The sequence below is a fragment of the Lagenorhynchus albirostris genome, chromosome 10, assembly GCF_949774975.1.
Source record: "Lagenorhynchus albirostris chromosome 10, mLagAlb1.1, whole genome shotgun sequence".
Taxonomy (NCBI): Eukaryota; Metazoa; Chordata; class Mammalia; order Artiodactyla; family Delphinidae; genus Lagenorhynchus; species Lagenorhynchus albirostris.
The window spans coordinates 51,829,361-51,954,653 of NC_083104.1; the positions used below are offsets into that span (position 1 = coordinate 51,829,361).

The 125,293-nt window shown below is 41.9% G+C and overlaps 2 protein-coding genes and 1 pseudogene across 5 annotated transcripts; 1 reads left to right on the forward strand and 2 right to left on the reverse strand.

Moving 5' to 3' along the window:
- Positions 1-19,154: 19,154 nt before the first annotated feature.
- On the reverse strand, positions 19,155-82,558 carry CNOT10 (CCR4-NOT transcription complex subunit 10). Of its 4 annotated transcripts, none has more exons than XM_060162457.1 (19): positions 82,368-82,558; positions 71,144-71,238; positions 69,857-70,018; positions 64,849-64,999; positions 62,246-62,388; positions 59,296-59,382; positions 58,657-58,740; positions 57,086-57,203; positions 53,783-53,932; positions 51,819-52,021; positions 46,946-47,067; positions 45,011-45,187; positions 43,751-43,828; positions 29,456-29,569; positions 25,858-25,988; positions 25,257-25,292; positions 24,933-25,060; positions 20,562-20,637; positions 19,155-19,595 (listed from the first exon to the last, which is right to left on the reverse strand). In XM_060162457.1, the coding sequence occupies exons 1-19, from the start codon at positions 82,537-82,539 to the stop codon at positions 19,444-19,446; spliced, it is 2,379 nt and encodes a 792-aa protein (XP_060018440.1). In that variant the 5' UTR covers positions 82,540-82,558; the 3' UTR covers positions 19,155-19,443. The 4 variants fall into 4 exon arrangements, with proteins under 4 accessions (XP_060018440.1, XP_060018439.1, XP_060018441.1 ...); XM_060162456.1 differs by having other exon boundaries at positions 43,751-43,831; XM_060162458.1 differs by having other exon boundaries at positions 43,751-43,831; positions 82,283-82,511.
- Positions 82,559-107,484: 24,926 nt separating this feature from the next.
- LOC132528072 (small ribosomal subunit protein eS10-like) lies at positions 107,485-107,979 on the reverse strand (annotated as a pseudogene).
- A 4,947-nt stretch (positions 107,980-112,926) lies between these two features.
- LOC132527876 (small ribosomal subunit protein eS27-like) lies at positions 112,927-113,216 on the forward strand (the record flags this gene model as incomplete). The annotated part of the gene is made up of 1 exon (XM_060163910.1): positions 112,927-113,216. A coding segment is annotated over one exon (261 nt), but the record flags the coding sequence as incomplete, so codon positions are not given.
- Between the last annotated feature and the right edge of the window lie 12,077 nt (positions 113,217-125,293).

Sequence of the window (125,293 nt, forward strand, 5' to 3'; positions counted from 1 at the left end):
CATATAATACGTATTCTTTTGTACAATATGTACTTTTTTTCGAGTGGTGGGGCTCTGGCTTCTTTCACTCAGCATAATTACTTTGTGATTAATCCATGGTGTTGCGTAGAGCAGTAATTCCTTTCTTCATATTGCTGAGTAGTATTCCATGGTATGGATATATGCAATTTGCTGATTTACCTGTTTGAGGGATCATTTGGGTTGATGGGTCATTTGGGTTTGTTTTCAAGTTTTGGCTATTACAAATAAGGTTGCTCTGGAACTTCCCTGGCGGTCTAGTGGTTAAGACTTTGCCTTCCAATGCAGCGGGTACAGGTTTGATCCCTGGTCGGGGAGCTAAGATTCCACATGCCTTGCAGCCGACAAACCAAAACATAAAACAGAAGCAATATTGTAACAAATCCAATAAAGATTTTAAAAAAGAAAAATAAGGTTGCTCTGACCATTCATGTACAAATCTTTCCTTGGACACGTATACCTTTTCTCTTGGAAAAATACCTATTCATGAAATGGCTGGATCACATGGCAGGTGTGGTTTTATATAGTGGTTGTACCATTTTACATTCCTACTAGCAGCGTATGAGAGTTCAGTTTTGTCTACATCCTCACCAAACTTTGTATAGTCAGTTATTTTTTTTAATTTAATTTTAGCCATTCTTATAGGTGCATGGTGGTATCTCATTGTGTTTTGTTTGTTTGTTTGTTTGTTTTGCGGTACGCGGGCCTCTCACTGTTGTGGCCTCTCCCGCCATGGAGCACAGGCTCCGGACGCACAGGCTCAGCGGCCATGGCTCATGGGCCTAGCCGCTCCGCGGCATGTGGGATCTTCCCGGACCGGGGCACGAACCCGTGTCCCCTGCATCGGCAGGCGGACTCTCAACCACTGCGCCACCAGGGAAGCCCTCTCATCGTGGTTTTAATTTTCATTTCTCTGATGTCTAACCTTCTTTTCACATGTTTATTTACAAATCATAGATCTTCTTTGATGTAGTGTCTTTTTAAAAAATATTTATTTATTTGGCTGCATCGGGTCTTAGTTGCAGCAGGCGGGGTCTTTCTTGCAGCGCACGGGCTTCTCTCTAGTTGTGAACGTGGGCTCCAGAGTGCCTGGGCTTAGTTACCCTGCGGCATGTGGGATCTTAGTTCCCTGACCAGGGATCGAACTTGTATCCCTTGCATTGGAAGGAGGATTCTTAACCACTGGACCACCAGGGAAGTCCCTGGTGCAGGTCTGTTCATAGATTTTGCCTTTTTTAAATTGGGTTGTTTGCTGTCTTACTATTTGAGAGTTCTTTATATATTTTGGGTATGAGTCCTTTTTCAGATACATGCTTTGCAAAGATTTTTCTCTCAGTCTGTAGCCTGTGTTTTCATTTCCTTTTGAATGAATTTTATATTTTGATGAAGTTCAGTTTATCAATTTATTGTTTTTTTAACAGTTTTCACAGCAAAATTTATTAAAAGAAGAGTGGTTCTGAAAAGTCTAGCATCCGGTGAGAACTACCATCCACAACATTACAGCTGGGAATTTTTCTCCAAAATGTCACGGTCAAGTAACACAATGGAACCATTAAATCTTACACATGCACCAAAGAACTAGCATGTTTGACATACAGAGCAAAAAATGGGACCTCATGGATTAAAGTTTCATGTGTTCATCACATACATTAAGACACAGCTTATTTTATTTATTTATTTTTTAAAAAATAAATTTATTTATTTTTGGCTGTGTTGCGTCTTCGTTGCTGTGCACGGGCTTTCTTTTAGTTGCGGTGTGTGGGGGCTACTCTTCGTTGTGGTGCGCGGGCTTCTCATTGTCATGGCTTCTCTTGTTGCAGAGCATGGGCTCTAGGTGCGCAGGCTTCAGTAGCTGTGGCTTGTGGGTTCAGTAGTTGTGGCTCACGGGCTCTAGAGCGCAGGCTCAGTAGTTGTGGCGCACGGGCTTAGTTGCTCCACAGCATGTGCGATCTTCCCGGACCAGGGCTTGAACCCATGTCCCCTGCATTGGCAGGCGGATTCTCAACCACTGCACCACCAGGGAAGCTCACTCGATGCCAGCTCCTGTATGCCAGCTGTTGTACTGTACTACTGTACTTTTCAAGGTACTGTACTGTAAGATTAAAAATGTTTTCATTATTTCTTGTGTTTTTTTTTGCGGTACGCGGGCCTCTCACTGTTGTGGCCTCTCCCATTGCGGAGCACAGGCTCCTTATGCGCAGGCTCTGCGGTCATGGTTCACGGGCCCAGCCGCTCCGCGGCATGTGGGATCTTCCCGGACCGGGGCACAAACCCGCGTCCCCTGCATCGGCAGGTGGACTCTCAACCACTGTGCCACCAGGGAAGCCTGAAAATTCCCTTTAGATGTAAGCTATCAAATATTAAAGCGGAAGAAGTATCTGTTTTGTAAACCACAGATAGTTCTGCAGAAAACAAAAGGAGTTTTAAAGAATAAAGCCCTCTAGCAGACAAGTCTTAACATTAAAGATGCAAAGGGTTAAAACACTGGAATTAGAACACATCAGAAGAAACTTGCCACTGAGGACTTCAAGGCTAAAAATATGCTGACAAAACTGTCTCCGATATGTAGACTAAGACTTTTGCTAATTTTCTGACATTTACATTCTCATGTTACAGCATCAACTTTGTCAGAATCACTACTAATAAACTGAGAGCATTCCTGGCCCAATGGTTGCATCACAGTGGCCAGCGCACAGAATTCTCTAAAGACACTGTGTAAACTAGAACGTCGAGGTCAGACACCCAAGGACCAGTGCTTGAATTTAGTAGTAGAATGCTGAAGAAGCTATAGCCATGTCAGTTTATTCTTCTAGGGATCGTGCTTTTGTTATTGTATCTAAAAAGTCTTTCTCTAGGCCTTGTTTTCCTTTTCTATAAAATTGGGATAAAAATAGATGCTAGTAAATTTATATTCAATATCTTGTAATAACCTATAATGGAAATGAATCTGAAAAAGAATATACATAAAGAATATGTGTGTGTGTGTGTGTGTGTGTATATATATATATATATATATATATATGACTGAATTACTTTGCTGTACACCTGAAACTAACACAACATTGTGACAAGACCTTGCTCAGTGGGACACTCACCCCGGAAACCCTGAGCTGCTGTAATAGAGGCGCCATGTGGAGAGGTCCTGAACATTTATAATGATGGATGGAGAGACAGATAGGTAGACAGATGGTAGATGATAGATAGATGGATGGATAGATAGACAGACAGATAGATGGTAGATGATGAATGATAGATAGCTGGATGGATGGATAGATAGATAGAAATCCAGAGAGCTCCAACTATTCACATCATCCCAGCCAAGGAACCAGACACGTGTGTGAAGTCATCTCTAGATGATTCTACCCTCACACCCTTAGAGTCACCCCAGCCATTCAGGTCTTCCCAGCTGAGATTTCAGACATCGTGAAGCTGACACAAACAACCTCTGCTGTACCTTGTCTGAATTCCAGACCTATGTAATCTGTGAGCATAGTAAAATGGTCGTTGTTTACACAACTACATTTTGGAATCATTTGTAAAGCAGCAGTGGATAACTGGAGCATATACCATTATTACCATATGAAAAAATGTGCCTATTCAAATTAATGAAATACACTGTATTTTGAAAGTAGAGCCAGTAAGATGTGCTGATGGCTTGGATGAGAGAATGATAAAAATCAAGAGGTGGGATTGGGGATGATTCCAAAATTTTTGGCCTGGGCAGTTGGATACATGGTGAAACCATTTCTTGAGCTACAGAATGCTGGGGGATTGAATGAGTTTAAGCTGATCATGGCACTAAAAATGTGCAACTTACGTGTAGGACAGAAAACAATTCCTGGAGAAGTCCTGACCGGGCTGCTTTGGGACCTGTGTGCCCTCAGATCTGTTCCCTGCCCTTCCCAACTCCGTTCTGAGTCTCAGAGGGCCTGATCCTCGCAGCCCTACTCCCCAGGTTCCTGAGTCAGCTGGCTTCTGGCTGGGTTTGGCCAATAGGAGGCTGGCAGCTGATTAGAGAACTGGAAGAAGGGAAAGGCCAGGGGTTTCTCCCCATCATGCTCTCCGCCTTGGGTGGCAACTCCAGTCTCCAGCCATGATTGCATCTCTTCCTCGCTCCATCTCCAGGCCTGCTGTGATTTCAGCTTCCAGCAGGGGACTCCTGGGTTCTGATAACTCCATCCCCTCCTTTGATCCTCCACCCAGCCGAGGTGTGGTAGCAGCTTCCTGCTCTAGCTGACCTCTGGGTTCTATCACCTGTCCAATCAAAACTCTCCATTCAATTCCCTCTGTTATAAATAGGTAAAGTCATTTCTGTTTTGCTGGGTTGCCCCTGACCGTGACACTCTAGGCTGAGGACTCAAGTGCAAGTGTGCAGGCTCCAATGAGCGGCAAACACCTTGCCCAGCCCCACCTGGGGCAGACTCCCAGGCTCCAAGGTGTTTACCAGACCTTCACCTTGGGATTTGCTCATTCCTGACCTCTGCACTTTTGTACCAGACATTCCCTCCATCTGTGTGCAAAATGCGGTTTCTGCATATCCGAGGCAATCCCTGCTCCAACCCCAGCTCAGAACCCGTGGCCTCCTCTAAGCCTGTCACCAATGACTCACCTGTCCAGCCTCCAGCCTGTGGCCTTGGCTCAATAAAAAATCACTTGCTGACAAATCGCTCAGTATTGCATCCTTTCTCCCACCTCTGTGCTCAGCAGAATGGCCCCTCTACCATTGCTCACAATTTCCCTTTACTGAAAAATTCTTACTCAGTCTTCAAAACCTACTTCAAGTGTCCCACCTGGGGAGTAAGTAATTTCTGGCTGGTTTCCTCCCCAGACCGAGAAGAGAAGCAAACTCCCACATTCCTGCTGCTGTCCCGGTTCCTGGCAAACCACACTGCAGTCATTTTACATGTCTGTCTCCCATATACAACTGCTAGCTCCTTGGAGGCGAGGCTAAGTCATCAGCTCTGGTCTGGGCACCGGTGGCCCTCAGGGACTCTTGGTTAAATGCTGGCTCTGGATGCATGGATGACCATGGATTTTCAGTGATTGTAGGCAAATGCCTTCAGTCTTCCCAGTCTAGTTACAAGCCTCTCTTAGGAGGTTCCTATTTCTTGTGCAGCCTGTTGGTACCTATTTTAGGGCTTTTTTCAGGCAGGAGGAAACCAATAAATGTTGCCATCAGACATGAACATTTTGTCTATTTCCTTTAGTACCACACCTTTTCTTCTTTCCTTCCTTCTTTTCCTCTCTCCCTTCCTTTTTCCTTCCTTCCTTTCTTTCTTAGCTTTTTTTTTTTTTTTTTTTTTTTTTCCGGTACACGGGCCTCTCACTACTGTGGCCTCTCCCGCCGCGGAGCACAGGCTCCGGACGCACAGGCTCAGCGGCCATGGCTCACGGGCCCAGCCGCTCCACGGCATGTGGGAATCTTCCCGGACCGGGGCATGAACCCGTGTCCCCTGCATCGGCAGGCGGACTCTCAACCGCTGTGCCATCAGGGAAGCCCCAGATATCTATTAAATAAAATACGTATATAGATTAAAAATTGTTTTTCTGAACCATTTGGGAGGGGGTACAATGCCCTTCTCTATTCCTAATCACTTCCTGTGCCTTTCCTAAGAATACAAACATTATCTTATGTAACCAAAGTACAGTATCTAAATCAGGAAGTTTAGCATTGCTACAAGACTACTATCTAATCCACAGACTGTATTCACATTTCACCAGTTGTCTCAATTATGTCCTTTGCAGGCACATTTGTTTTTCCCTTCCCAGGACCCAGTCTGGGATCACAGGCCGCCGTCCATGGTCCTGTCTCTCCAATCCTCTTTAATCAGGGCAGACCCCTAGCCCTCCTTTGTTTTTCGGGACCTGACTTTTTTTCTTTTTCTTTTTTTTGGCCACGCCGTGCAGCATGGGGGATCTTAGTTCCCAGACCAGGGATCGAACCCATACCCCCTGCAATGGAAACCTGGAGTCCTAACCAATGGACTGCCAGGTATTCCTAGGACCTGACATTTTTGAAGCATTCAGGCCAGTTGTTTGGTTTCCTCACAGGTTTCAAAATGCCCCCTAAGTTTCACCTCTCACCACATTGTTACCAAATCCTCTTCTTGTCCAGACTCAGGGGAGGACTCTTTGCAGGGCCTTGTAAAACCTTAAATAAACGACACGAACAAATTCCACTTTGACCGCTATCTTGTTAAAATTCCTCCAAAAAGTTAACTCATTGGCCCCAAAGTATCTTAACAAAAGCCAGGCTGTACTTGTATTTCCCCTTCCTCAAAAGGTTTTATGTGCTGTTTAATGATTTTTCACAAATCGTCCTTCTTGCCCTTAAAGTTGGATTAATTGAATTTTAATTCAGTAGGATCACCCTCTAAAAAGGGCGACACTGGCTCTGCAGGTCAAGTTAGGGCCGCTCGACCTAATTAAGACCTTTCTTGAGCGGAGTGGGATTCTGAAGGTTAGAAAGTCCAGCCATGCAGCACCCTAAACTCATCTTTATTTTGGATCATAATGAAGAAATCCCTTAAGAATTCCCGGGCAGTCCAGTGGTTAGGACTCCGTGCTTCCACAGCTGGGGGGGCATGGATTGGATCCCTGGTTGGGGAAACAAGATCCTGTATGCTGTGCAGTGCGGCCAAGAAAAAAAAAAAGGAAAGACAAAGAAAATGAAATTCCCTTTTCCTTCTCAGCTAAGGAAAACCTGGATGGCCTACGAAGGGAAGCCAACCACCAGGGCTTTCTGGGCTCCATCTGGTTGCCTCTCATATTTAAGGCTCCCGCCTTCAATGGGCGGGGGGGGGGGGGCTCCTCTTTTTTTTTTTTTTTTTGGTACGCAGGCCTCTCACTGTTGCAGCCTCTCCCATTGCGGAGCACAGGCTCTGGACGCACAGGCTCAGTGGCCATGGCTCACGGGCCCAGCCGCTCCGCGGTATGTGGGATCCTCCCAGACCGGGGCACGAACCCGTGTCCCCTGCATCAGCAGGCGGACTCCCAACCACTGCGCCACCAGGGAAGCCCCGGGGCTCCTCTTATTAGTCCCCTTGTTTCCTTTAAAATTTTTTTTGAACAACTAAACATAGTTGAAATTCCCAAAATACAAAAGACCATAACAAGAAAAGTCTAGACTTTCTCTCCCGAATTCTGGCTTCAATCCCAACCGTCCATAGCTGTTTCTGGCTTAAGCCAGTTTCCAGAGGACTTGAACCCGTTTGCTGTATGAATTTTACTGCATGAATCCATGGATGAGGGACCAAAGCTTGTTATTTCCTCCCAGAAGAATCCTGCCTATTATTTTCCTCATCAGCCTGGTCTGGACTTGAGTTAAAGATAGATAGATACATAGATAGATGAATAGACAGAGAGACAGATGGGTAAGACAACCCATACTCAGAGTTCTGTAAAACATTGTGACATCAAGTGGAGAGGACAATTATCACAGAAGTACCAGGCTAGCCAACAGCCACTCTGCTTCTATGGTCTCTGAGGGGCTGACTGAGGCCAAATGAGGGGCTGCTAGTGACCTCAGATTCCTGATCCACAAAGCCACTCTATTCTTTTTGTATTTGTTTTATCTTTTTTTTTTTTTTTTTTGGTACGCGGGCCTCTCACTGTTGTGATTTCTCCCGTTGCGGAGCACAGGCTCTGGACACACAGGCTCAGCGGCCATGGCTCACGGGCCCAGTCGCTACGCGGCATGTGGGATCTTCCCGCATCGGGACACGAACCTGTGTCCCCTGCATCGGCAGGTGGACTCTCAACCACTGCGCCACCAGGGAAGCCCTGTTTTTGTTTTTTGCCATGCCATGCAGCTTGTGGGATCTTAGGTCCCTGACCAGGGATCCAACCCAGGAAACAGCTGTGAAAGCACTGAGTCCTAACCACTGGACCACCAGGGAATTCCTAGCCACTGTTGGGTTTTTCAGGGGTTTTCACACTGTTCTTGGGAAAGGCCAGAAAGGAAGAAAACACCTATTTCCTTCTCTGAGAGAGAAGGCCTGGAAAAGTCAGAGGCTCCAAGCAAGGGGCAGCCAGGTGAGGTCCTTTCCCCGAAAGGACGGTCCTAAACCAGAGCAGGACCCTATGATCCTTGCCCCCCATGTCCTCAGGCTGCCTTTTTTTTTTTTGGCTGCACTGCACAGCGTGTGGGATCTTAGTTCCCCGACCAGTGACTGAAACTGCGCCCCCTGCATTGGAAGCATGGAGGCCTTACCACTGGACTGCCAGGGAATTCCCCCGCCTGCCTTTTGTCTATGGAAAAACTTTAGCCAAAGAATAAGTTTAATCTGAGAAGTGAGAAAATGCAGAAACAAAGGAAAACAGTCCAGCAAGTCTAAATAATAAGATTAGTCATTAAGCAGAGTCAAGGACCTTTAGTTCCTTCTCAAGGAGCTATAGATAATATGCTGAGCCATATCTATAAGATATGGCTCAAAATATTATCTATAGCTGCCTTATAGATACTGAAACCCCCACCAGGTGGAAGAAGCTAACTACATGATGACCAGACTGTAGCCATGACATAAGCTGCCACAATTCCAAGAATTGGCCTCAAGGAAATGGCAACAAACAGACCCAGGAGCTGAAAATTAACTGTACTTAAAACAATCAAGATGATGGTGGTCAACGCACCTATGGTCAACTAATCTATGACAAAGGAGGCAAGGATATACAATGGAGAAAAGACAGTCTCTTTAATAAGTGGTGCTGGGAGAACTGGACAGCTACATGTAAAAGAACGAAATTAGAACACTCCCTAACACCATACACAAAAATAAACTCAAAATGGATTAACGACCTAAATATAAGACCAGATACTATAAAACTCTTAGAGGAAAACATAGAACACTCTTTGACATAAATCACAGCAAGATCTTTTTTGACCCACCTCCTAGAATAATGAAAATAAAAACAAAAATAAACAAATGGGACCTAATTAAACTTAAAAGCTTCTGCACAGCAAAGGAAACCATAAACAAGATGAAAAGACAACCCTCAGAATGGGAGAAAATATTTGCAAACGAATCAACAGACAAAGGATTAATCTCCAAAATATGTAAACAGCTCATGCAGCTCAATATTAAAAAAACAAACAACCCAATCCAAAAATGGGCAGAAGACTTAAATAGACATTTCTCCAAAGAAGATATATAGATGGCCAAGAAGCACATGAAAAGCTGCTCAACATCACTAATTATTAGAGAAATGCAAATCAAAACTGCCATGAGGTATCACCTCACACCCATCAGAGTGGCCATCATCAGAAAATCTACAAACAATAAATGCTGGAGAGGGTGTGGAGAAAAGGGAACCCTCTTGCACTGTTGGTGGGAATGTAAATTGATACAGCCACTATGGAGAACAGTATGGAGGTTCCTTAAAAAACTAAAAATAGAATTACCATATGACCCAGCAATCCCACTACTGGGCATATACCCTGAGAAAACCATAATTCAAAGACACATGCACCCCAATGTTCATTGCAGCACTATTTACAATAGCCAGGTCGTGGAAGCAACCTAAATGCCCATCAGCAGGTGAATGGATAAAGAAGATGTGGTACATATATACAGTGGAATATTACTCAGTCATAAAAAGGAACGAAACTGGGTCATTTGTAGAGACATGGATGGATCTAGAGACTGTCACACAGAGTGAAGTAAGTCAGAAAGAGAAAAACAAATATCGTATATTAACGCATATATGTGGAACCTAGAAAAATGGTACAGATGAACCGGTTTGCAGGGCAGAAATAGAGACACAGGTGTAGAGAACAAATGTATGGATACCAAGGGGGGAGAGTGGTGGTGGTGGGGTGGTGGTGGTTGTGGTGGGATGAATTGGGAGATTGGGATTGACATATATACACTAATATATATAAAACAGATAACTAATAAGAACCTGCTGTATTAAAAATAAATAAAATTCAAAAAAAAAAAAGATGATGGTGTTCAGACCACCGATGACCAATTTCAAGATGATGGTCAGAGCTGGCTGTGCTGTTTCTGCATGTAGCCCCCTCCCTCACTCTATAAAAGCTCTTGCCCACTGATTGTCAGTGGGGGGAGTGGCCTTTGGACAGGAGTCCGCCTATCCCCCTAGGTTTCCGGCCTCCAAAATAAAGCAAGCTTTCCTTTCCACCAGCCTTGTCTATTTGCTTTTGAGCAGCGGGCAGCTGGACCTACTTTTGCTAACAGATTTTGGTTCCCAGCGTGAGGCTGGGCTCTCGCGATATCTGGCTCCCGCGTTTTCCTGAGCAGGGCGGCCGCCATGAAGACGCGTTGGGATGGCTGAGAGGAGACTCCTGGTCGTGGCTCCCTGGCCCTGCCCTGAAAGGGGTTTGGCGGGGACATCCCTAGCGGCTGCCCAAACCATTTGTTTTGGGGCTCCTCCCTGTTTCTCCCCTGCTTGGCACTGGCTGCCAATGTACGCTTTTCCTTGGTGAAACGGAAAGATGCCTCCGAACGAGCTGACGAGCTCCAAGACCAAGTAAGTCCAGTGGTGCGCACCCGGCAAACTTCTCTTTTGAGCACGAAGTGCTATTTGGGCATTTTGCCAGTTGGTTCTGATGTGTGTCTGACGTTGAGGACCGTTTGTGTTGGGAAGTACACTTAGAGAAAGCTAGTTTGATAAAATACTGTTTTCAGAATTCTGACCCTGAGAGAACAAAAATATGCCTAGGAGAAAGCTTGAAGTTAACTCTCATCATGTCCTTAAAATATTAACAAAGCCCACTTTGACTGATACTTCAGCCTTGGGTTAATTAGTAGAATTTCAAAAGATGTTTGGGTTTATTAAATATGTATCTTGTACCACATTAAAGAGAAATTATGATACGAGAAAAATGTGAGTTTTTAGAGGTTATAGAATATATTCATAAGTTTGCCAGTCAGTAAATGCTGGTATAATACTTCAATTACTTGTTTCTTGGTTTTGTTAAGGCTTTTAAGGGTTAAAAATTGTAATATGTAATTAAAGCTACTAAAAATGATAAGGGAAGCATTTCAGTGTGTAAAGCAAGTAGGATATATGTCTTCGGCGAGGGAAGGTATAAAGAAAGGAGATACTTTTGTTGAGGAAAAATGATGATAATAATTTTGTCCTAGAGCTGTTTGTTTCTGGATGGGGGGAAAATAAGGGATAAATCATACGGACACAAAAAGTGATAAAACGTTTGTGAAAAAAGGGAACTTTGAGAAAAGAATTTTGTAAGTTGTCAGGAGCGATTAAGATTAGATTGGATTTAATTAGGTAAATAAACTTTGTTACTAATAGTAAGCTGGTACAAGACTGGAATTTGTGTTTGTTTGTTTGTTTTTTCTTGTCCACGCAGGCCCCTTGGCCCTACTACTGACTGTGGCAACGGGAGCCACGAGGTCCAAGGGCTGAAAGGAGGCTTCTTTCTTTCTGCCCCTCCCACCCATGCCAGTTCTAAAAGCCGTATGTGAGTGGAGGTCCCCAAAGACCTGTTCCCACCTGCAGATGGATTAACCCCCAACTCAGGACTGCTGTCCACCCTGTGTTTCACCATATGCGGGTCAGGCATGAATAGCCATGGCCAACCCCTTCTTTTTTTTTCTCTTTTCAACTTATTTATTTGTTTATTATTTTTGGCCGCGTTGGGTCTTTGTTGCTGCATGCGGGCTTTCTCTAGTTGCGGCGAGCAGGGGCTACCCTTCGTCGTGGTGTGCGGGCTTCTCATTGCAGTGGCTTCTTGTTGCAGAGCACGGGCTCTAGAGCACAGGCTCAGTAGCTGTGGCTCACGGGCTTAGTTGCTCTGTGGCATGTGGGATCTTCCCGGACCAGGGCTCGAACCTGTGTCCCCTGCACTGGCAGGCGGATTCTTAACCATTGTGGGAAGCCGGGCCAACCCCTTCTTACCACCGTGGTACTTCTTCTGATTCCAGTAGGTTTCCTCCAACCAGCGTCTTGGCCACGGCTCTGGGTCTGCAACCACTTCCCATACCTCCCAGATCCTTCCCTTTCCAGTGCTCAGTGCTAATGAAAGCCACAATCATTAAACAGCAATACAAAGTTGAGTTTCTCAATCCAGGAAGAGTGCCATTTTTAGAAAGGGAAACTTGGATGTCTTGGTGCTTTCCTTTTTGGGTTGTTTTGGGCGTGGTGTAAGAATAGGGGTATTGGAATCTCAACAGACAGGGTAGCAAGAGCAGAACATTAAGAAACCAGGGTCTAGGCTTCTGAGGAGACGTCCTTCAGCTGGGGGGAGGAGGTGTCAGGAACGGAAGCAATGGGCCCCCTGCTCATAAAGATGCATGTAGTCATCAACAAATAATCAGATAAATCCAGATGGAGGAATCTTCTCCAAGACCGTGCATGGCCTGGAACCCTCAAAGCCTTCAATGTCATGAGTGACCATAAAGGTTGGGGGAATGTTCTGAATTAAAGAGGACTTAGGACAACCAAATGAAATGCAGGATCCTGACGTGGAAAAACAGCAACAAAGGGCATTTTGAGGACAACTGAGAAAATTGAAATATGTACTGTGTCTTATTAAAGACAATTATTATAATAAAATTATTATGGTTTTGCAGAGAATGGCCCTCTTCTTAGAGATACAGGCTTAAGTATTCAGTAGTGAAGTATCATCATGTCTGCAGTTTACTCTCAAAAGTTCATTTGAAAAATAGAGAGGGAGACAGAGAGAGAGAGAGAGGGGAGAGGTGTATGTGTGTGTAGTGTGTGTAGGGGAGAGAGAGTAAGAGAGGAAGAAAGGTAAAGCAAATGTTAGCAAAGTGCTAACTGGTGGATCTAGGGTATAAAGGTGTTCACAGAACCACTTTTTCATCTTTTCCATAAATTTAATCTTTTTCAGAATAAAAGGTTGAGGGATGATAAGGTGAAAATTCAGAAATGCAATTCGTAGTGCTTTCCAGACAATTAATAGCAAATAAATAGTGACTCATTCTCCCCTTCTCTGAAATTACATACACCATATGCACAGGGTCTTTGGGGGTGGGTGGGTCACAAGCGCTATGGCCTCCATGGAACCCAAAGAACCATAGCGTCTGAGAGCTGAGACTTCCCTGACAAATGACCCCTTGCCTACCTCAAATTACAGACCACTCTCCCTCTAGCAGCTGAGACCCACCGCAGTGTGACAGGAAAAAAAAAAAAAAAACACCACAGGAACTTCTTTCCTAGTTTTATCTGTAACATGCCCCCTATGGTCCAGTCACCTGTAGTTGTCTCCTGCCCCCTCTACCTGCCCACCTGAAGTGACACTTCCTCCATGAAGTTTGTTCGAATTCTTGGGTCCTTGTCTCCCATCCTCATGTTGGCTTGGAGCTCTAGAGGCAGCTATCCAGAGAAGGTACCTTGATGCAGTTTAAATACCTGATTGACTGGACATGCAACGAGCGTTTCACATTGTGTCAACTGGAGAAATATTTATTAATGGCTTTTGGTGAACACATTTCCCTGGTCCAATTATGACATCAAACCTTGCCCCTGACTTTCAGGTGCTTCCAATTTAGTTGTGGAGATTAGGCAAACACCCTGAATAATTAGCTGAGATTGTATTCATTTTCACTATTTCTCAAAACTCAGAGGCAGGAAAATACATAAACCTTCGAATAGGATGAAAAAGGTATCCATCTTTCCCTTCAACCACAAATAAGTAAAATAAGAGAAAATAAAAACAAATGAAATGAATCAATGAGATAAAATGAATAAAATAATACAGAATATAAAAACAAAGCAAAATAAACGAAATTAAGTAATGAAATAAAAGTAGTAAAACAAAATGAATATGAAATGAAATAATCAAGTAAAATAACGAAGTGGAATAAGCGAAATAAGAACGAAATAAAAGGAAATAACTAAAATAAAAATAAAGCTAATACAATAAATATAAGAAAATTAGTAAAATGAAAAGGAATGTAATTAAAGAAACACCGTAGGATCGGAGGAAACAGTATGTTGAGCCAGATCTCGTTTTTCTGCCTGCATCTCTGGGGCCCTGGGTGTCAGCCAGAGCTAACGCGCGGCGCCCTCGGGTGGGGTGGCTTTACGAGGTGGTAAACGTGGAGTCTCGCCGGGGACGAGGGGTCCCCCGGGTTGGCACTGTCTCAGCTCCTCGGGGGCTGGTTCACTGCGCCGACACTTCTACCGGCAGGTGGCGCTCCGGGGCCCGAGGCCCGTCCGCGGGACCACCGGCCCTGCTTAACCCTTTGGACTCTTCCCTCCCCCAGCCACCTGAGGGCTCTCGGCTGCTCCCTCGGAGGATGAGCCGCACAGTGGTTACTTTGGAGCCCATGCAGTGTCACATCAAACGCAGGGTTCTTGCCACAAGAACATTAGTGTGAAACGGGACTGCAGGATGGTTCATGCAACCCCTTGATCTTCCTCGATGGAATAAATTGTGTTACATAACTTAAAATGTAAAATAACATCTTGAAATTGGAGTCAAAAAATTCACCTGCCTGGTGCCTCAGGGGAAAGGATATTCATTCAGAGAATTCCAGAATAGCTACCTGTGGCTTTAGCGGGGACTCAGTGATGGCAGAGGACATTTGCAGGCGGCCTTCCCTCACTCTCAGTCTCAGAAGCCCCCAGGAAAGCCGTGCTGGGGGGAGGGGAGGGGAGCGTTGGGGGTGGGGACTGGACCGGGGCGCCCACATGCAAATGCAGCAGTGACAATCCGGTCGGGCGCCTCGGTACCTCCGGGAGGCCGAGGCTGGAACAAAGCGTTAGCATTTTCTACATGTGAAAAGCCCGCATTCCTGGGCGGGGAGGCCGCGAGGGCGCCGCCCCCCTCTCCCCATTCACCCTCCGGACCACACAGAGCGGCTCTCGCGCCAATTGCTCGAAGGTTCGCTCCAGCTTTTCTTTTGACTAGGGCGATGCATACGAAATGTAGATATTTCCCTAAACGCTGGCTTTGACATTTAATGCGATCCTAAGTAGCCAGAAATGTGGACGGGATTAGGATGAGGCTTGGGGCCCACAGGGACACTTGGCCAAATCCGCCTAAATCCTCCAGGACGATTGTTTGTCACCACACGGATCCCCTTTGCCCCAAATGAGGGGACTAATGAACTTCGCTGCCTCCCCACCCCGGGGCACTCCCACTCCCACCCCAGGGCCTGCATTTCGGCCCGGTTCTTCCCAGGGAGGAAGGGAAGCCGAGTGTGTAAACTGCTTGTTGTGTGTAGGTATAGGTTTGGTTACTTTAGGCTGGGCCAGCTGAGTTTCACCAGTAACCCACCCATCCTGGGTCAGTATTTAACTCACTTGATGAGGCTCAGAGGGTCAAGGATGCTGAGGCCCCGTGAACCCTGGGATTATGTTAATAAGCCATCCCACCTTGAAAGAAGTAGTTCCTGTGACACTGCCAGACCTAGAAAGCAAGCACCCAAAGTTCTGTTCTGCAGACTTTATTGTTTATCTAGAACAATCCACACACTGTATAATGCACAGCCCTGTCTTCAAAGTACTCACAGTCCAGGAAGGGGAAGGAAACAGATGACAAAGAACAGAACATAGACTGAGCCTGAAGACCACAGGGCTCTGTGAAAAGCTCACCAACCCGGAACACGCCTCCAGTAAGCACATGTGGAATGAATGAAGACTTGGTTTGTAACAGGTATCTCCTTGGGAGTTAGTGTGAGACAGCCAGGATGTGTACACACTGAAACTGGAACGAAGTTCTAGGGAGTGGAGGAGACTGAAGCAAAGTCCTAGGGATGGGAAATGGTGACCACTTTTGGGAGACAGCAGATTCCAGTTTGGATAACACATGGAGTGTAAGGGAGGGATCAACAGAAGCTCAGTAGGAAAAGGGGAGCAGTTACCATGAAGAGGCCCCCAGCGGGAGTCAGGGCTGTGCTGCAGGCAGTCACAGGCCACAGGCCGAGGTGAGAAGGAAAGGGTGGGGAAGAGACCTCTTGTCATCCAAGGATGAGGGCCTGGGTGAGGCAGGTAAGAATGGGATGAGAACACAGGATGCCAGTATCTACTGAACAACAACTACAGCCCAGACACTGGATGTATCCAGAGTGAAGGAGACAGCCATTTACCTGGAGGAGTCCCCCTGCTCTCTACCACCCAACTCCACAGTGTCAGTGGCTCAGAAAACAGTTTCTGCTTTGGTTATCCCTTATATTATACAGTAAAAAATTATAGAGTTCCCCTTTGTACATTTGGAGTTTATATCCAGCAACAATGTCCAGGACCTTAAACCTCACTCCAAGCCTGTGAGGTAGGTACTGTCAGTGTCCTCCTTTTACAGATGAAGAAACTGAGGCACAAAGAAGCAAAATAACTTGTTCCAGATCAAGCTTGTCCCAGTGAGAGAGCTGAGATTTGAAGCCAGTCCAAGAACCTGGCTCCAGGGTCCACAATGTCGTCGGTCACCTTTCTCCAGGTGGCTTCCAAGTAGGGGGCTGGATGGGAGCCTGAGAGAGGCAAGGCTGAAAGGAAGGCAGTGTCGAGGGTGACTGGGCTGAGCAGATCCTCTGGGCAACAGGAGGGTAAGTGAACTCACCTGTAGTGACTGCCCACCCAGTGCCCTTTGCATTCATCATCTCATCTTAATCTTCACACGAGGCCCTGAGGAAAGTTAGCCTCATTGTGCAAACCCATCAAAAGCCTCGAGAGTAATCAAGTCATTTGGGTTGGGTGAGGGGCAGAGCTCCCAGCTTTAGTCGATAAGGGGTTCTGCGTGGTGAGAACAGCAGTTGTGTTGTTCTGAGAGTGGGGTTGGGGTGCAGGCGGGGCAGGAGAGGCCCCTGAAGGCGCTGGCTCCGCAGGGGTGTTGTCTTGTGGAGTAAGGGCCTGGGCAAAATGAAAGACTACTCCAGCTCTTCTGAGAGTTCATGGCTTGCAGTTCTGGGGACACTCACAATCACGTTCTCTCTGGGTCTGTGAAGGGACCCATGCAGTGAATTTTGCCCCATTTTGCTGGTGATCGAGCCTGAACAGAAGCTAACGAGGCTCGTCTCAGAATTCACAACCCCATCAGATATGACACCACCCTTTGAGCACCTGCACCTGTTAAGCTACAGAATACCCTATACCATAGAAGAAAAGGTATGATCAAGGGACACAAAGGCGGGGGAGAAACTGGGACAGCTAGGAAAAACTTCAGGGACGTGGAACCTAAACCTTCTCAGCACAGTTAGGATTATCTCTGTTAGCAGACGTGGTGCTAAAGGATTGGGGCAGGAAAAACAGGTGGGAGAAGCCAGCTGGCTGATGGACTCCATATGACAAGTCACAGAGGTGAAGAGCTTACATGTACTGTGTTCAGATCTGCCAAGGGCCACAGTGGAAGGCAAAGCTGGGCTGCTGGGATCATAATTTGACAACACATCATATATAGAGTTCTCCAGTTGGGAAAACACTTCACTGGCTTCCCCGTAAGATGTGCAGGGCTGTCCCAGCAGCGGCAGCTAAGGATAGCTACATGACTTGCCCTACAAAGGAGAGGGAAGCCGAGGTCTGCTGGGGGTTTCTGGGAAAACTTTGTTCCTGATGGTCTCCTGTCACGATAGGCTGCCTTTGCCCTCTTCTTCTTGCCCTCAGTGCAGATGTAATGCTGGAACATCCTGTGACCACGGGGACAAAAGCCCAAATGCTAAAGACAGTGGTGTGAGAAAAACAGGGCTGAGTCCCTGATGGCATCACTGAGCACTAGAGCAAAGGCCACCAGCTGCCTACGTACCACCTTCTCAACTGAGAGAAAAACTACCTTTGTTTAAATCATGGATCCATTTTGTGCTACTTGCAGCCAAGAGTATTATTTAACACAGCAACGTGGGGCCTAATCTGCCTCATAGCTATTACTGCTTTCCCCCCAAAACCAACCTGCAAGCACGGAAAGTTCTAATTTTTTTGAGATTTCTCCAAAGATGTACTGCCCTCGAGTACAATTACAGTACAATTCTACCACCATACACTACCCAAGACCCTGTGGGTTCCCAGCAGTTTATGAAGCATGTGGACTCTGTCCAGGAAATGCCCTGGCTAAGCAACGCTACCACCCTGCAGCACACAAGGGGGTCCCACGGTGCTGCTGCTTGTCTGGGGCTTGGGAAAGCAGCACCTGCAGACTTGGACCAGCACCAGTGCAGCTTACGGGTCCTACTCCCATCCCATTTGGAAAAGCCTTCGAGAGGCCCAAGGGAGCTAGGCCACCTCTGTTTCCTGCATCCTCCTGGAAAGAATCTGCTCTGTATATAAACAACTGCAACGTGGCAAAAGAGCAGTCGAGCCCTTGTGCACATCCATCCCGTGTTCAAGTGAAAGAAGAATTGCTCCCTTTCTCTGAGTCATCTGTGGGCAATGTCTAGTCACATCACAAATACTCAGTTCTTGTGTAGATCCCTAACTAAACTGATATCAGCAACAGAATAATTCAGATAAAGTTTCAGATAAATTCATGTGCTTATCCAAACACTCCCCTCTCCAGTTGTGAAACCGAGTAACCATGTAGATTCAGCTAGTATGTTTCCCTATCTGAACTTGTTCTCCAAAGTTGGGAACTGAAGAGATGTTGACAGCAAGGGATGATCCTAAACGGCAAGCTCTGATGAATCTACCAAATGTGCTCTTGACTAGGGGTCACCCAGTTTTTCTAAAGCAAGCCTGTATGTAGTGTGTTTTGTTTTTCCTACTTACAGTTAGTGTATCGACCCTATGGACAAATTTTGGCCATGTCAATCCTGCAACACATACCTGTCTTGGAAAGAAGCTTTTAAGTTCCTGTTTGCATTTCCAAAGGGGTTAGCAATGAACCTTGAACTCCCTGCTAACAGGGTCCAGAACCGGTGCTTCTGCCTATGGGTACAGGAGGGTGAACGAGACCAGTGCCCTCAACTCTGTTTGTCTTCATCTGTAGTTTTTAAGCAAATGATTGATTCCTATCAGATCAGTCATCTCTTCTTAACCCAATTTGACTAGCCCATGAGTTTTATTATGCATTTTCTGGCCCTTTTAGTCCTAACTAGGTGTACAACACACCAACCTCCCCTCCCCTCCCCTCTGATTGGCTTCTGGACTGGCTACTCATCTGCTCATACCGTTCTCTCCATTTTTAAAACTTTAACACTAAATCTCAGATGCCAAAATACTCTAACCGTTGCAAGAAAGACAAAATGTATTATACGAGACTGTTCTGGTAAGACTGTGTTTTAATTGCCTATGACACATATATATCACATAATGGCTCAAAAATAGTAGTCTAGCAAAGATTAAAGGAAAACCGATGAAAATGAGCTGTGAATCCTTAATTTGATGTAAGCTTCCGGCAAAAAAATTCAGGGATTAGAATCATTTCAAAATTGTGTCTTCAAAACTAGTATCCTTTACCATCTGTCTTTTATTCATTTTGCTGTGATACAACTAAAAAGGCCTGCAAATACTCCCCTGGGTCTCAGGTAACAGTTTTCCAAGCGCAAAATATCACTTTCTCTGTACAGTGAACGCCGGCATTTGGATGGGCTGGATCGGGTGGACAGGCTGGAACACTGGCTTCTTTCTCATTTCAGAGAGTGTTTTCACTGCAGGGAGCAGCTGATTCCTTTTGATGATCTGTAAGGCCAGCTGGGTATTACCTATAAAAACACTTCCCATCACAAAAAAAGCATATAACAATACCACCACATACAAAGCAAGCCGTCAGAATCCCGCAAGGGGGTAAAAGGTGATGGAGAAGAGCAGTGGTCTGCAACCTTTGCTGTACACTGGAATCATGTAATGCCCGCTGCACCATTCCCAGAAATTCTGATTTAAGAAATTTCGTGTGTGACCTGGGTGATGGGATTTTTAAAAGCTTTGCACTGATTCTAAGGTGGAGCCCAGTTTGATAACTTGTCTACAGGTGGACTGCGCAAAAGAAGGGCTCTAAGACCATGCACTAACCCTACTACAGCTTTTAGGAGGACAAGGCCTGCTGGGTGCCAGGCACTTAATGCTCCTTCTTCAGCTATAAAAAGAGGGGAGCCTTGGAAGGATTTCAGCAAGGGGATATGACTAAGAACTCTTAAAACTTTGGTCCCCTCTCATTTCCCCCATTCAGCTCTCCTTTTCTACTTCACGCCTTCTCTTATGTAGGGCCCACAGCCTTTCTTCCAGTAAGCTACATCCTGGAGGTTGTATATGCCCCAAAGGCATGACCTGGATTTAGGTCTGAATAAAAAATTCTCAGCAGGAACTGGCTTACTGTAAAACTCATTAACGACACCTATGTTTAAAACACCAAGGTATACAACTCAAACCCACTGCATTCTGACTCAGGTTCTCAATTAGAGTCATTTGGATGCCTAAGAGAAAGGTTAATTAGTAGAGATTAATTATAATTGTCAGAAGTTATGCTATTCTCCATTTTCACAGATAAAAGGAAATATGCTTAACCTGCAAGAAGTAGGAATTTGCAAGATACCAAAAACTCCCTCGCTATATTTTTGTCTAGAAGAACTTGATGGGTAATACCCCTTAAATTTCAAAGAGAAAAAGCAGACACCAAAAATCTCGGGCTCTTTGCAGGGCTCCAGTCCTAACTCAAGAGAAGAATCACTCACCATTCTGCAGCTCAAGGTAGACAGCCAGCAGGATGGCTTCAGGGGGCACCTCTTTAGGATGGATCATTGAGGCCGCCTTTGCTCAAAACAAAAAAGAGACCCATGAGAAACTGACAGCGTAAGATAACTCCAAGTAGTGTCAAAAAAAAAAAAAAAAAAGGAATGTCAACCTACCAATGACAAATTAGCAAACTTACTCAACCTCACTGGGACACTACAGTTCTGCTTGGATGGTCCTCAGCTGTCTTTGTCTTTTTTTTTTTAAAGCTACTTCATTATAACTCTTATTTTTTATGTAATCTAATTTAAATATTTATGTTTTCGGCTGCGCTGGGTCTTCATTGCTGCAAGCGGTCTTTCTCTGGTTGTGGCGAGTGGGGGCTACTCTTCGTTGCCGTGCATGGGCTTCTTATTGCAGTGGCTTCTCTTGTGGCAGAGCATGGGCTGTAGGCGCACAGGCTTCAGTAGTTGCGGAACGCGGGCCTTAGAGCACAGGCTCAGTAGTTGTGGCGCAGGCTCAGTAGTTGCCCTGCGGCATGTGGGATCTTCCCAGACCAGGGATCGAACCCGTATCCCCTGCACTGGCAGGTGGATTCTTAACCACTAGACCACCAGGGAAGTCCAGCTGTCTTTGTCTTGATCCCTCCCCATTAAACTAGACATGTTATTTTTAGTTAAATATTTATCTTCCCTTGCCTAATCCATAATGAGTTCTTAATAGGAGAAAGCTCTCCTTCCCTCTTGGTTTTCTTCTATCTCTTGGCTGTATTTGGTTTTGAGATGGGTGATCAGACACTCCTGACTCTACACTCCAGTCACCCATCCAGGTCTGCTGGTAGTTCTTCACCAGACACACACAGTTGCACCTCTATCCAAATCTGCATGTCTATTTTTTTCCCCTAAGTAACAGCTTAGTATTGTAAGCTGCAAACTCCCAATGTCAGGAATAAGAATTCAAACTTAAAAGGCTGGAAATATAAAAAAAATATACCACTAAGCATGTTCAGGACATCCCTGGTGGCGCAGTGGTTAAGAATCCGCCTGCCAATGCAGGGAATGCGGGTTCGATCCCTGGTCCGGAAAGATCCCACATGCCGCAGAGCAGCCCACGCACCACAACAAAGAACAGCCCCCGCTCTCCACAACTAGAGAAAGCCCGCGTGCAGCAACGAAGACCCATCGCAGCCAAAAAAAAGCATGTTCAATGTCTCCATTCTTAAGGACTGAAATAGTACAATTTAGTCAAATAAAATTATTTGTTTAGGCAACATGCTGTCCTTTCCTGGATCTGAGAGCCATAACACCAGCCTGCAGTTTTCTGATTTAGTCCTGTTCTGGTTGAAGGTGCTGAGATTGTAGGTTTATTCCCTCATTCTGGGCCCCTCTGGGCCGCAGCCTCTTCCTCGTCTTACCATCAACTGGTATTCCCTCATCCAGGTTCAGGTGCTCATGCTTCCAGACCGCTTTGCGTCTTCCCTTAATCTAATCAGAAAGTGTCCTTTACAAATATTTATTGACCAGAGGTGGGTGTAAGACAGGGATTTACCCTGATAATAAACAGCATGCAAATAACTAACAGTAATCCAAACAAATTTACTGTTAGGGAGAGGAAAGTGAACGTAGTATGAATACGAAGAGAGAAGAGTTTCTTCGAGTGCAGAGCTTTTGGGCAAGGGAAGCCTATCTCTGTCCTCCAAGGGTGGATACCTGAGAGGCAGAAAGCGGGGAGGCACGGCAGTGCAGGCCACGGGGTGAGTGTGGGAGACATCTGGGGGACCAGAAACGGGCACAAGGTCGGGTCCGGGCAGCATTAGAAGAAATCTCAGACTAGTGGGGGTTCTCATCCAGAGCACATGCTCCCAGGTTCCTCGTGAATGAAGCAAGGAGGCTTTTCATTCCTCCTACCACATCACTGATGTACCACAGCTCAGTTCAGAAAATGAGATTTTATACTTTTGGCCTAGCTTTAAATAGGCAAGACCACCTTTACATCATTTTGTGGATATTAAAATCTCCATTTTCCTTCCAACTGGCTAGTTAACACAGGTCATCTATTGTCCTTTGCACTGACTGCAGCCTTTTCTAAAATACAAGAACTCATGGCAACAACTTTATGAGAGAATGGTATTTTGCTTACTGGCTGTTCATAATAGTTAGTGGTGGGCAGGCAACCTCGGAAACCTCTACTTGAGCCCTATCCAACTCTTCACACATCATTGTTCTCCCTCCCAGGCACGGTGGGCCTCCCCATTAACAAGGTCCAGCCACTGGATTAACCTAAAAACCAAGGGACCAAAACAAAACCCCCTTCAGACCCCAAACCAGGCCTGACACCATCTGTCTCTCCCAGCGTGGCTGCCGCCATGGCCACCTGCTGCACAAGAACCTGAGCTAGAGTGTACACACTGCAACTTCACATCCAAAGCCTGTGTGCTGCAGGCCTTGAGGTCCACGGGCACTTTCCAAAGGGCTGTTCAATAGCCCAGCCTTGCCACGGAGAACAGCACAACGTTTTAACTCTTCCCGTTTAACTCCTGCACTCAACTCCTAGATAAGATCAAACGTGTTCCCTGGACAGTCCATCACTTCACTTTACTGATTTTGGATCAGAAATGCTGACCAGATGCCACTAAGTCGACTAAATATCACTCATGGTTATTTTCCACATGGTAAATCTTCACTTCTAGACACAACAAGGTCACCTTCATAGGAAGCTGCCTTACCTTCTGAGAACAGGTTTAATTTCAGTTTCAGTTACTCTGGCAAACATATGGGGATGTGGGTTCTCTTATGTGCTGCTGGTGAATACACCATCTGGCACAAACTTTCTTTTTTTTTCCTTCATTTTTAATAAATTTATTTATTTATTTATTTATGGCTGCGTTGGGTCTTCATTGCTGCATGCAGGCTTTCTCTAGTTATGGCGAGTGGGGGCTACTCTTCGTTGCGGTGTGCAGGCTTCTCACTGCCGTGGCTTCTCTTGTGGCGGAGCACAGGCTCTAGGCACACGGGCTTCAGTAGTTGTGGCTCATGGGCTCTAGAGTGCAGGCTCAGCAGTTGTGGCATATGAACTTAGTTGCTCCGCGGCATGTGGGATCTTCCCAGACCAGGGCTCGAACCTGTGTCCCTGCATTGGCAGGTGGATTCTTAACCACTGTGCCACCAGGGAAGTCCCTGGCACAAACTTTCTATATTAGAAGTCTGAAAATTCTGCATAACCCCTGATCTTGTAATTCCCTTTTTAGGAAGACATCTCCTAACTGTAAGGTCCATGGGGGCAAGGTTGTATCATGTCCACTTATTTACTACTGTCTTATTCCCTTGGCTTAGCCCAGAAGCACATGTGCTGAATTAATACCCTTTTCTTCCCCCTAATTTTTTTTTTTTTTTAACTCTTTTGGCTGTGCTGCACAGCATGTGGGATCTTAGCTCCCCTACCAGGGATCGAGCCCACGCCCCTTGCATTGGAAGCATGGAGTCTTAACCACTGGACTGCCAGGGAGGTCCTGAATTAATATTCTTCTGAGGAATTATCCCTTTCCAATTCTGGGAAACTCCTCTGGGGCTGCCAATGGCAGTACCTGTTCTCCTACTACAGGTATGGGTCCCTGCCCATGATCAGCCAAGGGATGGGCAGGTGACCTAAAGAGGCCCAATCAGAACCTTCCTTGAGACCTGCTGATGAGGCCCCTCTCAGTGGTAGAAGTCAGGGGTCTGTTTTAGTTACACATTGCCAGGAGCTTTCTTTATTGTATATAGAGTTTCTTTGGTACTGACTTTGTGAACCCTTCTTCTTAAAAGACGTATTTGTAATTTAACTTTTTGAGTGGACAGAGATTTATACAATTCAAAGCTAAAAAGCCTATGAGTATCCAGTGAAAAGTCTCCCAGTTCAGTGCTCCATCTACACAGTACTTATCTTGCCAGCCCTGCAGCCAGTGTTAACAGTTTGTGGCGTGTTCATTTGGAGATCTTTTCTGCATATACAGGATTATATAAAAACTGTTTTGCATCTTGTTCTTTTCACTTAATATGTCTTGGATATGTTACCATTTTAGTATATAGGGTTTACAGCTGCATTGTGTTCAACTATATGGACACACCATTATTGATTTTTGTGAGCCCTTATTTAGATGGTTTCCAATCTTTTGAAATTTCAATGATTAAAATCTTCAGGAAAACTCTCCATTAGGTGCCTAGGTTCATTTGCAACAACAATCAGTTGTGTACCTTCCAAGAATATGTCTGGAGGAGTAATATTCCAGTGTTTAACAAACTGATCAGAAGCCTCAAACAAAATAACAGAGCCTAGAAACTCCAAACCCTCTGCTGGCTGCCTCACAAGATGGTCTGGCACTGGCCCAGCCTCACCTGGTGGAGACACTTCCGTGCTTTGTCATACTCGCTCCTCAGGCAGTAGGCGCTGCCCAGGTTGAACAGCATCACGGTCCGGGCTGAGTTGACGGAACTGGGGTAGCATTGAGGTGCCCGCTTCCCAGCTGGGGAGAAGACCAGACACATGTGAAGAGGCCAGGCCAAGGGCCAGGGAGCAACCCCCTGTACTGCCTGAAGAGCTGCTCAGAATAAAGCCTAGCTCTACTCCTCAGGCGGACAAAGGAAGGACACAGAGGCTCGAGGGTGAGTCTTTGGGAAGCAGGCCAGGCTACTTAAGTCTTTACAAAACGTCTTACTTACAGGATTCCATTGCTTCATTTTCACCTTTGTCTGATCCTACAAAGACATGAAAGTAAATCTGAGGGGGTCGGACAACAGAGTATATTTTCTAAAAACCTAATTTTCTTTATGAAATGGAAATCTAATATTAAAGCAATCTACAACAGTATTTCCTTTTCATGTAGTAGAGGTCCTAATAAAAGATATGAGAATGCTACCTACCACCACCACCACCATGGCCTGAAAAATAACCCTGAATAAAGTGAAAACTAGTCTCACTCCCTCAAAAACTTAGCCATGATTTAAAACTGACTTTTGAATGCGATACTTTTACTCTCCCCTGGATTGTGGAATCCCTCCGAAGAGAAAAATATAAGAATCAAAACAAACTGTTCTAACACTATCAGCCTTTCAAAAGTTAGAATTTAGACCATGTGATAATCAACTCCTAGGTCTCCTCAGCAAACAATCAGCATAAAGTAAGTACAGCCAAAACCGTACAGTGCCGACCTAAAACTCCCTTCCCTTTACAACTGTGCCGTTAAATTTCCACACATCCTGAGTTACAACGGAAAGGCAGTGGAAATGGTGAAGAGTTCTGATCAAATGTGTCCTCATTAACCTTGGTCCTGCTCATTTGAAGAGATCCCTAAGGAGACATCAGTGACATTCTCCGGGTTCAAATGAGTAATAGCATCAGAGATTCTGTCCAGAGAGATGAGGGCTTCTGCAGCATATAAATGGCCCAGAAACCTAAAATGAAAAAAAAAAAAACCAACCAGATTCCAAACTGAAAAGTAGGTCATCACAAAAATACTCAAGTATAATAGAATTTGGTGTATGTGTGTTTCACATATTTCAAGTCTTTGAATTGAAATCTAAGTTTATAAATGGGTTGATTAAGAGTCATTTAAATTTTATCTCTTTAAAAATATCTTAAATATACAATAATTTTTATGTTCGCTAAGTAGGAACAAATGACATATCAATTAAGAGAGCAGTTTAGGGGCTTCCCTAGTGGCACAGCAGTTAAGAATCTGCCTGCCAATGCAAGGGACACAGGTTTGAGCCCTGGCCTGGGAAGATCCCACATGCTGTGGAGCAACTAAGCCTGTGCGCCACAACTACTGAGCCTGAGCTCTAGAGCCCACAAGCCACAACTACTGAGCCCACGTGCCACAACTACTGAAGCCTGCGTGCCTAGAGCCTGTGCTCCGCAACAAGAGAAGCCACGACAATAAGAAGCCCGCGCACCAGAACGAAGAGTAGCCCCCGCTCACTGCAACTAGAGAAAGCCCGCACACAGCAACAAAGACCGAACACAGCCAAAATAAATTAATTAAAAAAAAAAAGAGAGAGCAGTTTAAAGTTGGCAGTAAATCAACTATATTTCAATAAAAATTTAAAATAAAATAAAGTTGGCAAATTTACGCTGTTCTGTTTATACAGAAAATAACATAAGAAGGTAATGAAGTTCTAAAATAAGAGGCAGATCCGAGGATGGATTCCCCGGGAGCGGAGGATCAGAATTAGGGTCCTCCAGGGAGTTCCCTGGTGGCCTAGTGGTTAGGATTCTGGGCTTTCACTGCTATACCAGGGTTCAATCCCTGGTCGGTGAACTGAGATCCCGAAAGCTGTGCAGCACAGCAAAAGAAAAGAAAGAGGGAAAGAAAAAAAAAAGAATTAGGGTCCTCCAGCCTCTGCTGCTGGAACAGTCAAAAGGCACCAGGACGCCAGACCAGATCTGGGTTGGATCAGCTTTACTTCTATTCCAAAGGTGTCCTCCTTTTCACATCATCTATTTTTTGTCCACTGATGTTGGGCAGATGTGCTTTCCCCAGGTTTACAACAGCCTGCTTCTTCCAGTCTTACTTTGAGCCATTTTCCCCATGATCATCTGATTGATTTTTCAAAATTAAAACAGCCTCAGCCATATTACACCTTGCTCAAAATCTTAATGACTTTTTCTACTTGAGAACAAAATAAGACAAACAAAGCTAAACTTATAGATTTAAAGCTCTCCACAATTTGGTCCCAGTTTCCTGTATTCAGTCAACATTCTCACTCCCCCAAAGATTCTTCTGTTCCCACCAGACACAGCGTCCTGGGCGGGACACCCCACTGTGCTCCCTGTGGCCTTGCCTCCTGGGGTGCAAAGCCAGGCCAAAATCCAACTCCTTTTAAAGGCCAGCTCAGTTCTCACCTCCTTTAGTTGGCCTGTCCCAACTGAATCTGTCCACATGGATCTTGGGTCCTCAAATCTTAGGCTCTTTTCAGTTTGACCATTTTCTGGGATTTATGCACATTAATCACTCAAGAGCTATTTCTTTATTAAGCAATTTCTTTCTTCTAACTAGCAGGAGCTGTAATGCCCTTCTATTTTGGTTCCCCACCAAATACCCTAAAAGAAATGACAGCTTTTAAAAAAATCAGTAACCTCAAATGTATTTTGAAATAAGATATTTTAAAAAACGTGATTAAAGCAGTATCTATAAGCCAATAATCATTATAAAACACAAACACACAAATTCAAAGAACGACTTCAAATTGTTTTCTGTGAATTTACTTAAAATTTTTTTTAAATCAAATTAAATGCCTTCATGACACTCAGAGCCCAGAACTCCAGATGAGGTGTACGGAAGGCAACAAGCAGCTGGGTAAAGCTGCTGTGGTATCTGGGCTGCCACCGGCAGAAAATGCTCATCCTCACTGGAAAGATAGTGGTCTGGCCAGTAATTAGAAACCAATGCTTAGGATAGAATAGTTAAGAGAATTAAAGATGAAGTTATCAGACATGGCTTGGCCAACCCCTCAGGGTTGGCTAAGAAATCATAAAATCTAAGAATTTTATTGTTTTGACGTTCAGAGGGAAGAAGTTGATAAATGAGGTTAAAAACCTTCCAGTAAATGCCAAGTAAAGAATCTAATTGGGATTGTTTTAGAATAGTGATCACAATGTCAGCCAGAGAATTAAAAAAAGCAGACAGGATTCGTGTTTCATTTTTGTTAAAAAGAAAAAAAACACACACAACTCTGCTCTACTGACGACCACACACACCACATCTGAGCAGCGCATGTCCAGTGGGGCGGTGCAGGCCGACGTTCCTGATTGGTATTTCACGGGGCTGGGCCACGGGAAGGAGGGAAGGCGCCTTAGAGGTAACGCGACCGACCGCCCTGACCTCGAGCTCAGGACCCTCCAGGCCTGGATATTAGATAAGGTTTTCTCACAGGCAAGCAGGAACGCTCACACTTGAATTGTGACAAATTCTCCTATGTTCCTGGATGCTCTTTTAATTTTGTTGTTTTTTTTTTAACACAAAGCATGAAAAACAACAAAAAATAATAAAACACAAGGCATGTTTGGGGAACACTGACCTGAAACAACCTTAATCAATGTAAATTTTAGATGATTATATAAAGTAATACTTTTTTAAAAGACAAAAATAATTAAACATTTATAGAATTGTTCCTCAGAGTACGATCTCACAGTTCTAAATGTTGCATGTTACACACAAAGGGCGCTGAAAGGCAAAAGAACATATTTTGGAAATTATAACTATATACCCACAGGATGAATGAAAAAACAACTGTCCTAATGCTATGCAGAGTACTTGTGGTCTTGGGTAAAATTTCTAGCATCAGCATCATACAAAGATTCAAAGAATGCTGCATCTTCCTCAATTTCCATAAAAGAAAAGATGATGTGCTTTAGAAAAATTTTAGCATGACAATGACACTAATATTGAAGAGGCATCTGAAGAGTTTAAATAAAACTCATGTACTCAGGAAATGGTACAGTAGTCTGGAAAAATATTTTAAAATTCTTATTTGTCTACTTTAATTTAATTCTTCAAAGCAGATTTATCCTGTTGACCAAACTCCTTTTTGTGTGGGTCTTCTGCTTGAGGACTAAGCTTGTTTGGGAGCTAATATATGATAACATGCTCCAGTCAGACCCAGCAGTGGAAACTACAGAGCCCAAAGATTCTGCTTCCTAATGCTCAGAACGGCAAATGCCATTTCCAATAACCCTTGAGGTGCAACAAGTGAAAAAAATTTCACTACCAAACACACAATTACCAAATTAAGAAAGAAACTTTTTGCTTTCCCTAAGATAATTTTCCACTGGGGGAGTAAAAGAAGCAATATGCACCACAAACTAACTGAAACCCTCCAAAGAAAACAAACCAGGGACACACAGGGCAAGTCACACTTACTTCAGGGATCCTGACAGCTTGGGCTGCTGAAGAAGTTTATCTGCATGATTCAAAGCCATAAGGTTATCACCCAAAGCCAGAGCCACGTAAGCACTACAGGCGAGTATGGAGCACCTGGAACACAAAAGGCAAGGGCTGAAGACCTGAGTTACAAAGTGACAATGGTGATATTTGTTAAACAGGAAAGAGCTCCCTAATTATAGCTGTGGCAATCTGGACACCAGGAAAGGAGAGAGGAAGCCACGGTACTAATGGTAAGAATTAGAATGATGTGTAAACTACCGTCTGAGGTTCAGTTTAGCTATTTACCTAGATCATCTTTAGCTTCCATCCCATCTCCAACAAAATAACCAAATGGAGTTACAATATATATTTAGCCTGTAAAAAAATAATACAGTTAATGGCCTAGTGAGAACTTACTTCCATAGAACATTTCTTTTAATATCCTAGAAACGCTATGGAAGCACATTTGCGACTCTGCTAAGAAACACAATTAACTTACTAAAAAATCCATTTAGCTCAGCTTACTGTAAAGTGTTCTCCTCTGAAACTATTAAGAAGTCTATAGGTCTTGCTAAGCAACAGTATCAAGAGTAACTAAAAGAATTTCATTCACATAGGTACTATTATCCTAAATGAATATTCAAGAAAAAACAGGCTGAATAAATACATGTGAAGGTAAAAAATTTAAGTTACACCGATTTTGCTAGGTTGGGTTGGAAACCTAAATTTCCGTTTTGTTTTCTACTTAAGGGGCAGCTCATTTAAAACAAGTCTAGCCAAAGACTTGACACTAATAGATCATTTGAATGTTAAACAACCGCTCCACAAAGCAATCTTAAAATAAACCCTTGTCAAATAGAAATGAGGTCTGAATGGCCGACCACAAATGACCTGACTTAGATACAGGGTTTTGAGTTATGTTTACAAATTACAATACATACGTATATCATGAAGTGCACTTGGGTTGTAATTTTAGTCTGAGGAAGAATGTAACCATCCTGGCAACACAGAGTTTTCTAACACTCTGAAATCCTCTGACCAGAAATGCCCCTCTGGTAAAAGCACAGCCAGGCAAATTCAGAAGCAGCCTGCCGTTTCCTCCTTACTGGCTCACTCCTGGTTGCTGGAACCTTATAAAATTATCTACTAAACGAAAAGCAGCCCCTCAACTCCTAACAACACAGAAAAGTAGACTGGCACGAGGAAATTGGTATTTATGGCCTTAGGTTATGATGATAAGGGCTAGAAGATTGCCCACTGTGGGTCCTTGTTTTATATCAGTGTAGAAACTGAGATCCAAAGTGATTAAATATATTCACTAGCTTAGAGTATGTGATTAAAGTCTGGACTAACTAACGGGCAACACTGTGGACTCTCAATTCACAGTTCTTCCCATCCTATCACACTGCTTCTCTGTCAATTCATAAGATTGCCCTAAAAATAAAGCAGAAAGAAAAGATTACATTATGATTTTCCTAATGCATACATAACTATGCACACATATGTAATCTGTCTTTTTAAAAAGGAAGAAAACAGAATTTAATTGAAACATTACAAGTTTAAATTTTGTTACTGAGCACCTAATGTAAAATCTGAACCCTGTTCATAGAAGAGAGTAATTTAAGAGCAGGCAAGTAGTGTTATTTCCAAAGGGATTTTCCTAACAAGCCGACTGTCATCCTTGTGTCTCCAAGAGCTGTCTTCACTACCCTGTAGCCACGGCCCCTGGGGGAAGTCCTCTCCCTGATGGAAGACTCCAGGGCCCACAGGACGGAGGCACTGGCTAATTATCTCCCATTTTCAGGAGCACTTCAGTGGTTAAGCTCTGTGTGGTAAGATTAGGTGACTTAATTTCCTCTTTTGGTTTATTTGTAGTTTTATTTTTAAATGGCAATAAACATTCATTCATCAGCCAGATATGCATTATGAAGACAAAGAATGACGTTTAAAGGCCTAAGTCTCCAGAGGCCCAAGACCACCATCAGCTCATGGCAGTCATACAATTTAATATCCGTTTTCATCTGTGACTTTGCCAAAGGCCAGGGTAAAACACAGCTCCTTAAAAGCAGAAGCCTGCATCTTTTGTTTCCTACACAAAGACGAGAGCAATTTCTCACCATCTGCAGTAGGTGTTTAATAGGTAATCACTGAAGACCACAGCTTTCAACATTTTAGATTTACTTCTCCAGGCACCCAGACCCCCACCTGTCCTGCTGGCAGGCCACCTTGCTGACCAGGCCAGCTCCTTCCCGGCTCCCAAACACAGGGGAGTCACCCTGCACGCTCTAGGTCCTAGAGTCTAGGACAGGCCTCACCTCAGGCAGGCTTGCTGGGAAAAGCCTGCCCTGGCCTCTCCTGACAGTAGGGGGGCTATTACTGCTCCAGCCCACTGTCAAGCCCACTTTGGGTCCAGAAATCAGTCATGTAAGATTTGCAGCAGGATTCTGTTTCCCAAACTATAATTATGTATAAGGTAAAAATCTTGTTTTCCTTAGCTTTTACCTCTTTCCCCATAAGATACCATATCAAATTAGAACAGGGTGAAAGATTTATACTAATAATACAAGCCTCCTATTAAAAAATACTTGAATATGTGAATGCAAAACTTTGGGGCATTTATGCTCCTCTTGTCAGAGTGCCTTCCAACCCACCCTAACTCATCTCTCACCACCCTCTCACTCATCCTCCTTTTCCTCTTAGAAAACAACACTCAACTCTACATAATTCCTGCAGACCAGTCACACTAGAAACACGCACAGCTCTCTCTACTGAGCCTCTGGAGAAATCACTTTACTTCTGATAGCTGCTACTTAAAATATTGACCCCCACCCACCAGCCTGCCCCACTACTTTCTTACTTCCTTGAGTCACTGTCCAATCTGCTTTACCAGCCACTCAGTGGATCTGACAGTTCATTAGACTGGAAGAACTATACCTCAAGGGAAAGGACACGCTAGCCTCTCCCCCCCACTGTGGCGGATCTGACACAGCCCCACCCTCTCCTCCACATGCTGGAGGAGCTGGCTTTAGGTCTACAGAATGCCAACCCTTGGAAAAGAAAGGAACAAAAGGATGAAGAAGAAGAAAGAGAAATGGGGAAATAATTTTCCTTAAAGGACCAAACTACAGCAACAAGCTATGTTAAGACTGGGCATTAAAATTTGTCAAGCCATATATTCTGTGAGTAAAATGAACCAAGTGTCTGAAATAGCTCAACCCATATCAAAAGAGGCTAAAATGGGGGTAAATCCAGTCAGTCACCATCGGTCAAAGGAAAATAAATTCACAAAGTAACTTCATGGCAAATGTTATTTGAAAAACTGGCTTAAAAAATTCTATAAAGAATTTCTTCCAATAAACTGAACATGGTACTGGATTTTAAAATTTAAAAAAATATACAAGCTGTTCCCATTTAGCTACAAAAATCTAGAAAATGTTAAACCTGTCAACTTCCCATTCAAGAAAATTAAAAAGTTAAATTAGATAAGTTTTTCACTTCATGTCTTCTGTAAACACTTTGCTTTCTTTTTTTTTTTTTTAACATTTTGCTTTCTAATAACAGTTCTGTGCAAAAAGAATCTTACTGACAAACACACTCCAAATCCAACACTAATATAAGCCCAGCTCAAAGAAGCTGAAGAAGTTTTCCTCCTCAACCAAATCTAGCATCTCAAGGAACCCAGTCTTACCCCTGGTGGCAAATAAAATGCAACAGTCACAGACATTGCATTTTATACATGGACAAGACCTTAAGACAATGCAATCCAATTTGACAGAAGAGGAATGAAAGGCCCAAAGGGGTTAAATGATTTGTTCAATGTCAGCAGGAGCCCTGTGGGGTTTCTCCAGAGTGGGAGACCACTGAAGAATTATTCTAACCCCCGCTTGTGATCAATGTGATCATCAGTTCAGCTGAATGGGGTCCTGGGACTCAGGTGTGAATCATGCTGATGTGAACACAAACTGCTGATAAGGTGAAGGATATGTCACACAGGCAGGTTCCCACTTTGGCAGAGTTTATTAGATAAAAAAGTTTCAGTAGGACCAGACCCAGCTGTAAGACTGACATGGGGTCAAGTCTCTAGCAAGAGCAATATGAGATTCAAAAGATTATTAGCTATAAACCTGTTTTAGGAATGTCTCATGAGCTATAACAGAACCACTTGTGTAAGACCAAAAGAAATATGATTCCTTAAGTACACTAAAACTGCCTGTAATATTAATGTTATCAACCATTTGTTTGACTCATCTTCTTTTATAAACACTGGCCCAAGGGAGGTCCCTTTTAACTGAATGGGAAATAATTCACTGAGTGTCACATCAGAGTCTAAAAGAACTAATTAAGGTTCCATAATTTATACCTGTGGAATAACTGGGCCTAATTAAATTTGGTCTGAACATTTCCTTTTATCCATTTTGAGCCTCTTATTAAAAAAAAAGACAAATTGAAATTTCATTTTTATCTTGTATGCTTTAAGTCTGGCCTCAGTGTTATTTGCTACCCTTTTCTAGTTGTTATACTCTTTTCCAGGTTCTAGAGAAGCCTCCGATTTAGTTTTAGAAACTAAAAGTTCGCTAATATCACAATCTCAGAATGAATAACAAAGATGTCCTATTATTATGCAACATATAAGACTTCGTACATATCCATGACAGTTATTAAAACACTATGCGACAATGAAATTTTTTTTTTTTTGGTTGCGCCACTTGGCTTGCAGGGTCATAGTTCCCCAACTGGGGATTGAACCCGGGCCACGCAGTGAAAGCACCGAGTCCTAAGCACTGGACCACCAGGGAATTCCCTAAAATGTTAATATGTGACTAATCCTATGAACTTTTTTCTTTATCATAAGATACCACTAGTATGCAAAAGAATTAATAAGTTGAACTCTTACCTCATACTGTATACAAAAATTAACTCAAAATGAATCAAAGACCTCAACTTAAGTGCCAAAATTATAAAACTCTTAGATGAAAATATAGGGGTAAACCTCATGACCTTGAATTTGGCAGAGGATTCTCAGATATGACACAAAAAGCACGACCAATAAAAGAATAAAACATAAACTGAACTTCATCAAAATGAAAAATATTTGTGATTCAAGGACACCTCCAAAAAAGTGAAAAGACAACCGACAGAATGGGAGAAAATATTTGCAAGTCATATATCTGATAAGGGTCTTGGATCTCAATACACATTTCTCTAAAGGAAGAGATACAAATGTCCAATAAGCACAGGAAAAGATGCTTGACATCATTAGTCTTCAGGGAAATGCAAATCAAAGCCACAGTGAGATACCACTTCATATCCACTACAATGTATATTCAAAAAGATGAATAACAAGTGTTGGTGAGGATGTGAAGAAACTGCAACCCTCCTACACTGCTGGTGGGACTGTAAAATGGTGCAGCCACTTTACAAAACAGCCTGGTAATTCCTCAAATGATTAAACAGTTACCATAGGACCCAGCAATTCTACTTCTAGGTATACACCCAAGAAAAAGAAAAACATATGTCTACACAAAAACTTGTACATGAATGTTTATAGCAGCATTATTCTTAATAGCCTAAGGATGGAAACAATCCAGATGTCTATCAATGAATGGATAGACAAAATGTAGTATATACATACAATGGAATATTATTCAGCAATAAAAAGGAACGAAGTACTGATACAGACTACAACTTGGGTAAATCTTGAAAACACTATCCTAAGTGGAAGAGGTCAGTCATAAAAGCCCATGTATTGTATGATCCCATTCATAGGAAAGTCCCAAACAGTGAAATCTATAGAGAAAGAAAGTAGATTAAGGCTGGCGAGTAGATTGGGGATAAAGGGGTCACAGCTAAAGGGTGCAGGGTTTCATTTTGAGGTGATGAAAATGTTCTAAAATTGACTGTGCTGATGACTGCACAATCCTGTGAATATACTAAAAAACACTGGATGGTACACTTTAAATGGGTGAATTGTATGGTATGTGTGAATTATATCTCAATAAAGTAAAAATATAAGATATGAGTGATACAGTCAATAAATGTTTGACTTAAAAAAAAATTAAAAGTACATCCTTGGGACTTCCCTGGTGGCACAGTGGTTAAGAATCCACCTGCTAATGCAGGAGACATGGGTTTGATCCCTGGTCCGGGAAGATCCCACATGCCGTGGAGCAACTAAAGCCCGTGCGCTATAACTACTGAGCCTGCGCTCTAGAGCCCATGAGCCACAACTACTGAGCCTGTGTGCCACAACTACTGAAGCTCACGTGCCTAGAGCCCATGCTCCACAACAAGAGAAGCCACTGCAATGAGAAGCCTGCACACTGCAACGAAGAGTAGCCCCCGCTCGCCGCAACTAGAGAAAGCCCGGGTGCAGCAACGAAGATCCAATGCAGCCAAAAATAAATAAATTTATTTTAAAAAGTACATCCTTATAACCAATCACTATATGACAATCATTATCTCCCAAATGCACGTGGCAACATTAATATTTAAATCAAAGCAAATGGCCAACATATCAATCCCACACATGCTTCTACATTCTAAGATTCATTTGGACCTTAGGCCTTTTAAAGACAAATTTTTCAGAAGAGATATTCAGCTAAATTTTGTGGCATGTGAGAAAACTGGCATAGGAACAATATTATACATTTGTAGAAACCATGTATCAACAAATATAAACACTTCAAACAGTTCTAAAACCTTAGAGGCAGCATTGTCCAACAGAAATATAATTGGGGCCATGAGTGTAATTTTATATTTTCTAGTAGACACATTAAAAAAAGCAGAAACAGGTGAAATTAATTTTAATAGATTTAAATTAATCCAATATATCATTTCAACATACAGTCAATATAAAAAATTACTGACATATATTACATTTTTTAAAGTTTTGAAATCCAGTGTGTGTCCTACATCTGACCTTTCACCAGCCACATCTCATGTGCTCAGGGGCCACATGTGATGAGTGGTTCTGGTACCGGACACTGCAGTCTTAGGGTCTAAGGAATACACGTAAAATACAAAGAAAGGGTTTTTTTGCTGTTGTCAAGAAACTAAGTTTTCCATGTCATATCACCCCATAAGTGATATATATGTAAGAGAAACTGACCATTTATCAATCATTAGTGGTTAAATTATATTTCCCCAAATAATATATTTAAAATTATATTAATTTTGAAAATTTTCAAAATACCTTAAAAATTTTAAGTTAGGTATAATTTTTATACCTTAAAATACATCATTTTAACTGCACAGTTTGATAAGTTTGAATATACACAAGTAGCCACCAGCCCAATTAAGATACAGAATATTTCTTTCACCCGAGAAAGATTCCTTCCAGTCAGTTCCCTAACCACTGTTCTGATTTCTATGAACATAAGTTAGTTTTGTATAGTTTTGCCTGTCGTATAAATAGTATAAATAAAATCATACAGCATGTGCCTTATATTGAGTAAAAGAAGAAACACGAAATGTTTTGAGTTTCATATGTTGACTTGTGCATCAGCAGCTTGTTCCTATTTACAGCTGAGTAGCACTCCAATACACAGAGTTGCCTGCAATATATTTTTTATTTTTTTAAACTCTTTTTAAAAAAATTTTGGTTGCACTGCGAGGCATGTGGGATTTAGTTCCCTGACCAGGGATTGAACTCGTGCCTCCTGCAGTGGAAGCGTGAAGTCCTGACCACTGGACTGCCAGGGAATTCCTGGCCTGTAATTTAGTTATCCATTCTCCCACTGATGCATGACTGGGCTATTTCTACTTTTTGTCTATCACAAGTAAAGCTGCTATGGAATTTTTGCATGGACAAGTTCTCATTTCTCTCAGACAGAACCTAGAAATAGAATCTTCTATTTTAAAAATTTAAAGTCATCGCATTTATTTAACTCAAGGCTACAGAGTGTATGTGTGTTTTCTTTTCTTTTTTTAAAAAAATAAATTAATTAATTTATTTAATGTTTGGCTGTGTTGGGTCTTCATTGCTGTGCACAGCCTTTAGTTATGGTGCGCGGGGGCTACTCTTTGTTGTAGTGCGTGGGCTTCTCATTGCAGTGGCTTCTCTTGTTGCAGAGCACAGGCTCTAGGCACGTGGGCTCCCGTAGTTGTGGCACGCAAGCTCAGTAGTTGTGGCACACAGGCTTAGTTGCTCCGTGGCATGTGGGATCTTCCTGGACCAGGGCTCAAACCCGTGTCCCCTGCATCGGCAGGCGGATTCTTAACCACTGCGCCACCAGGCAAGTCCCTGTGTGTGTTTTCTTAATTGAATGAAACCAATAGCTTTGCAGAGCTTTAGGTGGTTAAGGAACTGAAGCAATATTCTCACAGTGTCATTATATATATGCTTTTCTTCATCCATTATATTGGTATCTCTAAGTTCATCTGAGCCTCACAATTAAACTATTTAGTTGATTTCTGAGACATTTTCCTGTTTGGAGGACAAATTTCTGTTTTAATTGTGAGAATATTTTTCTGAAAGCTACCTTGATTTTATTTTATTTTTTATTTTTAATTTTTTTGCGGTACACGGGCCTCTCACCGCCACGGCCTCTCCCCTTGCGGAGCACAGGCTCCGGACACGCAGGCCCAGCGGCCATGGCTCACGGGCCCAGCCACTCCGCGGCACGCGGGATCCTCCCGGACCGGGGCACGAACCTGCACCCTCTGCATCGGCAGGCGCACTCCCAACCACTGCGCCACCAGGGAAGCCCTGAAAGCTACCTTGATTTTAATATGGAATCTCACAATTGCTTCAGGTGTCCTATGCCTTCTGAAAACATACTTGTAACTCGGTTAGAATGAATTTTTTTGGCCCCATCTTCTTTTACATACAAATGAAAAAAAAAAGAAAATAGTCAAGAAGCTCTGAACCATATGCTAAGAAGTGGCCATTAGAACAGTCATGATAATTTACAGCATATTAGTTATGCTGGAAATAGGAAATGAGGTTTTGCACTGGTGTCTTGGGTATTATAGAACAGAGGGGTCAAATATAATAGTCCATAAAAACTAAACTATACACTAGTCACACACATTTCCAATCACATAAAAGAATTCAGGTCAGAAATGGATGAAATCTCTAAGAATTCCAGGATCTCAACGGAGAACCACTGTGCTCAGACCCCTTTCTGTAGAAGACAGCTGGCTCCTGCCACGGAACTGCCCTTTAACACACCCAACTGCGCTGGGAGCTTTTATAGCTTTGAAAATTACCACACAAATCTTTTACGACTCCTTCCCCCACACCATTTGTCTCCACATTACCGTTACTACTGTCCTGTGGAGCGGTTCTTTTTATAAATCTACCCTAAGGCTCCTTCTGTCTTGTTCCATTTCCCTTCTCCCATCTGCTCCATAAGAAAAAAAGGTTAATATATATCAGCAAACCCATCTTTACCTCACTTTATGATGACGGAATTCCCTATGGAGACCCTTTGCCCCTTTCCACAAAAATAGGGAAGTAGTTTTCTCTGAAAACCACCAATCCTCCTACTAGGGTGTGTGGAAAGAAAACAGTTGTGAAAGGCACAAAACTCTTTGAGAGGAGGTATGCCACCCTGCACATACCCTTCTCTTTAATGCCACTTACAGAAGGTAAAGTTAAATTACACAACTCTGCAGCTGTTCAACCAGTGTGGAATCATAAACTTCTTAAATTGCATATGCATACATAAAGCAACCCTAAGATTAGTATTCATTCAAATATATTTGTAAAAATTAAGTTAAACTTAAACATCGTTTCAAATACCTTCATCATTAAGGATTCCCCTTAAAAACTGTGCACAATGATATTCACTGCAGCATTATTTGTAATAGCAGAAACTGAAAACATTATAAATAGCTAAATATAAATCAGTGTTAAATAAACTGTCATATCCATATAATGCAATTCTATGCACCCATTAGAAAGAATGAAACAGAGCTCTGTACTGATATAGAACAATCTCTAAAGACATATTGTCAAATGCAAAAAGTAAGGTATAGAGCAGTGTGGAACTCTGCAGCTATAGTGTAAAATTCCCATATATACATATACTGGGATGATAATGAGAAATCTCACTGGAAGGATACATAGGAAACTGGTCAGCAGTTGCCCCTCAAGGGAGAGGAAGCAGAGGACTGGGACTGGCCAATATTCACTTTACACTGCAGAACCTTTTGTCTTACTTGTATTTTTACCATATAAAATAACCTATTAAAGATAGATGAACCTTGAGATAGCTATAAAATGCAGGTGGCTCCATAAACAGAGAAATGTATAGAAAATATTAGGCATATTGGGGAAGAAATGGTACATTTTTTGGGCAAATTAAAGCATTTTCCCAAATATGGTCCTGGCTGAAATTTACAATCCACCCCCTTTTGGGTTTACTTAACTTGCTCTGTTTTTACACATTTCCACTCAGATGAAAATCTAGCATAGTGAGTTTATTTTAGTTATATGGTTGGAATTTGATTTTTTTTTTTTTTTTGGCCGCGCCATGTGGGATGTTAGTCCCATGACCAGGGATCGAACCTGTGCCCCCTGCAGTGGAAGGGCAGATACCTAATCACTGGACAGCCAGGGAATCCCCAAATTTGACTGTTTTTTTTCTTTTTTAAAATTCCATTTTAGGGACTTCCCCTGTGGTGCAGTGGTTTAGAATCCTCCTGCCAATGCAGGGGACACGGGTTCAAGCTATGGTCCGGGAAGATCCCACATGCCGCAGAGCAACTAAGCTCGTGCGCCACAACTACTGAGCTTATGCTATAGAGCCCACGAGCCACAGCTACTGAGCCCACGTGCCACAACTACTGAAGCCCACGCACCCTAGAGCCCTCATGCCGCAACTACTGAAGCCTGCACGCCTAAAGCCCGTGCTCCGCAACAAGAGAAGCTACCACGAGAAGCCTGTGCACCGCAACAAAGAGTAGCCCCCACTCGCCACAACTAGAGAAAGCCTGTGGGCAGCAATGAGGACCCAATGCAACCAAAAAAAAAAAAAAGAAAAAAAATATTGCTGTGGAGTGAAATAAAATGGAATTTAAAAAAATTTTTTTAATTTATTTTTGGCTGCATTGGGTCTTCATTGCTGTATGCAGGCTTTCTCTAGTTGTGGCGAGTGGGGGCTACTCTTTGTTGCCGTGCGCAAGCTTCTCACTGTGGTGGCTTCTCTTGTTGCAGAGCACCAGCTCTAGGGACCCAGGCTTCAGTAGTTGCAGCATGTGGGCTCAGAAGTTGCGGTAGGCAGGCTCTAGGGCGTGTGGGCTTCAGTAGTTGTGGCTCGCGGGCTCTAGAACACAGGCTCAGTAGTTGTGGTGCATGGGTTTAGTTGCTCTGTGGCATGTGGGATCTTTCTGGACCAGGGATTGAACCTGCGTCCCCTGCATTGGCAGGCAGATTCATAACCACTGTGTCACCAGGGAAGTCCCACAATATTCTTTTGTATGTTTTGTTTTTGCCATTGTTTCACCAGTAATTTGTCATAGTATTTTTTTATTTTCTTGCTATCTTATGACTCATACAAGAAATAAGAATTCAAGAAATTTTAATGTAACTGAAGATTACTGAAAAAAACAATTACCGTTGTCAAGTTTTAAAAAATCAAAACACTGCTTTCAAAACCTTATATTACCAACTCCTCATTTCTAACTAAATTTGAGATTTTAGATTTCCCTCTATATAATCAGAAGATTAATGCTTTCCTCCTGACAACAGGATACAGGGGGAATATACACATACATAAAACCCAGGAAAGAAAGGTTATTACTGCAAAGTAGGAATCTGACAGAATAAAATAAAGAGATTAAAAAGCTGCTGTTTTGTTGAACAGGGTGCGTGGAGCCCTGAGCTCGTTGACAGTAATGCAGTGCCATGAACACACTGACCTGACAATACATGACCAGAAAAGGGCACATCTGCTGGCCAGTCTTTCCTCCAAAGGGATTCACTAAGATTAATGAAGTAACTTCATTTTTTAAAAGTTGGAAGAAACAGATATCCAGTAAGAAGATAAAAATCATCAGTTATCCCACTACTAGGAAGGTTCTGACATAGATCCCTCCAGACTTTTTTTATGCAAACAGACGTTAAAAAAATATATGTACGTTATTTTATAAAAATGTAATTTAAAACTGTTTAGACACAAATCTTAGCATTTTATAGCTCTGTTCCAAGATTTATTTGGAAAGTTAAATGACGTTAATCAAATGTACTATTATGAAAAATTACACAATTATGGATAGAGCCATACCTTATTTGTTTATATAAAATAAATTCTAGATGAAACAAAAATTTAGATTGGTGGTTGTGATAGTGTATCAGTAAAAGTGCTAGAAAACATGGCTAAATTATTTTTTAAATCTTGGAGGCAAGAAGGCCTTTCCAAACATTGCACAAAATGGAAAAAAAAGTAAAGAAGATTGATAAATATGATAATAAATGAAACTCTGCTTTACAAAATACCAGAGGGACTTCCCTGGTGGTCCGGTGGTTAAGACTCTGTGCTCCCAATGCGGGGGGCCCAGGTTCAATCCCTGGTCAGGGAACTAAGATCCTATATACTGCAACTAAGCCTGTGCACTGCAACTACTGAGCCCGTGTGCCGCAATGAAGATCCAGTGCAGCCAAAACAAAACAAAACTAAATACCAGAAACAATGTTACAAGACAAATGATAAAGGCCAATTTCTTTAATATAGAAAAACTCTTATAAAAACAAAAAGGATGAAAAACCCAATACGAAAATGGTAAATCCTACAAACAGAAGGTTCACAGAAAAAGTAATATAGGTGATCAATAAACCTTGGCATCAGACTAAGCACCTTGAATGGACTGAAAGAAATGCAAAATTTTAAAGTGAGGTTGTTTTCCACTTATCAGGGTGATCAAATTATCTTAAGAAGAAAAGATGCCCCGATCTCACCACCTAGTAGCTAATCTACTAAGTAATATAATTTTCTCCTAAGTGTTTGCCATCTGCTTTTGAGGGCAGTGCTTTTTCTTTTACCTCTGAATCCCCTGCAACTAGCACAAGAATGTTTGTTGGAAAAAACGTGAATGAACTACCTGCAATGCTACCTGCAATATATAAATGTCTTAACTATACTCTTCTCACTTTTTGCAACTTAATAGGTGAAAAAATAAGCAATGATGGTTTTCTTTCCATTTTAATTTGCAGTCCCATTATTGAAATCATTCTTAAAAGTAATGCTGAACCAATCAATCCTACTTCCAATATATGAAAAAATCATGGTCAAAATATTCCAAATTTGTTGAAAGATAAATTTATAGACTTAAGAAAGATAACCCCAAGGAAGAGTACAAACAAAGAAAATCACACTTAGACTCATCATAGTCTAACTGCTGAAAAACAAAGACAATCTATGTTGACAGAAAAATGGCACCTACAATACAATGGCTGTGATCAGACAGTGGAGGCCAGAAGATAATGCAGTGACATCCTGAAAGAGCTGACTAAAAAGAAAACAAAAACAAAACCTAAAATACTGTATTCAGTGAAAACATCCTGCAAGAATAAAGATGAAATAAAGACAATTCTAGATTTAAAAAAGAAAAAACAAACAAAAAAACACAAAACCTTAGAAAAACAAAGACCTGTACTATTAGAAATGCAGAAGGGAGATCTTCAGACTGAAGGGAAATGCTTGCTATCTTATATGAAAACTAGAATCATCAGGAAATGGTACTCATGTGGCTAAACATAAAAGACTACTCTGTTCCTTTTAACATATATATGACTGTTCAAAGCAAAAATAATGGGGCTTATAATCTACACAGACAAAAATATAACTTAACCAAACTGACACAGATGAAATAGAAAATCTGAAGAGCACTCATCGATTGAAGAACTTGAATTCATTATCGAAACTTTCCCGCAAAGAAAACCTATGCCAGATGGTTTCACTGATGAATTCTATCAAACGTTTGAGGAAGGAGCAATACCTATCTTATATAAACTCTTTCAGAAAACAGAGGAAGCACTTCCCAACTCACTCATATGTTCAGCATAACTCTGAAACTAAAACCTAACCAAGACACCTTAAGAAAGAAAAGCATGGACCACCCTTCCTTGTGAACATGGAAGCAAATATTCCTCACAAAATATTAACAGATCCAATCTAACAATTTATAAAAAAGGTAATAAATCCTGACTAGTATGGTTTAGTCACAAGATTGAAAGGTTGGTTTAATATTTGACATTTAATCAGCATAATTCATAACATTAACAAAATAAATGAGATAAACAATGTGCTTACTTAGTAGATACAATGCTAATTTTGTTTAGATACTCACTTTAAGTTTTCTAATTCCTGTTTTCTCAATGGGGAAGAAGGTGGAGCTGGAATGCATTTATCTCCATCGTGGCTTTTACTGCTAAAATAAAGATAGGCTGCTAATTATGAAGCACATGAATAAACAATTAAATGTAAAATTTTGTTTCCCTATACCCACTCCCATGCAACTTTTTATGAAAAAAGTGTAAAAGAACCAAAACATTGAAAAATGCGTAGTAACTTGGTATCACTAACATGTTAAAGCTACACTGCATATTGAGTTTCTTTTTCCCAGTACATGATACCTCTTTAAAAAGTCTCTAACAGGGCTTCCCTGGTAGCGCAGTGGTTGAGAGTCCGCCTGCCGATGCAGGGGACACGGGTTTGTGCCCCAGTCCGGGAAGATCCCACATGCTGCGGAGCGGCTGGGCCCATGAGCCATGGCCGTTGAGCCTGCGCGTCCGGAGCCTGCACTTCTGGAGCCTGTGCTCCGCAACGGGAGAGGCCACAACAGTGAGAGGCCCGCGTACCACAAAAAAAAAAAAAGTCTCTTAACAGAAAAAATATCTCTACTATACAAAGGAAACCACTCCAGTATTTTCACACATTTCTCATTCTTCTGTCTTTTACTAAGTATAGTAAAGCATAACCCCTTGATGGAGGAAAAACCATTCCACAATTTTGCTTCAAATTTTCTATAATAAACATGTTTTTCTACTATAATCAAGAAAAAATGCTGAGATGGAAGACTTGAGTTTAAAGGTGCCATGTGAAAAAAGAACTCTCTACATATAATGGTGTTTGTTTTATTACTAGATAAACTCTCCCTATTTCTATAGATTGGCATAATATTTAATTGATAGTAGGAAACCAGAAATGTATAGAAATGTTCTGGAGGTCAGTGGTTTACAGTATGTTAAGAGAAAAGGCAGAAGACAGTAAGAAAAGAGAAGTTTTAGGGACTTAAGTATTTATTTTAATAAAAGTTAAAGAAAAAAAAGCCATTTCTGACAGCAACCGGATTTCTTGCAGTGATTCCTCCTGGCAGTGAAAAGCTGTGACTTTCAACTTGTCTCGTTTAAGGTTCTTTCCTCACTTAGGCTTCACCTTATTTCTCTCTTCCAGAAATACTTAAACATTCATACTTTCCTTTCTTATTACTCAAAACAGAGAACTTTGGAAATTCAGGCTGCAGATTTCAGGAATTCAACTACAAGACAGAGGCTGACTAATGAAGTCCTAAAGATTTCACCAAGGGAGGTCAAAGGGGTCAGAATACCTGCAAGTGTCACTGCTTTCGCTGCTCTCTGTGTTGCCACCTAATTGATTACTATTTTTAGACCCATTTTCCTGCTTTGGATCTTGCTGTTCTTCAGGTAACAGCAACAAGGCATTTCTGAGACAAATGGCTGCAAACTCCATACTGGCTACAGGAATGGCTGAAGACTGTCCATCACTAAAAGAACAAAACCAAGTTAGCTAAGAAAACAAAAACAATAAATAAAACTTTTCTATTATCAGGAATAAAACCAATATAACTGTAAATAAAAACTTTGCCATCTAAGAGGTAGAAATTTGAATATAAGCAGTTATAAGAGAATGCTAAAGAACCCAAATCCTAAATATTATACGGGCATACCTTGGAGATATCACAGGTTCGGTTCCAGACCACCACAATAAAGCAAAGATTGCAATAAAACAATAAAGCAAAGATTGCAATAAAACAATAAAGCAAAGATTGCAATAAAACACTACCCTGTGGTCTATTAAGTCTGCAATAGCATTATGTCTAAAAAAACAATGTACATACCTTAAAAAATACTTGTTAAAAAAAATGCTAACCATCATGAGCCTTCAGCGAGTCATAATATTTTTTTTTTGCAATAGTACCATTGATGACCACTGATCACAGATTACCATAACAAATAATTATGAAAATGTTTGAAATATTCCAAGAATTACCAGAATGTGACACAGAGACACAAAGTGAGCAGTTGTTGTTGGAAAAATGGCACCAACAGACTTGCTCTATGCAGGGTTGCCACAAACCTTCAGTTTGTAAAACACAAAAAAAGCAACATCTGCAAAGCTCAATACAGCAAAGTGCAGTAAAAGGAGGTATGTCTGTGTATAAGATATAAAAAGTATAAATAATAGATTGCAAGTATATACATTAGACACCACATTGTGTCTATAGGAATGGGACTGAGGCTAGGAGACAACCTGAAGGATATCTGCAACATCAACGTTAAACTAACAAGGGAGTTATAGACAAGGAAAATTGTAGTGAAGGCCAGGACAGGTACAGTCAGAACTGGAAAGAAGGGAAGAAAGTAGATTCTTCACATTTGAGCCTTGTTTTGGTTGATGTTTGCTTTTGGAAATACCTTATTTACACATTTTGAAAAAGCAGCGTTATAACTTTGTTGAGATTTTATATAACTTCCTATTGGTTTTATATATCAAACTAAGTCAGCTTTATTAGGGGGAAAAAAGTGAAAAGTAGTAACAATTTTGAAACTGTAGGAAAGTGATGCTTTAACTTGTCTTTTGAACGAAATCTGCATTATTGTTGAAATAAATTAAGAGCAAAATATTGTGTGCCAGATACTTTTTTAAAACTTTGGGAAAACTTTTAAATGGTAGTGAACAATTTTATTTTTGGGAAAAGAAGAAAAGGAGCAAGTTTCTTACAAAGCCTACTCCTTTAGAAATAAGAGCAACGCCAAATTGGAATCTATGTAAAAGATAAAGATGTTCATATTTAAAAGTTGTTCAATTGAAAAGTAGTTCTACAAGTGACAGCTTTATAATACTTTTGTTTATATATGTGTTAGTACTTTTTTATCCTGATATTAAGAATTAGCTTTAGGGACTATGAGAAAATAAAAATAACTAAATGAAAAGTATCAATGATAAACGATATAAAAAGGAAACATCAAGATGCCCTCTTCTGGACATTCTGAATAATGGCACTGAATAGACCAGCGTTTCTTAGGGCGTCAACAATTTCAGCACCCGTGGATGTAATAAACCAAAATCATATGTCAAATAACATTCACCACATACCTACGTATAGGAGTCTATTTCTTGAAGTAGCAATAAAATCTAATTACAAAGTGGCTCCTCCTATGAAGTAATTCCTAAGCATATTTTTTATACATAACATTACAATGAAATATTATTATACACTTTCTCTTAGCAAAATACTTACTTATATACAGTATTTTGTATGGACTGTGATGCCAGAACTATTTTACGATGATAGCCTTGACCAACAATAGACTGTACAATTCCTTTTTTACTTGGAAGACCTTTAGTTTCTTGTTCAGAAGTCTACAAAATACAAATAATTTCCAATTAATTTAATGGAATTGTAAGATGGGGTATGAAAAATAATCCAGTACCTTTTACAATTACTCTAAGAAAATTCTTAAGACCCTTAAGATTCTTAAGATCAATGTGGAGTTTTGGGTGATACAGGAAATGTCTGGTAGTGAAGAGATGAGTACATGAGTCTGAAAATCTGCAATATACACTACACTTTATTAGTATAAGGTCTAAAGTAATTCTGAGGAAAAAAAGCAATTCAAGAATGACTCAAGGGCTTCCCTGGTGGCACAGTGGTTGGGAGTCCGCCTGTCGATGCAGGGGACGCGGGTTCGTGCCCCGGTCCAGGAGGATCCCGCATGCTGCGGAGCAGCTGGGCCCGTGAGCCATGGCTGCTGGGCCTGCCCGTCCGGAGCCTGTGCTCTGCGATGGGAGAGGCCACAGCAGTGAGGGGCCCGTGTACAGCAAAAAAAAAAAAAAAAAAGAATGACTCAAGTGGGACTCTGTGCTTCCACTGCAGGGGGTGCGGGTTTGATCCCTTGTCAGGGAACTAAGATCCCACATGCCACAAGGTGCGTCCAAAAAAAAAAGAATGACTCAACTAACAAGGTCCTACTATATAGCACAGCACAGAGAACTACATTCAGTATCCTATGATAAACCATAATGGAAAAGAATATATATAAAAAAAGAATGTATTAAAGAAAAAAAAGAATGACTCAAGCATTTATTTAGAATCATTTATTTGGACCATTCTGTGCCCCAGGCGCCATGCTGCATGTGATGGGCACGTCGATGTCAGAGTAAGGAAAATAAAAGCCACAAAAACACAGTGAACAAGAGAAGGGAAGCAGCTACACTTCCTAAAACACAGATCTTTTCCTTCTTAATTGAAAGTTTTAATTATAAGTGTCAACAACATATACATACTAACAAGCTATATATGTCAAAATTTACGTGGGCACAATTCTTACCTTCTAAAAAATTAAAATTCTAAAGCCCTGTAAACATTAAACTGAAAATAGTAAAAGCTACTTATACATATAGTTTTTTTTTTTTTTTTTTGATATTTCACTACAGTACATCATCTCACTACAGGAGCCTGGTGATGCCAATTTCCTTTATCTTCCCCCTTCACTGTAAGTCTCTGATTTACCTGCATTTTGTAAAGTCCTGCAGATTCTCATACACAGGAACAAAATGGAGCCAATTCATAGGAACTTGCAGAGATAAACTCTGCCCTGCAAAAAGTCCATCTCTAAATACAAATGTTTCTGTACTACTTATTACTTCTTGCTCCGTAACCGAACTTTCTTATAGTTGTACTTCCATATATGTATGACTTTAAGCAAAACAAGGATTCACTTGTAGATTCATTTTAGAAAGAAAGTATTACGTAACACAAAAAATACAATAAAACTGACTGGAACTATTTTGTCTTGAGGAGGCGGCTAAGGAACATTAGTGAAAAATAAGAAAGAGTGGATATTCTGAACCATGATTGGAAGGCCTTCTCTTCTGACCTTTTTTCCTGGTGGGGTGATAAATTTGTGATGGTTTGTCCATACTCTCTTCCCTGATCCTTAAGGCTGTAGAAGCTGATCAGATGGCTAGATCTGGATGGAACTAAAATTCCACAATAATATACCACAGCTTCAATAATAGATCAGTAGCCAAAAAAAGTGTGCCAGAACAGTCTTTATTTATTTATCTATTTATTTATTTATTTATTGTTGTGTTGGGTCTTCCTTGAGGCGCGTGGGCTTCTCGTTGTCGTGGCTTCTCTTGTTTCAGAGCACGGGCTCTAGGCGCGCAGGCTTCAGTAGTTGTGGCATGTGGGCTCAGTAGTTGTGGCTCGTGGGCTCTAGAGCTCAGGCTCAGTAGTTGTGGCACATAGGCTTAGTTGCTCCGCGGCATGTGGGATCTTCCAGGGCCAGGGCTCGAACCCGTGTCCCTTGTATTGGCAGGCAGATTCTTAACCACTGCGCCACCAGGGAAGCCCCCAGAACAGTCTTAATGTAAAATAATGATATGTAATTAAAGTATTTGCAATTTTATAGTGTCTTGGCAGTAGGAACTGCACTCAAGAAATACGAGTTTCAGAACTCAGAAAAATAAACGGCACAGTTTCAGAAAAGTAAATGGTTCATGGTGATTTTTTAAGTAGCCTTCTCTCTTTTTTTTAGAAAGAAGGAAATTCTACCATTTTGAATGAATGAATGAATGAATTTGGCTGCATCGGGTCTTAGCTGTGGCACGTGGGATTTCTGCTGCGGCGTAGTTGCGGCACGTGGGCTTAGTTGCCCTGCATGTGAGATCTTAGTTCCCCGACCAGGAACTGAACCTGTGTTCCCAGCATTGGAAGGTGGATTCTTAACCACTGGACCACCAGGGAAGTCCTAAGTAGCCTTGCGTTGGGTCTTCGTTGCTGCGTGTAGCCTTCCTCTAGTTGCGGCGAGCAGGGGTTACTCTTCATTGCAGTATGCGAGCTTCTCATTGTGGTGGCTTCTCTTGTTGTGGAGCACGGGCCCTAGGCATGTGGGCTTCAGTAGCTGTGGTGTGCGGACTCAGTAGCTGTGGCTCGTGGGCTCGAGAGCACAGGCTTAGTAGTTGTGGCACACGGGCTTAAATGCTCTGCAGCACGTGGGATCTTCCCCGACCAGGGATTGAACCCGTGGTCCCCTGCATTGGTAGATGGATTCTTCACCACTGCGCCACCAGGGAAGTCCCTGAGTCTATGTTTTTTATCTAGCAAATCTTTTCTTATATATCATACACTGCCCAGGTAAACATAAACTCTGCATCTGCCAGAAGAGGTCTGAAACAACATGCATCAGATAATGAGGACAAAATGACCTCTTTGGCATCACCAATTTAATAATTAAATTGGTTCTGTTTATTAAAAAATGAATTTATTTTGGAAGGTACAAAGTGCTCTGTTCAGCATCCCTTTTGTCCTGAGTAAATAAATGTTATGAAATTTTATTTGGAGTTCATAATTTTTCCTGTTGGGATTTTCCTCAAGTGTATTTTGGGGTTGTTTTTACTGTCTTTTCGGTCACCTCAGGTTTTATTTTACTTTATTTTTCTGTCCTTTTTTTGGTTTTGGCCGTGCTGTGCGCAGCTTGCAGGATCTTAGTTTCCCAACCAGGGACTGAAAGTGGGCCCTTGGTAGTGAAAGCACTGGACAGCCAGGGAGTTCCCCACCTCAGGTTTTAGAAAGAGGAGAAGCACAAAGATAAACATAATTGTTTATAGCAAATTTCCTATTAGTAGCACAGACTGTGAGTGTTCTGGTATCCACCAAGCTATGGCAACCAAGTCATCTTTACCATTGTTTAAAAGTTACAAATTTAGGGCTTCCCTGGTGGCGCAGTGGTTGAGAGTCCGCCTGCCGATGCAGGGGACACGGGTTCGTGCCCCGGTCCGGGAAGATCCCACATGCCGCGGAGCGGCTGGGCCCGTAAGCCATGGCCACTGAGCTTGCGCGTCTGGAGCCTGTGCTCCACAACAGGAGAAGCCACAACAGTGAGAGGCCCGCGCACCGCAAAAAAAAAAAAAAAAAAGTTACAAATTTAGAACTTTCCAGAAAAAATGGGAGGAAAAAACCGTCAGAATGAAATCCATAGAAGAAAGACAATCCTAAAAGTACTATTTCTAAAAATAAGTAATTTTAAAAGAAAATGTTAAACCTTACTAAGGCCTCCAACACTGATTAAATTCATCACATTAAAGAGAATAAGCAATTTCTACAGATTCTTTTGTTTTAAAAAAGTGTAAATTCTGCCTTGAGTTGTTTATCAGCTAATTTAAGAATTATCTAATAAGAATGTTGTCCCTTAAAAGAGACAATGAAATAAACCATTAAAGCCTCAAAGACAACATTCATCTCTTCCCCCAGTGGCATACTCAAATCATAAGCTACTTTAAGTATCAAGTGTGAAAACTGCCAGGCAAACACACCTCTTTAATCCCTTTAGTTCCTGTAGTTGCTTTTCAGGAAGTGTTATCACCTATGGCAAGCATGCCAAGCAAAACCTCAGGATGCCATACCCCCCACCTCCACAGACCTGATGAGCCTGAGCCCAGCAACGGCGGGGGGGTAGGGGGTGGCTAGGAAATGGGGTGTCTGGTGATTCTGATACAACCTGTCTTTCCCCTACCTCCCACTGACCCCTCCCCACTTGAGATTCAAAAGGCTTTCACCAACTGCCGTTTGGAGATAATCTAGGCATGGACACTAGTGTAAACTGGCCTATTTCTCACGGCCACCGTGGATGAACACGTGTCAGAGAGAAACAGCCTGGTAATCCACTAACTCGACAACATTTACTGAATCAAAAGTAAACCCTGCAGGCACTGGAGGAAGCACAGCATAATGCGGTTCTTTCCACACTCACTGTGTTATCAGCAGCCCTCCTTTAATCACTGGGCGCACACACCACTCTCACGCCAGCTGATGGCGTGGCCCCTGCCCCAGCAGCTCGCAGACCACTGTTTCAACAGATATGACCTTCTTAATGGCTTCAACTTTTCAACATGACTGCTGACACATGTTGCCGTGCTCACCAAGAGTCAGAAAGTGAACACATGACTTCATGAAACTAAATTTTGTCCAACTGATAAAGAACAGAAGACTATCTTTACAAATTCCCTGAGAGTTAAAAAGGGGAGGAGGTCTTTATGTTACCAAGTATTTATTGCTCTCTATGCAACAAGTGGGGGTGGGGTGGGGGTTCAAAAAGACAGAGACTCACCCCCTTATTGGCAGCAATGCAGCACTCAGCCAGCCTCAGCCAGAGGCGGGGGTTTGCATGGTAAACCTGAACAGCTTCAATCAGACACTCAAATGCAGCAAGAGGCCTTCCAATGTGAAGCAGCTGAATCCCACAGTTATACAGCAACTCATACCTCTTGTTGGTTAGTAATGTACACATGGGTCTTCCTGAAAATTTTTTGCCTGATGATAAAAAGCAGATGAGAATCATCAGATTTAAAATAACAGCTCCACTGAAAACATTTATTCCACTAAGTACTCAACTACTGCCTTTTTGACACCAATGACCCCAATCCCCAATCTGAAGTTGTAAACAGCTCTCACCACAGTGATGATCTCCATCCCCAACCCCACAAATATCCTCCAGAGGCATCTCAGTTGTCTGTGCTTGTGGGGCCAGAGATGTGTCTTTTCATTACCAGCTCCTCAGGCAACAATGTTCCAGGAAGGCAAAGACCCACTCTCACTCCACTGAACCTTACACTACCTTTGCACACTTTTAGAGCCTGCAAGAAGATTCCACTCCTTTTCACTTTCAGTTCAGTTAGCCATGTTATCATTATGTGTTTTCTTAACCAGAAACATTCAGTTAATCTTAGGTGTTAGGGAACTTTACCACGGAAATAAAAAATTAATGTACTATATACCTACAGTGACTATTGTTCACTCACTTATTCTTTTTTTTTAAAATTAATTATTTATTTTTGGCTGCGTTGGGTCTTGGTTGCTGCACACGGGCTTTCCCTAGTTGCGGCGAGCAGGGGCTACTCTTCGTTGCGGCGCGCGGGCTTCTCACTGCGGTGGCTTCTCTTGTTAAGGAGCACAGGCTCTAGGTGCACGGACTCAGTTGTTGTGGCTCGTAGGCTCAGTAGTTGTGGCTCGCGGGCTCTAGAGTGCAGGCTCAGTAGTTGTGGTGCACGGGCTTAGTTGATCCGCCGCATGTGGGATCTTCCCGGACCAGGGATTGAACCCGTGTCCCCTGCATTGGCAGGCAGATTCTTAACCACTGTACCACCAGGGAAGTCCCACTCACTTATTCTAACTTTTGCAGGCCATAATAAAATGAGACTAGGGAATTCCCTGGCAGACCAGTGGTTAGGACCTGGCACTTTCACTGTCAGGGCCCAGGTTTGATCCCTGGTTGGGGAACTAAGATCCCACAAGCCGAGTGGCGTGGCCACAAAAAAAAAAAAAAAAGAAAAAGAAAAAAAGAGACTGTGATTTTTGGGATACATTTTCCATCAATTAAATAGTCTTTAAAATATTTTAAAAAGCGGGACTTCCCTGGTCGTCCAGTGGTTAAGACTCCATGCTCCCAATGCAGGGGGCCTGGGTTCGATCCCTGGGCAGGGAACTAGGTCCTGCATGCTGCAACTGAGAGCCCACACGAGGCAGCAAAGATCCCGTGTGCTGCAACTAAGACCAGGTGCAGCCAAATAAATAAATACATAAATATTTTAAAAAATAATTTTTTAAAAATTAAAAAATTTTTAAATATTTTAAAAAGCTAAATAATTGCCTGATTTTAAGCATTTCAGATCAAGGATCCACATCCTATGAATATTAAAGGAATAAACTCTAGGAATTTGCTTAAAGATTGTCAGGTGCTGTCAACAGTATCATATTTGAAACTCTGAAAGGAAGCTAGAATAAAACTAGTTTGGCACAGTCAAGAAATCTTAGCAAAATATTTTGCTTTATAGCATTACCATATGGGATTACTGACTTTCAAATCCATGAAAAAATGAATGTAGCTTAAACTTCTTTAATTATTACTCAAAGGAGCAACATCTACTAAAAATCCCGAGTCAAACTTTTGGGCAGGATCGGTGTTAAGTGTATGTAAGAACACATGGCATGCATTTTATAACCAGATGCTTGCTCTTTAAAATCATATTTTCCTCAAGCAGTAAAATATAAACTGTCCCCCTTTAATGGGCTTACCTGGATCAGTGCTACCTGCACTGAGCTGTGCACAGACGTTGTCGTTCTCCTGCAGAGCCTTTTTAAAGTAGAAAATTCCCAAATTGTGCTTGCTCATGGCAAAATGGATACAACCAAGATTATTCCAGAACATGCACCTCAAGCATTCACCTGAGAAAAACATACATAAGTTTATCCACAAATTTTACTGCTGCTACATATCATACAAGAATCAGGCTTAGCAAGCAAGAGTTAATTATATATGCAATTCTACTCAGTCCTTACAGAACAGTTTACAAGGCATTTGAAATTTAGGAAACATGAAAATTTTGTAAATTCCTTTTCTCTTAAAATCTCTTATTAAAGGTGATAAATCAATCCTGCATATTGATTTTGTTAGCCTGTTTAGTTTTTTCTTCTGATTTAACTTTTAATAATCATAGGCAAATAATACAAAAATGCAAAGGACAAGAAGTATTTATTAGTAACATATGTATGCACTGCATCCGCACAACAAAATATTATGTACAAACTGGAAGGAATGCAGCAAGCTACAGAAACAGTCAAAATATGTTAAATGAAGAATAGCAAGAGTATATAAACAGAACATGGAAAATCCTGCTTTGCTTTGTTCAACTCTTAAGTCTCCACTCTTCTTTCCATTCACACTCCTTTAAATATGACTATAGCTGAGCATCTATCTTCCCATGTGTGTTGGGCATTTGTATTTCTTATCCTGTACACTTGGCTCTTCCTGCTCTTTACCCATTTAAAAAATCTGGTTACAGATGTTTTTCCTATTGGTTACCTGCTAGTGTGTATGTTATAGAAACCTTCTGTCACATCTGTTTCAATTATTTCCCTCCACTGCCAGTTTGTCATCTGTCTTGTGACTTGGTTCAGAGTGTGTGTGTATGCTTATGTTTTCAATCATAAAAAGTTTTACATTTTTATGTGGTCAAATTTGGTAATCTTTTCTAAATTGTATGGTTCTTAGATTTTGGATAATGTTTAATCGAGGCTTCCCCACCACAAAAACAAAATATTCATCCAAGTTTTCTTTTGCTGTTTTTATGATTTTATTTTTACATTATAATCCTGCATCTCTCTAGATTTTATTTTGGTGTAATGAAAGCAATCCATGTTTTTATAAAATGTTTTTTTTTGTTTTTTTTTTGGTATGCGGGCCTCTCACTGTTGTGGCCTCTCCCGTTGCAGAGCACAGGCTCCAGACACGCAGGCTCAACGGCCATGGCTCACGGGCCCAGCTGCTCTGCAGCATGTGGGATCTTCTCAGACTGGGGCACGAACCCGTGTCCCCTGCATCGGCAGGCGGACTCTCAACCACTGCGCCACCAGGGAAGCCCTCTAAATTGTTTTTTTCTAAATGGTTTCCCAAACATTCCAAAACAATTTACTGATAGTCTGTCTTTTCCTCAATGATGTAAAACACCCAACTAGATTGATAAAATTAATAATCAGAATATTCATTGAATGCTAAAAATTAAAGGTTGGCCTCTGATATGTTTTAAAATTAAACAATGAGAATATTTAAGAAAGAAAAAAAAACTAGGCGGAGGAAAAAAGAGTAAGAAATACATTAATATGTTTTAAAGGAGGTTGCTTCTGGCGAGTGGCATTATGAACAATTTAGGAGAAATTCTATTCCCAAATCTTCTCTAATAAGCCTATTTTATCAGCAGCAAACACTGAATTTTATGTGTGGGAAGCAAATTAAAGATTTTAAAATTAATACTATGAAAAATATCAATACATTAAAGTATATAACTATATATAAAATCTATCCTATTAGATTATCATAACTGTTGACTAGTCGACTACATGTCCTGCTCCATTTTAAAGACTGACAATATCTGAAATTCTGAAATCTGTGTCAAGACAATTCTAAGTAAAATTTCTGCAATGTATATTACCTTTTTAGTCTGAGAGACCGTTCCAGTTTGGGTATTACAGGGTCTCTGAGGAGAAACTATGACAATAAAAACATGAAAAATAAAAATTTAACAGAATCAGAAATGGGTACTCAGAACAAATGGAGTACCCAAGAGAATTATAATGGAAAAAACTGACTTTCTCCATCCTCTATGACTCCACTGAACTGAAGGGGTGAATGCGGGAAGGTTTGAGTATGTTTGCATGTGTGTTCTGTGCATTGGTCTGAATAGAATCTCAAACGAAACAAACACTATATTCATCCTTTGCATTCTGAACTTGGTACAAAATATTTTCAATAGTTTAACCTTGGGACTTCCCTGGTGGTCCAGTGGTTAAAGACTTCGCCTTCTAATGCAGGGGGTGTGGGTTCGATCCCTGGTTGGGGAGCTAAGATCCCACATGCCTCGTGGCCAAAAACCAAAACATAAAACAGAAGCAATACTGTAGCAAATTCAATAGAGACTTTAATTAGATTTTTTTTTAAAAAAATAAATTTATTTATTTATGTCTTTTTAAAATTTTTATTTATTTATTTTTGGCTGTGTTGGGTCTTTGTTGCTGTGTGCGGGCTTTCTCTAGTTGCGGCGAGCGAGGGTTACTCTTCATTGTGGTGCGCGGGCTTTTCATTGTGGTGGCTTCTCTTGTTGCAAAGCACAGGCTCTAGGGCACGCGGACTTCAGTAGTTGTGGCACGCGGGCTCTAGAGCGCAGGCTCAATATTTGTGGCACACGGGCTTAGCTGCTCTGCGGCATGTGGGATCTTCCCAGACTAGGGCTTGAACCCGTGTCCCCTGAATTGGCAGGCAGATTCCTAACAACTGTGCCACCAGGGAAGTCCCAATAGAGATTTTTAAAATGGGCCCCATTAAAAAAAAAAATCTTAAAAAAAATAGTTTAACCTCATTTCTTGAATAAACTGATTTTCCTTCTTCCCCATAAAACAGCAATGATATGAACTTAAATGACAGCTACAAATTCTACCTTTCATTTTAGTATCATATTATTCACTGCTTTTATGGGAGAGAAGGGAAAAGTAAAAACATTATGATCTCATTTCCTTAAAAGGACTCATTTCACAAAGCAAAAGACCAAGGACCTTATGCCCTGGACAGAATTTCTAAGCTGGTATTAAAACCAAAATGATATAAAGAGCATATGAAGTGAAAGAAAAGTAAAATAAGAAGGGAGGTTTCTTTTAAAATGGAAATGAGTAATAAAATACCAGGAATTTTCTGAAGCAGCAATAATAAAACATTTTCATTTAAAAAATTAGCAAAAATCACTCTGAACAGCAGTCTAGGGAAAAAAACCAAGAAACAAGGCATAAGAGTCAGGAAGAAAATACCCAAACTTCACAATTTTCTTTTACCTGTTTTCATGAATCCTGGATGCTCAGCAATGTTTGAACTATTCAACAGCTTCACAGCTTTTCGATAATTGCCTCTTAAGTACTCAAAATTGCTTTTAAGAAACAGGGAGGGTGCAGACTGTAAAGAAAACATAAGTTTCTTACAGTTTGTACTCAGATGCCTAATGTGAGATCATAATCAGACTGTTGCACTGGCATGTGGTCAAGGGCATACATGAGTCACTTAAGCCACGGTCACAAAAACTATGGTCTCTGAGCTTTCCATCGCTCTCACAATCTAAAACAATGAAACCTGGCAGAGAGCACTTTACAAACTGAATTATTAAAGGTCTACCTAAAAAAATACATATAACATATATGAGTAAGAATACAGTCTGCAAAATATCCACTGACTGTCTTCATCTATTACACTATTAATTGAAAGCCAATGTAACAGCAGAAACTAAGTCCTTCATTTTAATGGTTATTACAGAGACTGGTGATCTCCCTTATTTTTTAGGATATAAATACACCTCCATTAGAACCCAAAGAAGTACAAATAATCAAATGCTTTTCCAAGTGGGGGAAAAAAGTGTCATTTTATGAATGGAAAAATTCCCTAACAGAATTCCTTATTTTCAAGGGCTAATCTTGCTGTTACAAAAATCATGCTTTAGATCACAGACCACCTTTTGCTTCTCCTAAAACTTCCTCCTGAAGTTTTCCCTGATTTGGGTATGACTAACAATTGTTTATTTTCCTGTTTGTCTCTCCCCTCTGATGATGGTATACTTTAAGGAAGGGAATCATGTCTTTTCTCCCAAAAAAGGTTTGATAACGGCTGGCTGGCTACTTATACTTAAGCCTTTCCCTCTTAGCCTCAAGTCTACCCTTCAGGCCTAGGCTGCAAGTGTTCTCAAAAATCACCTGAGTAAAACTGACCCAGTGGCCAATCTAGATCCTGCCTGAGATTTCTAGAGTCAATTTTCCTGAACTATTCCTTCTATAAACCGTATCTCTTTATGATTTCACACTTTTAATTAACAGTTTTCCTAAACTTTCCCTCTACTGTCTTTAAAAAAATTACTTATTAGTGGAGGGATGGGGTGGAGGGAAATGAAGGAGTAATTATAACTCAAGTACTCTGGCACTAATCAAACTGAAGGTATTGTCAAGCCAAAGATCATTTGGAAGGGGCAGGTTTGGGCTACAACCAAACTGTTTATCTTTAATAAATGTTTTGAGTATAATCTAAAAAAATCCTAAAGTGTCTAATAACAGTAAATGTTTAAGTGAATTGTGATAAACCACTCAAAGAATTCTGGACAGCTATTCAAAATGGTGGTTTTGAAGGCTATATACCAAAGGGAAATGCTTGTTATAATTTTAAGTGAGAAAAGTATGATGTTAAATTATAGACACAGTATGATCACTACTTCACAACTCAGTATAAAGGGTTACAGCTGGCAGTATATATACACTATAATAGACTGTGATAAATTATTTAAAACTGATATTGTCCAAATAAGAAAATTTACGACATAAAAGCTGCTAATTGAAAAAAAAAAGAGAAAACTTAAGAAGAAACTTACATTCCCAGCTGTGTTCATGACAGACTTGATTTCCCTTTTGCATGCCTTCAGGGACTTCATTTGGATATACGCTCTTACTTTATACTGTCAAAGGAAAAACGCTAGTATGTAGGAACTGTAGTGGATTTACAGATGCTGAAGCAATTTTACTTTCTAGTCAAGAAAATTAAGCCCAATCTGTTCACAACAGTTATACCAGTTACTTGCAAAAGCGAGTTTAAAATTATCTTAAATAATCTATTTTTATTGTACTCTTGGAATATACTTTTAAAAACTAAAACATGGCAGGATGAAATTTATAACTAAGTTCCAAGCAAAAATCCTATTAATTCTTAACTGCATATGGCTAACTAACAATGAATTTTAAAATTCTACAAACTGATTTTTATCATCCAATACATTCCCAGGCCATTTCTCTCAATTTTCTATAGAGAAGTAAAAGAAATAACATTGCATTATCATCCTGAGCAAAATATATTTAGAAGGATAAACATGCTTCTAAACTGTAATACTTCAAAGCCAAATAAGCATACATGCCTTGAATTATTTACTGCTCTCAATGATCTATCACATTCTTCATCATTCATTAACTACTAGTAAATACATGTCACATATAACTTCTCTTAAAATTTATGCTACCTGATGTATCTTTGACTTCGCAGCTTCTATTAGAGCTCCACTTTCAGCTTTATGATTAGACCCATCTTTGTTGCTGTTATTACCAGTCTGTAGGGTGGTGAAACAAAGTTAACCAAAATTAAATATTTTTAACCATAACTGAAATCACTGATTTCCAAGTGAGCTAATCTGAATCACCTAGAGAACATTTTCAAAATTCTGAATCCCAGGTCCCAGAGATTCAGGTTTAATTGTTTGGAGTGGGTCACAGGTGTAGAGAACAAATTTATGGTTACCAAGCAGGGAAGGGGGGAGGGGTTGGGACGAATTGGGAGACTGGGATTGACATATATACACCACTATATATAAAATAGATAACTAATGAGAACCTACTGTTTAGCACAGGGAACGCTACTCAGTGCTCTGTGGTGACCTAAATGGGAAGGAAATCTAAAAACGAGTGGATATATGTACACGTATAACTGATTCACTTTACGGTACAGCAGAAACTGACACAACACTGTAAAGCAACTATACTCCAATAAAAATTAAAAAACAAAAATAGTTTGGAGTGGATGACAAGAAACTCTACTTATAAGAAGCTCATAGTTTAGTATAGTGATGGGCTAGGTTTAAAAAGCCTGGATAGGGCTTCCCTGGTGGCGAAGTGGTTGAGAGTCCGCCTGCCGATGCAGGGGACACAGGTTCGATCCCTGGTCTGGGAAGATCCCACATGCGGTGGAGCAACTAAGCCTGTGTGCCACAACTGCTGAGCCTGTGCTCTAGAGCCTGCATGCCACAACTACTGAAGCCCACGTGCTCTACGGCCCGTGCTCCGCAACGAGAGAAGCCACCTCAGTGAGAAGGCCAAGCACTGCAACGAAGACCCAATGCAGCCAAAAATAAATAAATAAATTTATTAAAAAGAAAAAAAAAAAGCCTGGATATTACTTGGTCAGAACTCAGATTGTCTTTCTGCAACCCACAATAGATCATGTCATTCCCTCTTTAAAAACATTCTCTGGGGAATTCCCTGCTGGTCCAGTGGCTAAGACTCCACGCTCCCAATGCGGGGTGCCTGGGTTCGATCCCTGGTCAGGGAACTAGATCCCACATGCTACAACTAGGAATTCGCACGCAGCAACGAAGATAATGCGTGCTGCAACTAAGACCCGGTGCAGCCAAATAAGTAAATAAATTAAAAAACAAAACAAAACAAAACTTTCTCTGCTATCAACACTGCCAACATCATACCCTAAACACCTAGCAAAGTATTCAAAGTCCTTCACGATCTGACCCATATTTGAGATGCCAATCTCACCCCAATGATCTCCATCACATCCCTCAGGTACTCCCCAGGTCAGATGACCAGAAATCCTCCCACACACCACTCTCACTCCTTCTGTACTCTCTACTCTGCCAGGATGGTCATCCTGCTCCATCTTTCCTCTTCTGACTTGTTGAACTGTTACATCTTTCAAGGCTCAAGTCAAACATCCAAACTGCTCTGAAACGTTCCCTAACCTCCTTGCTCCTTGTCATGAACAGATTTTGCTCCATCTTTCTCTTCCCACAGATGTGAGTTCCTTGAAAAGCAACAACTGCAGTGTTTTCATTTTTGTCACCTTAGTACCACCTCATAGAGTACACAGCATCTGCTGAAATGAGTTATATTTCATCAACTATTACAAGTACTGAATGTAAAAACGAAATGTTTTACTACACGACAGACAGTGTTTGGGAATAATGCTAAGATTATTTAACTGAACTCTCAGATATACACGCCTGTAAAAAGTAACGCTAAATGTTTATTTTTAAACCTCAAGAACTTATACAGGCAGAAAGAAATGTATTGATAATCTGTTTTCTACAAACACTCCTTTTTCAACAAAGAAGCAGGAAGAGGAAGAAAGAAGGATCATCCCTTGGCAGCCAGAAGCACAAGCAAAATGAAAAACATAAGAACGAAGATGTGTTCTTAATTTACACCAAGTGTCTCCAGAACGTGGTGAAGCTTAATTGTCATAAGTATGTCCTCTTTTTGAAGAACTTTAATGATGAAATTTTCCCAGATAATGGAATTTTGTGGTCTTCATTCTAATCTTCACATTCTGTAAAACTAATATCTCACACATGAAAAGATGTGAACATATATCCTTGGTCATTAGGGAAATCAAAACTATTATGAGATACTACTTCACACCCATTAGGATGGTTACAATTTTTAAAAGACAGGTAAGAGCTAGTGAGAATGTGGAGAAACTGGAACCCTCAAAAGTTGCTGGTAGGAATATAAAATAGTGCAGCTACTTTGGAAAACAGTCTGGTAGTTCCTCCGAAAGTTAAACATAGAGTTACCAAATGATCCAGCAATTCCACTCTTAAATACACACCCAAGAGAACTGAAAACATGCCCCCACAAAAATTTGTACATCAGTGTTCATAGAAGCATTACTTATAACAGCCAAAAGAGGAAAACAACCCAACGTTCATCAGCTGATGAATGGATTAAAAAATGTGGCATATCTACATAACGGAATACTATTTGGCCATAAAAAGGAATGAAATACATGAAAAAGGAATGCTACAGGCTACACATGGTAAACTGAAAATAATATACCAGAGGCCAATCACAAAAGGTCACATAGTGTATGATTGCATTTATATGAAACGTCCACAAGAGGCAAATCCACAGAGATAGAAAAGTAAACTAGTGGTGACCAGAGGCCGAGGGAAGGAGGGAAAGGGAATCACTGCTAACAGGTACAGGGTTTCTTTCCAGAGTGATGAAATTATATAGTGGTAATGGTTGCACAATTCTGTGAGTATACTAAAAACCACTGAATGGTACACTTTAAAACGATAAATTTTGTGTATGTAAATTATATTTTAATAAAGCTGTTAAAATATTCAATAACCATAAATATTAATCATACTTTACATTTTAGTTTGATCACCTCAGAACACTCACCTCATTCTTTCCATTTTTGTTATTGTTGCCCTGTGAAATCATTTTTTCTAGAACAGCAAGAAGATGTAAAGCTTTCTCAGCTTGGTAGGTTAATATATACAGGTCTACGAGCAAAAAACACACTGCTTGGGCAAATTTTTCTTCTGGGGGGGAAAAAAACATGAAAAGAAAAGTCACAATCCAAAGTGAAGCAAGCATCTCAGACCATTCCCCACAGAAAAAGCTCTAAAAGCAAAGCCTGAGTCTTGACTTAAAGGAATATTTATTACCTAGAGCTGTGGATGGAAGCCACAGTGTCATTCTATTAGGCATCTCAAGGCCTCTCATATCAGGGATTCTACTGTCTGAAATTCCTTTGGCAAAATATCTACCAAATACCAGCACATGAAATGAGGAGTATTACTTTAGGTGGAAGGAAACCCTAGTTCCAGTGCCTGCTTGGCTACTTAATAGATGTGCAGCCTCTGCACATCACTGAACTACTTAGACCTCAGCTGGCTGACCTGTAAAATGGGGAGAATACTTCACATGCCTGAAGGCAGGGGGTGGACCAGGCGATCCCGAGGTTCCTTCTAACTCTAAAAAGGTCTATGACTCTAGGAAAAAGACTTCCTTTCTAGGCACAGAGATGGGGAAAAGAAACAGGGCGATTACAGACACAAAAGAAACAAGGTGTGGACTGGAGTATACCAGAAAATTGAAACAGCCAAGAGGAAAATATAAAGACAAGAACTTCAAAGGAAGAAGAGCCCAGCGAAGAGAGGAGGGTTAATCTGGTATATGACATAACACTATTTTCCTTTCCTTTCAAAAGAGAAGATAAATGGAAAGCGTCTAAAAGAAGGCTGCTATAATCAAGAACTGAACATTTCAAAAGCCCTTAAGAGCCTCCTAACAAGTCTTCCTGATTCCATTCTTGCTCTTACACAGCGGCCAGAGTAGAATCCATTTAGAACTAAAGTCAGTGCAGTTGATGTGCAAAGGTCACACATCTCCAAGGGCTGCCCACCACACCTGAAAAAGAGTGAGTCCTTCCCTAGGCTAAAATGCTAACCCTGTGCTCCTACCTCGCTCCAGTCACCACGGCGCTCCTGCTGCTTCTCTCACTTGCCAGGACCACGCTCACCGCAGGGCCTCTGCACACACTATTACCTCTGGCTGTGATGCTTTCCCCCAGCTGCATGGCTCACCTCTTTTCTTCATTCAAGCGTCTCTCAAATACTGTCTTATCCCAGGCCTTCCTCAATTATCTTATCTAAAAATAACATCCCCAGTCAATCCTCTTACCCAATTTTAGCCTTTCTTTGCAGCATTTAACTACCTCGCCAGATGTATTTATCGTATTGCCTCTCTCTGCCATTAGAACATAAGCTTAATGACGGTAAAGACTTCCTCTCTTTCATTCACTGTATTATCTTCAGACCCTAGAATAGTGTCTGCTCCATAGGGTATGCTCAATAATTTATGTTGTATGAAGAGCCAAGTAATAAAGTTAAAAAAAAAAAAGTTTTCAAAGAAGGAGGAAAAGTGGATCTAAAAACTGACTAGTTGGTTGCTATATTCTGCTCAGCCATAGTAAAGATGAACATCATTTCATTAACTGTTCTGGAAATTCTAAAAACCAGCTTTCTAGCAAAAGCACACCTGTGCCATCCTAGAAGTGTAACTGATTTCCAGCTTTACAGGGGAAAGGAACTGGTCCCTAGCACACAATCCTTCACCACTGATGTCTCCTGCCTAGTCTGTCAACCACTGCATCTTCAGGGCTGAGGGGCAGAAGAGCACCTGGAAAAGGCCTCCCTGGAGCCACAGTGAGAGCTCTCCAGCCAGCCGTCAGCACAAGGGACCCTGGAACCTTCCCAAAGTACCAGAGCAAGTACAGACCACCACCCGTCCTGTGGTGACCATAACAGCAATAAGGGGTTTATAAATCAGGAATTCGCCCCAGTGTTTTGAATTTAAAAGAAAGGAGCCATGGAGAAAAAGACAGTTGAAATCTGATTGCTTGCAGGCTGGAAACTAACGGCCCTCTCAAACATTTCCTGGGTCCAGCTTTGCTGCTTTATTTGCTCCCTCTTCTTTTTTTGCCCTTACTTGTCTCACTACTCTCACTTGAGGCTAGTAATTGTAAGCTAGTTAACAAAAAAGCTAATTGTGTTCTATACTATCTACTCTATGATTACCCACAGAAATTTCAGTTAGGCAATATACAAAATAAAATACTACATTGTCCCCTAACATTCCAAAACACTCCTTCCTTAATATACTACTTAAGAAAGAAAGGATCAGGTACACTGAGGTGGTGTTTAAACATCAAAGAAAAAAAAAAATCAGTAAATCTTTTCAATTAGAAATAGCATTTCTAACAGTTATCATCAAAAACTGGGGTGGGGGTAACTGGGATATTAAAGGAAAACCTGGATTCATCTAAAAGTGATATAATTTTTATTTTTTCTAACCATTAAGAAAACTCGACACAGCTTTTTTTCTTTCTTTAAACACTCACATGTAATTCTGATTCAGGTTATTATCTAGATGAAAGTATCAGAAACCTTCACAGGTATGAGAAGATAGGCAAATTTCTGATTTGACAGATAACATACCAAAAGGTTCTATGAACTGATAAAGTTTTTCACCAACGGATATGGCTTCTGTATACTGCCGGAGATGATACAGGATGACTGCTTGATTGTAATACAACATACTGTTTTCAACATCATCTAATCCATCCATTTCTTCAACAGCCGAGTGCACCTATTTAAACAATCAATAGGGATTATGTTCTAACAGTACTAAAGAGCAAAAGTGAAAGACTCTAAATGAATAAACAGGAACACAGACCAACATTTCTTACTCTAAAATTTTCCACATTTTTAATAGGACCTCTAGATTTTAATTACTCTCACATACTAAAAATTATTTCATTCATATAAAATTCTGCTAAGTAAAACATTCTGATGGGACTTTATTAAGTACCTTGCCCAAGGCAAGGCGAGTCTCTTCCTTGCCACTGTGAAGGTATCCTCAATGCTTTCTAAAAGCCAGTGTGGCTTCTGAGTTAGATTCCCACTTTCCAGCCTCACGTAGCAAGAGGCTACATAGGGAGTGGGCAAAACTCAAAACGACCTTTCCTATGAGGATGTTATGAGGTACATATACATAAACTTGATTCCATTTTATAAAAACCAAAGTAAATTTAAACATTAACAAATAATACTATTTAACTATGTGCCAGGCCTGCTACATTAAACCCTTTACAGAGAATACCTCATTTAATCCTTCTCATACCTCAAGGACACAGATATTATCATTTCCTTTTTATAAATAAGGAAACAAACGAAAAAAAGCTTAATTATCTTGCCTGAGGTCATATGACTAGAAAGTATATTTTCTGATTTTCCTATTATGTTCCGGTTTTATTCTCACAATTAAAAAAAAAGATTTTTCAAAGTAATGAACAACAAAAATACACTTTGTCACACATGGTGGTGAAAATCGGCTTTTAATGGCTTTACTAGAACCCTAACATCCACATCTGATACCAAAAGAAGAAAAGTCACAACACTTAGCATTTTAAAGCTAATGACGATCTGTATACCCACTTTCTGTAATAGGCTTTTAAATTTTTATCAAGTTTTACAACCATTCTATAATCCCATGGAACACATTAAAATGGAATTCTACCTGTATTAAAATTTATCTTTCTTTGCCACCACAACGACTGCAATAAATTACTGAGGAATGTTAAGTAATTAATTCTAAGACTGACATTTTCCTAAATTAAGCAGTGGAATTTTGACATACAGTTGGCCCTCTGTATCCACAGGTTCCACATCTGTGGATTCAACCAACCACAGATTGAAAACACTTGGGGGAAAAAATTCCATAAAGTTCCTAAAAGCAAAATTTGAATTTGCTGTGCGCTGGCATCTATTTACATAGCATTTACATTGTATTAGGTATTATAAATAATCTAGAGATGATTTAAAGTATACAGGAAGGGCTTCCCTGGTGGCGCAGTGGTTGAGAGTCTGCCTGCCGATGCAGGGGACATGGGTTCGTGCCCCAGTCCGGGAAGATCCCACATGCTGCGGAGCGGCTGGGCCCGTGAGCCATGGCCACTGGGCCTGCGCTTCCGGAGCTTGTGCTCCGCAACAGGAGAGGCCACAACAGTGAGAGGCCCGCGTAACGCAAAAAAAATATAAATGAATAAAGTATACAGGAAGATAGGAAGATGTGTGTAGGTTATATCAAAATATTATGCCATTTTATATAAGGGACTTGAACTGTGGATTTTGCTACTGCGGTTGTGGGGGGCGGTCCCTGGAATCAAACCCCCGTGGACCTCCAGGTTCAACTGTACAGGGACTTAACAACCTTGGTCTAGCTAATGATAAGAAACAGAAAGTTCATGATACATAGTGATTTGTAATCAGACTTCTGCAGATTTCAATCACCCATGTGGTGAGCCTGACAGGAGGATTCAATTGTTAACAATTGGTCCTAGCTAGCTAATAGCATGTGCATCTCAATGAGTTTGGGGTCTTTATAATGTTCACTTATCAAGTCTCTATCTTCAAGTGATTAAAAGTAGTCTCTTTAAATAGAGAAAACTCAATTTCCAAAGAAAGGTAACACTTCTAGATAGTTATGCAATGAAGAGAGAATAAGCTAAGAAGGGATAATTCTCAGCCAGAAAAAGGGGTTTTGGACAAATTAAGGAGTTTTGGTTTCAGCAAAGGTTGAACTTACGATATGAATAACTTTGCCACATTTTCTATGATTCACCAAAATAATCTAGTAATTGCTCCAGCCAGAACAAAAACTACTCACTAAATGAGATAAAAAGTCACTGAAAGTGGAATAGACTGACAAGGTGTGTCACTATGCCCAGGACATGTGACTGAACAGAAGTATGATTTAGAGAAAGCAAGGAGACACAAGTACAAACACTTGTAGGAAACTCAAGAGTTGGAAGGCACTGGGTGTGTGTGTGTCTGTGTGTTAGTTACTGAACCAATCTTATTAACTACTACTGAGTTAATTAACTACTGAGGCCACACGCCTAGAGCACGTGCTCCGCAACAAGGGAAGCCACTGCAGTGAGAAGCCCGCACACCACAACAAAGAGTAGCCCCTGCCTGGTGCAACTGGAGAAAGCCCACAAGCAGCAACAAATGCAGCCAAAAATTAAATTACAGGAAGTTTGCAGGAGCCTCTTATTCTTTATTTTTTTTAAATTAATTAATTATTTTATTTATTTTTGGACGCACTGGGTCTCCATTGCTGCGTGCGGGGTTTCTCTAGTTGTGGCAAGTGGGGGCTACTCTTTGTTGTGGTGCATGGGCTTCTCATTGCGGTGGCTTCTCTTATAGTGGAGCATGGGCTCTAGGCGCATGGGCTTCAGTAGTTGTGGCACACAGGCTTAGTAAGTTGTGGCTCTCGGGCTCTAGAGAGCAGGCTCAGTAGTTGTGGCACACGGGCTTAGTTGCTCTGTGGGATGTGGGATCTTCCTGGACCAGGGATTGAACCCGTGTCCCCTACACTGGCAGGTGGATTCTTAACCACTGTGCCACCAGGGAAGTCCCCAGGAGCCTCTTATTCTAAAAAAAGTTTTCAGGATGAACTTGTACTCAAAGCCCAAATTAATGTTCCCTGCAAGAAACTGTCTATGGGGTTGTAGGGCACAGGTACTAGACATCAGCAAACATCATCTTTCCTCTGATTCTGGAGCTCCAGATAAATCATGGTTAATAAGACTAGAGCAATGATGTAACGTGATGACATACACATTTACAAAGACTGAGGCAGTTATGAGAACAGGCTCAAGAGTCAGAGGGTCTGGTTCAAATCCTGCTTCTCCCCTTCCTAGCTGTAAAAATTAAAATTAGTAGGTCCTCTAAACCTCAATTTAAAATTGAGATAGGGGACTTCCCTGCTGGTCCAGTGGTTAAGAATCAGCCTTCCAGCGCAAGGGAAACGGGTTCGATCCCTGGTCGGGGAACTAAGATCCCACATGCCGAGGGGCAACTAAGACTTCACGCTGCAACTACTGAGGCCGCGCGCTCTGGAGCCTGTGCACCACAACGAGAGAGCCCATGTGCTGCAAGTAGAAAGCCTGTGTGCCGCAAGGAAAGATCCCGCATACTGCAACGAAGATCCTGCATGCCACAACTAAGACCCAGTGCAGCCCAATAAATAAATAAAATATTAAAAAAATTAAAAATTGAGATAACAAATACCTACCACAAGGGTTGAATGTGAGGATTATATGAGATATGACATAAAAAACACTTAATATGAAATATGGAATCAAGTAATAACCATTTAATAAATGTTGGCTATTATTCTCCTTTTCATTGACGAATTTTAATAGGGTTGAATAATTACTTTACTCCTATAAAGTCATGAAAAGCCTGAAGGGGTCTCTTATTTCTAACCATGTCACATTTTAGGTGATGCTTCCACAGTATGGTGGTACTCATGAATCCAGGACGGGGGCTCAAAAAGGTCTCAAGACCTTGTACAGCATGAAGCAGTAACTAAAAACACAAACAGAACTGGGTTCATGTAGCTCTTATTACTTAAAAGCTTTGTGTCTTTTGACAATTTATCCAAGCCATCTGTACCTCAGCTTTCCCATCTGTAAAATGAGAAAAAATATAGTAGCTACTTCACAGGACTACTGGGAAGAATAAGTGAGATGTCCTATATGAGGTTCTTAGTTACGTAAGGTCTTGTTACACAGTAAGCACTAAAGGTCTGCTATTAGCCCTCTTGAATATCAAAGGTCTACCCTTGTGACTGTTATGCCTAATGACCAAGGCAAGTCCCAAACCATATATAAATCAGAATATCTTCTATTTGATCAGTTAATCATCTCCTACTCCAAAATGCTAAAACAGTTTGACATTATTATTAATAATCAGATCTTTGCAGTTATAAATAAGATAAAATCTCGGCAGCTACTCTTCTCACATATTTCTATTTTAATTCTTTCTCAAAACTCCAAAGCTCATTCAAATTTTGTGTATTAGCTTATTCTGTTCAAGTTCAAAACCCCATAGAAAGACTTCCCGGGTGGTGCAGTGGTTAAGAATCCGCCTGCCAATGCAGGGGACATGGGTTCGAGCCCTGGTCTGGGAAGATCCCACATGCCACGGAGCAACTAAGCCCGTGCGCCACAACTACTGAGCCTGCGTTCTAGAGCCCGCAAACCACAACTACTGAGCCCGTGTGCCACAACTACTGAAGGCTGAGCGCCTAGAGCCTGTGCTCTGCAACAAGAGAAGCCACGACAATGAGAAGAAGCCTGCACTGCAACGAAGAGTAGCCCCCACTCGCCGCAACTAGAGAAAGCCTGTGCGCAGCAACGAAGACCCAATGCAGCCAAAAAAAAAAAAAAACCAATACAAAATAAAATCACACAACATACCTTTCATTTCCTGGAATAAGAATTTTATACAAATAAAATTAATACCAACAAATGTTTTATATTAGAAATTATGCTATTAATATCAGATAGGAAGTGAAATTAATTTTACTTTAACTTTATTTCACAATCTAGAGAGCACCACAATATTTTTATAATGAAATTCATTTATGTATCACCTGATTCTTCAGCTGGTTAAGTGTCTGTCTTAAACTATCTGTTGTTGTCTGGTTACTTTTGAAAAACTCAGCTACTGCTGTATTCAAAATTATTTTATAATCGTCTTTGTTTATATCTTGTAGGCAGGCAAGATGTTGCAGACAGACATCATAATTTCCAGCCTAAAACAAAAACAAACAAACAAAATTACATACCAACTTTAAGAACTATACATTCATTTCCAAATATATTTCAGTGATCTTTATTTAAAAATTCTTACAAAGACAGATATAATTCCCCTAAATATACTAATTAAAGTCACTAGTTGAAGTAAGAGTCATGCCAATTAAGAAACTGTGGGGCTTCCCTGGTGGCGCAGTGGTTGAGAGTCCGCCTGCCGATGCAGGGGACATGGGTTCGTGCCCCGGTCCGGGAAGATCCCACGTGCCGCAGAGTGGCTGGGCCCGTGAGTCATGGCTGCTGAGCCTGCGGCGTCCGGAGCCTGTGCTCCGCAACGGGAGAGGCCACAGCGGTGAGAGGCCCGCGTACCGCCAAAAAAAAAAAAAAAAAAGAAACTGTGATATGTCAATTATATCTCAATAAAACTGAAAAAAAAATGTGGATATTTATTTCCAAAGAATGAAACTCTAACAGTGATACATGTGCATTATATCTACAAGACACACACACATATATGGGTATGTAATATACCTATATATAGTATATATTATAATCAGATATAATATATATTAGTACATATTGCTAGCAAGGTATAATAGCCAAGGCTAGCCAAGAAAAGTAATATGATTAATTACTCCAAATTTTAATTTCTAGTATACTTGGAATACCCAAGTATCAAGTTCTTCCACTTACATGTATGTAACTTGATAATCAAATAATGTTTTCTTTCATATTGTTTAATGTCAGAAAAGTTAAAATTCTGACAATAAACTTTTGGGGTTCCACTTTAAAGTACAGTCAAGGAAGAGAACTGAAGAGAGTAGTAAAATGAAAAGACTGACTCACATACTACAAATCTAAATTTAAGAGACTTAAAAACAACATTGACAGTTAAAATATGTTTATGGAAACACAAAAATTTGGGAATGGCTCAAATTACTCTCATTCCTTTCACCATATTTAAACTCTAAAATTAAAAAAAAAAATTTTAAACCTAAACCTACTCTATAAACTTAAACTCTTGAATTAGTACAGAACAAAAATTATAAATTAAAAAATTCACTGTGAAAATATTCATGCTTGACAGTTACTAAAAATGGAACAGATTAAGAGAAACCACTTCTTACTGTGAAAGCCTGGAAAGCACTGGTGGACAACTCCTTCTCTTGATCAGTAATCCCAGAGGACTGACCTGTCCCTTCATGTTTCTCTGCTCCCTGATCTGCAAACACACAAGTTTTATAGTTCTTTAGAAACAACAGTAATGCAGTGAATGTATCCCTAGTTTTCTTCTTAATTGTCTTCTTTCTAATGAAGTTGCCAAAGTTAGACCTCTCTCAACCACAATGGCTATTAGTGTCATAAGTGAGGAAGAAGCCATTCCTTCGAAAACTTAAGAAATGTTTCCTTTTGCTGTGGAAATCCTTATGTAAGGATTACAGTTCTGTCTGTCAGGTCATTCAGGCTGAGAATATTGTGTTCTCTTAAAAATATTAGATCTGTCCCCCAGCCATATACCAAAAATCCCACATATTCAAGAAAATATGCCAGGCCCTGCAGACACAAGGAGATTATAAATACATATACAATGCCTTCAAAAAGTTTATAATCCAGTTGGAACACAGCAACATTTAACAATAAGAAAACTACATTGATAAGAACTCATAGGTAATTTCCAGGCAAAGAAATCCAAAAGCCAAGATTAATACATTTAAAAAGCCTCGTTGGGACTTCCCTGGTGGTCCAGTGGTTAAGAAACCACCTTCCAATGCAGGGGACGTGGGTTCAATCCCTGGTTCGGGAACTAAGATCTCACATGCCGCAGGGCAACTAAGCCTGCACCCCACAACTAGAGATCCCGTACGCTGCAACTACTGAACCCACGTGCTCGGGAGCCTGTGTGCCACAACTAGAGAAGCCTGCGTGCCACAACTAGAGAGAAGCCCATGCGCCCAACGAAGAGCCCGGTGCACCACAATGAAAAGATCCTGTGTGCTACAACTAAGACCTGACACAGCCAAAAAAAAATTTTTTTTAAAAAGCTTCCTTAACAGAACTGTCCATGTACATTCTAATATTCACAATTTCTACCCAATTTACTCTTTTAAAAATTAGATTTTTTTTTTTTTTTTTTTTTTTTTTTTTTGCGGTACGCGGGCCTCTCACTGCTGTGGCCTCTCCCGTTTCGCAGCACAGGCTCCGGACGCGCAGGCTCAGCGGCCATGGCTCACGGGCCCAGCCGCTCCGCGGCACGTGGGATCTTCCCGGACCGGGGCATGAACCCACGTCCCCTGCAACGGCAGGCGGACTCTCAACCACTGCGCCACCAGGGAAGCCCTAAAAATTAGATTTTTTTAATTTAAAAAATAAACATAAAAATCTCAGCTGAACCAAGTCTTAAACTACTCAAGGACAACACCTGTTGGGTCTGAGCGTAAACTGGTTAAGACCTCCTGGTAAGGAATTGCCAATACCTGTCTATGTACATAGCCTTGACCAAACAATCCCACTTCTAGGTATTCACTCTACAAATACACAAAGATGCTCACTGCAGCACTATTTATAAAAGTGAATGTCTAGAAATAACACAACTAGAGATATCCTTAAATATCCCTCAGTTAAGAAATTGCTAACTATATATTCCAATTAAAAACAAATTGCTAACTGAAGCATGGTATAGGAATACAATGGCACACTAAACAACTGTTAAAGAAGTTGAGTCTACTTGTGTTGACATGGAAAAATATCTTCAACATCTTAAAGGAACAGATTGCAAACAGTTTTGTTTTAAAAAATTAATTAATTTTTGTCTGCATTGGGTCTTCGTTGCTGCAGGCAGGCTTTCTCTAGTTGTGGGAAGCGGGGGCTACTCTTCATTGCGGTGCGCGGGCTTCTCATTGCAGTGGCTTCTCTTGTTGTGGGGCATGGGCTCTAGGAGTGTGGGCTCAGTAGTTGTGGCTAGTGGGCTCAGTAGCTGTGGTGCACGGGCTTAGTTGCTCCGTGGCATGTGGGATCTTCCCGGATCAGGGATCGAACCCGTGTCCCCTGCATTGGCAGGTGGATTCCTTCCTTCCTTATTTATTTTTGGGTGAGTTGGGTCTTTGTTGCTGCGCAGGGGCTTTCTCTAGTTGTGGCGAGTGCGGGCTACTCTTCGTTGAGGTGTGCGGGCTTCTCATTGCAGTAGCTTCTCTTGCTGTGGAGCACAGGCTCTAGGCATGAGGGCTTCAGTAGTTGGGGCTCATGGACTCTAGAGTGCAGCTCAGTAGTTGTGGCGCACGGGCTTATTTGCTCCGTGGCATGTAGGATCTTCCTAGACCAGGGCTCGAAGCCGTGTCCCCTGCATTGGCAGGTGGACGCTTAACCACTGCGCCACCAGGGAAGCCCGGCAGATGGATTCTTAACCACTGCGCCACCAGGGAAGTCCTGCAAACAGTATTATACAACTGAACTTCATGTTTTGTAAAGATATATACATAGATATGTACTTCTGAATATGTACAGAATAAACTTTGGAAGGATATACATCAAACTCAGTGATTACCTTCAGGGAGTGGGATGGAAGAGTGAGAGATTTTACTTCCCTTCCTATTCCTCTCAATTGTGAAACAGAGCAGGACCCTGTCTGTGGGGCCCTCCTGGATACAAAAACCCTTCCGAACACCCCTCCCACCCCGTTTTCTTCTTTGTAGAAAAAAGCTTCAGGCTCCTAGACCTTTCCTGAGTACCAAAGGGCAGATTCAAACAGTAATTAGAGAAGGGAGGGAATGCAGAAACAAAGGTGGAGCAGTCAAGAAACAGTAGTGCAGAGTACTGGTTCCTCCTCAAGGAATATATATAACACATCTCTTGAGTTCTTCTGCAGGAACTAAGGCCCCCACACAGGTGGAGGATAGTAACTTCAGGCTGAGCACAAGATTCCTGGACACCACCCTGTTACCTCACTACCAGCCAATCAGAAGAAAGCCACACACCCTGCAGCCCTCACCCCAAATTTTGCCTATTAAAAACTTTTTTCCAAAAACCATCAGAGAGTTTGGGTTTTTTAAATACAAGCCACCCAATCTCCTTGTTTGGCCTTGCAGTAAACCTTTCCCTGCTCCAAACTCTGACATTTTGGTTTGTTTGGCCTCACTGTGCTTCAGGCACATAAACTTGCATTTGACAACACTTGTTTAAATTTTTATAATTTACATGGGTTACTTTTTTTTTTAAGTTTTATTTTTAAATGCCTGCCTAAAACTAATACAAGGTTTTAGAATTCAGATAAGGGGTTACCTGCAGGAGTCTAGTGACTGCAAGATGCATGGGGTGGAGAGTGGGGGGTGCTTCTGGGTGTGTGAGAATTCATTAAACTGTATGTACACTTATGATGTGAGCACTTTTTGATAACTGCCTAGAAACCTGTTTTCCAGGATCATTTCAACAAATGAGTCCTCAGTAGAGCTGACTTTTGGAAGCCCTGGTGTGGCACATATAAGCAGTAAGCAAAGACCCCCGATTTCCCTCTGTCAAGATGACATCATGGTATAATGAAAACATACGTCTTGGAATCAGTCATATCTTCAGTCTGGTCTCCCCTTGACCATCTAACTCTCTTAACTAGATATTAGCTTCCTTCCCCCTTTCCTTTTGACAGAACAACTAAGGATTCCTTCCCCCTTTCCTTTTGACAGAACAACTAAGGATTCCTTCCCCCTTTCCTTTTGACAGAACAACTAAGGATTCCATTGTGGTTTTTTGTTTGTTTTTTTATAAAATACTTATTTCTGCACTTTAAACATACAAATAAACAATGAAATTAGATTTAGTGTGAACAGCTCCATAGATCACTGCAAAACCCCTATTATTACAATACTCTTGAGAATCACCACTTACACTTAAAAACAAAATATAACCTGTGCTTAAGTGAACTTATCTAAGACTTAGATCTGCCCTACAAAAAAAGGTATTCTGGTATTTGGGGCTTTTTGGGGTGTTTTTGTTTTTTTAGAGGTAAATTTTATTCACAGTGTTTTTTTAAAAATATTTATTTTATTTATTTATTTTTATTTTTGCCTGTGTTGGGTCTCAGTTGCAGCATGCGAGATATTTATTGTGGTATGTGGGATCTTTCACTGCAGCATGTGAGCTCCTCTCTAGTTGTGGTGTGCGGGTTTTCTTTTCTCTAGTTGTGGTGCACGGCCTCTAGGGTGCATGAGCTCTGTAGTTGTGGCGCGCGGGCTCCAGAGCACGAGTGCTCTGTAGTTTGAGGCACACGGGCTCTCTAGTTGAGGTGTGCAGGCTCAGTAGTTATGGCGCATGGGCTTAGTTGCCCCACGGCATGTGGGATCTTAGTTCCCTGACCAGGGATCAAACCTGTGTCCCTTGCATTGCAGGATGGATTCTTTACCACTGGACCACCAGCGAAGTCCCTGGCATTGGGGTTTATTAGAAGTATTACCTCTGATAATTAAAGTTAGATAAATTAGTATTGCATTTCTACTTTTGCATACAAATAAATAAGAATTGATTCGTAACAGGGAGGACAAAAACTAATAGTTTAACAGTTTAAACCAGTGAGAGAGCTCACTGGTTTAAGAGGACCCTGTCAAACAGCTTTTTCTTTAGAAAGCCAGTAACAGTGAGTTACTGTTAACTCAACTGTTTACACAATACACCTGCTTTGCAAAACTTTCAGGTGCACAATAACAGTAAGGACCATTTTCTTTAAAATGTGTAAAAATGGGGACACAGGATTTCAGGACCCCAGAAAGCCAGGTATGAGTTTAGATTGAGACAGAACCTCAACTCTAGGTATATTCACCGTAAAATTTTAACAATGAACGTAAATACTTTGAAATTTTTTAGGAAACCTAAAGTGTTTAAAAACTTTATCTCCCCTCATAAAGAAGTACACTAAATTTAAACCAAATGCCCAAAATTCTTAGTTTGCCATCAAGTTATCTCCATAGCTTCTTCTAAAATATAGCCTCTCTAAATTAGATGACATTCTTTAATGGGACTTTTTGGCCCAACTGTCATTTATAAATTGTGATTATAAATACAAGGCAGAGGGAAACACCCAACAATTCACCAAGGCACTGAAGAGTTTAAGCTTCTACTTCCCACCAGAAGCAGATTGGCTTATGTGGCCACTGCTATCATTATTCTCTAGGAACTGTAAAAGTCTCCTAAAATCTTCCAAATAAGGAAAGAAGCCAACTTTAATAAGCTAGACTCTAAGGATGACAAGAGTCTCTGAAATAGACATTTTAGAGAACTGAGCTCAGTAAACAGACTTTTACATGTTAACCAGCTATTATTTTACCTACATTCTTTTACTTCAAGATAAAACTAGGGGAAAAAACCCCCACTCCAATAGGATTCCTATTCCTATTTTCCTTATCTTTCTGCACTTTTCTGCAAGGAACAGGTATTATTTTGACAGTCAGTCTTTAAAACATTCAATTTCTTGGTAACTACTGACTTCTTACCAGAAAGAGGCTGCACGTAATTCCACAACGTGTCTTTATTTGTCCCAAAATAGTCTCTATTGCCAATTGAAAGAGTATATGACCGTTCATCCATAAGCCTGACCTTCCTTCTACTCTGGCCTAATGAACAGGGCTGACCATCTAGGCGAACAGAGCTCTTCGGCGCACAGACTTTGATGCTTTTTAAGCCAACGGGCTTCATTTCTAACCAATTAGGTTTAAACTAAGTAGAAAAGAAACACACTGCTTTTCCAAAACTGGAAAAAGTCAGTTAACGGAAAGCCCAGACACATTCCAACACAGAATGTTAACAATTCAAATCTGATTGGAGGGGCTTCCCTGGTGGCGTAGTGGTTGAGAGTCCGCCTGCTGATATAGGGCACACGGGTTCGTGCCCCGGTCCGGGAAGATCCCACATACCGTGGAGCTTCTAGGCCCGTGAGCCATGGCCGCTGAGCCTGCGCATCCGGAGCCTGTGCTCCGTAACGGGAGAGGCCACAACAGTGAGAGGCCCGCGTACAGCAAAAAAAAAAAAAAGAAAAAAGAAAAAAATCTGATTGGAGGGGCTTCCCTGGTGGCACAGTGGTTAAGAATCCGCCTACCAATGTGGGGAACATGGTTTTGAGCCCCGGTCCGGGAAGATCTCACGTGCCGGGGAGCAACTAGGCCCGTGCGTCACAACTACTGAGCCCGTGAGCCACGACTATTGAGCCCGTGAGCCACGACTACTGAGCCTGTGAGCCACAACTACTGAAGCCCATGCCCCTACAGCCTGTGCTCCACAACAAGAGAAGCCACTGCAATGAGAAGCCCACACACCACAATGAAGAGTAGCCCCCTCTCGCTGCAACTAGAGAAAGCAACGCACAGCAAGGAAGACCCAACACAGCCAAAAATAAATAAATAAAACAAATAAATTTATTAAAAAAAAATCTGATCGGAGGATCTTCCACACAAGCTACACTTTTCAAAATACAGCTCCAATGATGTTCAAGAAAAGAAAAATTTCCCCAAAGTAAAAAGAAATGCAGGCCTAAGGAAATCTACTGCTACTCTCGCAAAATAGTGTTGATGCTTTTGTGAAGGAAAAGTTTAAATGAGGATGCCATTTCAAAGAAAAAGAATTCAGGTTTACTAAAGCCACCATCCAGCTAATGTTCACACACCTCACGTGTGGTTTTCTATCACATGACCAAGTACATCTGCCTTAGCAAAGCCCTACATACAATGGCTGATTTCTCCACAGCTCAGAGGACTAACACGTGACCAGCAATGCTATAGACTTGAGCACCCTGTCCAGCAGTGCAGAAACAAAGAACAGAATACCAAGCTTCAAGAATATCAGCACACTTTGGGAAAGACAGGCAAAGCAGAACGCTACCAGTGCTGATGACTGTTTTTATTTTCATAAATACTAGTTTAAAAAAATAGTAGTTTTTATGCATGGAGAAGAGATTTACTCTAGTTTTCAAATATTAACATTTATTAATTTACAAGTTCAGAATGACTAGATTTTCCTCAAACTTTTACATTTAACGTCGACATCTTACTCTGTTTGGAGTTTTCATTTTAAAGGGCCGTGATGAATGTTTGATTTCACTTACACCTTCAAACAAAATTATAACTACCTTAAATAATTTAATATATTCCATTTTAACTACAACCTTAAAACATTTTTTTTTTTTTGCGGTACGCTGGCCGCTCACTGTTGTGGCCTCTCCCGTTGGGGAGCACAGGCTCCGGACGCGCAGGCTCAGCGGCCATGGCTCACGGGCCCAGCCGCTCTGCGGCATGTGGGATCTTCCCGGACCGGGGCACGAACCCGTGTCCCCTGCATCAGCAGGCGGACTCTCAACCACTGCGCCACCAGGGAAGCCCCTTCCTACCATTTTTACAGTCATCCTGGCTCAAAATTTCAAAGCCATCTTCAAGTACTCTTCTCCCGATTTCATATTACTCATCTGGTCCTGTCTTTCCCATATTCATAATGTCATCAACCTTTTCCTATTAAGCCTACTACTGCCATCCTCATAGTCCAAATTCTCAGATAAATTCAAATCTAGGATTTTGCATCCTAACTCCAGCCACTTTCTCCTTTCAAATAACTATCAAAAGTAAAGTCAAATAAATCACCCTAAAATATTGCTGGTGTTTCACACCGCTTTTCTGTTACATAGGGACATGAACCTTAGGACTTTCAACTGCCCCTTCAATGTTTATCTTTGAATCATAAAGGGAGGATGGGATCAGGGTGGATGGGAACCCCCTCCCTTCATGATTTGGTTGAAATACAAATCAGGGTGTGAGAACTGCTGGCTGATCAATCACTAAGAAGCCACGTAACCTAGAAGCACAGGTAAATTAATTCTCCAGGAGGTGAGTCTTGACCAGCTGGAAACAGGAAATGGGAGAAAGCTGGACAAATAAATCATCCCTTCTTTCTCTCTCATATGGACTATTCTGAAGTGTAATTTCTCCTCGAAAACCTTACAGAAAAGTCCCATATGCAAATGACCTGCTACGTGTCTTCACAGGTCACGATGGAACAGTAGCTAGGGCTGTAATGTAGTTCATCTTCCTTTGCCTTCCTTCCTTCTCTCCCTCACCTTCACTATCCTGGGCTTGCACCTTCCAAAAAGTGAACACCTTAATCGGGTTCTGCTTCCCAGAGGGTGTGGGCTAAAACATACACCTCACCTCAGCTGATCCTCACAAGCTGTAACCTTCGGAGGTAAATAAATTAGAAAGCTATTAGGAATAAATTAGAAGATTATTAGGACCCCCATTTTACAAATGAAGAAACTGAGGCTTAACTCAGAACCTTTCCCAAGGAGCAAGGACATTGTTCAAATGTCACCTCTAAGAGAGCCAGCCCTTCCTTCTCTAACCAATCCACTCAAAGTAGGGTCCCTGCTCTCAGTTATCCTCTATCCTTTTACTCATTTTTTCTTTTCTTCACAATATTTATCACAGCTTGAAATCCGAATTATTTCTTACTTTGTTTACATGTTTATCTGCCTTTCTTACTACATTACAAGCTCCTCATGGACAGAGACTTCGCGGTGTCTGGCAGAGCAGGCTATTGGTGAATATTTAATGAATAAATTAATATCACAACATTAGCTGGTCTCAGCTAGTTTCTGAGCTTCCAGTCTTGTTTCATTTAAATCCATCCTTGGACTTCCCTGGTGGTCCAATGGTTAAGGCTCCACGCTTCCACTGCAGGGGGCACAGGTTTGATCCCTGATCGGGGAACTAAGATCTAAAGGTCGAGAGGTGAGGCCAAAAAAAAAAAAAAAAATCCATTCTCTACCACAGTCAGTGTGATCAGGTCACTTACCTCCTTAAATCCTTTCATGGGCCTCTTTCTTACCTAATGAAGAACAATCTCCATGAAAAGGGTCTTGGGCTCAGGAGCTCAGAGTTGAAGCAGCATATAAACTAGATTTTGAATGAGAAGCATGTTCACCAGATAGAGAAGAGAAAGAAGGGCATTACCGCTCAGAAACTCAAAAGAACATGATACTTTCTAAGAATCATTTCTGGTGTGAAGAGCTAGATGTGATGATATAGAAGTATCAGATGGGAAAAGATTGTGAAGAGCCTCACAAATGACATTAAGGAGTGAGGATCTGATGCACAAAAAATGGCACAGTCTTAGAAAGTTTATAGGCAAGGAATGGTATGATCTAAATAGTGTTTTAGAAATAAAGTGAAAACGCAGCAGTGAGAATGGACTGGATAGGAAGAGACAAAACCATTCAGAAGGATGCTCAATGTGAAACAGACCACATCAAGAGATAAAGGCCAGATGTATACGTATAGCTGATTCACTTCGCTGTACAGCAGAAACTAACACAACATTGTAAAGTAACTGTACTCCAATTTTTTTTTAAAAAAAGAGAGAGATAAAGGCCAGAACAACCGCACTTGAAATGGGGATGGAGAGGAGGAGCGGAGAGATTCATGGGGCCACACTAAACACTCATCTACTTAATACAAATTCAACCTTATTATCTAGGTAGGAAGTTTCCTACACTGTGGCCTATAAGCTTAAACCAATCAAAGAAAGGCCCCAAATCACTCTGGACCTTATTCTTCTACTACATATATTACATAGCTCTTCCCAAATGGGAGTGCCACTATAATAAGACTGACTCTAACAGACTGAATAGCAGGTCTTCAAAAGCAGGGAGTGTGTCATATCCATTTCTTTAATATCCAAGGCAGTGCCTGGCACTCAATTTTTATGAACGAATGAATGAATAAGTAGAAGAATGCTTTATGACTGAAACAGGACTTGAAAACAACATAGGTTTTAGGCCTAAAAAGGTCATTCCAGGCAAGTGCAATGGTATGGGTGAATAGAAATGGTAAACCTGGGGGAGAGACAATGTCCTAAACTAAGATGGAATATGTTGGTCCTCTTGGTCCAGCCTTGCATAGGCCATGCTTATTCCCTGCCTGGAACTTTCTCCCACCCACCCCTCCTCATTCCGTATGGCTCACCCCTTCATTTCGTTGGGGTGTCTGCTCAAATATCACCTCACCAGAGGCTTTCCCTGACCAGCCTACCTAAAATTCTCTAGCGCCCTCTAAAGGTTTAGCCTCACTCTCTAAACCTTTTCTCTTGTTTTTCTTCTTAGTAGATTACTGGAGATGCTCTGACAATTTCATTCATCTGTACCTATATTAGGCTTGGCTCACTTTAATTTCAAATCAAGTTCGTCAGTTATTGAGATCAGGACCTAATAAAAAAATTACAGCACATTGAGATTTTTTCCTTTTTTTTTTTTTTTTTTTTTTTTTGCGGTACGCGGGCCTCTCACTGTTGTGGCCTCTCCCGTTGCGGAGCACAGGCTCCGGACGCGCAGGCTCAGCGGTCATGGCTCACGGGCCCAGCCGCTCCGCGGCACGTGGGATCTTCCCGGACCGGGGTACGAACCCGTGTCCCCTGCATCGGCAGGCGCACTCTCAACCACTGCGCCACCAGGGAAGCCCTCTTTTCCTTTTTTAAAAAAATTAATTTTACTGTAAAAAGTCTAACTGTTGACCACTTCTAAGTCCTGTCATTTAAGTTCCTTCCAACAAAACCTGGATGGATGCCACAGAGATCATTATTTTCTTACAGGAAATATACGCCAGACCGTCCCAGAGTAGGCAGGAAAGAATTTTATATTCCTCAATGGAGAAGATTCTAGGAATGGAGCAGTAATCCATAAAGAAAATCGTCGAGATTAAACTTAAGGGGAAAAGAGGTTCTAAACGCAAGATATTATAGAGAGCACAGCTCGAAGTGAGACACGATAATATTATGCCTATTTCAATAAGTTGTTTTTACAAAGCTAATTACACAAGACGTCGCTGACCATAGGCAGGCTGATGTGGCGGAAACCACCCAGATGAGTCCTAGCCCGAGCCGGGGGCATCAAGGTAGCCGCATCTTCGGGGTGAACTTTCCTTGCTCTGCCTTCCTCAGTGGGAATTCGAAAAGTCTGTGAAGCGGCCACCTAGATTTAAGCTTTTTAAATCTGAGATATTCCGGAGAGCCGGGCAAAGGCGGCCAGAAGCGGCTTCATACTGCACTTGGTAAGAAACTATCGGACCTTGGGCCCAAAGACTCACAGTAGCGACGGCCAAGGGAGGAGATGGGGGAGAGAAATGCACGCTCCAATTAGAGTCGCCCCGGAGTCCCCATCCCTCGTCCCCACCCGGGGCCCCGCCACCGCAGCATAGGGTCTGTCCGCCCCCGCGGGTCCCGCCGCCCCAGCGCGCGAGGCGCGGGCGCCTCACCTGCAGGCTTGTCTGCGGCCATCTTCCCGTCTCGGCTCGGGTTCCCCGCAGGTGGCGTGGTCTCCACTCCAGCTGCCCGGCTTACCGCTATCCTGGACCTCGCAGGACGACCCTGCGCCCACTCCGGCTCCGGGCCCCTGGGTTCCGGCCTGGGGAGTGGGCAGACGGCGGGCTGAGGAAGTGACGAAGACTAGTTTGCGTCGTCTAGCAACAGCAGCAGCGTCTCCGCCCCGGGCGGTGCCACTACCTCCCGCCATGCACGGTTTCCGCCCCGCCGCGTCCTCTGACACACTACTTCCGGGGGCCGCGGCCGGCGTGGGAACTGCGGCTGGCCCCGCCCCACGCTGGCGTCCCCGGCGGCCCGCCCCCTGCGGCGTGAGCGCGCGCGCCCGGCCGGACGTGCGCTCACCCGCGCGTCTGCGCGTGTGTTGGGTGTGCCGGGTGGGAGCTGCGCGCCGCTGCTGTGTGCTTATCCTGGTTAGAATTCTCGAGTATCCGAGCTCTTGTCCCTCATTTTACATAAAACCAGAGTAACTGCACCTGACATCTATATGGTAAGCATTGAGCCTTGCACTTGGCTTGTACACTTTTAATGATTTCTCTCAGCTCTGTGAGAAGGCACAGTTGCGATTCCCCGTTTGGAAACAAAACGAAACATTTTATTTTAGAGGTTTTAGATTTACAAAAAAATTGCAAAATGATACATGGAGCTCCTGTATACTCTTCACCTAGTTCCCCCTGTTGTGATCCTCTTGAATAATTATTACATTACTATGGTACATCCGTCACATCTAAGAAACAACTTTGGTTGGTACATTACTATTAACTAAATTCAACATTTAAAAAAATGAAAAAAAACTTTTTTTAGTCAATGTCGATTTTCTGTTCCAGGATCTTGTCCAAGATACCACATTAAATTATTCATGTCTCCTTAGGCTTTTTTTTTTTTTTTTCCCCCGCTCTGCTGCGCCGCTTGCAGAATCGCAGTCTTAGTTCTCCGACCAGGGATCGAACCTGGGCCAGCATCCAAGTCCTAACCACTGGACCGCTAGGGAATTCCCTCCTTAGGCTATTCTCGTCTGTAATCACTTCCCAGATTTTCCTTGTTCCTGATGACTTTAACAGCTTTGAAGAATACTGGTCAAGATTTTTTTTTTTTTTTTTTTTTTGCGGTACGCGGGCCTCTCACTGTTGTAGCCTGTCCCGTTGCGGAGCACAGGCTCCGGACGCTCAGGCTCAGCGGCCATGGCTCACGGGCCCAGACGCTCCGCCGCATGTGGGATCTTCCCGGACCAGGGCACGAACCCGTGTCCCCTGCATCGGCAGGCGGACTCTCAACCACTGCGCCACCAGGGAAGCCCTAGTATGTCTTTTGATGAGTATGTTAGAGCCCACATAAAAAGACACCTGCAGTGTTTACTGATCTAGCCACTGTAAGGAGCCTCTCAATAAAAAAGGAATTAAAAGGAAATTGAGAGAATTTGGGCTTTTGCTGGATGATTTTAAAGAGGGATTAGGGAAGTTGAGGGGTTGGCAGTTTTGGATTGGAGGCAGTCAGGAAACAGACAATTCAGTGATTGAGTGTCTTAGTTTTTATCTAGTAGTTTTTACCTAGGAGGCAGGAGGATTAAAGCAAGGCTAGAGAGTTGTCATTGGTCAGGGAGCTGCATCAGTCATGTTAGAAGAAGGAGGTGTTCCCTCATTTTTGTGCTTATGGAGGGCTTCATTTCTGTCTTGTCCCAAACACAATTATGGTGTAACCTTCTCTGAACATGTTCATATTCTGTGAGTGTAGTGTATGTCCCGCTGGGAGTGTTCTGCTAGAAGAATTGTTTTTCTCTTAAGTCTCCAGGCTTGTCAGCAGAGCCATTTTTCACTTTCTCACATGTGGTCCCACCTCTTGGACCTTATCCATTTCACAGATATGGAAAATGAGGTGTTAACCCACTTTCTCAAGTAACAAGACTAGTAAACAACTATTATCTTAACTGTTACATTCAGCTTTAAAGGTTCTAGAATTCGCCTATGTGGAAAACGTCTTGGGTCTCTTCTCTCACCTTTCCATATTGGCAGCTCTCCCTCGTTTACAGGGAGGAAGAAGAGTTAATTCAGACATGGGAGGTGTGGGACTTCCCCAGTGGCGCATTGATTAAGAATCCGCCTGCCAATGCAGGGGACACGGGTTCGAGCCCTGGTCCGGGAAGATCCCGCATACTGTGGAGCAACTAAGCCCGTGCACCACAACTACTGAAGCCTGCAGGCCTAGAGCCCTTGCTCTGCAACAAGAGAAGCCACTGCAACGAGAAGCCCATGCACCGCAACAAAGAGTAGTCCCCTCTTGCCGCAACTAGAGGAAGCCCGCATGCAGCAACGAAGACCCAACGCAGCCAAAAATAAATAGATAAATAAATAAAAATTTATTTAAAAAAAAAAGTGGGAGGTAAAAAATCTCAGTGGGACTCTGCTTGGTCACCAGCCATGGTGAGTCAGTTCGCATCCAGCTAGTGATGGTACCAGCTAGTGATGGTACCACTGTGTACCCACAGTGCCTCAAACCCGATGTGGTCCTTGCCATTTGTGGAAGACTGTCTCCAAGAATGGTTGTCACCAGTCCCTCCCATCCCAATATGAACATTGCTGCTCTTCCCCTCCCTTTGAATATGAGTTGTGACTTGCTCCAACCAACAGAATGCAGAAGTGATGCTGAGCCAGTTTTGGTTCTAGCCCTTGAAAGGCATGGCAGTGTCCACTTTTCCTCCCTTGTACTCAGCTACCATGCTGTAAGGCTATAAGACTGTCCTGCTGGAGCGAGACCATGAGAAGGGGAGCCAAGATGTCTCAAGTGACAACCAGCACCAAGGTTCCAGACATAAGAATGAAGCCTTCTTGAACCTTCTAGCCCAATCCAGCTGCCAGCTCAATGCAGTCACATGAGTGATCCTAGCTAACATCATATGAAGCAGAAAAACTGCTCAGGGGCTTCCCTGGTGGTGCAGTGGTTGGGAGTCCACCTGCCAGTGCAGGGGACACAGGTTCGATCCGTGGTCCGGGAGGATCCCACGTGCTCAGAGCAACTAAGCCCATGCACCACAACTACTGAGCCCACGTGCTGCAGCTACTGAAGCTCGCGCACCTAGAACCTGTGCTCCACAACAAGAGAAACCACCATAATGAGAAGTAGCCCCCACTGGCCAGAACTAGAGAAAGCCCGCACGCAGCAATGAAGACCCAATGCAGCCAAAAAAAAAAAAAAAAAGAAAAGAAAAACTGCTCAGTCAACCCCCAGAATGGTAAAAAATAATAAGTTATTGTTATTGGACAATGACTAATTTAAAAAATTGAGATATAAGCACATACCATGCAATTCACCATTTTAAAGTATATAATTCCATGGTTTTTAGTATATTCACAAAGTTGTGCAGACATTACCAATATCTAATTCTGTGTCAAACCAGCAAGGTAGAGTGGGGTTTTTTGGGGTTTTTTTTTTTGGCCATACCTTGTGGCATGCAGGATCTTTCCCCACCAGGGATCAAACCGGTGCCCCCTGCCGTGGAAGCACGGAGTCTTAACCACTGGACCACCGGTCCTGTTTTTTGTTTTTTTGTTTTTTTTAATGACTCATTGGTGCCTTCTCCTTGAGGACATTTCCAATTTACAAGTGAAGAAAAAAATATGTATGTTAAACATATTTTTATTACTCTCTAAAACCTGAATTCAGAAAGATTATTCAACTATAAATAATGGGAAAATTGAGTAGTTAAAATTTTATCATCATCATGATGAGATATTTCAGAACACAGAAAAGTACAGATATATTATGACAAGTTTATTTACCACTCAGATTTGACAAATGTCAATGTTCACCACGTTTGCTTCAGATCTTTCTTTTGAAAACCGTTACTGGTACAGATGAGTTCAATTTATATTCCCTTCCTGATTGCATTTCCCTTACTCTCTTCCCAGAGGTAGGCACTTCTTTGAAGATGCTATGTGTCCTTGTAGTCCATGTGTAAAACATGATATACCCATAAACAACATTTATTATTATTCATTCAACTTTAAATATCACACTGACAGTATCATTCTGAAACTTGCTTTTTAATTTCTTTTATTTAAAAAAATTAAAAAGGGACTTCCCTGGTGGTGCAGTGGTTAAGACTCTGCACTCCCAATGCAGGGGGCCTGGGTTTGATCCCTGGTCAGGGAACTAGATCCCGTATGCCGCAACTAAGAGCCTGCATACTGCAACTAAAAGATCCTGCACATGGCAACAAAGATCCCGCGTGCTGCAGCTAAGACCTGGCACAGCCAAATAAGTAAGTAAATAAATAAATATTTTTAAAATAAAATAAAATGTTTTAAAATAATTTTTAAATTAAATTTTTTTTTTTTTTTGCCACACCATGGGGCTTGTGGGATCTTAGTTCCCCAACCAGGGATTGAACCCGGGCCACGGCAGTGAAAGCGCCTAGTCCTAACCCCTGGACTGCCTGGGAATTCCCTGAAACTTGCTTTTTCAACTCAATGCTACATTTTTGAGATTGAAATATATATTCATAATATATAATATTCATTTAAAATATATAATATATTTATATAAACATTATAAATGTATTATATATATTAAACAACATATATAGTTTATAGTATTCCACTAAATGATGATCACTTAGGTATACTTTTGTAGCATGATCCTTACATAGAAGTCTCATAGAGACTTCCCTGGCAGTTCAGTGGTTAACACTCTGCACTTCCAACGCACGGGGCTTGGGTTCAGTCCCGGTCGGGGAACTAAGATCCCACATGCCTCGCAGTGTAGCCAAAAAAGAAAAGTCTCATAAATAATAAAGGCATTAAATATCTCACTGATGAGAAATCTGCAGGTAGACTGTTCCATTGCTAAATCAGTGACTCAGCAGTGTCAAGATGCAGTTGGGCATCCCTGGGGTTCTATCTTCCTCTTGTGGTCCCAAGATAATGGCCATAGCTCTGAGCATCATACGCTTGCCTGTCGCGGTATCCAAAGGAAGTGGAGGAAGGGGGAAAAGAATTTTCCTTTTCCAGCCTTATTCTCTAACAAATAGGTACCACATTTCATCAAACCCAAGATCCTATCAATTTACTACTAAAAATAAAGAGTGCTGACAATTAAACTGACTTAATGCTTTCTTATCCCTTAGAATTTATGTTTAAATAAATAGCTCTTTGAGACCTAGACATAAAATTTTTAAAATTATATATTACTCCTGAGTATACAAAACAAGAAAATAGAAATGAACTAAATTGTTTAAGGTATTTTCAGAACGTCTTCCCGCCAGAGTTCCACTCTAAATTACTTTTCAAATCAGTGCCTTCCCTGTCTGTGTTCATCACCCTCTGTGCCCTCAGGAACACTGGCAGGACAGCAGTCTCCTCACAGAATCACCACTGTTGTCTCAAGAAGGCCCATTCTGCAGGTTTCAGTTCTGGCACTTTCTGGATCTTACCAGAAGTCACGAATGGTAGGTTTTCAGATCGTTTGCACACACACGCGGAACGACAATCACACCATAGCAGCCATCTGACAGAGATTGTGAGAAGCCTGATAATTTCAGAAACAAAAGAAAGAGTGTGTGTCTTAGAATCAATGAAGTACAGTGAATCTTTCTCAGAAGTCTCTCACCAAAATCTCCCCTTAGTTCTCCTCGGTGAAGTTGGTAGCCTGCCCACCACTGGATCAATTACTGGCAAAAGAGATTCCATCTTATGCCTTGGATTCATCACAATGCATCCATAAAACATTTATGTGGGGGATAAGTAAAATCAGGATTTTATTAAACAGGAGGAGCAGGAACGGACTGCTGAAAGGACAGTCCCTTATCACTTTATCACTGTTTTTCTCTTATTGACAGACTCATTTCCAATTTTCATTTTACAAACACAGCTGCAGAACCACCCTTGGACATGTGCACTGTTACCAGAGCTTCTCTAGGATACATACTATAAGGTGGAATTTATTTGAAAGTATAACGAATCCTATGTGTCTATCCCCTAGCCTCATTTCATCATAGACTTATTTCATCTCCCCTGTCCCCTTCTTATGTTTTTGTTGCTGGAATATTTTAAAGCAAGTCCCAGACATCATACCATTCACTTCTAAACACTTCAGTATGCACCCCAAAAGGAATATCCGAATACTTTCTTGCATAACCACAATGCCATTATCACATCTAACACAATTCAAAATAATTCCTTAATATCATTCAATTACCAAGCCATACTCAAATTTCCTCTATTGTATAAAAATACTCTTTCTGTAATTTCTGTTTAGAATCAGGATCAAACAAGATCTCTTTTATTTGGTTATGTCTCTTGTGTTTCTTATAAGTCTTTTAAGTCCTATGTTTCTCTTAATCTAGAACAGTCCCCTACCCTTTTATTTTTTCTTTCATTGACTGGTTGATGAAATTAGAGTCCAATATAAGATCCCTCCTTTGAGATCTGGTATATTGCTTCCTTGTGGACTACATCCTTTATGCTCAATATTTCCTGTGGACTGGAGATCAGCTTTAAAGGCTTGATTATATTATGATTCAAAAAAACTTTTCCCTGAGAATCTTTCCTAGGTGGTGCTGTGTACTTTTTGCATCACTGTCTGGAGGCATGTTATAATTTCTGTCTCATTTTTGGTGACATTTAGATTGATCCTTGGGTTCAGATAGTGACAGTCTGATTTTTTTTTTTTTTTTTTTTGCTGCGTTGGGTCTTCATTGCTGTGCGCAGGCTTTTCTCTAGTTGGGGCGAACGGGGGGCTACTCTTCATTGCGGTGCACGGGTTTCTCATTGTAGTGGCTTCTCTTGTTGCAGAGCACGGGCTCTAGGCATGTGGGCTTCAGTAGTTGCAGCACCTGGGCTCAGTAGTTGTGGCTCACGGGCTCTAGAGCACAGGCTCAGTAGTTGTGGCACACGGGCTTAGTTGCTCTGTGGCATGTGGGATCTTCCCGGACCAGGGCTTGAACCCGTGTCCCCTGCATTGGCAGGTGGATTGTTAACCACTGCACCACCAGGGAAGTCCCTGACAGTCTGATTTTTATACATTTCCTACCAGCCTTTCTCCTAGTGGTTTCTGAAGCACTAATGATCACTGCCTTAATCAGTTATTTCACTAATAGTTGAAACAATTTTCGACTTTCGACACTCCTGCCTCCGTTAACTGGAATCAGGGCTGAGAGCCTCCGTGAATTTTATACGCTAGGCATCTCCCTTGCCTTACCTTAGTCCTAGCCCTAGCTAGAATTCTTCGGCAGCGAAAAACTTTCACTTGTCCACAGTGATATTTGGTTACACTGAAATTCAGTTTATATCAGAAAGGTAGGATGAATGCTTAGTTCTTTCCCCTATAATTATTGATGTTCCGAGGAGTAAGTTGATGTCCCAACAATCTCTAGGACTATTTCTTTTCTAAAAAATTATTCTGAACTCATATATTTTTATATGTTCAATATGTTTTAATCAACTGCAGTCCTTAATCTTTTTGAAATTAAAGTCCATGTGTGGACTTCCCTGGTGGTGCAGTGGTTAAAAATCCACCTGCCAACGCAGGGGACACAGGTTCGAGCCCTGGTCAGGGAAGATCCCACATGCCACGGAGCAGCTAAACCTGTGCACCACAACTACTGAGCCTGTGCTCTAGAGCCCGTGAGCCACAAATACTGAGCCCGAGTGACAAAACTACCGAAGCCTGTGCGCCTAGAGCCCGTGCTCCGCAACAGGAGAAGCCACCGCAATGAGAAACCCGCTCACCGCACCGAAGAGTAGCCCCCGCTCTCGGCAACTAGAGAAAAGCCCGCGTGCAGCAAGGAAGACCCAATGCAGCCAAAAATTTTTTAAAAAAAGGCATTCTCAGAGAACTGTAGCCCTATCCTCACCTGCACTTCCCATTCCCATTATCTTCTCTTTTTACCCTTTTCCACCCACCCACCCCTGGTAATCAACTTAAGTTCCTGAGAACTTCAGTTACCCCCCACCTTTTAGAAATATGTAAAATGTGAACATTTCTGAAGTAGAGACTCTTAGTCACCTACCCCAGATGAGTTCATCTTCCAAAGTCATACAGTCAGTGGTGGGGGGAGGGATAAAGTGGGAAATTGGTATTGACATATACATACTGATATGTATAAAATAGATAACTAAAAAGGACCTACTGTATAGCACAGGGAACTCTGCTCAATACAATGTAATGACCTGTATGGGAATAGAATTTTAAAAAAGAGTGGATATTTGTGTATGTATAACTGATTCACTTTGCTGAACAGCAGAAGGTAACACAACATTGTAAATCAACTATAGTCCAATAAAAAAAATAAAGCATTGAATATTTTTAAAAAGTCATACAATGTATAATTTTCACTCATCAAAGGCTCCCTTCTCCTACTCTCCCTGGCAGCTAGGTGTAGTCACAGGACTACTGCTTTAAAAGGTTTTTGCATGTCTTCTTTTCCTCTTTTTTCTTTTTCTTCCAATTCTCCATCCTGCTGCCTAGAATGTAAATGTGATGGCTGGAACTCTAACAGCTATCTTAGATCTTGAAGCCAAGAGTCCAAGGGATAGAGGAGTGGAAAGCTTAAAGAGCTTGCATTCCTGATGATATCATAGACGCTCCATACCAGTTCCAGACTGCATTTGTGTGTGTGTTGCATGCAAGGCTTATTCATTGTTTTTTGGTTTTTTTAAAAATTTATTTATTTTATTTATTTATTTTTGGCTGCGTTGGGTCTTCGCTGCTGCACACGGGCTTTCTCTAGTTGCGGCGAGCGGGGGCTACTTTTTGTTGCAGTGGGCAGGCTTCTCATTGTGGTGGCTTCTCTTGTTGCAGAGCACAGGCTCTAGGCACGCGGGCTTCGGTACTTGTGGCAAGTGGGCTCAGTAGTTGTGGCTCGCGGGCTCTAGAGCACAGGCTCAGTAGTTGTGGCGCACAGGCTTAGCTGTTCCATGGCATGTGGGATCTTCCCAGCAAGGGCTTGAACCCTTGTTCCCTGCATTGGCAGGCGGATTCTTAACCACTGCACCACCAGGGCAGCCCCTATTCATTGTTAATTTGGGTGTTCTATCACATAAAGCTGAAACTAATCTTTTTTTAATTAATTTATTTATTTGCTTGTGCTGGGTCTTGGTTGTGGCAAACGGGCTCCTTAGTTGCAGATCTTGGGCTCCTTAGTTGCAGCTCGAGGGCTCCTTAGTTGCGGCATGCAGGCTCCTTAATTCTGGCATGCGAACTCTTAGTTGCAGCATGCATGTGGGATCTAGTTCCCTGACCAGGGATCGAACCCAGGCCCCCTGCATTCGGAGCGCAGAGTCTTAACCACTGCGCCACCAGGGAAGTCCCTGAAACTAATCTTAACTGCTTCAGTTTCTAAATGAAATTAAGCAAATAGATCTGATTTTATTTTTGCTTGTGTCATTTAAATTTATTATTTCATTATTTATGGTCCCACGTAAATCCTGTAATAACTCAGAATGAAAACCATAAGTTTGCATTAGAAATTTTGGTATTGTGATGTCGTCAGGGCTAATATTGATATATGGTTAGTGTTCATGCATATGGTTATGCTGGTTGTTTACAGATGACTCCAGTACTGAATGAAAAGTGCCTATGCCATATTTGCTACTAAATATTTCAAAAATCACCCCAAATAACAATTGCATTCACTGATTTGCACATTTAACAAATAGTTATGGAATGTACTGTGCTAAAGTGTCAATTCAATGGAGAATGAAAATGAACACAGACCCTGTCTATTTACAAACCAATAAGGCTATAGATATTAACGAAGAGTCATATGTATGTATATACATTTGATTGTATATATTTGTTATGTTATATAATATGTTATGACAAATGAGAGGTAGAAGGAGCAGAAAGATGCGATTCTGAGAGTGTTTTTTGTGGGACCTAGCCCAGGAGTCAGGAGGCTCAGAGAAGGCCTGAAGAAGCTAGATCTGAAGGTAGAAATTAGCAAGGTAAAGGGAAGAGCAGGTTCAAAGGCCCTGTGGTGAGAGGGATCCTGCTGAGTGTGAGGGATGAACATATGTTCAGTGTGGCTTGAGCAGAGAGAACGAGGGGCAAGGCGAGGTCCCCGGAGCAGAGAGAACGAGGGGCAAGGCGAGGTCCCCGGAGCACACAGGCCATGTTAAAGAGTCCTGTTTGTTTCTTGTCCCACAAGGATCACTGTTTTTTATCACCTGGTGTCCAATGTTTCGAAAACCATTATTTTTCATATGTTTTTGAAATATTTTTTCTCTACCTTTTCCTCTAATGGTTACTTAGTATTTCATGGTATAGATGTGTCTTGATTTATACAACCAATCCTCCACGGTGATCATTGAGATATTTTCTAATTTTTTGCTGTTTCAAAGTGTTACAACCAACATCTTTACACATGCACCTTCTCTTCCATTGCATGATAGCTGTGCAGACACAATTTGTCAATAGAAGGGGCTGATGGAAGAAAAGTCAAATGCAGACACCCTTTAGGTAAATTAAACAAGACTTCTCTCTTATGGTCATTTTCCTTTCCAGAACCTGCTGTCTCTCACTCCAGGCCAGCCGCCTTCAGGAACGCCCAGTTTACTAGGTAGGTACCTGTAAACCCCTGTTATGAATTGTTTCAAGTTCCTTCTTTGTGTGTAGGACTGCTTGGCCATTGCCACTTAAGAGGTAAAGTTAGGCAACTGTTTTATTTATTTATATTTTATTTTTAAATTTTTGGCCACACCGCGAGGCATGTGGAATCTTTGGGAATCTTAATTCCCAAACCAGGGATCGAACCCGCGCCCCCTGAATTAGAAGGCAGAACCCTAACCACTGGACCACCAGGGAAGTCCCTAGGCAACTGTTTTAAATATCCCTGAACCTGCTATGATGAAGAGGAGGCCGTTCTGACCACAGCACATAGGAGTTTCTAGAGCCTCACTTCCTCACCCGGGTTTATCAGCTGTATTGATGAATGTCAGTAGCTGGCTCCGAGGGAAGGAAAGCCAAGCCCAGTCACCCCCTTGGGTAAATCAGACAGGTTTTACATACCTAGGGGATCCATAAGGAAGCGAGCAGTCAGAAAACAAATCAATCAGCAGCAATCTTTGGGATGGACAGAAGTGCAAGCTTCAGAACCTAAACAATCTCACCATAAATGTGCGTGTGCTGGTGGTGGGGTGAGGTGCAGATGGGAACATCTGAGTCTCCAGGGTCACATTCAGCCTCCAGGAAGCTCAACTGACCCCTCCTGGGCCCAGACTGCTGTGTGTATGTATCAACCTGGTATGTGCTGGGCCAGGTGACCCTCCCCAGTCCTGGGGCTAAACACTATGGGGTTTCACTGTGGGGCACCATTTACATACCCTCAGCATGGCTGATCATCACCCTGCCCGACCTCAGGTAAGCTGCCTGGTCTACAAAGTTCCTGAACTCAGAGTTGTGGACACGGGACGTGGCTCAGTGCATTGGAGTCTCTGGGATCGTCCAGCAGATCCTTAGACCAGATGAACGGCCTGGCTGCACGCATACAGGTTCAAAAGCTAGAAGCATCTTTCACCATCCATTCTTGGGAAATGCCTCTTACAACCTTTGCCCATTTCCACAGCCACTGCTGCACCTTTTCCAAGACCTCATCATACTAAGCCTCAGAATTGGCCTTGGACATGGCCTTCATGGTCCCCGGCTCTCTACACACATCCCACATATGTGGCTCTCATTACACGTGTATTAGCGTGAGTTTAGACCTTTGGGATTGGTGTACATACCTACACCCCCTAACTTGGAAACATAAATTTCCCACATCTGCCAGGTGACATCCCATTACAAGTTATACATTTAGGCTCAGCATTTTAAGACTGCTTGCTTTGAGAATATGTGATCTGACCAAGATAATACCTCCCTTTGGACTGTCAAGTTTAAACATGGCGGGTCCAGTTCCAATATGAATTTCAAGAGCTTGACTGAATGATATACACAAGTAACCATATAGAGAGACTGGTTGTGATCTCTCACTCTGCTCCTCCATTCAGTCTGTATCTGTTGAAAGGATGTATCTGTTGCATGGATTAGCCACTGTCTTTATACAGAAACGTCTCCTCTATGACTTGTTTCTCTCCGGAGTACCGGAGACCCTGGTGCCCGCCCATCTCAAGTCTCTCCTCCTCAGTCCAGCTGGTTTAGTCTCACAGCTTTGCCAACTGGGAGTATGTCTTCCACCTTTGCCCTTTCTTTTATCAATAAAACAGGAGGAAGAACAATAGGGCCACAAATCCCTTTCCTTAGGCAGTACAAGGAGGCCAAGGCCATGCTATTTATAGCAAGTAATGCAAATGGAAATAAATCAAGATATTTTCTCCTGTGGGTAACTTTGTTCTGGCTCCTGGCTACTGTTTAACTTCCTTTGGTGATTGTAGCCATATTTTATAAACCCTGCCAGCAGCTGGACCTCGCTCAACTGCAGCAAATCCTGGGAAATCAGACCCAGCTCTCTCTATACATACCTTGTCCTGTGCACTTGCAAACGGACAAGGCTTGCTATCTGATTTCCTGTCCTGACAATTTTGCTTTACTTCATGTCCTTACCATTAAAAAATTTTTTTAATTGAAGTATAGTTGATTTACAATATTATATTAGTTTCACGTGTACAATAGAGTGATTTGAACTTTTTATAGCTTATACTCTACTTAAAGTTATTATAAAATACTGGCTATATTCCCTGTGCTATACAATATATCCTTGTGGTTTATGTATTTTATAAATAGTAGTTTGTATCTCTTAATCTCTTACCCCTTGTTGCCTCCCTCCCTCTCACCTCTCCCCACTGGTAAACCACTAGTTTGTTCTCTGTATCTGTGAGTCTGCTTCTGTTTAGTTATATTGATGTGTTTGTTTTATTTTTTAGATTTCACATATACGTGATGACATACAGTATTTGTCTTTCTCTGTCTGACTTATTTCACTGAGCATAATGTCCTCCAGATCCATTCATATTGTTGCAAATGGCAGAAATTCATTCTTTTTTATGGCTGAGTAGTATTCTATTGTATATATATATATATATATATATATATATATATATATATACACTAGATCTTCTTTACCAATTCATCTGTTTATAGACACTTGTGTTGCTTCCATATCTTGGCTATACTGCTGCTATGAACATTGCGGTGCATGCATCTTTTCGAATTAGTGTTTTCATTTTTTTTGGATATATACTCAGGAGTGGAATTGCTGGATCGTATGGTAGTTCTTATTTATTTATTTATTTAGGCCGCACTGTGCGGCATGCAGGATCTTAGTTCCCTGACCAGGGATCGAACCCATGTCCCCTGCAATGGAAGCTCGGAGTCTTAACCACTGGACTGCCAGGGAAGTCCCTGGTAGTTATATTTTTAGCTTTTGAGGAACCTCCATGCTGTTTTCCGCAGTGGCTGCACCAATTTACATTCCCACCAACAGTGTACAAGATTTTCAAGTTTATTGTACATCCTTGCCAACATTTGTTATTTATGGTCTTTTTGATGATAGCTGTTCTGACAGGTATGAGGTGATATCTCATTGTGGTTTTGATTTGCATTCCATGTCCCTACCATTCTTGATTTCAGCCCGCAGTATGTGTCAAGGCTCTGTTTGTACTGTACACTGGCCACTCTGTGAAGGACTTTGACCCCAGCAGGGTATTATAGGAGGCAGAGGACTTTAAAGTAGGGAAAGGGGAGGGAAGGATTGACAGGTCAGTTTCAGTGAGAGATAGCAGTCCTGCTAACAACTGTGGGCAACCCCTGCTGGTTTGTATTCTGTTTAACTATTTTGAGAGAAAACAGAAAGTGAGAAACCAGCAAGGTGTGAAAAGATACTGAGGGCTAACCTACTTTTGGTTTGTGGGATTAAAAACAATTCTTGTTTTCTGATCATAAACCTCAGGTTTATCTGTAGATAGTAATTCATATACACAATGCAGCAACGATATAAGGCTTTGGCTTTATCCAGAGTTGGCAAATAAAATGAAAGTGGTTGAGCTTAGCTATGTGAAGTCACCAGGCAAACTAGACAGTCACCCTGACCCAGGGTAAGATGGAGGCTGGTTAATTGATGATATTAAGAAATGAAAAGGAAGAGGTCAATGGGAGGGGTTAGAGTCCATGTAGAAATAAACGAACACAGTAACAGAAGGAGGCTATGAGAAGGTCAGAAGCACAGGTCCAGCACTGTCTGGAGAAGCCAGTGCTTCCAACATGATTGCCATTCTTTGTGGCAAATATATTATAATGACTGCTATTTTTATCGAGTCTTCCTTTTCTTTTTCTTTTTAAAAATCATTTATTGGGCTTCCCTGGTGGCGCAGTGGTTGAGAGTCCGCCTGCCGATGCAGGGGACGCGGGTTTGTGCCCCGGTCCGGGAAGATCCCACGTGCCGCGGAGCGGCTAGGCCCGTGAGCCATGGCCGCTGAGCCTGCGCGTCCGGAGCCTGTGCTCTGCAACGGGAGAGGCCACAACAGTGAGAGGCCCACGTACCGCAAAAAAAAAAAAAAAAAATATATATATATATATAAATATATATAAATATAAATATAAATATATATATATATATATCAGGGACCCAGCAGCTCCGCGGCACGTAGGATCTTCCCGGACCGGGGCATGAACCCGCGTCCCCTGCATTGGCAGGCGGACTCTCAACCACTGCGCCACCAGGGAAGCCCCTATTTATATTTTATTGAAGCATAATATTTTTAATTAAAAAATTTTTTTTTTAATTTTTGGCTGCACGGATCTTAGTTCCCCAACCAGGGACTGAACCTGGGCCACGGCAGTGAAAGCGCCAGGTCCTAGCCACTGGACCACCAGGGAACTCCACTGAGGCGTAGTTGATTTACGATATTAAATAAGTTTCAGGTCTACAACATAGTGATTCACAATTTTTACAGGTTACGTTCCATTTATAGTTATTATAGAATATTGGCTATGTTCCCTGTGCTGTACGATATATCCTTGAAGCTTATTTATTTATTTATTTATTTATTTTTTAAAAAAATTTATTTATTTATTTTTGGCTGTGTTGGGTCTTTGTTGCTGTGCACGGGCTTTCTCTAGTTGTGGTAAATGGGTGGCTACTCTTCGTCGTGGTGCGCAGGCTTCTCATTGCGGTGGCTTCTCTTGTTGCGGAGCATGGGCCCTGGCCTCACAGAAGCACATGGGCTTAGCTGCTCCGCTGCATGTGGGATCTTTCCGGACCAGGGGTCGAACCCGTGTCCCCTGCATTGGCAGGCGGATTCTTAACCACTGTGCCACCAGGGAAGCCCCGAAGCTTATTTATTTTAAACACAGTAGTTTGTATCTCTTAATCCCCATACCCGTATCTTGCCCCTCCCCACTTCCCTCTCTCCACTGGTAACCACTAGTTCGTTCTCCATATCTGCGAGTCTGTTTGGGCCTCGTTTTCTTTATCTGTGAAATAAGGAGGTTAAACTAGAGAATGTAGGGGAAACCGTGAAAATCACTGAAATGGAGCAAAATGATTACTGGGTGTCTTCAGTGGAAAAATAGGCAGACATTATCTGAACACACCCTGCTGGGTCATCTAATTCTATGGAGTATCTGCGCCTTTTCTTGTCTTTGAGCTCTTTTGTAAATTCATAAATTGTAGATAACTGATGGCAATGCAAATGATTCTTGTCCATAGGCATGCAACTAAAGTTTGATAGGTGGAAATGCAATTGAATTCTTTCTTTCCCTGCGTTCTTACAATTGTGTATCAATTTGTAAGTTCATTATTACCAATTGCTTATATATGTGGTTCTTTGTATTATCCTTTGACCCAGTTATAATATCTTATTAGTCCTCTAATTTGTTAACGAGTTAAATAAAATCTTTGACCTATTATTATTTTATATTTTGATGAGTGTCACAATTTTATCGTGTTTAAAAAACTATCCTTTACAACAATTGCTCAAAAATCCAATGATCACAAAACTATTTGGTAGAAAACCATAGTTTTTTTAGGAGGATACTGTGGTGAAAGTGATGAATTGCTTCCAAAATTGCTTAATTTAGCCTGTGGTTATAATTATACACCAGAAAGATATAGATTAAAAAGATCAAATGCTTGCTATACACCTGAAACTAACACAACATTGTAAATCAACTATACTTCAATTTTTTTTTTTTTTTTTTTTTTTTTTGCGGTATGCGGGCCTCTCACTGTTGGCCTCTCCCATTGTGGAGCACAGGCTCCGGACGCGCAGGCTCAGCAGCCATGGCCCACGGGCCTAGCCGCTCTGCGGCATGTGGGCTCTTCCCAGACCGGGGCACGAACCCGTGTCCCCTGCATCGGCAGGCAGATTCTCAACCACTGCGCCACCAGGGAAGCCCTATACTTCAATTTTTAAAAAAAGATCAAATACTAGAGAGTAATGGATTTACCAAATACCCCAGGTGTATGCCTGAGTCATGTAGAAGCTAATTGGTTCAAGGTGTTTTCTTAACAGAAATTTTATTGGCCAGGCTTGTACCTGAGATCATTCAGAGTAGAGACTCTTCCAGCCTTTGCCTCGGCTATACTTTGGTAAATATGCCTTTGTCATGTGCCATCTATGTCCACTTGGGGCTTTCTGTTGACAGAAGCAGCTACAGCTTACTACGCTGGGGTGGTTTCAAGCAAGACCACTGTGCAAGAAATGATAGTGGAGTAAGATTCGGGGTGGGCAGCCTTGAGAGGAAATGTACATATGGGAGAAGGAATTCTGAAGGGATCTTCACAAATCAGTCAACACTTGTACAGATCTATCTGTAAACCAGGTATGAGCTTTTTCTTTATCCAAACCTGGTCCTAGGAAACTCTCCATGAGGTCATGGTGTGGCTTGATGGAGGGGCGGCAATGCAACAGGAGTGGGTGTCAAAGGAGAAATAGGTGTTGAATAAGTCCTAGCCATATGCGTATACACCTTGCATATGCCTTTTAGACCTGCTCCAATCTGCTCTCGTGTGTACGTGTACCACCACCATCTGAGGATGCAATGCTGCTGCACACACCTGACCTCATGGCTTGGCAGGTCAGAGAGCACCCAGTCTGTAGAGTTACCAGATTTCTCACAGCCAAGCATCTGGTCCTATCAGGGCTTAGTAACAAACCAGAAACTTTTTCTCAAAAGTAGAATAGTTAATAGCAGAAGAGGGCATGGCTTTGCTCCAAAATTGTACCTATTTAGACTATGATTTTCCTACTGGGGCTTTGTCTGGTACTTTTATTTACCAAAAACATTCAAGTGCTATGCTGTGTCAAAAGGCCCAAGTGGCAGGGTGGCTTGTACCGCAGCCTGGATTCACTGCAGAGTTTTATTGCTCTGGGACCCCACTTAAAACTGGCTTCTTTAAGGCAAGTGGTCTGGAGCAGCACATTCAAAGGTGGTATAATTTTGCCTTCAAAATCCAAAGAAGCTAAAACTATAAAACTCTTAGGAGAAAACATGGGTATAAATCTTTGTGACCTTGGATTAGGCAATGGTGTCTTACATAGATATGTGGGTTAAGATATGATACTTAAAGCACAGCAACCAAAGAAAAAACAGATACGTTGGACTTCATCAAAATTAAAAACTTTTGTGCATCAAAAGACACTATCAAGAAAATTAAAAGATCACTCACAGAGTGGGAGGAAATATTTGCAATTACGTATCTGGTAAAAGTCTAGTATCCAGAATATAAAAAGAACGCTACAACTCAACCATAAAAAGACAACCCATATGGGAACATATGTATATGTATAACTGATTCACTTTGTTATAAAGCAGAAACTAACACACCATTGTAAAGCAATTATACCCCAATAAAGGTGTTAAAAAAAAAAGACAACCCAATTTAAAAATGGACAAAGGATCTGAACAGAAGTTCCTCCAAAGATATCCAAATGGCCAATAAACACATGAAAAGATGCTCAACGTCATCAGTCATTAGAGATGCAAGTCAAACCATAATGAGATACCATTTCACACCCACTAGGATGGCTATAATAAAAAAGATGGGCAATAGAAAATGTTGGTGAGGATGTGGAGAAATTGGAACATACATTGTTGTTGGAAATGTAAAATAGTGTAGCCACTTCCAAAAGCAGTTCAAAAACTTAAAACCCAGCAGTTCCGCTCCTAGATAGATCACCCAAGAGAAGGGAGAACAAATGTTCCCACAAATACTTATACATAAATGTTCATAGCAGCATTATTCATAATATCCAAAAAAAAAAGGAAACAGCCTGTCAACTGATGCATGGATAAACAAAATGTGGTGTATCTTATACAATGTAACGTCACTTGGCCATAAAAAGGAGAAAAATACTGACACATGCTACAACATGAAAACACGCTAGGTGAAAGAAGCCAGTCGCAAAAGACCACATATTCTATTATTCTGTTCATACGAAATGTCCAGAATAGGCAAATCCATAGATACAGAAAGTGGATCAGTGGTTGCAGGGCTGGGAGGAGGGGGATGGGGAGTGACTGCTAATGAGTTTGAGAGTTTCTTTGGGGGATGATGAAAATGTCCTGGAATCAGAGAGTAATGAGGATTGCAAACCTCTGAGAATAAACTAAAATCCACTCAATTGTACTTCGTTCTTCTTTAATCTGAAAACAGTTCTTCAATCTGTCTTTGTCTTTCATGACATCGATGCCTTTGAAGAATATAGGCCAGTTATTTTGTCCTCCATTTGAGCTTGTCTGCAGTTCCTTCATGTTTAGATTCAGGTTGTGCATTTTGGGGCAGAAATGATGTTGTCTTTCTCAGAGCCTTATTTCAGGAGGCACCTGCTGTCAATTTTCCTGGTGTCACTTTGTCTCAATACTGGTGATGTGAACTTGGATTGGGTGCTAAAGCTGCTGTCTGGCAGGTCTTGCCACTGTCAAGTTACTATTTGCCCCTTTACAATCAATATGTAATTTGTGGGGAGGTACTCTGACACTATGTAAAAAACCTATTCCTCGTGAGACTATATCACTAGCTTTAGCATCCATTCACGATTTTCTGAATCCTCTAAGGGTTTTTTTTTGTTTTGTTTTTTAATTTAATTTAATTTAATTTTGGCTGTGTTGGGTCTTTGTTGCTGCGTGTGGGCTTTCTCTAGTTGCAGCGAGTGGGGGCTACTCTTCGTTGTGGTGCGCAGGCTTCTCATTGTGGTGGCTTCTCTTGTTGCAGAGCATGGGCTCTAGGGTGCGGGGGCTTCAGTAGTCGTGGTGTGCAGGCTCAGTAGTTGTGGCACACGTGCTTAGTTGCTCCGTGGCATGTGGGATCTTCCCGGACCAGGGATTGAACCCGTGACCCCTGCATTGGCAGGTGGTGAATCCTCTAAGGTTTAAAATGACTTGTTTCTACTCAGACTAGAGGCTGTTTAAATAATTGTTGTTTTACTCCTAAATTAATACCAATTCCTCTACAAAAGGGTTTGTTTGTTTTAAAAAATCTTGATATTCTCCTGATCACAAGAAGGGCATCCAGGCAGAGAAAAAGTTTGACAAAAAGAATTAAAAAAACAGCAGGGTGCTTTCCTTTTTCTCTTCTCTTTTGTTTTCAAATGCAACCTCTGTGTCTAGACATGGAAATAAACACACAGTTGTTCAGTGTAATTGTATCTATTGTTTAGGGGGCTGAATCAGGCTGGTGGGGAGGACTCACTAATGAAGAGGTTAACACTATTTTTTCCTTCCCACTCAGCACCCATTGGAACAAGTACAGCTTTGGAAACGTAAAATAATGTTTTCGATGTCTTATTAAGCCCATCATTTGATTTCCTTTTTTGGTAGTCCTGGTGATGGTGGGTGCAGATATTGGGGAAGCCAGTGGCTCAGGAGATATTCTGGAAATAAAATGCTACAGGAACAAGTGATCAGACTTCACTGATGCATGTCTCAGCACACTGCTTCCTGGCTACAGACAACCTTAACTTCAGTTTTCTAAGCCCCAGTTTCCTTATCTGAAAAGTGGGAGGGGATAATAATAGTACCCAACTAATTGTTTAGCTGATTAAATGAGATAATACACGTGAAGCACTCTGTATGGGGTTGGCACCTAATTAAGTACTCTGTAATGTTTGTTATTATTATCATTATTCAGTGGTCTTAACTGGGCAGGGGTTATTGCAGTGACTGCTTTAGGAGGAAGACTAAGTTGCCAGGCTGGATGCTCAATCCTAAAATCCTAATACCACTGCCTACTAATTTAATCAGTGTAGCCTCAGCTTGTTTGGGCTTTGAAGGGCTTTGTAGCTCCAGGTGTTGCCAATTAAAAGTCAAAGGCCTGAGTACATGTTCACCTCCTGTGCTGCCTTAGAGAGCAGAGCCCTGGGAGGGACAGAAATGCAGGCAGGAGAGCTCCAGCTCTAGAAGGATGGTAAGGGAGTGTCTGTAGCATCAAAATATCTGGGTTAAAATCTCACCTCCTGGGAATGAGTGGTGTGAGTTTCATTACTGTTTATTTTTTTTACTGGAGTATAGTTGATTTACAATGTGTTAATTTCTGCTGCACAGCACAGTGACTCAGTTTTATATATATATATATATATATATATATATATATATATATGAAGCTAGTGGCTCAGGAGACATTCATGACCATATGTGTGTGTGTGTGTGTGTGTATGTTTTCATATTCTTTTCCATATGGTTTATCCCAGGACATTGAATATAGTTCCCTGTGCTATGCAGTAGGACCTTGTTTATCCATTCTATGTATAATAGTTTGCATCTGCTAATCCCAAACTCCCAGTCCTTCCCTCCCCGGCACCCCCTCCCTCTTGGCAACCACAAGTCTGTTCTCTATGTCTGTGAGTCTGTTTCTGCTTCGTAGATAGGTTCATTAGTGTCATATTTTAGATTCCACCTATAAGTGATATCATATGGCACTTGTCTTTCTCTTTCTGACTTACTTAGTATGATAATCTGTACTTGCATCCATGTTGCTGCAAATGGCATTACTTCGTTCTTTTTTATGGTTGAGTAGTATTCCATTGTATATATGTACCACATCTTCTTTATCCATTCATCTGTCGATGGACATTTAGGTTGTTTCCATGTGTTGGCTATTGCAAATAGTGCTGCTATGAACATAGGGGTGCATGTATCTTTTTGAATTATAGTTTTGTCTGGATAAATGCCCAAGATTATATATATCCTGGGATTGCTGGGTCATATGGTAACTCTAGTTTTCTGAGGAACCTCCATACTGTTCTCCATAGTGGCTGCACCAACTTACATTCCCACCAACAGTGTAGGAGGGTTCCCTTCTCTCCACATCCTCTCCAGCATTTATTATTTGTAGACTTTAAAAAAAAATAGCTTTATTTATTTATTTATTTTTGGCTGCGTTGGGTCTTTGTTGCTGCATGCAGGCTTTCTCTAGTTGCAGCAAGCGGGCTTCAGCTTCAGCGGGCTTTGTTGTGGTGCGCGTGCTTCTCATTACGGTTGCGGGGCACAGGCTCTAGGCGTGCAGGCTTCAGTAGTTGTGGCACGTGGGCTCAGTAGCTGTGGCTTGCAGGCTGTAGAGCACAGGCTCAGTAGTTGTGGTGCATGGGCTTAGTTGCTCCACAGCATGTGGGATCTTCCCGGACCAAGGCTCGACCCATGTCCCCTGCATTGGCAGGTGGTTTCTTTTTTTTTTTTTTTTTTTTTGCGGTAGGCGGGCCTCTCACTGTTGTGGCCTCTCCCATTGTGGAGCACAGGCTCCGGACGCGCAGGCTCAGCGGCCTCCGCGGCATGTGGGATCTTCCCAGACCGGGGCACGGACCCGTGTCCCCTGCATCAGCAGGCGGACTCTCAACCACTGCACCACCAGGGAAGCCCCAGGCGGATTCTTAACCACTGCGCCAGCGGGGAAGTCCCTGTAGACTTTTTAATGATGGCCATTCTGACTGGTGTGAGATGATACCTCATTGTAGTTTTGATTTGCATTTCTCTAATAATTAGTGACATGGAGCATCTTTTCATGTGCCTATTGACACATGACACTGCCTATATGTCTTCTTTGGAGAAATGTCTGTTTAGGTCTTCTGCCCATTTTTTTTTTTTTTTTTTTTTGTCAGGGATCAATCTCTTTATTCACAACAGCATTTCAGGAAAAGGCAAACTTCGCTTGCTGCCCTTTGATGAGGCGTAGCCTCTGCCCCCACCGGGCGTCTCCATGGAGTTCTGCACCCCTTGGGGACCTTCCCTGAACCCCCAGCATGTGGGAGCCCCAAGAGATGACGGCCAGGGAGTAAGGCGAGGTCGGCATCACAGAAGAAAAACCAGGTGGCTCTTGAACCCCATTCTCTCTGGTCTCACACCACAGTTCAGAGCGCCAGGCAGCCCACAGCACAACTTACTGTACAGAACATCCAAGGGCTCCAAGTCCAGGAAGAATCAAACGCAGAGAGGCAGGGAAAGCTCTCCCACATTTCTGTCCACAATGGCCAGTGCTGTGAGGACAGATGGCCAGCCAGAGGCCTCTGGCCAGCACCGTTCTGCTCATTTTTTTGATTGGGTTGTTTGATTTTGGTGTTGAGTTGTATGAGCTATTTGTATATTTTGGAAATTAAGCCCTTGTCAGTTGCATTGTTTGCAGATGTTTTCTCCCATTCTGTAGGTTGTCTTTTCGTTTTGTTTATGGTTTCCTTTGCTGTGCAAAAGCTTGTAAGTTTGATTAGGTCCCATTTGTTTATTTTTGTTTTTATTTCTATTGTCTTGGGAGACTGACCTAAGAAAACATTGGTACAATTTATGTCAGAGAATGCTTTGAGTTTCATTATTTATATCATTCTTTGGTTCATCAGTTTCCCCATTTGTAAAAAAAGGAATAATATTAATACTAGTATTTATTATATGTTGCCCTGTGGGATATTTGAAAAAGGCAACAGGTTCTGGCTTTGTTAAATCCCCAGGAGCTGGACGCACACAGTTTTCCCTCCCATCCAAGGAGGGTGGCTGGACTGGATTGTGCATGTGCGCAACATAGAACTAGATTATTACCAGAGGTAGGTGGTGTTGGTGGGTATAAATCAGATCTGGGTTAATCTGGACCAAGAATCAGAAATCCCAAGTGGCCTTGATAATAATGGCCAGTATTTTTTTTATACCCGTTACCCTGTCCTGGCAGTTTAAATACTTTACAGAACCAACTCATGACTCTTTACCAAAAACCTATGATGTAGGTTGTGTTTTGATCTCTGTCTTAGAGACTTGAAGTCTCAGGCACAGAGAGGTCACAGCTAGTAAGGGGTGGGGCTGATTCAAACTCAGGCAAGTTCATGCTTTTCATCAAAATATCCAGAAACACAAGGAGGGTAGAACCCAATGTCACTAAAGAGCGAGATCATCACAGACAGTCATCAGACACTTATGTCTTGGTTTATGGAGCCAGGACCTTGCTCCAGGGGCGTTGCATCCTGGGAATTCACCGCTGCCTTGGGGAGTTTGTCCAAGTGGGAGCCTCTGTGCAGATAAAACACATCATTGCTCTCTCTGCGGGGGTTTGTACATGCAGGGGGGAAAAGCTCCTTGGTGCTTTTTATAAAAAAATAAAAGCCTTGAAAATCCATAACTCTGAGTACATTCTCGGGGTGAAAACAAGTTCATCTCAATTTGCTAAGTCTGGCAACCCCAGGCAGTGGCTGCCCCGGTTTTCCCCTCCCCACCCATCTTTTCTTCCAGAGGGTGCTGCAGGCACTTGCTGAGAGCAAGTGTAGCCTGACTGCACCTTGCCTCGCCTGCCCTGAGTCTCTCTTTCTTTCCGCTCCAGGGGCAGCTGTGTGGGGCTCCACTGTGTTTTTTGTTTCCACTCCCACAGTGTGAATACTTAGATTGTGTCCAATTGTCTGTCAACACAAATTATACTATGATAAACGCTCTCATCCTGGTTTCCATATGGGCCAAGATGAAAAATCCTTTGGGACATATAACCAGGGATATATTCTGTGGCCCAGGGTGTGTATATTCTTATGTCACTAAGAAATGCCCGATTGCTCTTCAAAACATCTGCACCACTCCTGCCTGCGGGACCTCCAGGACCCTATGCCCCTAATCCCAGCCAACACGTGGCATTATCCATCTTTCTAATTTTTGCTGGTCTAAAAAGTGTAAAGTGAACTCTCAATGCTGTTTCCTTTTGTATTTCTCTAGTTACTAGTGAGTTTGAGCATCCCAGCATAGGCCTTTTTGCTTTGTCTCCTATTAATTGCTCATTTTCCCATGGGGTTCCTGCTTGTTGATTTGCAAGAGTCTCTTTTACATCCTAGATATTAGTCAGCTATCAGTTTTAGACATTACAACTGTCTTCTCTTACCTTTGTTATTTGTTAACTTTTTCCATAGTGTTCTTCATTGAACACAAATAGGTCATCAGTTTTATCAATTTTTTCCTATGGCGTGTGCTTTTTTTTTTTTTTTTTGCCGTATGCAGGCCTCTCACTGTTGTGGCCTCTCCCGTTGTGGAGCACAGGCTCTGGACACGTAGGTTCAGCGGCCATGGCTCACGGGCCCAGCCGCTCCGCGGCATGTGGGATCTTCCCAGACCGGAGCACGAACCCGTGTCCCCTGCATCGGCAGGCGGACCCCCAACCACTGCGCCACCAGGGGAGCCCATGGCGTGTGCTTTTGAGTTTCACTGTAGTCCTTCTCAACATAGACAGTCTCTCACATTTTCTCATTTTAAATTTATATGTTTATCTTCCCATGTAGGTCTTTAATCTGTCTGGAGCTCACTTTTGTGCGTGGTGTTAGGTAGGGATCCAGTTTTTTTTTCTCTAAAACGTGAGCCTTTTTTTTCAGGACCTTTTACTAAACAACTGCTCTTTTCCTATTGCTTTGTGGTGCCAGAAGGTACCATGTTTGTCCTGTGCCTTCTTGAGATTAGACAAACCAGAAGAAGGCAGAACCTAGTGGGGGACAGAGGGGAGAGATGCCGCTGTTTGGACTCCAGGTATTTCTACATCCAGAAACCCTAACCCTGCCTTGTTTCTGCTTTACTTTTTGTCATTTGCAACTGAAGTGACTATTACAACCATGATGCCTTAATCTAGCTTCTATCTAGGAGAGCATACCCTCTTGACTAAGGCTGCCTGGGTTCCAATCCCAGCTCCACTACTAAGTGGCTGTGTGACTTTTTTTTTTTTAATCTTTTCTGACTACACGTTAATTCAACACAAAACAATCTCTTCCAGACTTTACTGAGGTGGCTGACACGTATGTCCACGACCAAATCTGCCTCTAAACTGGAATTTAGTTGCTGACCCAGCCCCGGCCTCGGCTTTCTTGTCGGCACCAGAGGGCACAGCGCTTCATCTGTAGGTGACTCTGTCGCCTTCCCCTCTTGTGAGTCTTGCAGGTCGCTTTCCCTCCAGACCTTTGGGCCGTGGCCTACCAGTCTCAGGACGACGGTGGCGCAGGTCAGCAGGCACGATCTCAGGGGGCAGGTGGAGGTAATCCCGGAGATAACGGATACCCTCGTTGGTTAGGTACCAGTAGAAATGTCTCCAGGCAAACTGTTCCTTCATGTACCCTTATGATTTGAGAGACTGCATGGCCTTCATGACGTGAAGATTGGGCACATTCTTGTCTGCCAGCTTGGGGTGCTTAGGCATGTGGTTGTCCTTCTTGGCTACCATCACTCCCTCCTTAAAAAGGAGTTCATAAATGGCAATCCGGTTCCTCTTGGGCATCAACGTTTCGCGACAGCTGCTGTGTCCGGGGTCGGAGCTGGAAAGGAAGGGGTATCGGTTGTGTGACTTTGTTACAAGTTACAGGATCTTTCTGGGCATCAGTTTCTCCATCTGATAAAATCAGGGTAGTAACAGTACTTAATTCATAGGATTATGGTGAGGATTAGATGAAATAATACTTTAAAGCAGAACAGCGCCTGGAATGTAATAAATAATAAATGTTATTCACTTGCATAATCCTATGTTCCCAATTAGCTGTGAGTAAATCGTGTATGATTTTGATCTATCTGGTTATATTCTAATTACACCTGAGAGGCCATTTAGGAAGTCATTTAGAAAATTAATTTTGGGGGCATACAAATAAATTACCTCCTAATCGATCTATTTGAAAAGTCCTTTTCAGGAATTCCCTGGTGATCCAGTGGTTAAGGTTCCGCACTTCCGCTGCAGGGGGCGTGGGTGTGATTCCTGGTTGGGGTTCGGGGTGGGGGAACTGGGATCCCGCATGCTACACCAAGCGAGGCCAAAAAAATGAAAGTCCTTTTCCTGCACTGCCTTCTTGGGAACTGTGACAGTCGCCGTCACTAGGTGGCGCCTGAGTGGATTACGGGAGCGTGAAACAGTGGGCCTTAAAGCAGCAGTCCCCAGTTTTTTGGCACCAGAGACAGGTTTCGTGGAAGACAGTTTTTCCACAGTCCCGGGTGTGTGTGTGGGATGGTTCCGACGGTGACACGAGCGATGGTTCAGGCAGTAAGACCGATGGGGAACAGCGGGGAGCGGCAGATGAAGCTTTGCTCCCTCCCCCGCCTCTCACCTCCTGCTGTGTGGCCGGGTTCCTAACAGGTACCGGTCCGCGGCCCGGGGGTTGAGGACCCCTGCCTTAAAGAGCATCTGAGCCAGGGTCAGCTCACCATGTGCCAGAGGGATTCATAGGTGAGGTTAATTTGGCCTGCAAGGAATTCACAAAACGTTTTAAAGTGCATCTGCTAATATTCAAAAATCAGGAGATTCCATATAAAAACCCGACTTCCAGTGCCTGGATACATAGGAAAGCCTGGCAACCTCGGACCTGCAGCGATGCTTCCTTGAGGGTGGGTGGGCTCTTCCAGTCCAGCACAGCCCCATTTGTTCCTGTCATTTGTCCCTCCCTGGCTCCTCTAGGCATTTGAGTTTCTAACCCCTACTTATCCCAATCCTTCCCTTTGCATATTGGAGGCTGAGGTCCTACAGAGAAGGGAAGGGCTGGAACTGGAATCTTACCCGACAGAGCAGGGCTCTTTTTTTTTTTTTTTCTGGCTGTCTCTCAAGGCTTGTGTGATCTTAGTTCCCTAACCAGGGCTTGAACCCGGGCCCATCAGTGAAAGCATGGAGTCTTAACCACTGGACCACCAGGGAAGTCCCCAGGGCTCTTTTTTATACTCATGTTGTTTCTTTTACACTTGGTTGTTTTCAGAGACTGACTGAAGCTAAAAAGTGGGTAAGACGTTGTGGAAGAACTGAAATTTGGGAATTTAGGGGCACCAGTTAGATGATTAAAATAAGGTGTGTGGGGACTTCCCCGGTGGCGCAGTGGTTAAGAATCCGCCTGCCAATGCAGGGGACACGGGTTCGAGCCCTGGTCTAGGAAGATCCCACACGCGGTGGAGCAACTAAGCCCGTGTGCCACAACTACTGAGCCTGTGCTCTAGAGCCCAGGAGCCACAACTACTGAAGCCCACGCACCTAGAGCCCATGCTCTGCAACAAGAGAAGCCACCGCGATGAGAAACCCACGCACCACAATGAAGAAGAGTAGCCCTGGCTCACCGTAACTAGAGAAAGCCCGCATATAGCAGCGAAGACCCAACGCAGCCAAAATCAATTAATAAATCAATTAATTAAAAAAATAAGATGTGGGAAAAAGTAGAGGTCAGTAGGATTCTTTTTCTTTTCTTTGTGCAAAACAACTTCATTGGTTTTGGGGGAAATAATATATGTTTAGTGCAAAACATTCAAACAATACAGAAAGATACAAAGAAGAGGGTATAAACATTTCCCCAAATTCCACTTTCCATTTATAACTCCCATTCATTTTGGTGTCTATGCTTCCAGCCCTCTCTCTGTGTATTTATAGATACACTTAATATAGGCACTGTCAGGGCCAAGGAGTATCTGGGAGTATGGGGCCTTAAAGTTCCCACACCATCTTCATCAGCTTCCCTCCAAGTAATTCTTTGATATGGCCCATTGGGAGTTTTTTCAATTATATTAAAGTGGTATAAAAATGAAATGTCAAAGCTTTATGCTCACCCCCAACTCTCTTCCAATCAGATTGCTATCCAGCCCACCTATATAGAAATTCTATATAGAAATTCTGGAGCTGCCAGTGCATGTTTCAAATTTTCCTAAATGAGAACATACAAGTTGTTTTGTAAACTGATTTTTCCACCAATAGAATTCCTAGAATATCTGTCCCTAGTTTAGAAATACAGACTTTAGAAATAAATAAATAAATCTCACCTTCAAGAACACCCTCAGCGGACTTCCCTGGTGGTGCAGTGGTTAAGAATCCGCCTGCCAATGCAGGATACACGGGTTCAAGCCCCGGTCCAGGAAGATCCCACATGCCGCAGAGCAACTAAGCCCGTGTGCCACAACTACTGAGCCTGTGCTCTAGAGCCTGCAAGCCACAACTACTGAGCCCACGTGCCACAACTACTGAAGCCCGTGCTCCTAGAGCCCGTGCTCCACAACAAGAGAAGCCACCACAGTGAGAAGCCCGCGCACCGCAACGAAGAGTAGCCCCCGTTCGCCGCAACTAGAGAAAGCCCGTGAGCAGCAATGAAGACGCAATGCAGACAAAAATAAAAATAAAATAAATTAATTAATTAAAAAAAGAAGAACACCCTCAGCGTCGTCAGGCCAAGCCAGTCATTTAATCAGACTGCTCCATCTGACTGATGACTGGAAAGATGAGGAACAGCTAATCAGAACCCAGCGTGCACATTCTAAAGTCTGTATGATTGCTCACAGTAGGCACTAATAGGAACAATCTTTTTTTTTTTAACATCTTTATTGGAGTATATTTGCTTTACAATGGTGTGTTAGTTTCTGCTGTATAACAAAGTGAATCAGCTATTCATATACATATATCCCCATATCTCCTCCCTCCCACCCTCCCTATCCCACCCCTATAGGTGGTCACAGAGCACCAAGCTGATCTCCCTGTGCCATGCTGCTGCTTCCCACTAGCTATCTACTTTACATTTGGTAGTGTATATATGTCCATGCCACTCTCTCACTTCATCCCAGCTTACCCTTCCCCCTCCCTGTGTCCTCAAGTCCATTCTCTACATCTGCATCTTTATTCCTGTTCTGCCCCTAGGTTCTTCAGAACCACTTTTTTTTTTTTTGATGACCATATTAGTCAGGTTTTTGCTGTAATAATATTACATAGTAATCAGCTCCCAAATGTCAGTGATTTATAACTACAAATGTTTATTTTTCTCTCGCTGGTCTGCACACAGCATGTGGGTGGCCAGGCTTCCCCTGACCTTAGATTTGGGTCTGCTCCACGTGTTTCTCATTCCAGGACCCAGGCTGAAGGGGCAATGGCTATGCAGGGCATTCTCTCCTCATAGCAAATGTGCAGGAGGTCAAGCCAAATTTCACAAATTCATGTAGAGCCTCTGGTCAGACATGACGTTTGTTACATTCACCCACATTCTCTAGACCAAACCCAAAGTGAGTGAGTTAGAGAAGTGTGCTCCGTCTGTAGTAAGCAATGGCGAGGATGGGGAGGGAAGAAAGAGTCATGAACAAAAATATTATCTACCACAGGGACCAACCAGGATGGGAGACAAAATGAAATTTAGACTAAGACCTATTTTTAAGCCTTATAAATGCAGTTTGAACCCACACGGCTTGAGAACCGCAACTGCTTCATCTAGTGTGTCCCTTAATCAAAGAACCTTTGTCCTCAAAGACTCTTACTGAAGGCTCCTCTCTGATCATACTCACTCTGCCTTTATATTTTATATGCTTTATGCTTCTGTATAGTATATGCTTTTTATGCTATTTAAAGTTATGAAGGCCTCACCTGGGTCTTTAAAAAAAGGAAAAGGTTAAACTGCCCTATCAATTTTTGATTGCTGAGAGAACTATTTTGTCCTTTCCCTGCCAAAGTTACGCCAATCAGCAAAAATAAATTCTCCTGTGAGTAAAAACAAGGAGTATTGCTGCCAGGCAACAAATGAGAGAGCACTATTTTTATGTTTTTTGGAAGGTGTAGCATCTTGCTCCGCTGTTTCCATGGAGAATCCCAATTGTCAAGTTTAATCAAATGCTGGAAAATTGAAATTTTGCAAAGAGACTAGCTTAGTAAGCAATTACCTTTGCTAAGTGACAACTAGGAGAAATATTTTGATGAAACATCTTACCATAAATCAAGCATTATCCCTTGGTATCAGTTGACTCAAATTAACACTTGCATGTGTGTCAACTGCTTTTCTAAAGCTATTGCAATAATATTTCAACAAAATCACAAATTGCATGCACACCACTTCCAGTATAAATCACCATGGATGTTTGGAGCACATATGAACTACATCAGAATACAGTAAGGAATATATAAAGAATGGTTGTAAACAGGGAATTCCCTGGCAGTCCAGTGGTTAGGACTTGGCACTTTCACTGCCATAGGCCCAGGTTGAATCCCTGGTCAGGGAACTAAGATCCCGCAAGCTGCGCGGTATGGCCAAAAAATAAAAAAAGTAATGGCTGTAAACAAAGGTGTCTCTTTTGTTAGCAGGGTAATGTATCAGTTTCTAAAGTTCTTCCCAATAAATTAATAAGAGAAAATACTCAATGTAATTCAGAAAAAGTAAAGGAAATGGAGGGAGGGTGGAGTTCAGAGACCAGTCCTATCAGATATTAAAACACACAGCCTGTCCGGCAGTGACGACCTTCCCATGAGAACTTGCCTCTTGCAAAGGATTTCCTTCATCCCTCTCCAGAAGAGAAGATGAAACACAAGAAGAAGTGCCTGGTGCAGGGCCCCAGTTCTTATTTCATGGACGTGAAATGCCCGGGATGCTATAAAATCACCACTGTCTTTAGCCATGCACAAACAGTAGCTTTGTGTGTTGGCTGCTCTACTGTCCTCTGCCAGCCTACAGGAGGAAAAGCAAGGCTTACAGAAGGTTGCTCCTTCAGACAGAAGCAGCACTAAAATCACCCTGAATCAAGATGAATGGGAAACCATCCCAATAAACACATTTTGGATACAAAAAAAAAATTATTAAAACATGCAGGATAACCAAACGTAAAATAGATAGCTAGTGGGAAGCAGCCGCATAGCACAGGGAGATCAGCTCGGTGCTTTGTGACCACCTAGAGGGGTGGGATAGGGACGGTAGGAGGGAGGGTGATGCAAGAGGGAAAAGATATGGGAACATATGTGTCTGTATAACTGATTCACTTTGTTATAAAGCAGAAACTAACACACCATTGTAAAGCAATTATGCTCCAATAAAGATGTTAAAAAACAAAGCAAAAAAAAAAACAACAACCATGCAGGATAAAAAAGAAAGGTATCGTTCTGATGAAAGAATAGGCAGCTAAATGGAATAGCATAGGGAGGTATGATAAAGCATATGATCTATTTCTATGGTATATACCCCAAATAATCGAAACTTAGGACTTGAACAAATACTTGCACACCAAAGTTCATAGCAGCATTGTTCACAATAGCCAAAAGGTGCTAACAACCCAATATCCGTCAACAGATGAATGGATAAACAAAACGTGGTATGTACATACCCCAGAATATTATTCAGCCTTAAAAAGGAAGGAAGTTCTGATACATGCTGCAGATGAACTTTGAGGACATTATGCTAAGTGAAATAAGTGAGACATAAAAGGACCTGAATATAATTTTAAAGATCCTAAATGCTGCTGCTGTGCTCTTGCATATTTATTATAATTATGGGCTTTGTTTTTCTCTTCTCCAGTCAAGTTCTGCTCCTGACAAACTGAAGACGTTTCTCTCGTGTTAGAGTTAAGTGATGTTTAGAAGGTGAGGTCAGATAATTATCTGAACTGTTTCAAAACTGGGGAGAGTTATGCTGACTGGGACACAGGATCCAATATACCTATTAGAAATATACATGAACTAAAAAAACAAAACAAAACAAACAAACAAAATGGAATCCAAGAAGTTGTGTGAGGGGTCCTGTCCCTGTGGAATGAAAAGGAGAGGTGGTCTAATACCAGCCCAGGCAGCTGGCTATGAACCACAGTGCTTTGGGGAGAGGAAGTTCCAAGAATAGAACCTCCAACTGCAGGCAGCCCTCCTTACTGCTGGGAAGCCACGAGTAAGGGGAATCTACATCAACGTCAGAGTCCTTCTTATGGGAGTCAGTGAAGGCCAGTCACAGGCAGCAGGCAACACAAAACACGCTGGTCATTCAAGAAGAATGACCCTGTGTGAACAACACATGGCACAATAGCCCAGAGCAGAAAGTGAAAACTTGGATGTCCAGAGGGATCAACTGATGGAGTAAAAGGAAGGGCTCAGGACTTGACTAAGGTGGGACCAGAAGGAACCAGCCCTAGATCTCCCTCTACAACACTCCCCGCCACATGTAATGGTCCAGGTTCCGCTCTAAAGAAAAACAGAAAACTGAGACAGAGTACTAGGTTGTCTCAAAATATATGCATCATAGGCTCACTGGAGTGATTTTATGAAAGATCCAGAGGGACTCAAATGGCTTTCCTAGACAATCTGCAATTATTCTACCTGCTGGCTTCTCCTTGGGCTAACAGATGAACACTGAAGGCTGAGTGTTAGTGAGTTAGCCGTTGACACCACTTTCTGAGGATCAGTTTGACTAACTTGTTTTCCTAAAGTTGAGTTGGGATTCAGTCAGGGGGTGGGAGTTTTAAAGGGCAAGGAAGAGAAGGCAGGGCAAGGAAATGAGAGGGAGCGTAGAAAGATCTTCAGAGAAGGAGGTGTGAGAATAGGACGAGGAAGGAAGTTAGGAAGAAGAAAAGGCAAGATGGGCAATGGAAAGGGAGGGGCGAAAGAGGAAAAGTGTACACACAAGGTTTTTGTTCAAATGGACCTGCCTTACAACCATCACACAGCAAGAATATCATTCAAACCTTGACTTTGTGTCCACCATGTTAGACTTGCCATAGTGTCTAGAATTATGTCTAAACTATAGAAAATGGATTTCTGTGTCTTCTATTTAGACAAATATTTCAGCCCATAAATGTATTGTTTTCACTTGTATGATGCCATAAAACTAAAATCTTGTTTGACTTAATTTTTTTCTCAGGAACTAAATGTGGTTCCACAAAGACCCAGATACATCTCTTTCTGTTGAGAGGAATAATGCCTTGTTTGGAAAAATGGCATTATTCCAAATAATGTCATCATGGCTGGAGGCACCCATAATGGTCCGGAAACAGTCACAAACCTGGCTATAAGCAGAAATTGACTTTAGAGCTAAAAGGAAATACTTGCCCTGAAGAGCCAGAATCATCTTGAAAAAGAAAAACAAAGTTGAAGGGTTCAAACTTCCTGATTTCAAAACAAACTACAAAGCTACAGTAACCAAAGTAGTGTGGTATTGGTATAAGGATAGACAATAGGCCAACGGAAAAGAGAGTCCAGAAGTAAATCTACATATTTATGGCCAACTGATTTTTGACAAAGGTATAAAGACCATTCAGTGGAGGAAAGAATAGTCTCTTCAACAAAGGGTGCTGGGGGGAGTTCCCTGGAGGCCCAGTGGTTAGGTCTCAGTGCTTTCACTGCTGGGCCCTAGGTTCAATCCCTAATCAGGGAACTAAGATCCTGCAAGATGAAGCATGGCCAAAACAAAACAAAACAAAAAATAAAAAATAAAACAAAGGGTGCTGGGACAACTGGATATCCACATACAAAAGAATGACTCTGGGTCCCTACCTCACACCATATGCAAAATTATCTCAAAATGAATCCACAATCTAAATATAAGAGCTAAACTTCAACACTCTTAAAAGAAAACATAGGCAATGGATTCTTTTTTTTTTTTTTTTTTTGGCTGCATTGGGTCTTCATTGCTGCGCGTGGGCTTTCTCTATTTGCGGCGAGTGGGGGCTACTCTTCATTGCAGTGTGCAGACTTCTCATTGTGGTGGCTTCTCTTGTTGTGGAACATGGGCTCTAGGCACACAGGCTTCAGTAGTTGCGGCACATAGGCCCTAGAGCTTGAGGGCTTCAGTAGTTGTGGCACGTGGGCTCAGTAGTTGTGGCTCATGGACTTAGTTGTTCCACAGCATGTGGAATCTTCCTGGATCAGGGATCGAACCTGTGTGCCCTGCATTGGCAGGCAGATTCTTAATTAACCACTGCGCCACCAGGGAAGTCCCTGGTAATGGATTCTTAAATATGACATCAAAAGCATGAGCAACAACAACAAAATAGATAAATTGGATTCATCGAAAGTAAAAACACTGTGCATCAAAGGACGTTATCAAGAAAATGAAAAGACAACCTAGAGAATGGGGGAAATTATTTATTTATTTATTTATTTATTTATTTATTTATTTATTTATTTATTTATTTTTGGCTGCATTGGGTCTTTGTTGATGCACATGAGCTTTCTCTAGTTGCGGTGAGCGGGGGCTTCTCATTGAAAGACTTCTCTTGTTGCAGAGCACGGGCTCTAGGCACATGGGCTTCAGTAGTTGTGGCGCATGGGCTTAGTTGCTCCACAGCATGTGAGATCTTCTGGGACCAGGGCTTGAACCCACGTCTCCTGCATTGGCAGGCGGATTCTTAACCACTGCACCACCAGGGAAGTCCCGGGAGAAAATATTTTGTGATAAGGGGTTAGTATCCAGAATATATAAAGAATTCTTACAATTCAACAATAAGAAGACCATCCAATTCTGAAATGGGCAAAGGACTTGGGTAGACATTCCTCCAAAGAAGATGTACAAACAGCCAACAAGCACATGAAATGATGCTTATTAGTAATCTGGGAAATGCAAATCAAAAAAAAATGTATAAATACACATTTCCATCTCTTTATGTTTTAGAGGGTTGAAAACTGTCTTCTATTATTTGTTCATATGTCAGATGAATGCATTTCCAAAACAGTTGGAGCACAATCACAACTAGTCAATCAAGCAAATTAAGAAATTCAGTCCTAAGACTTTGTTTCAATTGCTATGGTTGGGGGAGCAAAGATGAGTTAGAGGTAGTGCTGGAGATTACAAGATGAGGGAGAAACGGATGTATGGAGATTGAGGAAAGACAGCCTAATAAAATAAGGAGCATTGACACACATCAGCAAAGCAAGGTCTCAACCGCCCCCACTCCCTCCTCCGCCTCAATTTTGGAGGGAGACAACCCATGCAGATCCAGGGACTCTAATGTTATTTTAATGTTCATATAATCTTTTCTTAAAAATTTGTTTATTTTATTTATTTTTGGCTGTGTCGGGTCTTAGTTGTGGCATGTGGGATCATTCGTTGCAGTGCGCGGGCTTCTCTCTAGTTGTGGCATGTGGGCTCCAGGGCACGTGGGCTCTGTAGTTGTGGCCTGTGGGTTCCAGAGTGCATGGGCTCTGTAGTTTGCAGCACACAGGCTCTCTAGCTGAGGCGTGCAAGCTCAGTAGTTGTGGCACGTGGGCTTAGTTGCCCCACGGCATGTGGGATCTTAGTTCCCTGACCAGGAATCGAGCCCACATCCCCTGCATTGTAAGGTGGATTCTTTACCACTGGACCACCAGGGAAGTCCCAATGTTCATATAATCTTTACCAGAGTGTTTTTTTCCTGTCTTTTCTGACTACTACATAAGTATAACAAGGTAAGCCAGTTCTCCACCCAGAACCATTAGGGACGAGGCAGCCTCGAGTCATCTTGGAAAAGAAATAAATATATGATTCAAGCTAGATGAGAGCCATACTTGCCTCTGGGTGAAATATAAGAGAATATGGCTTAGATGAGGTTAGAAACAAAAGATCAGAGTAAGCACTTCTTTAATCTCTTATGAGAATAAGAATTTCAAGCCTCTCTCTGGAACTTTCTACCTGGCCTGGTCAGCTATATATATATATATACATCAAAAAAATAAAATCATATTAAAAAGTTCAAAATCACCCTTCCTTGTCCTTCTGTCCTACTCTCTAGGAGCAACTGCATTTAATACTTTAATTTGTTTATTCTTTTATTGGTTCAGGTTTCTAAATAATTACATTAATATTTTATTTATCAAATTTTGACATAATTTATGGCTTTCTGAATCAGTTTTAAGTCAGAGAAATAAAACCCTCACCATTTAGTAGAGAAAATGTAATAAAAAGGTTGGAACAGTAGTTCTCAACTGAGGGTGATCTTGCTCGCCAGGGAACATCTGACAATGTTCTGACAATGTCTGGAGAAATTTTTGTTGTCAAAACTGTGTGGAGGCTACTGGTATCTAATGGGTATATGTATGTGGGTATATATATATACATATATATATGTATTTGGCCATTCTATTACCAGGTATAATCAAGAGAGAGGCTCAAAATACTTATTCTTATAAGAATATTATATAGAATATTCTTGTATATATAATATATAGATATATAATGTAATATATCTTATATAAATATATATTATATAATATAAATTATACATTATATACAAATATATATATATAATGTTTTATATATATATATAGAGAGAGAGAGAGAGAGTGAGAGAGAGAGAGAGAGAGAGAGAGAGAGAGGTGTCTGCCAGATTTTAGTTACATTTATATTTAGGTCACTGAGACTAGATATCTTTACTCATTGATGCTGTCAATCATAATTTAATGAGCAGTGTTGTTTATTCACGTTGTAAATGTTAATCATAGTTATATTTCTTTTCTTGTACAACTTTCTGTTCTTTCTTGGAATTAACAGTAGCCTCTTTTTTTGTTTGCTTAGTTTTCTGTGCATTTATCACTAATTATTCTCAAATTCCCCATTAGGTCTATAAGACTTCTTTGATATATGTTTTTTTTTATGCATTCCTTCAAGTGCATTAGAAAGTCTATTAGTTTCTTTTCTTTTTTTTTTCAGTGATCTCCTTCCTGTAAATCTTTCTCCTTTAGTGTCAGTCCTTTGACTATATCCGTAAGTTTCATTACCTTTTTCTTTTTGAAAAATGGTTTACTTTTCTAAAGGAGCTGTTATTATCCTCTGGAACTAATCAGAGAAGTGATGAAACTCTTAACACTTTGCCTCCTCCAATAAAACCTAAGTAGGGTTATTAGATGGATCAGCAGGGGAAGAGTTAGAAGTGATTTTCTGAAAAAATTCTCTACCAGGCTGGGCTTCCCTGGTGGTGCAGTGTTTGAGAGTCCGCCTGCCGATGCAGGGGACGCGGGTTCGTGCCCTTGTCGGGGAAGATCCCACATACCGCGGAGCGGCTGGGCTCCTGAGCCATGGCCACTGAGCCTGCGCATCCGGAGCCTGTGCTCCACAACGGGAGAGGCCACAACAGTGAGAGGCCCGCATACCGCAAAAAAAAAAAAAAAAAAAAAAAAAAATTCTATACCAGGCTAAGGACATTTTTGACACTTGAACCACCAAAAGAAAGTTAAGTATTCTCCTTGTAGTTGAGTAGGGAGGCCAAGATAAAGTTAAAGTGGTAATTAATGACCTAAGAGGATGAGATGAAAAGGTACTTAATTTGAAGGCATTTTTATTTCTCTTAATATTGTTCTATATTGTTCCGCCTTATTTTATCTCATAATTAAGAACTGCTAGTTATATTGACAGAGAGTTATGTTTTTGTAGGAAAGCATATAAGAGGCTTGAGGTACATTTCTGTTTCATTCTGATAATTCATGTGCTGGATCTTGGGGCAAGCTGCATCATTCACTGGTGAAGGCTGATACTTTATTTTTTAATTTTATTGGAGTATAGTTGATTTACAGTGTTCATTTACAATGTGTTAGTTTCAGGTGTACAGCAAAGTGATTCAGTTATACATATACATATATTCATTTTTTTCCAGATTCTTTTCCCATATAGGTTATTACAGAGTGTTGAGTTCCGTGTGCTATCCAGTAGGTCCTTATATATAATAGTGTATGTAGGTTAATCCCAAGCTCCTAATTTATCCCTCCCCACCATGTTTCCCCTTTGGTAACCATAAGTTTTTTTTGAAATCTATGAATCTGTTTCTGTTTTGTAAATAAGTTCATTATATCATTAAAAAAAATCAGATTCCACATGTGAGTTCATCATATATTTGTCTTTCTCTGTCTGACTTTCTTCACTTAGTATGATCATCTCTAGGTCTATCCATGATGATGCGGCCAGTGGCATTATTTCATTCTTTTTTATGGCGAAGTCATATTCCACTGTGTATATGTATCACATCTTCTTTATCCATTCCTCTGTCGATGGACATTTTGGTTGCTTCCAGGACTTGGCTATTGTAAATAGTGCTGCAGTGAACATTGGGGTGCATGTGTCTTTTCGAATTATTTTCTCTGGATATATACCCAGGAGTGAGATTGATGGATCATACGGTAGCTCTACTTTTCGTTTTTTGTTTTTTGGGTTTTTTTTTTGCGGTACGCAGGCCTCTCACTGTTGTGGCCTCTCTCGTTGCGGAGCACAGGCTCCGGATGCGCAGGATCAGAGGCCATGGCTCATGGGCCCAGCCGCTCCACGGCATGTGGGATCTTCCCGGACCAGGGCACGAACCCGTGCCCCCTGCATTGACAGGCGGACTCTCAACCACTGCGCCACCAGGGAAGCCCTGTAGTTTTTTTTTTAATAACTTTCTTTTTAAGAGTGTTAAGATCTTTATTATTTATTTATTTATTTTTGGCTGTGCCATGTGGCATGTGGGATCTTAGTTCCCTGATCAGGGATCGAATCCGTGTCCCCTGCAATGGAAGTGCATAATCTCAGCCACTCGACCACCTGAGAAGTCCCCTCATTGTAGTTTTGATTTGCATTTCTCTGATAATTAGTAATGTTGAGCATCTTTTCATGTGCTTTTGGGCCATCTGTATGTCTTTGGAGAAATGTCTGTTTAGATCTTCTGCCCATTTTTTGATTCGGTTGTCATTATCTCTTTCTTTTAAATAATTTTTTACCTCTTCTTACTCTGTCTGTTGGTGTCTCGCTGTTCATTACATTATTTTCCCCAATGAGACAGTCACACAATAATTGATCCCTTTCATCTGATCTGTTTCAGAATTAATAGCAGTCCCAGGATTATTACATCAGTCTACAGATGGGAAACCCTGGATTTAGTGAATCAAATCCAACTACCTTGCCTTTACTTTTATGGTTGTAGTAGACACTGCTGGTGCCCTGCCCTGATCCCGTTTACTGTGCTAGCTCCCCTCTTCCCAGCTATTCTAAGTGTTGCTGATACTGGCTCAAGCTTATACCCGTCTCTGGAGATTTATCCTTGGCCACGGGGAGCCACCTTATTGGGAAATGCCTGGGAAGTGCTATTTCCCCTCAGGGCATCAGGCAGCCAATGACTGACTCATAGGAGGATACAAAAACTGTCCCCTTGCCTCAAAGGGGACAACACTGTGGTGGCATTCACACTCCAGAACTGGGATCAGGCTGAAATTAGACCTCAGCTGAAGCCTCATCTTTGTTTAGCCTCTTCCCCTGCTTCCCTTATCTTTTTACAAGTTTCTCCTGAAAGCATGACTTCAGGGTGTCACTTGTATAAGAACCTCTGCCTCGGTCTCTGCTTCTGGGAACCCAACCTAAGACAATGGTGAACGTTTTCTGGCTTTTTAGCATTCATCCTCCCTTCTTAATAGCACCAGAGTTTCTTCTTGGGAAATGACTTTCCCATCACCCTATCGTGGACAGTCTTGACGTGACTAAAGCTAGGTACCTGACCTTCCATCTTGGAAACTGAAGGGGTTTGTGGAGCATCCTTCCAGTAGATTCTTCCTCTCACTGCCTCGGGACAGCAGGCTCAGGCTTTTGACCTAAACTCCACCAATGTGGCATTCTCTCCAGGGATTATGAATCTTGAGTGAGCAACACAAAGATATTGAAGTTCATTTTTCTCATCATGGGCTCCTCGACCTTTCTGTAGTTCCTGACTCTTAACTTCCAGCACCTTGATTCCTGCCCACTCCCAAGCTATTTGGTTATCCTTTTGTGAGTTATCCCAATCCTTCCAGTAGTTTCCCTCTTGTGTAAGGTCTCTCACTCAAGTTCTCTTGCTTATAAGCAAAAGAATCATTAGCGATGCAATTACCTCATTCACTTTTATCTAAGTGCAGAGAGGAAAAGGATCTGGGCCCACATCACTAATTCAGAAGAGGGGAGACTTAGGGCTTCTGAGCTTGGTGAGTAAGAGCCTACCTGGACAAATCTTCTTGCTCCAACGAAGAGGTAGGAGTTTGCAAAGCATCTTTCAACTGAGTAAATTATACTTTCATCTTAGGTGAGATTCTGAATTAATTTATTCTCTTAGAAAGCTGGTGTCTGGGGACTTCCCTGGTGGTGCAGTGGTTAAGAATCCACCTGCCAATGTAGGGGATACTGGTTTGAGCCCTGGTCCAGGAAGATCCCACATGCCACAGAGCAACTAAGCCCATGCGCCACAACTACTGAGCCCACATGCCACAACTACTGAAGCCCGTGTGCCTAGAGCCCGTGCTCCGCAACAAGAGAAGCTACCGCAATGAGAAGCCCGCGCACCACAACGAAGTGTAGCCCCCGCTCACCGCAACTAGAGAAAGCGTGCGTGCAGCAACGAAGACCCAACACGGCCAAAAAAAAAAGAAAAAAAGAAAAAAACTGGTGTCTGGCTTTCAGCCACAAAACATACATCTCTGTCTGAAACCTCCTCTCAGTTGGCATTTTTCCTTTTCTTACATGTTAATGCATTTTTCCTTTTCTTTTCTTATATGTTCATGTAACAGTCCTAAAAACAGAACAATTCAACTTCATGAAGAGAGCTGTACTTCTTAAAAATATCTTCTATAGGAAAAGAGACTTTCTTATGAGTGGAATTCTTCCCCCTAAATTGTTCAGTTCTGGGATTGTAGGGAAGGAAATGAGCTCAACAGAAAAACCAAAATAGATACACTTGATTCCAGAGGAATCTAAAGACAACCCTCTGTTCTGAGTTACCAGGCAACTGTTTCTCCAAGGATGCTGTCATTTTGATTTTATAGAATAATAGGGTGCCTGAATTTCTGCCTCAAGAGATTTTGGGATAATAATGAGTTCATCTTTTATTATTTAAAAGAAAGTATAAGGAGAAATCTCTCTCTTGCTTGGCACACGTTTCACTCTTTTTTCTTCCAGTTTCTTTGTTGTGTGTCTTCAAAGCAAATAGGTTTTCATCTGTTTGGGATTTTTAAAAAATTTATTTTACTTAAGTATAGTTGATTTACAATGTTGTGTTAATTTCTGCTGTACAGCAAAATGACTCATGTATGTGTATATATATATATACACACACACATTCTTTTTCATATTCTTTTCCATTATGGTTTATCATGGGATGTTGAATATAGTTCCCTGTGCTATACAGTAGGACCTTGTTGTTTATCCATTCTGTATATGATAGTTTGTATCTGCTAGTCTGTTTGGGATGTTTTTGTTGGGTCCTGCTGAGAGTGGACATGGATGGAAGACCACTCAAGATGTTGATTTTTAGATGCTTCAGATTCTCATTTTATGGTTACTAAGTTGTTTTACCCACAAGGAACAAAAGAAAAAATTGCACATAAACATTGCCTAAAACAATAGTCCTGGGAAGCTCAACCTTAGGCCTAGAAGCAAGGTCATTGCACACACAGGTAAACAAACTATTATTGGATAAAGAGCTGGACAAAGAAACAGGCACATAGATGAGTCTTTTCGTCAGTATTTGAAAAAAAAATCTTTGCAGAAACACAGTTGTTTGTTCAGGTACTTGTGTATTAATCTCAGAATAGAGTTTTCTAAAAAATTCCATGGCTAATTTTCCATTTTCTTTTTGTCTGTACCATGATTTGTTACTTTTTATTCATTTGTTTCTTAGTGAAAGCCTAAATTGTGCAAAGGTCTCTGCTGGACATGAGTGACTCCAGTGGAAGAGTCCACAGTCCCAGGCTTCAAGGCATCTACTGTCTAGAAATGGGAAGAGACAGGCCAACAACTCTTGAGCAATGATACAGAATGGAAACTAAGTGTGTACAGCTAGGCTTGAAAAGGTGCAGCCTAAGGGGCTCCAGGAGACCATGCATCGGGAACCCCAGCAGAGGCCACACTTTAGAAGAGTGTAGTCAGCAAGTCCCTGCTGCCTGCAAGGAGTGACCTCAAAACCATCCCCTCCTCCAGGTGTCATTCACTCCAAATTCCAAACTCTAGGAGAAAGCAGCCAGCTGATCCGGAGGTCCAAGCCCTCTGTCTGTGTTGGGCTAATCAGGGAGGACCTTCCTTTTAGGAAGATGCCGAGACTTTCCACTAAGACCACACATGTGGGGCGTCCCCCAAACAGAGAGCAGCAAATAGGAAGGTGAGGTTAGAGTCTAGAAACAAAGGGAAAGATCCAAGCGTCCACTGCATATATTATTTATCTTTGAATCTCAAAATCTAGGCAGAGTCTAGACACAGTGAAGACAGTTCTTAATGTTATTAGGGGAGAAATTGTCTATAGAAGATTGGAAGTAAAATCATCTACCCCAACCCTTTTATTTTAGAGTTAAGGGAACTAATGCCTTAGCTGAATGTGGCCTACTGACATCGAGCCAGTTGAAGAGACTGGATTGCTATTCACTGTCTCACTCTCCGGTTGCCATACCCTGCATTGTTTTTAGGGCTGACATCCACCTGGCACACACTTGATTGGCTGTACTGGTTGTCAAAATGTTGAAATACTTCTGAACAAGTTGGTAAGCAGCCACTGCCCTGATCCCACTGGTACAGACAATGTCAGGGCTCCATCCTCCACCTGACTCTCTGGGTGGTTTCACCTCCAGCACCTGTTACTCTGCAGCAGCTGCCCAGCCAAGGCACAGAGAGCCAGACGTGCTTGGGGAGGAGATCCCTGCCCAACGTGGCCATGAAACTGACCAAGAAGTGCTGAGATAACAAGCGGCTGGCTCCCTTGCCTTTGGTTGGGAGAAATCTGAAGCATAGCTTCAATCCAGAACTTCATTTGTTTATTAGTGAAAGCCTAAACTGTGCAAGGTTCTCTGCTAGACATGAGTCTATTCCAGTGAAAGAGTCCACATTCCCAGGCTGTGGCATCTGGGATGAGGCATCCCCGAGGGCGTCTGTGATGGTTAATTTTAAGCGTCAACATGACTGAGACACAGG

Coding starts and splice junctions, on each gene's coding strand:
- CNOT10 (XM_060162456.1), bottom strand. CDS start 82,539: ATGGCGGGAGGTAGTGGCACCGCCCGGGGCGGAGACGCTGCTGCTGTT. Junction 62,389..64,848: donor TCAGTTCATAGAACCTTTTG/GTATGTTATCTG, acceptor TTTCCCCCCCAG/AAGAAAAATTTGCCCAAGCA. Junction 57,204..58,656: donor TCATGAACACAGCTGGGAAT/GTAAGTTTCTTC, acceptor TTTTCTTTACAG/TCTGCACCCTCCCTGTTTCT.